The sequence below is a fragment of the Hippocampus guttulatus genome, chromosome 4 (genome assembly GCF_054856545.1).
Source record: "Hippocampus guttulatus isolate MCC_2025c chromosome 4, RoL_Hgut_1.0, whole genome shotgun sequence".
Taxonomy (NCBI): Eukaryota; Metazoa; Chordata; class Actinopteri; order Syngnathiformes; family Syngnathidae; genus Hippocampus; species Hippocampus guttulatus.
In genome coordinates, this window is record NC_141264.1 from 18,253,168 (window position 1) to 18,392,096 (window position 138,929).

General features: G+C 42.0%; 12 protein-coding genes, 1 long non-coding RNA gene and 1 other non-coding gene across 25 annotated transcripts; 9 read left to right on the forward strand and 5 right to left on the reverse strand.

Annotated features, from left to right (window-relative positions):
- Positions 1–1,224: 1,224 nt before the first annotated feature.
- On the forward strand, positions 1,225–10,900 carry fads2 (fatty acid desaturase 2). 4 transcript variants are annotated; one of them, XM_086108279.1, is made up of 16 exons: positions 1,225–1,541; positions 1,640–1,781; positions 2,018–2,097; positions 2,171–2,808; positions 5,223–5,427; positions 5,510–5,620; positions 6,295–6,492; positions 6,939–7,040; positions 7,109–7,234; positions 7,337–7,397; positions 7,475–7,551; positions 8,445–8,542; positions 9,348–9,444; positions 9,525–9,604; positions 9,671–9,796; positions 9,892–10,900. In XM_086108279.1, exons 4-16 carry the CDS (start codon positions 2,747–2,749, stop codon positions 9,941–9,943), a joined length of 1,395 nt encoding a protein of 464 aa, XP_085964405.1. In that variant the 5' UTR covers positions 1,225–1,541; positions 1,640–1,781; positions 2,018–2,097; positions 2,171–2,746; the 3' UTR covers positions 9,944–10,900. The 4 variants fall into 4 exon arrangements, with proteins under 4 accessions (XP_085964405.1, XP_085964402.1, XP_085964403.1 ...); XM_086108276.1 differs by having other exon boundaries at positions 2,171–2,804; XM_086108277.1 differs by lacking the exons at positions 1,225–1,541; positions 1,640–1,781; positions 2,018–2,097; positions 2,171–2,808 and adding exons at positions 4,560–4,760; positions 4,926–4,966.
- Positions 10,901–11,090: 190 nt separating this feature from the next.
- eps8l2 (EPS8 signaling adaptor L2) lies at positions 11,091–35,445 on the reverse strand. Of its 2 annotated transcripts, XM_086108274.1 has the most exons (21): positions 35,230–35,445; positions 28,052–28,102; positions 27,563–27,609; positions 22,282–22,346; positions 20,117–20,278; positions 19,838–19,987; positions 19,380–19,459; positions 19,202–19,308; positions 18,481–18,551; positions 18,188–18,314; positions 16,888–16,976; positions 16,714–16,788; positions 14,746–14,894; positions 14,474–14,660; positions 14,365–14,399; positions 14,184–14,289; positions 13,888–14,007; positions 12,986–13,061; positions 12,734–12,905; positions 12,495–12,627; positions 11,091–11,829 (listed from the first exon to the last, which is right to left on the reverse strand). In XM_086108274.1, exons 2-21 carry the CDS (start codon positions 28,084–28,086, stop codon positions 11,752–11,754), a joined length of 2,064 nt encoding a protein of 687 aa, XP_085964400.1. In that variant the 5' UTR covers positions 28,087–28,102; positions 35,230–35,445; the 3' UTR covers positions 11,091–11,751. The 2 variants fall into 2 exon arrangements, with proteins under 2 accessions (XP_085964400.1, XP_085964399.1); XM_086108273.1 differs by lacking the exons at positions 28,052–28,102; positions 35,230–35,445 and having other exon boundaries at positions 27,563–27,819.
- Positions 35,446–40,960: 5,515 nt separating this feature from the next.
- Positions 40,961–68,564, forward strand: myrf (myelin regulatory factor). 4 transcript variants are annotated; one of them, XM_086109814.1, is made up of 27 exons: positions 40,961–41,456; positions 52,768–52,858; positions 52,991–53,275; positions 54,372–54,433; positions 55,522–55,744; positions 56,370–56,470; positions 56,611–56,725; positions 57,377–57,572; positions 57,665–57,741; positions 59,590–59,700; positions 59,778–59,883; positions 60,845–61,045; positions 61,179–61,287; positions 61,425–61,534; positions 61,724–61,884; positions 61,969–62,041; positions 62,127–62,209; positions 62,900–62,968; positions 63,091–63,177; positions 63,339–63,406; positions 63,739–63,819; positions 64,370–64,600; positions 64,722–64,815; positions 64,919–64,981; positions 65,880–65,985; positions 66,085–66,159; positions 66,832–68,564. In XM_086109814.1, exons 1-27 carry the CDS (start codon positions 41,411–41,413, stop codon positions 66,910–66,912), a joined length of 3,105 nt encoding a protein of 1,034 aa, XP_085965940.1. In that variant the 5' UTR covers positions 40,961–41,410; the 3' UTR covers positions 66,913–68,564. The 4 variants fall into 4 exon arrangements, with proteins under 4 accessions (XP_085965940.1, XP_085965941.1, XP_085965943.1 ...); XM_086109815.1 differs by having other exon boundaries at positions 59,778–59,868; XM_086109816.1 differs by lacking the exon at positions 40,961–41,456 and adding an exon at positions 47,813–47,958.
- A 605-nt stretch (positions 68,565–69,169) lies between these two features.
- tmem258 (transmembrane protein 258) lies at positions 69,170–70,686 on the forward strand. The gene is made up of 4 exons (XM_086108413.1): positions 69,170–69,277; positions 69,534–69,643; positions 70,336–70,464; positions 70,544–70,686. Exons 1-3 carry the CDS (start codon positions 69,275–69,277, stop codon positions 70,460–70,462), a joined length of 240 nt encoding a protein of 79 aa, XP_085964539.1. The 5' UTR covers positions 69,170–69,274; the 3' UTR covers positions 70,463–70,464; positions 70,544–70,686.
- Positions 70,687–70,884: 198 nt separating this feature from the next.
- tmem138 (transmembrane protein 138) lies at positions 70,885–73,471 on the reverse strand. Its single transcript, XM_086108412.1, has 5 exons — positions 73,310–73,471; positions 72,591–72,948; positions 71,762–71,933; positions 71,592–71,667; positions 70,885–71,521 (listed from the first exon to the last, which is right to left on the reverse strand). Exons 2-5 carry the CDS (start codon positions 72,716–72,718, stop codon positions 71,409–71,411), a joined length of 489 nt encoding a protein of 162 aa, XP_085964538.1. The 5' UTR covers positions 72,719–72,948; positions 73,310–73,471; the 3' UTR covers positions 70,885–71,408.
- Positions 73,472–73,594: 123 nt separating this feature from the next.
- cracr2b (calcium release activated channel regulator 2B) lies at positions 73,595–82,254 on the forward strand. The gene is made up of 19 exons (XM_086108414.1): positions 73,595–73,794; positions 74,981–75,106; positions 75,533–75,808; positions 75,875–75,986; positions 76,056–76,203; positions 76,332–76,478; positions 76,571–76,661; positions 77,300–77,395; positions 77,486–77,673; positions 77,984–78,055; positions 78,912–78,966; positions 79,465–79,544; positions 79,632–79,719; positions 79,836–79,962; positions 80,028–80,109; positions 80,168–80,282; positions 81,427–81,534; positions 81,615–81,691; positions 82,105–82,254. Exons 3-19 carry the CDS (start codon positions 75,545–75,547, stop codon positions 82,187–82,189), a joined length of 1,935 nt encoding a protein of 644 aa, XP_085964540.1. The 5' UTR covers positions 73,595–73,794; positions 74,981–75,106; positions 75,533–75,544; the 3' UTR covers positions 82,190–82,254.
- A 229-nt stretch (positions 82,255–82,483) lies between these two features.
- Positions 82,484–86,679, forward strand: cd151 (CD151 molecule). 3 transcript variants are annotated; one of them, XM_086108407.1, is made up of 9 exons: positions 82,484–82,630; positions 83,648–83,732; positions 84,006–84,197; positions 84,812–84,886; positions 85,192–85,212; positions 85,675–85,779; positions 85,861–86,016; positions 86,099–86,185; positions 86,286–86,679. In XM_086108407.1, exons 2-9 carry the CDS (start codon positions 83,649–83,651, stop codon positions 86,343–86,345), a joined length of 780 nt encoding a protein of 259 aa, XP_085964533.1. In that variant the 5' UTR covers positions 82,484–82,630; position 83,648; the 3' UTR covers positions 86,346–86,679. The 3 variants fall into 3 exon arrangements, with proteins under 3 accessions (XP_085964533.1, XP_085964534.1, XP_085964535.1); XM_086108408.1 differs by having other exon boundaries at positions 85,861–86,010; XM_086108409.1 differs by lacking the exon at positions 85,192–85,212.
- Positions 86,680–87,101: 422 nt separating this feature from the next.
- gatd1 (glutamine amidotransferase class 1 domain containing 1) lies at positions 87,102–89,564 on the forward strand. The gene is made up of 7 exons (XM_086108410.1): positions 87,102–87,294; positions 87,388–87,464; positions 88,014–88,119; positions 88,202–88,309; positions 88,377–88,468; positions 88,575–88,668; positions 88,753–89,564. The coding sequence occupies exons 1-7, from the start codon at positions 87,246–87,248 to the stop codon at positions 88,866–88,868; spliced, it is 642 nt and encodes a 213-aa protein (XP_085964536.1). The 5' UTR covers positions 87,102–87,245; the 3' UTR covers positions 88,869–89,564.
- On the reverse strand, positions 88,608–93,038 carry chid1 (chitinase domain containing 1). The gene is made up of 12 exons (XM_086108405.1): positions 92,660–93,038; positions 91,853–91,996; positions 91,152–91,284; positions 91,040–91,084; positions 90,872–90,978; positions 90,697–90,758; positions 90,497–90,586; positions 90,316–90,417; positions 89,840–89,989; positions 89,671–89,751; positions 89,556–89,598; positions 88,608–89,413 (listed from the first exon to the last, which is right to left on the reverse strand). Exons 1-12 carry the CDS (start codon positions 92,777–92,779, stop codon positions 89,315–89,317), a joined length of 1,176 nt encoding a protein of 391 aa, XP_085964531.1. The 5' UTR covers positions 92,780–93,038; the 3' UTR covers positions 88,608–89,314.
- Positions 93,039–94,975: 1,937 nt separating this feature from the next.
- LOC147206348 (zinc-binding protein A33-like) lies at positions 94,976–99,084 on the reverse strand. Its single transcript, XM_086110112.1, has 6 exons — positions 98,698–99,084; positions 97,787–97,882; positions 97,480–97,710; positions 97,379–97,401; positions 97,171–97,289; positions 94,976–96,760 (listed from the first exon to the last, which is right to left on the reverse strand). Exons 1-6 carry the CDS (start codon positions 99,082–99,084, stop codon positions 96,204–96,206), a joined length of 1,413 nt encoding a protein of 470 aa, XP_085966238.1. The 3' UTR covers positions 94,976–96,203.
- On the forward strand, positions 97,878–100,128 carry LOC147206349 (uncharacterized). Its single transcript, XR_015100804.1, has 2 exons — positions 97,878–98,551; positions 98,715–100,128. It is a non-coding gene; the product is annotated as an uncharacterized LOC147206349 (long non-coding RNA).
- Positions 100,129–100,599: 471 nt separating this feature from the next.
- On the reverse strand, positions 100,600–107,289 carry ddb2 (damage-specific DNA binding protein 2). Of its 2 annotated transcripts, none has more exons than XM_086109837.1 (10): positions 107,095–107,289; positions 106,917–107,023; positions 105,731–105,922; positions 104,206–104,372; positions 103,996–104,095; positions 103,675–103,852; positions 103,132–103,277; positions 102,855–103,010; positions 101,057–101,102; positions 100,600–100,971 (listed from the first exon to the last, which is right to left on the reverse strand). In XM_086109837.1, exons 1-10 carry the CDS (start codon positions 107,138–107,140, stop codon positions 100,733–100,735), a joined length of 1,377 nt encoding a protein of 458 aa, XP_085965963.1. In that variant the 5' UTR covers positions 107,141–107,289; the 3' UTR covers positions 100,600–100,732. The 2 variants fall into 2 exon arrangements, with proteins under 2 accessions (XP_085965963.1, XP_085965964.1); XM_086109838.1 differs by lacking the exon at positions 104,206–104,372 and adding an exon at positions 105,506–105,651.
- A 610-nt stretch (positions 107,290–107,899) lies between these two features.
- Positions 107,900–117,495, forward strand: kif23 (kinesin family member 23). Of its 2 annotated transcripts, XM_086110110.1 has the most exons (23): positions 107,900–108,007; positions 108,250–108,313; positions 108,418–108,546; positions 109,405–109,510; positions 109,614–109,750; positions 109,832–109,941; positions 110,027–110,197; positions 110,318–110,362; positions 111,077–111,189; positions 111,442–111,563; positions 111,881–111,977; positions 112,068–112,147; positions 112,221–112,340; positions 112,438–112,597; positions 112,777–112,938; positions 113,020–113,186; positions 113,262–113,435; positions 113,527–113,736; positions 115,506–115,739; positions 115,872–115,960; positions 116,044–116,116; positions 117,156–117,226; positions 117,309–117,495. In XM_086110110.1, the coding sequence occupies exons 1-23, from the start codon at positions 107,994–107,996 to the stop codon at positions 117,322–117,324; spliced, it is 2,664 nt and encodes an 887-aa protein (XP_085966236.1). In that variant the 5' UTR covers positions 107,900–107,993; the 3' UTR covers positions 117,325–117,495. The 2 variants fall into 2 exon arrangements, with proteins under 2 accessions (XP_085966236.1, XP_085966237.1); XM_086110111.1 differs by lacking the exon at positions 110,318–110,362.
- Positions 111,251–111,348, forward strand: LOC147206352 (Z30 small nucleolar RNA). Its single transcript, XR_015100850.1, has one exon. It is a non-coding gene; the product is annotated as a Z30 small nucleolar RNA (small nucleolar RNA).
- Positions 117,496–138,929: the final 21,434 nt, after the last annotated feature.

Here is a 138,929-nt window from a genome sequence, read left to right on the forward strand (position 1 = left end):
TCTGATACAGATCTTATATTGGCCGCAGGGCATGTGCCAAATGAAGGGGTCAATGAGTGCACATTCAAACTAAATGCAATACAGACATGCGAATATGGATGATGCAACGTGACAAAATAGATTTTCTGCGAGTCATTGTTCCGTGCTACCCAGTACAGTGGTTTTAAATTGTGATGACGAACTTAACAACAAATTGGGGAACAATTTTTCAAAAAATTGGTCAAGTGCTTCCGTCAAGCTGTTTATTGACGTTCCCCGTTGAAGTTCAAACACAACACAGATACATAACTTACAGAGGTCGACTGGTTTAATGCTGACACGCAATGTGGACCAGACATTTGAACACAAACGTTCCTGAAACACATGTCAGCAGACAATACAACAATATTCACAGACATCTTCTTTATCCTCTGTAAAGAATAAATAATAATATTGCTTCATCTTATTGAGATTCAAAACATCACAAATATATCTTTTTTTGGTGGTGTTTTTTTTTTATGGGGTTGGAACCTATTAATGGCATCTCCGATCGTATTTCTACAGTTAGAGAAGTAAAAGATGACGTTCGAAGATGGCGAACGGCTTTTTATTGACCAGTTAAAAAGCCGTGACGACAACGTCTGTGTAACATTTAGCTAAGAGGCAAAACAGGCACACAAATACAGGACAGCGCAGCAGTCCTTTAGCCGCATTAAATGTGTTGTTTTCGTGATGTCTTAATGAGTGTACATAACTATTTTCGCAGTATGCAGGATGCAGAATGTGTGTGTGAGTCGGAACACACTCTTAAGTTTATCACGCTATGCTAATGTTGTATCGTCGTAACCCGGCGTGACACGTAGCCGTGCCTCAATTTACAAGTGACTTTGTTTCTCTTCAGTCCAAACAAAAAAGTGTAGTTATGTTCACAAAATGGTGGCAGCTAACTTCACAACAAATCGCAAATAATAAACAACTGAATGCAGGGGGCGTCCTTGCTATTTATTGCCACTCCCAATTGAACGTTAAACGTATATTTACAAGTGCAAGCAAACTTATGAAATTCCACTAATTCAATGCTAACATATTGCAAAAGACAATAGATGAGCTAAAAAACATTTTTTAAACCATTGCTAGTTTTTCTATTGTTTATTTATTTTAGTACCGCATTTTTCATAAAGTAGGGCGGCCCGGTAGTCCAGTGGTTAGCACGTCGGCTTCACAGTGCAGAGGCACCGGGTTCGATTCCGGCTCCGGCCTCCCTGTGTGGAGTTTGCATGTTCTCCCCGGGCCTGCGTGGGTTTTCTCCGGGTGCTCCGGTTTCCTCCCACATTCCAAAAACATGCATGTCAGGCTGATTGGACGCTCTAAATTCTCCCTAGGTGTGAGTGTGGGCGTGGATGGTTGTTCGTCTCTGTGTGCCCTGCGATTGGCTGGCAACTGATTCAGGGTGTCCCCTGCCTACTGCCCGGAGATGGCTGGGATAGGCTCCAGCACCCCCCGCGACCCTAGTGAGGATCAAGCGGTTCGGAAAATGGATGGATGGATGGATTTTTCATAAAGTACGTGACTGTAGAGTGCAATTTGTCTTCTTGAAAACTAAGTTAGACACATTTTTATTCATGTTTTCTGTGTCTAAAAAAAAAAAATACAACTTCAGCTACACCTGGATAACCTTAAAGGAATGGAACCCAAATGAATGCTTGTCCAACTCTGCAGCTGTTATCAAGTCAAAATGACATTTTTCAAAAAGGTTGTTCAAACAAGAAAGTCCAGGGTGACCAGGACTTTTGCAGTATGAGGTACGTATATATCGAATTCACAGCATCTTTCCAGACCAGCCCACGGTGTAAAATAGGTTATGACTGTGAAGAAAAGCCTGGCAAAGCCGCTCGGGTCAGATGTTCAACACCTCAGTCTTTGAAGCGGTCCAATGCAGCGAGGAGGCGGGGTGCCGAGGGGGGTTCTAGCTGTTTGAGGATAATCCTGTCTGATATGCTTATTTGCTGATTTGCACATTTCTGCTCTACATTGAAAGCGACCCCGAAATGACTCAACCCTCTTTGAGCGGCAGACCGTCAAGACAGCTGAAGAGGTCATTGAATGTAACTCGAAGAGGTGAATGCAAATGAACAAATGACGTCATGCCATGCCATCCATTTTGTATTCCTTTTCGTATCGTCATGTTCAGGGTGAGAGTAAACTGTAGCCTGTGCCAACTGACTTTGGGGAAAAGGCAGACTACACCCTGGTGCCCCAAAAAACGAGCTCGATGCAGACAACCATTCACACTTTCACCGAGTGGTAACTGCACCCTGCACAGTTTTCAGCTAAGTGAACCACTACGATGTCAGCAACTTGCCATGTTGAATATGCTCAGGTGAGGTAAAGACATAGACAAATTTGAACAGCCTAACTGGTTTCTAAGATGGACTCTCAGGCTACGTTGACGCTGCGGGGCATGATGCCCAATTTGAATTTTTGGTTGAGTTGACAATCGCAAATTCCTTCTTCCAAACCAGAAGCATTTGGGTCGGAGGAGCAAGACTAACCTGTGAGAAGCAATTACTGTATTGTGTAGGATAATCACTTTAGTCGTTGAGATCAACCAACAATTGAGCCTTTGTTGACTTTGATTGGAGGTTCATCCACGTAGTCTATTATGTAGGTATATAGGCCCCTTTCCAGCTTTGTTGGCAAACCTCTTTCAAAGTGATGTCATATAGAAATTGGCTTTCGAGATCTCAAGGACGCAACAGCTCGCTGGATGGGAGAAAGGAGCTTCCGGACACGAAGCAGGGGAATGCAACCTGAAGAGGCCGAACGTAGGTTATGATTCTTGAATCACTTTCAATGACAAACCAAACACTATGTTCTCTGTTTTGATGTTGGGAATTTTTGTTTTGATGTAGGGAATTTTATTAATCGGAAAAATTTTGTAAGTCATGTTTGATCTTTATATAAGATACAGCATGAAGAAACCAGCTAAAGCACAGGTGTCAAAGTCAAGGCCCGGGGCCAGATCTGGTCCGCCACATCATTTTATGTGGCCCGTGAAAGCAAATCAAGCAAGTCAAGTTCCACGATGCTTGCTAAAGTCGGAACCAAAATTTTATATCGTCAGATGTAATCCGCAATAACGGTTATTATTTTTGACTCCTGATTTTAAAACGAGTTATTCATCAATTTGTTGTGTGCTATGTATCTAATATGTGGAGAGGATTAAACAATTGATATGGTTTCCCATAATTCATAACGGCCCTCCAAGGGAAACCGTAACTACAATGTGGCCCCCGACAAAAATGAGTTTGACACCCCTGAGCTAAAGTGTTGAATTTTAAGTTATTTTATAACAAAGAAAGTAATTGTGCTTTGCGTAGGCTGTCGGTGGGCTTCATTGTACTGTACTTGATCCCGATCTTTGAACTGACATGGTTCATTTGTTGTGTTTGATGACTGCAAACCGTTTCTTGATGGTACCGAGCCGCAAATAATGTGAAGCGCACATCTGACAACTCGCTTGTTCATTGAGCTGAGGGACAGCAACCTGATGAATCAAAAAGCTTGTAACATGATGACCCACGTGGAGCTCTTTTATCTAACTCCGCCATGTTCCAAACACAGACGCATGGCATTCGAAATTTGTATCGATATTTTTTAGGACATTCACAGATAATAGAACACTGTTTTTGTGGTTCGCCTGAGGACAGGATGTTTGAGCTGATTGTTGGTACTGCCTGCTGGTCGAGGTCAGTATTCAAATGCATTCACAATGTTTTTTTTTTCTTCTAATCTTTCGTTAAGAATTGTGTATGGCACAGACACAATCAAAAGTCCTTACTTCTAAATAAAAAATGGATAAAACACACCATTTCCATTATGGATATAGGTTGCTAGCTTTGTGAAGATATAGGTCGCTAGCTTTTTTTAATGTTTGTTTATTTTATTGTTTGTTTATTGATCATATAAAACACACAATACAATAACAAATTGACAAAAGTGAAGGCAAGCAAAAGTTGTAAAAAGGAAAAGAAACATTTAGTCAAGAGAGCGTGTGTGCGTGTGTGTGTGAGAGAGAGACAAGAGAATTAATCCTACAGCGATAGATGCTAAAATACCATTTTAACCCCAAAAGGAAACATGACAGACAGAAACGTTTTATTTGTTCCCGAGGGATAAAATACTGACAAATGGCAGTCAGATGCTGAAATACAATTTTAACCCCAACGAGACAGACAGCGAGGAAGGAATATTAAAGTATGAATCTAGTTAGAACTAATAATCAAATGCGGAAGTTTGTGGTTTTACAAAGTATTAGCATCGAGAAAGTTTTATGTGCATTTTACAATATTTTATCGTACAAAACTAAAATGATGTTTTGTTGTTTTCTGGATTTGCACATCAGAATAAGAAACATACAGTGCTGTATAATAGAAAATATATAATAAACACTGACTGGATACTTTATGCAGAAAGTAGTGGGATATATTATTTATACAAGAAGATGGGCGTATATGAGTCGTATAAAACGACACAATTGGGCACATTGAAGCGGGTCCCATTATTTACTGGACGCCGATTGGCTCAAAACCCGTCGGAAGATCGCCTCAGAATGTGTAATGAATGATGGGGTGAAAGAGTCGGCGAGCGAAATATCGAGGGAGATTTAGTAGAATTCGGCAGTTGTTCACAATTAAGATTGGATCTAAACATGGCTCGTGAGTTGTACAGGCGCGCCCGTGTGCTACCAACGCGCAGCGTGTGAGACCAACCTAAAACATGTGAGTCTGCTTTTTTTCCTCCCTTTTATTTTGGTCTGCAGACACACAAGCCTTGCAGTCAATGTAAATATTATTTAATTGCGATTAATGTTACACGCGCGTCGATGCGAAAATGTTAGATTGGGTTTGATAACGACGTTTTCGTGTCTATCTTTCAACTTGAAGACAAGACATCGAACGCGGTGCATAACGCCATCTATTCCCAGGTTTGAGTTGGAATGAATTGTATTAATTGTAGCAGATGTCGGGTGTGTGACGCATAATGCACGTCCACCCACAACATTAATAGCATCCTGCATATCAAATTCATCATGAATTATTTGTGTGTGCATGTTCCACTGCTCGTTGTCCTCCTTGTGTTACCGCGAGCATACGCAGCAACAGGTGAAAACACCCCCGTTGCTGTCTACAATGCGCACTGCATGTACAAACTTGTGTGCCCACCCTTGTGTTCGTGTTTAGAAGCTCCGAAGAAATGGGTGCTGGAGGCCAGCGGATAGAACCGGCGAGCAGCGGCGTTTTCACCTGGGGAGAAGTGCAGAGCCACTGCAGCAGGAATGACCAGTGGTTGGTGATTGATCGCAAAGTGTACAACGTCACAGAGTGGGCCAAGAGGCACCCTGGAGGCTTTCGGGTCCTCCAGCATTATGCAGGAGAGGATGCGACGGTACTTGATGCTTCTTATTTATCTTCATGTTGGATTATGCACAACTCACTTTAGTTTTTGGGTTTGTTTGTTTTGGTTCTAGGAAGCCTTTACTGCTTTTCATCCTGACAAGAAGTTTGTGCAACGCTTTCTGAAGCCGCTACTGATTGGAGAGTTGGCGGAAACAGAACTCAGCCAAGACAGGCAGAAAAATGTAAGAACTAGCTTTAAGAGTCTTAAAGGAGAACTGAACATTTATGCTAATGACACAGAGTGACAATGACTATGGTGCTATCAAGAGATGTGCAAAATTGGCAAAAAAAAATAGACAGAAAGCCACTATGGAATTAGAAGTCTGTTTAGGAAATTAATGGCAAGAAACTATTGTAATGTCTGCATAGTTGGATAGTGCTTTCCTGTGGAAGAGGTGGTGACTCGGATGTGGAGGGTCAGAGTGAAAACTCCCTTGCCTAGCCTTTGTTCTTGCAGCGTGCAAGTTCTTAAGAGTATGTAGGGGGTACGGCGGCCCTAACTGTCCATTGCGCTCAGATTTTGTCCTTTGTAGCAGCACCAAATCAGACTGTGATGGATGGAGACAGGACTGAGTCAATGAGTACCATATTGAACGGCCTCAACAGCTGCTGTGGCCAGCTGCCTCAGCAGTCGCAGGAAGTACTTCTTCAGTTTTGCCTTTTTGAAAATGACGTTGCAGTGCGTTACCCATTTCAGGTCCTTTGAGAGTGTAATCACCAGGAAGTTAAGGTTTTGACAGTTGACACAGTTGGACAATGTGAAGGGCAGCTGTGGTGAAGGATGGTTCCTGAAGATCACGGTCATTTTCATACTGTTTGTTGATGCCCATCCCCATCCATGATTCTGTGCTTCCAGGCTGCAGTCATCCAGGACTTCCAGGCCTTATATGCACACGCAGAGGAACGGGGTCTGTTTCGGGCCCACTCTCTGTTCTTCTTGGCCCACCTGGCTCACATCCTGCTGATGGAGGTCCTGGCCTGGTTGCTCGTACGGCACGGGGGGACTGGCTGGATCCAGACGGTGCTCTGTACCATCTTGATGGCAACTGCCCAGGTAACAGGAACAATGTGACTGGTTGTCAAGTTATTATATGCCAGAGGGTCACCAACCTTTTTGAAAGTGAGAGCTACTGGTAAATTCAAAAGGCTACCAGTTACACACACTCGCCTGAAAGAACAATTTGGCTGAATTTATTTGGTGGTGAATCATCTGATCATTGTGGCGCCTGGTAGATTGTCTCCATGAACGGTGTGGTTTGGTCACATGTTGCAATAATGATCTTGGAAACACTTTTTTCAGGTATTAAAAATGTATTATTATTTTGTAATTTAGACCAATGCAGACAGATCTCACCAATGAGCTATTTTTACAGCAGGCCTGTGTGCCACTCGTGTGGTCCTTGTGTGCTACTTAGTGCCAGCAGGCACCTTGTTGGTAACCCTTGTTAAGATGCAAAACATGAATCCTAAAAGCAACGCCTCTTTTGATTTCCTTATAAGATCCAGGCCGGGTGGCTGCAGCATGATTTTGGTCACCTGTCTGTCTTCAGGAAGTCCTCATGGAATCATCTTGCACACAAATTTCTTATTGGACACTTGAAGGTAACAGAACATCTTTTTAATAACTAACCCGAAAGAAGTTTTATGAAATAATATAATCCGACCCACAGGGAGCTTCTGCTAACTGGTGGAATCATCGACATTTCCAGCATCACGCAAAGCCCAACGTTTTCAGTAAAGACCCCGATGTCAATATGTTGCGTATCTTTGTTGTCGGAGCCACTCAGCCTGTAGAGGCAAGTTGTACATACTTGCATCATCTCACCAACAACACCTAGCATGCTCCCTGTCATCCTAACTCAGCACTCCTCTCTTTCTCTTTCTCTTCTCTTTCACAGTATGGCACCAAAAAGATCAAGCATATGCCCTATAACCATCAGCACCGCTACTTCTTCCTGGGTACTCTCCTTTTCACTCTTTTCTAAATGCGGTACAATATTTGTGAAGGTAATGTTCAACAACTTGTTTTGTTTTAGTTGGACCACCGCTGCTAATTCCAGTTTATTTCCACCTTCAAATCATGCATGTGATGATCTCTCGACGCGACTGGGTGGTAAGGCGATGCTTTCCTGTTTCCTTTACTGTCTGCTCAATAGAGAACTTTGTCAACAGTTCGGAATGCGCTTTTTTTTACATTTCTAGTTTTGTTGCTTTTTTTGGCCAACTTTAGTTCAATAGCATCCTAGTTATTTGGTTAATTTGCCTGTTCGCGTGTTAATTAGCTCTTTGTCATATTTGGTTAGTTTGCACTTTTGCATGATATTTAGTTGGTTTGTTTGATACCATTTAGTGAGCCCATTAATGCTTTTGTTAGCCCTTGAGACAGTTATTTGCTGAATTTGCTCACTTCGCAAGCAAGTCATTAGCTTGCTGTCAAGCTTGTTATGTGTAGGTCATTATAAAGTTAGCTAATGAGCTCATTAACTCTTTAGCTCATGAGCATTAATAAACCAACTAACTTGCTAATGGGCATTTTATAAAATTTTGCCCCCGTCATCCGTCAGCGGGTTCCGGTTTGTCATCGTCAGTCAGTCATTTTTTCAAGCCAAGCCAAATTAATAATAATAATCGTTGGTCGGTTAAGTTATTTTAACCGCGCTTCCTTCATCGCTTCCGTTGGTAAATTTCACTGGTCCGTGAATCCATCATTCAATGTGATGAAAATGGTCATCGTGCGGTGGCTCCCCAAACACACACATAACTCACATGTATTTCACATAATACTTATTTGTCAAGCTTTTGGACTAGTGGCTGCTCGCAGCTGTTTTTATAGATTTTTTTGTTCATTTAAAGCATGCTAGTTCTCGTACTATATTTAGTGGTTTAATTTCCCATTAGGTTCTAGTTTTAAAATGTTTTTTCCGTCTTTTGCTATGTAATAATACATAATAAATTCCCAGTAAAAAAATACGTTCCGTTATCCTAAGATGTTTTTTTCTTCTGAAGGATATGACCTGGTGCTTGTCATACTACCTTCGCTACTTCAGTTGTTACATTCCACTTTATGGTATCCTGGGCACAGTGGCGCTCATCATCTTTGTCCGGTAAGTGATTTAGCACCTCAATAAGGCTTCACACTTTTAAAAAAAATCACCTCTTTGAGGTAAAGTTAATGTGCTGTGGCCGCTTGGTCGTGGTCTTAAATCCTGGAAGAATAACACTGTGGTTGAAAGCGAATTCCTCAATTGCTCCCACATTTGAAGCAAATGATTTAGTGCTGACCAAACCACACTTTGCGACTATTAACTGACAACATTGCTTTACGCTGACTTGTAAAAGTGCTCTTCTCATTGTCATGTGTGTCTTACAACACACATTCATAAGCTTGTGTTGAGAACAAGTCCTTGAAACAACACACGCTCTCTGTAACAACTATTATAGTATATAGAAAATGAATACAACAGTCTTATAATTCGACCGACAGCCTAGCCAGTTGACAGCACACTTGGTGGTTCGCAACGGATCATTGGCCAGCCTAGTTTACAAGTCGTATAGCGCAACCTGGTGTGGGGAGCGGTTACTACGTAAATACATAACCTTACATAACCCTGACCTACAGTTTGAGGAAATGTGGAACAGCTAGCTCACAAACATTTTCAGAAAGGTTTTTTTTTGGTTGTTTTAATTTCACACCTGATGTTTGAACAGGCACGCCAGAAATCTGACTGTTTGTTTGTATACTAACAATTAAAAAAGGCCATCTCCCATCCACATTACGTGCGCAGGAGTCCTGTAATGACAACAATTGCCTGCAGAGGCCACTGTTGCTAAACTAGAGTCATCAAGTCGAGAACACGCCATTCATTTTTTGACCTTTCCAGTTGATGTCAATATTGCCATGGTTTTCAGGTTTCTCGAGAGCCACTGGTTCGTGTGGGTGACTCAGATGAATCATCTCCCGATGGACATCGACCACGAGAAGCATCAAGACTGGCTCACCATGCAGGTTCTCGCTGGGAAATCTACTGTACTTTGTTGTCAGGACTTCCATCTTCATGCTCATCGTGGCACTTGTGTGTGCTTTAGCTCCAAGCCACTTGCAATATTGAAAAGTCCCCTTTCAACGACTGGTTCAGCGGACACCTCAACTTTCAGATTGAACACCAGTAAGTCACTTAATCAAGATAGTAAGATTTAAGGTATAAATGATTTGATGTATTCTGCGTTTCAAGTCTTTTCCCAACAATGCCGCGTCACAACTACCACCGGGTGGCGCCGCTTGTGCGCGCCCTGTGTGACAAACATAAGATTCCTTACCAAGTGAAGACACTGGGGGAAGGCATGATCGATGTCATCAGGTAAAATATATCCGAAATATTTGTCTCTGACTTGGACAAAAATCCGTTCTTAGTGGAGTTTTAATGACTGGGTGCTATTATCTCTCATACTGCAGGTCACTGAAAACTTCAGGGAATCTTTGGCTGGATGCATATCTTCATAAATGATCATTTTCTCAAACCTGCTGTTGATTACGTTTGGTTTGATTCTGTACTACAAAATGGAGTGTGTATTCTGTTTGTGCAGGAATACTGCAATGTATTTTGTATTTCTTTCAATACGTCATTACATGTATTTTAATAAGCAAGTACCCCGATTAAGAATATATTTGGCATGGTTAATAATACAGTCGTTGAAAAAAGGTTTGGGGGCTTTGTCATGTTTTGTCGACTGGTGTGTGTAATTTTCTGTTTATTCATCTTAATGTTTAATGAGCTTTTATCATACTGAGCTAATTTGGGCTGAGAGCCTGCAATGGTTGCCAACAGCAGAACACAAGAGACAAAAAGGAATTTCTACATTAACACCTAATGTGGAGAATCGGCCGAGCTTGTGAAACACTTCTCTACAAAGTGAGGCTTCATATGTCCATCACGCATTGTTCTGCGCTTCCTAAATTCCCGCATTTCTCGGCACACACGTTGAAGCCTCGGCACAATTTGTCCCATAGGTTTACTCCCAACTGATAGACACTTCCGGTAAGGAAAAAGTGTAACTGTTAGCGACTCATAATTGTCAAGACGCTAATGATTGAAATACTTCAAACGATCTTCAGTGGGGTCTTGCAAAGGCATCATTCAATCTGCGGCTGCCTCCGCATACATCGACATCAGACTTAAAATGCTGCCACTTGGGACCACATACACTTCCTAGTCAGATGTAAGACAAAAATCCTGTTGTATGGACAAAATTTGCTAAATTTCTTCAATAAATGGATAAAAGACTGTCCTGCATATTCGAAGTTGGGCAGCTGTGGATTTGCATTTTTCTTTGTCTGTTTTTTCAATACTTTTTCTGATTTGGGATTTTTCCCAATTTTTCGTAGATTTTCTCTTTCTGCCTGTTTCAGTGTTTTGTTTTGTTTTTAATTGCTGGTGTTTGTAAAATAATCTTTCTGCCTGTTTCAGAGTTTTGTTTTTTTTAAATTGCTAATGTTTGTTAAAGAAAATCATAATTTTTAATCAAGGGGCCACTCAGCATGTGGTTGTCTGGGCCGCCACTCAAGTGGTAATTATTGTGCTCAAGAGTCCACACGCGTAATTTTTTTCACAATGTCTATCCTGTTTTATCCAAAAACAAATTACCATAAGACCGTTATACATCAAACAATTTACTAACTTTTAATCGGCTTCATATGCACTTGTTTTCCATCCTATTTACAGTCCTTTTGATTGTGTGTCCATCTTCATTTACTTATTGAAGCAGAATAGATGAAAATAACACCTGTGCAGAAACGCAACACCCCCAAAAAATTCGAACATTTGACCATAATTTACAGACTCATGCAGAATTATGGTGAGCGAAATGTAGAATATGAACATACGTTTACCGGCAGGGTGATATACTATTTGTATCTCCTGCTTCCTACTGTAAACGGCAATATGCAAATCATTGGCTATACATCCAGCATGAGAAAAATGTCAAAACTTGCAGGCACAAATTACGCAACAAATTTTAGTTTTGACTGAACTGATGAAATCTTGACACTGCCGTTAAGCATCAGCATGCGCCACATCGACTTGACAAGCGTGTACTGTGTACGTGTCACTCGCACAAGAAGTTGTACATCCTCTGTTCATATTTGCTGAGCCACACAAAGCTTGAGGCATCAGAAATGCAAATTAGTTTGCGCACATATAAAAGGGAAGAAAATAAATATACAGTAAAATTGTGTACAATGCATGAATCGGGTCTTTTCACGGGTCCTGCAGGACAGCATGAATTGTGAAATTAGGAGGGGTGGAGGCGTGCCGCTTCAGTCTGTGCTCCCCGAGTCGATTCGCTCCTGTCTGCGCTTCATGACCTCCTGAAGCTCGCTGTCTCCATACGATTTCTGACAGAAAAGGGGATGCAACCGCAACAATGAATTCGGGTATTATGACACTATGAAAACACTTATAATGGCATTTCTTATTAACTCTGAGGCTGTTTTAAATCCTACTCAAAATTGTAACAGAGAAAAAAAAATTCAAAATAGCCAGAATCACCCACCGCCCCACAAAATAACGAAAGACAAAACATAATCCATCCATTCATTTTCTAATCCGCTCATCCTCACAAGGGTCGCGGGCGGTGCTGGAGCCTATCCCAGCTGTCTTCGGTCAGTGGGTGCTGGCAACCTGAACTGGTTGCCAGCCAATCGCAGGGCAAACAGACGAACAGCCACTCGCGCTCACAATCACACCTAGGGACAATTTAGAGTGTTGAATTAAGGTCTGCGGTGCATGTTTGTGCAATATGGGAGGGAACCAGAGTACCTAGGGAAAAACCCACACAGGCACAGGGAGAACATGCAAACTCCCCACAGGAAGGCCGGAGTTGGAATCGAACCCAGTACCTCTGCACTGTGAGGCGCATGTGCTAACCAGTCGACGACCAAGTGATTTATTACTCTACAGAGATGGCAATATTTGAAAGAATTTAACCAGCTCTGGTGAAAGGAGTACCTTATATTTTGACCTATGTGAGTCTGCATGTTTTATGTTTCTCCCGACTAACCTCTATTTGTGTCTTCTGCACAGTAATCTGCGATGACACGCGAGCGCCTTCGTCTCCACACACGGCCTTCAGCTCTTGTTTGTTGAGAGAAAACAACTGCGCTCCAGTCAGGATGCCCAAACAATCTACCGTCCTGTTTGAGGATAATGTGGTAGGTAAAAAAAAACGTCATTTGCATCCTGTCATCTACAGAAATATTTAAGAGTTGAGGAAGTAGGAGCTGTGTTTGTGTTACTGACGCCTTGGAGAAGCCCTTGGCAGTAAGCCATGACTTGACTTGCTCCGGGTTGGAGTTGTACGTGAGTGGCACTTGGGTGGCAGCCGGTCGCTCAACGCGGAACTTTCTTGCGGGCGGCTGGCTTTTGTTAGCAGTGATCATCATCAGGAGCTCATTGTTGACTTCATCCATCACTGAGACACAGCGGCAACACAAATCAAGGTAAGTGTAATCTACACACACCCACATGCGCACTAAAGTGAGGTTTGCTTACTTTTGTCTTTGTGTCGACCTTTGCTGAAACTGTCTCCTGGGCTTCGGGAGCCTGGAGAGGACGCACCATAGCCTTGCTGCGCACAGACACAAGCACACGCATTTTTATTTCAACTACATATCCGATCAAGGATTTGGATTCAAATTTCTGTATGCTGTACTTTTGAATCATTTGAGTGGGGTACACACTGACAGAATTCGATGTAAATACATAGATAGACAACAATCCCCACTCACATTTACATGTATGGACAATTTAATCTTCAGTGAACCTAACAAGCAAGCTTTGGGAATGCGGTGGGAAGGTGGACAACCTGCAGAGGACTCAGGCAGGTATGAGAAAAGTCCACTAAGATGAGAAATCCAAATTTCTCAAAAGTGTGTCAGATGAGTTTACCACTTCGAGGCCACTGTTCTGCCCCTTCCTTGCCACAATTTAAAAAAAAACAAAAAACTTTTCAAAAGACCAGTTCCTACCTAATTTCTCCATTAGAAATAATTTTGATGGGTTTTTTTTCGTTTTGTTTTTTTATGTAATCATCGAATTTCCTACAATGGTGAATTTGAGCTCCTTGTTAGCTACAGTATAATCACTAACATTAAAAATAGATATAAAATCATGAACTATTTCACTTTGCGAATTGAACCTACTCCTCACTGTTCATTGCTTGAATTAATCGAACGAAATATTCCCCACACCCTGATATTCTAATGACCATACAGTATATATTGTTGTGACAATGTCAATCAAAACTGTACATTATGAATTGATGAATTCAAAACCCTTGTTCTTGTCTTAAATTTGGAAGCTGTACCTAATTTTTGGGGGCCAAAAGTGAGCAAATGGAGAAGCTGAAAACAGATGCTGGATCCAGCGCAGGTAAATGGACTGCTGCAGCTTACCTGGCTGTAAAAAGCGTCAGGGTCATCTAGCTTGACAACATCCAGGATGTTGTAAGGGACGTAACCGGCTTGGCCGCTACGATTCCTCAGTTTCCACCACTGCTTGTCATCCTCGATCACCTGAGACACACCAGACGTCATATGCTGCACAGACTCCTCATTTGAGTTCAATCATTCTGGTTCATGGTTCTTTAGTGAATGCTAATCAGAGAGGTATTTTACAACATCTCACCCAGTGTGCCACATCGTTTAGGGTTGGCTGGCTCTGTTCTATACAAATATGCAAATGTTTTTACCTCAAGAATTTCATCCGTCAGCACTGACAGCTCGTTGGCATTCCGCGCTACAAAGTGGTAGCGGATTTTGGCATATTTGCGTGCGGGGGGCATCCCGTTGTAGGACCTTTTGAGATATATGTCTTACTTTTTACCTTGGCTGATTTAAAAGTTCCCACATATGAAATAAGTCCTTTCTTACCCATTGGATGAGTTGGAGGAAAGGGTTCCATAGAACTGTGAAGAAACAGGCAAATTGTTTTGGACTTGTTGAGTCTTGGATTTCTATTCAGTTATACAGTAAGTCTTACATCATCAGCTGAGTGTTTCCTGTAATCGGGGCTAATGGGGGAGCCCAAAGAAATGGGGGAACCCAGAGGCCCACCGTGACCCTCTGTTTCCCATGGGGCCGTCCTGAAGAGCTCCGCTGGAGGCTCCCAGCCATTCCGGAATTTGGGATAATAAGGAGGAGCACACTGATCCCTCGGCCACTCCGCTCTAAACACGACACAATAGAGATGTGATACCACCGTTTTTTGATATGATTCTTGAAAAATGCCCGTCTTGAGTATTGTTGACAAACCTGGGTTTGGTCCAAGCCTCTCCAAGCAGATCAAATATGCTGGTCTCTTTCGGGGTGAGGTGCCCCCGCAGGAAGTCCACAGCGTCTTTGGAGAGGTGGGGGGAGATAATAGAACGGACCAGCTCAGGACTTCCACAACTCTGCAGCACCTGCACACACAGACAGGTAACTGGAAGCATTGGACCCTTTTGCCTTTATTAATTTTTTTGTGTCTTTTATAATTGTACAGTATGTACGCTTTTTACTACAGTCAAGTGACAAACTGTGCCAAACAAATAATGCAATGAGATGACTCCAGGTGGAGCAAACCGAAAGTGACAACAAAACCAAGATTTTTAACCTTGGTGTTGCATTTACCTGGAGCTTTAAGAGGGGCGGGGCTGCCACTGACAGGTGACCGTTCACTTGACGTATAAAAAAAAACAAAAAAAGGCAACGTAGTTTGGTTCATTCGGAAAAGCACTCACTACGTCTCCAGCATAACCGCAATGGTAAGCTACGTTTATTTTCGCTTTTGTTTGTCAGATCTGTAGCATTATTTTTCAGATTCAATCATGCTTGCTTGCTTAGTTTGCCTGCTTTGCTTTGTGTCTGTGGTGCTTAATGTTTGCTACATCGCCATCGCAATTACTTGCTGTTCGAAATCGGCAGTTTAAACAACGTGGGCAAAAGTTATAAAGTTAAGTCTTGCATTGGTGTCTATGCTCAGTTGTTCTCTTTTGTTGTATTGTGGCCATTTCATGTTTGTATGGCTACATCGGAAAGTTTGAATGATGATTTTGCGTTACGGCGAATAGTACCGGCGCTTTGGTTCCGGGTTTGATCACTGGGATTTGTAGTCCTTTTGTTCGGTTCCACTTGTATGGGTTCTTGTTAAGTTTTTAGACTATGAATCTTGATGATGGTACAAATACATTTGATTACATATAAACTATTACGGGAAATAATGATACATCATGCTAAAATCAATGGGTTGTGATAAAAATCATGATTGATATTTTGTTTGATAAAATTGTGAAGATGAAGGTATGGTATTAAATTATTGAGTTCATGTCTGTTATATAAATTATTTACATTGTGATACATGAAGATGGGTCCATTATTTTTGTTGTATTCATGCTTACTCGTAGGTTATTAAGAGTACATAGTGAGTAACCTTCCATGCCGAGTGTTGTTGAGATTTTAGTAGTACAGTATTACACACTTCATGGGTATAATAATACTAGTCATTTAAGTACAAAAATAATGTACTTGACTGCTTTCTTATTTTAAGTTCTGTCATTCTTATCGGCTCATAACGTCGCGCAGGGGTCACCAACATAGCACTAGGTATCGTCGAGCGAGCATATCAGTAACTCTCGGGCCTGGTCTAAATATAGCCTGCCACTGAGAGTACATTGTAAATATGAGCGTGAACGGCTGAATGTCTATATGTGCCATAATTGACTGGCACCCAGGTCAAAGTGTACTTCTCTCACCCAAAATCAGCTGTGGTAGACTTCAACTATCGAAAATGGATGAATGTTAAAAATCGGAGTTGTTTTAACTGCTTGCCTGTTCTGAGGGTCCACTGTAGCTGTTATTTACTGTGGGTGTCATATGGTGACATATGACACGTTCTATTAAAATTTGGTTTCAAGAGAGAGACACAGATTTCTTGCAGTCGATCTGAAACTGAAAAAAAGGCTGACAATGCGTTGACTTGAGGGCACAAAAGTTGAAACTACAGTACTGCTTTTTCTGTCACTTACCAAGCAAATGGGGTGTGTAAGTCCACTGTATTGACACAAAGTCAGTCATGCTTTTTTCCAGCATATTTGCTATACCTTGAGAAGCTAATGTGACAGTAAGTACCTTTGAGTACACCTGTGTGCAAATCTACAGTTTGATGACAATATTGTTTTATCACAGCATCAGCGGACAAATTGTACTGTAGTATCCAACATCCACTCCGTTTGTTGCTCTTACCAACTCCAAAGGGCCAAAGAGGAAATGAACCAACTCTGACGCGCTTGGATTTTGGATGTGCTTCTTCAGTTTGGCCTGCAGGGAGTGCAATGACAGAGCCAGTTAGGAGGCCAGGAGGCAACAAAACAAAGCAAAACAAAACCAAGGGAGGTTAATGGATCTGAGATATTTCACCAAAAGGTTGAAGGCAAGCTTTAGTTTCTGCAGGCTATCAATGAACTCTTCTTCAGAGGGGGGCTTGGCTCGTAGGGTCAGCATGCCCTCTGCGAACAAGCACACAAGACCACAATCAACACACACACACACACACACAAATTGCCAGGTTCGAAGTTACATGTTAAAGGGCACCGCAGGAACCTTAAAGGGTGTTTGCATCTCTGCTAAAACTATGAGCTATAGCAATGTAAATAAATAGCTATGGTATAATTTACCATTGTTGACCTTCGCCACTCAAGTTCAAGAAAGAATTTTCCACCTGCAAAAAATGCTGGGTGGTTTTCTTAATTCATTCACTGGGTAGCTCTGGATTTTGGGCAGATTTGGTTACTTTTACACATGGTTGGGTTAATTATTTTGACCGAGCAGATTGGGTTTAAGGTTGGATTTTGGTGGGATGAAGAGCTGAAGTTGGTTTCAATTTTGTTTGCAGAGTGAAGATGAAGTAAATTTAAAGTAACATTGGTGGCAGCTGAACGGCTTGGTTGGGGTGCAAAAAAGAAGAAAAAAACCCCTGTCTCCCTTTTGGACCGAGCGCTTTTGAATGGCTTCCTTTTGACCCAGCAGTTTTAAGCGTATATAATGTGTTTCTCAGCCTGGAACCCAATAAATGTGTTTCGTGTAATTATGAGGAGGTTGTTATGATCCACTCCCTTTAATAATGAAATCCAAGTTACATTATTCTCTATGCAGAGAAATCTTTTATGCCTAAAATTCACAGAGTTCCAGATTTGAGAAACAGTCAGACTGTCAGAATAGAAAATAAATGACAGTAAAGCAACAAAGTCAGCACCACCTTAGTTGTCAGTGTAGTCATCGACAGTAGGCATCTGTCTAACTTTGCAAAAGGAATATATATCTTGATATGTTCAAATCACATCACCACTGACCAAACATGCAGAAATGAGAATAGCGTGGATGAAACTTCACTCAACACATTACGGCATTATTATTACTTTTCGCCTTAACATACTGCAGCGCTATTTTCGAGACTGTTGAAATATTACAAAGCCAAACAAATGAAATAAGTTAGTTATAAGTTAGTATTAATAATTTAAAAAAGTAATAATAGTACCACTGAAATAAAAACTGAGTATTTATCAAATGACTTGTTTGCGAAAGCCATATTGGAATTTTGGTGTTTACCACCACGCATATCACTGGAGAACACAAAGAGATACAAACATGGCAATGTGAGCAATATTCAATATATTGCCACTTCACGGTTGCCACCACAAAAGAAGAAAGGGAGACAGACCTGCTGGTCCTTTCTTCTTATTCTTCTTACTCTTGTTGCGCTGGTTGAGTTGGGAAAAGGCCTCGGCTGCCTTTTGCACCCGCGCCACAAATATCTCAATATCGTCCAGGGCACAGTTGAGGATTTGCTATAAAAATAACAAGATGGATGAGGGTGTCCCACAATGACACGAGACAAAATATTAGGGACACCTGCACTGCACTAGTGGGGTACCACATTTCTTTCATATGATGCATTGCAGCTCTGCACTATTGTAAAAAACAAAACAAAACAGTATGAATCAAAACACTCACCACATCCTTCTCAATGCGATGGGCTAACTTTTCATGTGACTCTGGGTCACTGTGTCCAGAGGATCGCCTGTCTGCACCCAAAAAACACAAAGTCAGGCATGACACAAAATCACAAATGATCTTCTTTAAAATGACATTATTTTGTTCAATAAAATTAATTCTTCCTCTTTTTATATGGGTTAGTCTAACATCAAAATAAACAACTTGCATTCGTCACGTAAGACATTTTTTTAAACTGCTAAATAATAAGCAATGTACAATGATATCGGAAATTTCAATCCATTACAAGTTACAACCCTTAACTTTCAATCAGATCGTTCAAAACAATATGTGTCATGTAATACTGCTGCCTTTAAAAAAAAGATGTTTCAAAATACATTGTACATCTCTGTGAGGTTCAGATAATGGCTGGATGGATGGAGATAAAAGACAGCATGCAATTCATGTAGAGCATGTGGATCAGAGCTTTAGAGCGCCTCGTTGTCAGCAATGAGTGCACTCACGTAATGGAAACAAGGCGAAAAGAGCTAGGTTAGAAAAAAACAACAACTCGGTTCGACTTGGCAGCAAGAATGTGGACAGGGACTTTGTGCTGGTGTACACGTTACAGTGTCTCGTTGTCACAGCGTGGACAAGCCCCACAAGGACCAGCCACGGGGGGCTTGAAGCTGATTTTTCTTTATCATTCAAATTTTGCAGATTCAATCATGTTAATTCTCACCTTGCGGGATTGGGGCAGCAACACGTCCTTTTGGAACAGGGGTGGCCTTGGGGGGCGACTGGGGAAGGATGGTCTCTCTTCGGTGCTTCATTTTCTCCTGGTTAATTCTCCAAGAGGACAACGACGTCAGGACCTCAAACATTGCAGGTCTGTGGATGTGTGATCGTGCATATCTTACTTGAGTGTCTGAAGCCTCGATTTCTTTCCATATTTGTTATCTCCGAGGGCACTATCTATATCTGCATGAACCAATTCAGCCTGTGTGAGGGACAGAGAGACAGTCAGTCAAATGTTATAAGATGAACCGATATGTACAGAAGTTTAAAGTTTAATTTCTAAGAAATACGATAAGAATCTTTGTCTTTAGCAAGACAATATTTACACTGTCACACTCATTAATGACTAAATCTGATGCGAACGACCACTGTGCAGGTGTACACAATGCCGAGCCGTCAACAGATACTTTTGAGTCCTTGCACAAAAGTGCAAAGCCGCCAACAGCCTCGTGAAATGTGACCTCAAACTGCGGCGCCGGTCCCTTGGATTTATGAATGACACGAAGCCTTACCGTAAGTGGACCAGTTGTGTGTACAGACAATAAAGGATGCAAAGTGAGTCACGCGCGGCAACACCCACCTCCACCTCGTCACAGTGGAAGAAGTGGATGTCCGGCCGGTGCTGCTCATTGTCCTGACACACGAGCAGCAGCACGGACGGGTAACGTGTCTGATTTAGCACGGCCTGAGACAGATGGACTGTGGGTAGGGGGAAGTTCTCCAGCTCCTCCTGCAGAGAGAGAATAGCAGGTTTCTCATAAGAAGTGGACATCACATGTTAGTGTGGACGTGTTCATGACTTTCTTAAGTGCACTTTATGAAACCGTACAACAAATCTGCAGGGGGAGCGGTACAGTACCTGGGTGTCACAGTCCAGCAGCCTGACTGCCTTATCAGTGACTTGCAGGAGCATTTCCTGAGTCCAAATCTTGTCTTTTGAGTCGAGAAGGGCAAGTTTTTTGATGGCGTCGTCCACAGTGGCGATGGACTCAGTCTTGTCCATGATGAAGGTGGACAGATGCTAACCGAGGTCGAGACAGAAGGTGACAGAGGCAAAGGACACAGGCATCACAGAATTTAAAGTACAGAAAAGTCTAAGAATGCTGAAGGAAATTTTTTTCTCGATCAATATAACACTGCAACATGGAGTTAGTTCGAACTAGAGCTAACTCACTACTAACTAGAGTACTACGCCACTATCATCGTCTGTACTGCGTAATGGAATTCACTTGGTCTGTTTGTTTTAATGGGCAATCATTGAAATAGAGTACGGTACTTGGAAAATACATTCTTGGACCACAGAAAAGTTGAAGGACTTTTTCCAGTTCTAAAGTACTAAATAAACACAGAGAGTGCTTTTCTAAAAGGAGATGAAAGTCCAATTTCAAAATAATGAATAGTTTGCCATCCATTGCGTACACAGTCAAATACTTTTTGTTGAACATGTTCAGACGGAGGCAATGAATTTTTAACCCTTTCATGCACCCTGTAACCTGATAACATGGTAAGCTGTCCACTGTAGTAACCGCTGGCCCTGAAAGGGTTAAAAATGGTGAAATTCAAGCCAGCTTTTCTGTTGATTGGCTTGGTTCTGTTTAAGTTATCAAATATGGTTCATGGTCTAAACCAGGGGTGTCAAACTCATTTTTATTGCGAGCCACATCATAATTACCGTTTCCCTTGGAGGGCCGTTATGACTGAAACTATATAACGAAGCCACGAATAACATTTCATTCAGTTATTGTTTAAGTAACTGTAATGAGGTCTTTGGTAACAAGAAAATGCCTACAATATGTCACTGATTTATTACATATGAAAATAAAAATTTTGGTACAGATTTTAGCAAGCATCATGGAAGTTGTCATCTTTGATTTGCTTTTGCGGGCCACTTAAAATGATGTGGCGGGCCACATCTGGCCCCCGGGCCTTGGGTTTGACACCTAACGGTACCAGAAGTAGAGATTTAAAATTGTCACAAAAGAGCACAGTGAAACACCAAAGAAATTTAGGTTGGAAGAAAAAAAAAAGGTCCACTCAGTACGTTATTGTAATAATTTAGCTGGCAATCATTGATAATTGGGCCGTTTGAGGTCAGTACACAAACCAAAACTAAAGCGAAGAAACTCAATAGACATGTTACTATCTGTTGTGTCCAAAAAATAAATAAAACGCACGTGAAACTTTGATATATTTTTCTATCATTTAAAAATGCACTATTCACATGACATGAAACAACAAAATACGAAATAAGATGAAAATTGTGACTGTATTCGTCCGATAAAATGTTTGAGTTAGCTCCTGCGATACACAAGGCATTTTATTTAATTGCCATTTGAACAGTTTCCCATCTGATAGGAGGTCACTGATTTCCTTGCTATTTTCTTCCGCGTTGTCATAACACTCATCATCACTTTAAATTGGCTTCCCCTAACAATGCACAAATAATGATAACCTGTAACCCGATAACCTGATAGATAAGCTGTCCACTGTAGTGACTGATGTCCCGGAAAGGGTTAAGTACATGACGGGTGCGATTACGAAATGCCTTGGTTGGCATGTTAATTGTTTCACTTTTTTTTTTTTTTTTTAATTAAATCAGCCGAACTTTTTCACTTTTTTTTTTCCAAAATAAAGAAATCAAAGGCAACAACATCGAACCAAGATGTAGCGCAACAATGTGATATTCACATTGTGACGCCTCCGAAAGTCTACTTTCAAATTACACTCCACATTACATTCCACATTAATGTACCGGTACATGAATAATGCGTAATAATAATGAAAATGTAATCATAGCATCATGAAAAAAATGAATGAATAAACGAAACAAAAGGATGATGAAGAATAATCATTCTCTCAAACTTAAACTTAACACATAAAACAAACGTTGCTTTCCTTCCTCAGCCGCGACAATTATGATCGATGCTATCTGATATTTCCCGAGTCTCATTTCTCAATCGCGACTGTCGAAATACAAACAACGTCAAAACTTAAGTTCAACATCTACAAACAAGGCAGCCTTACCTCAACATGATACTGTGACGTCTCCTGCATAATATAATTGGAGTTGGAATATTTTTTCCTTTGCTCTGAAAAAGAAGATGAAAACATTTCGAATTATGTCTCAGTTTCAGAGTCGAGGTAGTAACTGTCATAACACATGCCTGGATCCCACATGTTGCACGAATCACAGCAGGAGTGAATAGACCAAAGGAGACACACATGAGTGAACTGACCTACACACCGGCAGGGCAATAAGGAAGAACACCTACACTGTTTATGCTTGTTCTTCTTTTTTTTTTGTTCCATTTGCTACAGGGAAATAATGGCAGCCAAAAGGAACCAAAACAGCCAAATTAATCTCAGCTTGTAAAATTACTTAACTAGATTTTGCAGCAAATAAACCAACAAATAATTTTGAAAAAATAAAAAAAATGTTTTGAATTTTTCCATACAGTTTGACTCCCAAAGGAGTGGCGAATCACATATCTAAAAAGTTAAATATTAATCGTGCTATCAAAGAGACGGTGCAACTTGAAGTGTTCTATCTCACTTTATATAATGTTGTCAAGGATTACGTCCTCTAAAATGCGCCATAAAAGCACCAAACCTTAGGCTCAAAGATCACAGATGATCGCTGTCCAACATCACAACACCATGCAAACTTCCTCATCTCTGTCATTAGCTGCTATTGAGGCTAGCTTGTAAAGTGCCAACTTCCGAGTCTTCTTGTGGTGTCCCAGTTGGAAACGTCATGGATGACAATAATGGCACATATTACAAGCACTGCAACTGCGTTACATTTACAGGAAGTGCGAGTTAAAAACGTATGACAAGGCAAGAAAATATTTATGACCCAATACCTTAGAGCATGTTTTTTTCAGGGTCTACTTTATTTTGCTTCTGTTTTTATTGGGTTCAAGCAAAGGATAACTTACCCAAGGAAGATTTTTTTTAAATCATGTTTGTTACGATTAATTCTTGTCTTGTATTCTATCGTTGCATAATACATAAATGATGGGGCTAGTATATTGTGTAGTTTTGAATGTGAATGAGACACAGGCGGACAGATTCTGAGCGCTGCGGATACGTATATGGTTGTCAGATGCATTTCATTCAGAAATAGGACAGGAGCGGATATGAATCATGGTAAACGTTCATTCATTGAACACATTATTATTAGTAGTAGAAGTAATAATAGTATTGTTACTGTCATCAATAGACTTTTTAAATCATTCCACTGGCCGAAATGCACCGAGGGCAGATGAATAATCGGGGTTTTGGATACAGTACTTATATGAGGTCCACTGACATATTTAAGTTGCCAGTTGTGATCACCAGCCCATTCTGTCTTTAATGTGAGTCGCCGTTCACGTTGTCTGTTGCCACACTAGCCAAGAGCAGTTACAATGCTACGGTCAATCATTGCATCCTTTCCGATCTGTTACTGCTTTACATTTAAAGAGAGAGTCCCTTTGATTGGCAGTGAATGAGGTTGGCTGTGTTCACGCCCACAATGGCGCAAACAGACTTTTTAAAATACACTGCCTTGGACGCTTCAGGAGAAGGAACAACACCTGGTCCGAATGCCTTCGCGCAGATTTACACCGCTGAATGTGCCGGACTTGCGCCAATCACTGTTATAGAGCCCTTCGTGTCTAAAGTTTTGTATACGATGGTACAGTAACTTAAGACTCGAGTCTCATATGGCCACAGCTAAATGAGGAGATCTGCAACACTCATGATGTGATATGCTATTTTTGTGTTTGAACTGGCATACAAGTGTGCCACTGACCTATTTAGCAGGTGAATGGCTTGCAGGTAACCATGACACGGTTATTAAATGTGAGCATGTTGCTATCAGGCCCACACTGCCAGATGTCTTCTCTCCACGCCCAACAGAGCAAACACTTTGGATGCCACACGCAACATGAAAAGCTCTTGTTCCCTCTGCAGTGGACACATTGTGCTGTGTGTTGAATGTGACACAAAGGCACTGAGTTTGAACAACAATTCATTGAATCTGTCAAGTGTCCTTTCATTCCCATGCACCTTGTTGGGATCTATGTGACTCAAGTGTTATTTTGAAAAGTGATAGCTTGTGTCCATGCCACCATGCGCAAACGACGCCAGCATTTGCCTCGTTGCCAATCCCTCTCGGCTCATTTCTCATTGCTCGGCTCCACGCAGGTGAAAGAAGGGCATCAGGTGTCTGTTTGAAAGTTGAGCTGGCCGCCATGTCTTATTAATGCCACTTATGGCAGCCAATTCACAGGGCCGCAACAGCTCACAGCGAGAGCCATTTAGCAGGCGGTTGGGCTGAGAAGCCAGTGCCATTGACCAAAGATAAAGAGTGGTGGTGGCAGGAGGGCAGACTGTCAAACTGATAGTGTGTCCAGATCAATTTGTCATTAAATGCATACAAACAAACGCCCTGAGATTAGGATTTGATTTTGCGTCCGCATGAAGAGCTAAAGCTGCCCAACAACTCAGACATGATTTGGTAACAGCTGCCTTTTGTTTTTACTGCCTAGCAACATTTGGATGTGAGTGTAGGGCTGTGGTCACAAACATTTGGCTATTTGTTTCCAGGAAGCATTCACGATACCAATGATTGCCAAACTTTTTAAACCAATTACAACCTAAACAAAAGTAAGTTTTACATGTAAAAAAATTGTAATTTTCATTAATGTAAAAAGTACCACCATCAATACAAACATTAACATACAGGAGCGCAGAAGGCCTAGGACTTCAATTCATTCAAAATGAGACAGAGATCTTATTCCTATATATATTGAAAAAATATATAATAAAAATAACAGACCACCGTGGGTGCTGTCAAATAGTACAGATTCATGACAAAATGTGAAACTGACCATATTCTGACATACAGTATACCGCCTGACAGTGATGCTAAGCTACTCAAGCTAACACCATACAAGCACAATATCAGGAATCAAACCATGAAACGGTTATCTTTCTTTGTATGTCCGTCTATTAGTTTGGGGGAAAAAATACAGAAAAAAAATATCATCCGACTTTATTTTCAGTTCCAATGAGATGAACGCAACAGTTCACCACAAAATCAAAATGGCAGCCTGTCAAGCCTAGCATCTCGACAAGGAAGTAGTGATGCGCTAAATCAACCAACAAGAATGGCACGCAGTGCTTCTTTTTCATGGGAGCTATACTTGACCCAGTAGCTATACATCTGATTTTTAATTTCTGATCAAACTCTCAGGTGTACCTAATGATGTGACCTGTGAGTGTAAAGAGTTTTATACACTTCTTTAAACCCCTGTTAAAAGGCTGGATGTGTAGATCTAAAATAATATAACTCTAATGGAACGCGGTGCGTTTCTGCTCTGTCCGGAAAGTGCTGATAAAGGATCATTTGCATATGGGTGTCAGGCTTTGCATACAACATAGTGAGACTGGACGTGTGCACTTTGTGTGTATTCAACATGGAGTGGGTGGTAGGTGGATAGCCACTGCTGTTCTGTTGTTGTTGTTGATGATACACACCGGCATCCCATCTCCTGCTTAGTGAGGACCGGCAAGCTGCTCTCATGCCACACACATCGTACTGACCATCTGCCGCACAGACTGAGGCGAAAGCAGAACAACACGGCCTCGAGTCACCACACATACTGTGAGTCACTTCACAAGGAACTCCACAGGCGAGTGTGTCCTGTGGATTTTTGGACGACTGTCATAGAGCCCCGACGGATGACAAGGTGCGAAGCCAGATGGCGTGGGAATACCAGTATTACCCGCATATAACAACATACTAAATTTAGAATAGCCACTCAATGAAGCAGTTTGTTTCGGAATCATGTTCAGCACAACATTCCACTGTATTTGCGGTGTGCAGTCAAGCCAAAGTCTGAGGCAGCATGGGCTGCAACAGAGGAAAGAAAGTGTGCCTCGTCTTTTCCCCCCTTTTCAAAGAGACTTTTATTCACCTGCAGGACACCCTGTTCCAAGCAGACTTTATAAACAGGCACGCCCCGCACCCTCCACTAAAGTCAAACAGAACACACACTCGCAGTATACGAAACTATGGAGACACATTTATTAGATACAGTAGACCCCTGCTATTTGAGGGATACGGAGGAGGCTAGCTTGTGAAAAGCAAAAATCTGCGCTTAAGTGACACCCACTGAAATGCATTTGAGAAAGAAAAAAAAAAGAACCCCAAATAATTCTACCAAAACGCTGCGAAATATTCAATATGTGCTTTCCGTGAAAAACAGGCAGGGGGTGGGGGCAAAAAACAACAACAAAAAATGCCAAAGAATTTTGAAAATCTGCAAATATGATACTCGGGATGAGTACCGGTACATTTCCGATATGTTATGGACCAATACATGAACAGAATCATAATTAATTTACTCGAGGTTATTTTGGAATATTGTCCTGTTATTGAGGGTCACAACCTTTTTTTTTTTTTTACATGTTATTTAGTTTTAAATATCAGATTCATCGATTACTTGACAAAATGACCAACAGGACGTTAGTTGCCGTTCTACTGAATTTTCACATCAGTTGTTACCGTATGCATGTATTGTATCTGAAAGTATGTCTCAGCAATCCCTTTCAAGTCAACAAGTCAATCCCTGTGTATCACTCAGCACACGTCTTTGGGGAAGCGCTATCGTCGCAAATACTACGACAACATGCGGCTTAACATTCAATACATTTTCTCTGTGTGTGGATTATTGGCATAAATTTACTCCACATAGACAAATGCTAAAAATAGGATTCACCAATTTTCATTCAATCCTGCCTCGAAAAGAAAGCGTAAACAATTTAGTTTTGGTAGTGATAAGATAAAAGCAGAGGACTGTTTCATTCCAGGTGTAGGACAAGTTAAGGCAAACGCAGTAACGTGGCCATTCATAAATTGCTCTTGAAATGAAACATGTGCTAACAAGATCGTGAACAATCCCGTGAATGTCTGCACTATAGAGCCTTCATAGCTACAAGTACCGGTAGCTCAAACGTTTCACCCACACAACAAACGACAGCTCGGGGTAATAAGATTGGACGATGGCAGTGTATGCGTTGAATGGGATTTCCGCAATTAAACTGAAATTCGTACCAACCGTGTAAACAGGATCAGATTCAAATAAAACTTGCTACACATCCAATTTTATACAAAATGCACATTGCAGTCATTCATGTGTTTTTTTTTTAAAACACTTCAAGGGACCCAGGTTGGTTTAATAATGGATGAATTCATAACAACTCCATCACACCGAAGCGGAAAGTGCTTGGTGAGGTAAAATATACCAGCACTTACCAAAGAGGGCTTTGGCGCTGATCTTGCTGTCCGATCTAGCCACTCCACTGCAATGACAAGAAGAGATGGGATTACGCTGCATTCCCTTCATCTTGTCTCTTACTACGACCAACTAAAAGGCCCCCGCTCTATCACTTCTTCATGAGTCACAAGCCCACAAAAATAGGAGTGATATATACAAAGCGTCCGTGAGATTATAGCCTGAGATTTCGACCATATGGACCGGCCAGGGAGCAAGAGTGAGAGTGGAAAAGGGAGAGGAGGAGGAGGTGGCCGAGGAGGGGGCCCGCAGGGAAGCTGGAGCCAAAAACCCAGGCAAAGCAAATAATTCTCAACAGAGGCGCTCTGTTCCCGAGGTCCCTGACCTGCACCACCTTCCACATACGGCTTTAGGGAATCTGTGGCCGCTGTGACAGTCACCTGCGATAAAGAGCTACGGTAGGGAAAGGTAAATACTGAGGGAGAGGATGGAATGTGCCGTGAACTCACTTGGCTGGCCTTGTTGGAGATCCTAAAGTACTCATGGCTCAAGACATCCACCTGAGAAGGAAGGAGACGTCATAAGGTCATGAAAGACTGGTCACCACATTAGGTACACCGGTGAGATGAAGGGATGGGCACCGTATGGCAGATGCGGCCCGCTCCGTTCTCGATCTCTACATATTTGGTTTTCTTTTTCCCTAAAATGGATGTCATATTGGTTTTCTCTCCTTTAAATGTGCTGTTCTAATTGATCAAAGGATTTTTTTATTTTTTTTACTCATTTTTGATGACTCTCCACATCACGAGCACAACTGTCATTGTTCGGTAGCACAGCACCAACAGGACACATTAATAATAATAATAATAATAATAATAATACATTTCATTTAAAAGCGCCTTTCATGCCACCCAAGGACACTGTACAGACAATACAATGTAAAAATAAATAAAAGAAATATTGTATAAAAACAGGACATAAAATCACAAAACGGAGGAAATGGAAGAGTTATGTATTGTAGGCAGTCCTGAACAAGTGTGTTTTTAGACGGGACTTGAAAGTGGAGAGAGGTGTAAAGTTTTGGAAGTCCGGAGGTAGATTGTTCCAGAGCTTTGGAGCAGCGCGACTGAAGGCTCTGACTCCCATGGTGCTGAGGCGGGCAGGGGGCACTGACAGGCATTACTTCGAGATCCTGTGTTATATGTCATGTTTTTGTTGGAGTTGCTTGTTACTGAACATTTTTAGGTGGCTCAGACTATCAGAGACAAATTCCTTGTGTGTTTTTATATACTTGGCCAATAAAGATGATCTTGACCTGATTAAAATCGAATGCAAATCAATTGTATATAATAATTTGATACATGGCAATAATCCATATGAAATAATTGGTAAATCAATTACAATAAATTAACTACAAATAATTCGAATTTTCATTTTTTGGGTACTTTAAACCACATCTACAAATAATGTGGCACATCTGTCCACTAAAAAAAACAACAAATAAACAAAGGTGGCCCACACGTGGTCGAGTGAGATCCAATCAAAGAGACGTCAACCAAAAAATTCTGCCTTTCCATCGGTAAGTAGTTAAGATCATTAGACTGTTACAATATTACTGGAACAGTATGTTTATTAATCGGGTCGTCTGATATTTTGTCTCTTTGTCTTTTAGCAAAATGAGGTATAACACGCCTTCTCATTGCTCATAAACTTTCCATTGCAAAGCTATTTCTAGCGCAAAAGAAGTACATAGAAAGAAAGAGAGAGAATAGGGTGCTATGTTTGTCCCGCTACAAAGTAGTATTACAGTAAACATCAACCAGTGTACTTCCTGGTTCATGAAGGATGATGAACAGGCTGGTGTCACCATTCTGATTGCTATGGTGGATTGCTGGGCATTTTTTTAATCAAGCTTCAATAAAATATCCTAAGTTTTCATTTAGTCCATGGAATATCCTTGTGCAAAGTTCTTGTTTTGTATTTGTTTAATCCTGTAAAAAGGCAACTGTGGAAAGAGCCAGTGGCAGATTTAACATTTGCCACAATTCTGTAGTTTTACAATTATAAGCGGTCATCCATGGGGGAAACCAAACGCTAATGCGATCTTGTTTTGACACAAGGAGACAGCTTGACGAAATAAGGCAAATGAGACTTTTCCGTCCATAATAAGTGTGTGGAATTCATCTTTGCTATTGCCCGAACCTGCCATGTTTTTCTTGCCTTTCCTGTCTCTCAATCCATCCTTTGTTTCCAAACACAGCCCATACAGCGTATCAATGGAAACAATCGACTAAACGGTCTGTTCTTCCACTGAGCTCAACCAGTTGCTGAGCCGGTCTTGTTAGCAGTTTGGGGACTCCATCTATAACAACAGTAGACATGAACTGCTTGATCAAATCCATTCTCTTTACAAGTTACAGTTATATTTTCACCAAACCTTGTTGAATCATTTGATTCAGTTTCATTAGTCGGTCAGGCTCATCCGTGGCAATTAGCGTAGCCTCTAAGGAGGTGAGCCGGTGTGCTGGAAAGCGCTGCATTGAAATCGGAGGGAATAGTAGTCGTAGGAAATGAGAGAAGTCACCTCTGAGCACGGAGCTTTCACATTGTCTGTCAAGGCATGCCCTCATGATGTTACATAAGGCATACCAACACACACACACACACACACACACACAGACTAACCCCGCTCTCACTCTGGACCCTAACAAGCTGTTACACAACAAAACTGTCCGTTTGTTTTCCTGCACAATGCCTGCAATTCGCTGCATACATGTAGCGCAGCGATTATGATGCAGTGTGGCATGATTCATTGATTGATTGAATGTGGCGCTGCCATTTAAGATAAGATTTGGTAACTCGGTCAGAATGGGAATAAGTCAGGCATGCCTGAACATTCCTTATCTGGATCAGAATGAAGTTACACACCTTCATGTTATAAAGGACGGGTGTTAAACTCCGAAAGCTTGTCATCATTTTTCAAAATAAGATAGCAAATTAATAACTTCACGCATAGGCTAATGTTTAATATGATGGGGTAACTATTACATTACCACAACAAGCATATTGAGACATCAATCCATCCATTTTCCGATCATCAAGGGTCGCTGGGGTGCTGGAGCCTATCCCGGCTGTCTTCGGGCAGTAAGCGGGGGACACCCTGAACCAGTTGCCAGCCAATCGCAGGGCACACAGAGACGAACAACCATGCGTGCTCTCATGACACCTAGGGACAATTTGGAATGTTCAATCAGCCTGCCATGCATGTTTTTGGAATGTGGGAGGAAACCAGAGTACCCAGAGAAAACCCACGCAGGCCCGGGGAGAAAATGCAAACTCCACACAGGAAGGCCGAAGCCGGCGTCAAACCCAGGACCTCTGCACTGTGAGGCTGACGTGCGAATCACCGGCCCATCGGGCCGCCCCACATATTGAGACAACAGTTGTAATTGTTTTGCACTGTGTGTAATGATCGACCCTCGATGTCGTCAGGCTGTTGTCATGTCGCGATATTAAAAACGGCACATCTCGGTCAAAAAAATATGACTTTTCACCTGCTTTCAGTCGAACGCAGCATTGCGAACTGCAGACTATGATACTTTGCACCACTGAGACAACAGGAGCACGTGACATTAAAATGAGCGGTCACGCCTATTTCTTTGGCACTGCTGTTATTGTGTACAAAAAAACACAATATTGTGCTTCTCTCCACCCACCCCCTTAATATCATGAGCTGGGGTTTTTTTTGTTGTTTTTTTACAATCTTGTGAATTTTTATACAATATCGTGAGCTTTTTTAATTTCGTCAACATCCCTACAATATCGTGATAATTATTTTATCATAAAGTTCATATTGTGATAATTCTGTCTCGTCCCTGCTAGCCACATGCCTGTTCTATAAACAAACACGGCGAAGCACACCCTCTGAGCCGTAGATGTCATCGCAAACCATAAGGAGGCGGGATGGTTGGTCACTGGTGGTTTGCTTGCATTTAGATCCCTTACCGCACCGCATGTGACCAAAAATATGAACATTTGCAAATGTTAAATGTTAAAACCAAGGTTACACCTTGTTACGCCCCAAGTGATTATAAAATTAGTGTACACGGTCTCGATGTTAGAACCGGCCCCAGCGGGAGCAACCGGAACTTAGAGGTGGCTCGCACTTAAAACAAGTTTGATCCCTTTGCTGTAAACACACACTTCCTGGGATGATCTGGATTTTGCTGTCATCAATTCAGTCGAATTTGCTCCCGAAAAACAAGCAAACGACAATAGCACCTGGTGGGGTCTCCACCAAGGTTCAACTGGTTTTATAAATCGTGGGGCAGCATAATTTGTTCCTCCAACCACACTTAAGCAAGCGGCAGTTTCTGCAAACATCACGGCGCGCCATGACCGGAGCGAGCAGTAGATGTCAATGAATGGTCTTTTATGATTATATTGCCTGAGATCTGCGTCCTGATCACAGACAGTTAACTGCGGGTGGAGCATAACATCTTGTCAACTTAAGTCAACATAAACAATTATAAGTCACGAATACAAACAGCAGAGGCAGACCATGACATTATTTATTCTGAGGCTTTATTACTATTATTTTACTTCATGGTTTCTCGACGGACGCATGCGATGGAATGTCATGGAAATCGGTCAAGTCGTTTTTGCATAACCCGCCCCACTAAAACACAAAACAATATCACTCCGCTTTGCACTGCAGTGCTTGGCGCAGAGAATAAATCAATGACGACGCAACAATTTAAAACAACATGTACTATACATAAAAGGATAAATCCAAAAATAAATTGACTTAAGGATTTCACTGTTGATCTTTTAAGACCAAGAGTAGCATTGATAACATCTGGCCCTGCGCAACACAAACACCCCCGTGATATATTATACGGCATACCTGTCATTACTTTTCAGAGCGCCAACCTGTATAAACTACCAAAAAAATCCTTATAAAGAGCAAAAAATCCTTATAACATACCAAAGCATTTTATATGTCAAAATAACGGCAGAAAAAAACCCACGAAATTTTCAATGATACTTATTGTAGCTCTCCATAATACAATGTCTGGTTAATGTATAATCATCATTCTACTTCGTGGCATTATTGTGTTCAGAGTTGTATTCCTGCGTTACTTTTTTTCACCAACTCGAAATGCTGACCCATCGGCTTGAAGTTACAGCATCCATTCATATTTACTTTGGAAATGAAAGCATTCGAGTAGACTAGCACCATTCTGGGCAAAAGCAAACGGAACTACCTGTTGGGGGGGGGGGGAAACGGAAATTTTCAGAATCCGTATGATGTGTGCGATACGGCCATATACGTAAGATTCACCACAAAATCCGTATGAACTATGGCTAAACCGTATGAGTTGACAGGTATGATAAGGTGGCTTCCTATGACTGAGGTGAGAAAATATTATTGCATGAGTTTAGCAGCAGATAAAACAAAATGTGATGAGGTCACTCACAGCACATTGTGCTGATAGCCTCTTTCAGCAGATGACATGATATACAGTATATACTGTATATATATATATATATATATACATACCAGAAAAAAATGGTGTGTTGAATTCGCTCATTGTCATTTTTGTCAAGTGGCTGCACTCAACAGAATCATTTTAATCCTTTTCTTAAATAAATTTAGAGTCTACTTAATGTATCTCACACCGTACAATAATTATCACTATATTGTGGGGAGGTTGTCATTTTTGTTTTCTTTTTTTTTTTTTTACAGACTAAAACTAACATCTGTCAGTGTTCGGTTTCAATGCTAATCTTTGTCAACAGAAAATCACAAGATTTAAGAAAAAAGTAGCCTAGGGATTTTAACCTTGACCAATACTTCCTCTTTTTGTCCTTATCTCCTAACGTCTCTTAGCTCTTTTGTTCCTTCCTCTGGGACGGTGCCAGGTTTCAGAGGGGAGGTGAAGGCAGAGGAAGACAGGTTGGGTGTCAGGTGTTGTCAAGAGGCCCCACTGCACTACTCCCCTCTACCGCTTTGTTTAACAAAGCCAGCTGTTTATTTAGAGGTAATTATCTGGTATCGGCGGCTGCGATAGTCGCATTAAAATGGATCGTCGCACTGCTACTTGCTACAAGTTTCCTGCCGAATGGAGATATTTTCCAAAGCTTCTGGCGTTAACGAAATGTTTTGCTATTCCTCTTTGATGGAATGAGGTTAGACAGCTGCTCATTCACGAAACCCTCAAAGATAGTCACTGAGACGAGTCCTTTCTTGTTGAGTCGGTGTCTATGTTTGAAGAATCACTCCTGTGGCCTGTTCTGCTCAAACACTCAATCAAATCTTAAAGTCACATTTTTTGGGGAAATAGAATTGAATACTATCGTAGATGTCCCCCGTCAGAATAATTATTCAAATCCAAGATAATTGCACCTTTTCCAGAGCCAAAAATGACTGGGGGGGTGGGGGGGGGGGTTAGTTAACATCAAGGATAGAAATACGGCTAAAAAGAGATTGGTCAAATGAACTGCTGCCTTGAATCAAGGGCGTGACTTGTTTGCAACCGACAGAGGCACTTTTTTGATTTAGTCCCAAATTTGTCTCCATTCTTAAAAGGACTTGAACTCGATCCACATAGACATGAAACAAAGATTTCTAAGTGGGAAAACGCCCAGCGATTTGACCAATTTAAGGTGCACCTCGCCCAGCAAACCATTAAATAAAGCACCATAGCAACAACACTACATTGCTAATCCGCAAGATCTTGCCTCATACTGTATATGAATAGTGAAATAATCCAGGCTGTTATACTATTTACCAATCTGCAAATCTGACATTACCTGATGTGATTTAAAGTCTGACTGTACAAAAGAGATGTTGTTACCATGGTAGCACAATAGTCGAAACATTACATGAGTGGGTGGGGAGTATTCGCAATAATGTTGATATAATGCAAGTGGAAAATTAAAAAACAAGATTGAGCAACGTGGACTTCACCCTCACAACCTGAGTAAGCATTTTGTCAGCGATATGTTATCTGGTTTTATGTCTTTAAATGCTGTTTCATCTCAAGCGGTGCTTCTTTTCCTGGTTCATTATGACAACTGGATCAATGTGACAACATGTGAATGAAATCGAAACAGCGTCCCACTTGCATGCGTGTATTTTTTTTTTAACCTACACAAGTATGAGTAGCTTTGTGCCCGGATTTAAGCACGTTAGCAATCAGTGTTCATCAATTGGTTGTTAATGTGTAGCATATTTATGAACGCAAAGTGATTCCCTCTGTCCATGTACCCGTACATAACCATTAACCATTAAGCTTGCGTTTGATTAGACGTAATAATGCATGACAGCTACAAGCAGTAAAAATGTCAAATTAAAACCGGGAGATCATAACGTAAATGGTGAAATTTGACATGGAATATGATTGAAGGAACAGCTCGGTACACGTGTGTGCAATTTTAGGGAAACTACATGGACAAGGAACGTCAATAATTGATATTGTCTTGTGTAACTTAATTACATTGCGTTGCGTACACTGAGAGATGTTCCTAATGTTGCGGGTGGCCTTGTTTTATTGACACTGATCAATGTTTCTCTGGAGGCAGAATTCATGGATTGCATTTTTTTTTTTAATTTAAAGATAATCCTTGAATCGTAAAGTAGACTTTGTAAACAAGAGCAAAGTAACAAAGCAATTCAACTTACTTAGTTTTCTGTACTGGATGCTCAAGGTGACCAACATGGAGGAGGGGGGGACAAAAGCATCAACTTGCCGCCAATCAGCAGACACAAAACCCCAGCAGGAATACGTCTAAATTGGTAGCACAACAAAGCTGTTGAATCCAGAGCCAGCGAATGCTCCTGTGGCTGCCTTAACACCACACAAACACAGAGTTGTTGCTTCTCCGGGGCAGTCGCTGAGGAGGGAATGTGGGAACAGGTGAGTGACAGATGCCTCCCAGGTAATTCAATACGTGAGGGGAGGAGCTCCTTTGGTGCTTTAGTGAGGGTGAGATGGTCGCTGTTTGTGGGAATTGGGTGTGATGCAACTGACGGGAACTCTTCCATGATTTAAGTCCTATTGACAATTAAGCATGATACAAAGGTTGTTTTTCAATATATATTTTTTCCTAAAAGACATGATAAAAGCACTTTATATCATCACGGGTTGGCGACCAATGTGGTTTTCTCTGCTGGCCTAAACTACATTTAGATCCTCCTTTCTAATATTTGGCCCATGAAATTCAATCCATCCAGCCATCCACTTTCTTCCATTTATCAGGGGGTGTGTCGCAGGGGCAACAGGTTATGCAGGGATGCTAAGACTTCCCTCTCCGTTCAGCCTTTCCAGGCAGTCTGGAGTCATAGGGCTCTATTTTCGTAAACGGTGCGTCTGCGGCGTTGCGCAGAAGCCGGTTGGATCGATGATCATGATCTCCAAGTGCCACTTCAAAAATGTGCTTCAACCACGTCGAGACTCTTGAGTGCAATTAGAGCGCCACTTTCAATGAAAGTCATTGCTTTGCTTGACCATGGTTGAAGTAAAGTCCAGGCAAATTTATTTATATCGTCCTTAATCACAAAAGTCTTACACATCCTCACAATTGACAAATATTAATAACATCCCCTGATTTTAACCGCCAAGAGGACAAAGAAAAACTCAAAAAAAACCAAGTGATCAGCCGTGACCACTCCCACAGTGGCGCAGCCCTCTCTCTCGCAGCCTATGTTTGCCTGCTAAATTACCAACATTGGGTCTAACCCACCTCTGAGGAGAGTTACATACCAGTCGGTACACCAGTTACAAAAATAGAGCCATAAGTGTCTTTAGGCTGACCTGGGTCTACCCTGGGGCCTCCTCTCAGTGGGACATGCCCAGAACACTTCACCAATGAGGCGTCTCGGGGACCCTTCGAACCACACGCCCATGCCTCATCTGAATCCTCTTGATTGCCAAGACACTATCTCAAAGTAAGAGACCAGACACCCTAAAGAGGAAACCAATACCAATCACTTGAACAAGATCAAGCTCAAGGTTCTTTCGGTCAAGACCCACAGCTCATGGTCATAGGTTAGTGTGGAAATGTGGATCGACTGGTTCATTGAGAGCATGGCCTTTCCTCTCAACTCCGTCTTCGCCATGACAGATTGATACAGAATCTACATCATCACAGCAATCCGCCTGCTTGTTAATCTCTGTTCTTCCTTCACTCGGGAACAAGACCGTAAAGTTCTGAAAGTCTTCTCGGGAGAGGATCTCTCTTTTCCAAGTGAGGACTGTGGCCTGAGAATGGGAGGTGCTGATTTTCATCCCAGTTCCTTCACACCAAGTTCATTGTAGATTAAAAAAAACAACCCTCCCACCCCCGAAATTACTAAAAGTAAAATGGAAAAAAAATCCCAAATAAAATAAAAAAAAAAAGGATTTTTGAAAAAAAATGAAACTGCCTAAAACTAAATCTGATGTTAATAAAATTGACTAAAACTAAAATTCTAGTGAGAATGTCCTTTTTCATCTTTGTTGATGAGTATCCGACATGAGTTTTTGATTTCAGTGTTGCTGTTCATCCACATAGAAGAAAAGTCAAAGCATCATTTCAGAATTGTCGTTTATTACTTTTTTAAAATTCTTGCACTTGACAAATACTCCATATATTAAAAAACTAAAATGAATACTAAAATGAATGCAAGCATTTTTTTAAAAAAACAGTAATATTTACATTGATTTTTAAAATATTTTATGTATTTAACAAAAAAAAAACATCAAAGCAAAATAAAAATTGACTATAATGAAAAATCCCAACTATTATAACTCTGCTTCACACCTGGTTGCAAACTGCTCCAGCGTGAGCTGAAAATGGCGGCTTGATGAAGCCGACCGAACCACGTCATCCGCGAAAAGCAGAGCGATAATACTGAGGCCACCAAACCAGACGCCCCCAACGCTTCGGCTGGGCCTAGAAATTCTGCCCATAAAAGTTATGAACAAAAGTTGGATTATTTCTTATTATATTATTATGATACTGTTGTTTAAATATGAAATGTCAACACATATCGTGTGCATACCAGCAGTGAGGGGCCATGTAAAAGGGGAGAGCTTGATGAAAACATGTCCAAACAAAGGTTTGACCCGTGCGCTTGACTGTTGCTCAAGGCCTCTGAGTGCTTTGTTTTTATGCCAGTTACTATGGAAACATTACCGTGGCGTTTGATCATTAACTGAAGCTGTCAGCGCTGACAAATCGCCTGTTTGACGAATGTCAGGTGCAAAAGGGGCTGGAAATACGGGCACTTGATTAATTAGTGTACAGGTAGTCGTCTCCTTATGTGAGCACCCCAAAGTTGCTATTATAGTGTTGATCATAAATGGGCACTGCTTTGGACAGCCAAATTATAGCACAGTAAGAAATGTATTTTTTTTTTAATTTTACATGTAGGAAGCTCATTGACAAAGGGTTAAAATTTCAGCATGCTGTCGAGTCCCGATAAACCAAGTTTAGGCCTCGAATTCCATCGTTTCACCCAAGCGCTGTACTTAAAAAGTTCATTTGAAAGCCTCTCCAGTCTTTCTCAGAGCAACTGCACCCTCTATTGAAGGATGCATGCTACAGAAGGGTGTATTTAATTCAATTGCGCATGGGGAAATAAGATACAGAACTCTTTATTTGATCTTGCGGGACCAAAATCCCAATCACAAACCTTCCTGAAATATTTGTCCTTTTACAATCCAGTTGTAAATTCCCATACATGACTCAATTTGCTTAAACTTTTTTTTTTTTTTTTAATGCAGTTATGATACAGTCAGAGCCTCTCATGTGGCTATTTTACACAGATGAGCAATCCGTGTCCCCACAAAAATAATACACGATGAAGACTGTGTGCATCCACTCCGGGTGTAATATTGCCCCGCCATCTTCTGTACCCAGGGAGGAAACCTTGAGGATGCGGCAGCATTACGCTTGGGTGTACAGTATCACTCGAATGAATGCCACGCTGATCAATAATTCAAACTCAGTCTCTAAAAGAGAATACAAAAGGAAAGAACAGACCATGAGATGCTAATTACACGGATTTAAATGGAGTCCGCATTGTCAATTTCTGTGATAAAGAAGGACGCGCGTTATCTATGGACTGACTATGATCGGCGCCAAATGGCTGAAACCTGAGCCAAATACAAATTTAAAGTGAGAATAGAATAAGAAGTAAGTCTAAATGCTAGCGATTGATGTCCTAAGTGAAAAATAGAATTACAGTCTATGTGCACAAGTATTGGGACACTTAGCCATTGCACAGAATGTGTGAAGTTCGTCCATTATGAACAGCTTCCACTCTTCTGGAAAGATTTTTCCGCAAGAAAATCTTAGAAGTGTTTGATGGGGTTGAGGTCAGAGTCTTCCGTTCCAAACTCATACAAGCAAGCTTGCTTTGTGCACTGAGGTGCAGTTGTATTGGAACAGAAAAAAAAATGTTCCAAAAGAAATATAGCATCAGAATAAAATAATAGTAGGAGGTGGGACTAAAAGGTTCAACAACCACTGTTGTGTACAATAAACACTATTAAAAATGTGATCATTTAGCCACTGTACATGAACTGTAACAAGCAATAAAGTTTGTGTGACATCAAAATCCCATACAGCCAACAAATAAATCAGAACAGAGTACAGTAATAATAGTATAAAATGAATGAAACACATTTTAGGGGACTTCTCATTGTACTGGCGCGTATGCAAATGATTGAGGACTTCTAATTCAAGTGAGCCCAGAGTTTCATTATTCCGCTGCGTTTTCGTGATGATTTCGTAATTCAAATGAGGACCCTAAAGCCACTTCATAGTGATATTGACCCAAAGTAATTTGGAGTCCACGAGCAGCTCCAAGTCACGCATGAGCACACCATCCATGATTATAAAAAGAGCGATAAGAGATATAGGACAGCGAAATGAACTGCCTTAACATGGCCAGCTGTTTCATTGTCCCCCCTCAGCATCTATCTGGCTCTCTGTCTTGCTTGTCCTCTCAAACAATCTGCATAGTGTGGCCCGCAAGAAGGGAGGCGTTGTTTGCCTTGAATGGAGGAAAAGCACAGGGGGTGAAGAGGGAGATGCTCCAGCTGTGGGGGGGACAAGACAACACAACAGCATCTCACATGTGGCAAAGGGGAGGTGGGCGTCCAGGCTGTGGGGGCTGCACACAGTGGCATTGTTACGGGGGTGGGGGTGCTGCTGATAAGGGTGAGAGAAATGGATCATTCCCTCAAGTCCTCCCCTCCTCGCCAGGCCTTAACGCAAAACACTCCTGTTGATGTAAGATGCGGAGGCCCCGCAGATGTGTTCTAAATCATCAAACTACATAGAAGAATTGTGTTTTATGGTTTTTATTAGAAAACATATCTTATCTGCAGTAAATCCAAATGATTTTTTTTTTTCAAACATAAATCGCGGTGACCGTATCGAGTTTTGTACATGCGTTCCCTCCTCCAGATGTGTGTGTTTTGGAAGATTTACAAAGTCAAACCTCAGTCAAGTGTTTTAGATGATAAGCGTATTCAACTGGAAGAGCGTTCCACAGGAGCCATCGAAACACGTTCCACGGTGGATGTGTAAAAGTCTCCAATCATACATACAATTAAATGAGCCAGTCGCGCACAATAGTGTGCTGTGCTTAAATCGTCAGATGACATAGCCGTCTAATTGGAACGGCCTTTACCACAGAAGTCATTTTGAGATTGTACATCTATACCCTGCAGAAAAAAGGAAAAAAACCCAGCATGGTTTTGTTGTGTTTCATGTTGCTTTTGCTGGTGTCACCGGTGTTTTGTTAATTTTTATTTATTTATTTTATTTTTCCAGGGTGGGTTTTTTCTACTCAATTTTATACATCACTATATTTTGTCAACTACAATACTCTGGTAAAGTGATAAAACATATAAGCACATTGACTTGCAGTGCCGAAGCGATGATACATTTTGGAGCGGCTCACTATTTATAAGGAATTTCGTTTTGACACATGCACGGGTAAACTGTTTTAGGAGCGAGATGGACTTTTGAAGGTTGTGCTGAAGCCATCCAGGGTTTTTTTGGGGTAAAAACGCGGAGTGAATGCAAAGCCCAAGCAATTGAGTAGGAACTTTGCAATGTTGGTGCTACTAAGAAAGGGATCAAATCTGAAGCATGTGTAAACAGTTCTGGGAATGATATGAGCTTTTCCTAATGAGCTGTACTGTTGCGCAAAACTCTACGACGGCTTGGCCAAATGACCTTCTCGTTTTCAGAATATCTGTTTCAAGAAATTAGCCAAACCAACGGAGAAACACTCTAAATTATTATAATTTTTTTGAATGCGTTTATTCATTTGTTGCTTCGATTCTGCCCATTTCCAGCCCATCCCTCACCTGCCTCATCTCCTCTCCTCCGACGCCTCTCTTGTCCTTGCTCACATCCTGTCCAAGAGGGAGCGGCGGGAGGACGGAAACCAAATTCACTCGCCTTGGATGACTTTTACGCAACTTTTACGCACACCATTTGATCGAATTCATGAACCGACACCCCCCCCCCCTTTCTGTCCCCGCTTTTTCCCCCCACATCGTGAAATGGTTGCGGTGGCGTGTGGGAATTGAAGGAGAGGTTCGCTTCAAAATGATTATCCACAGCACCTGCGGATTTTTTCGGAGAAAGTAGATTCTTTGGCTGCGTTTCCGCACGAGCAGTTGAACAGGGTGAAGAAGACGCTCTTCACGTGCAGTACTGGAGTGAAGTGCAACATTACGTTGCTTCCAGCAATAGACTTTCTGTACTGTGATGCAACTGTGAAAGTTTCCCCCATCCGAATTTCTGTCGTTCGGAGAAGGGGGGACATTTAATGGATTTTTTATGTGGCACCCGCTAGGATGGACGTGGTAGATGAAACTGAAGCTTTACAGAGATTTTTTGAAGGTAAGTCGCCGCGCTCTTGAAAAGTTCGCGTTGTCAATTTCGTGTTGTTGTTTTTTAACCCCAGTTCAACCCAACTTCGACGTAAAAACACGATCAGTCCGCCATTACTAGTTCTACCTGTTTGGATTTGTAATTCTTTGCGACACTCATTCACTTTAATGTGAGCATGTCAGCTATATAGCTATCCTTTTTTTTTAAACCCCAAAACAAAATGCAAGCAAGCTGAAGGGTTAAAGGGTGCAGCAGCAAAAGTGATAGTGATGGGTAGCAGATCAAGTTTACCTCGCGCGGGGTTGGAGGTTAGAACTCAAGTTGAGATGATAAATGGTGCCTTTTGCAAATGGCAACAACAGTTTTGAGACATGGACAATGTCATTTCGGATGGTTAGTGTGGAATAATTGCAATCACAATGTTGTTTAAAAAAGTAATACTTAAATTTGTTAGTGTCGAACTTTTTGTAAATGTTTTCCCCCCCCCCCCATTCTTTGTTGAGCATGGCAGCACTGCATTGATTGATTTTAATTCATCCCAGGATTGACTTTGACTCACTTTCTCATAATAACTGTCACAGAATACATCACAGGCAAGATATTGATGTTTCGTCTGTTTGACAGATTCACAGGACTCCCATGATATACAGCGTGTCTCAGAATTCCCAGCTCACTCATTTGACATCAATGTCAAGTGTCTCTCAGAAGTCAAGTGCACATGTAGACACTCTTGCGGTTTTATGGATAATCATCTGTGCAAATACTGAACACTAAGTTATATCCGCAGCCACCCGGACTGTCAGAGGTTCCGTGCCATTTTGACAGGAATTTAGTGTGTTTACATTCTTGCTTTGGGAGTAAGAGAGATGTTCTCTATCTGGCTTCATGTGAGCCACACTCACTTGCACTAAAATGTCAGCTTGGCCATGAAAAGTAAATAGGTGCTTGTTTTTGATGCTTTGAGCCTGTGTCAGATGTTGCCTTTGAGGGACTGCTAATGATGTGATAAAAGACGGTGAGCTTGCAAGCCCTTGATAACTTTCTCAGGGAATTCAACTGTGTGAATCAAGTATTCATGTAATATAATAATAAAACAATGGGATTCTGTCATTAAAAAAAAAACAACCTGATTCAAAGACATTAAAAAAAGGTCACTTTGTTATTCCTTATTTAGCTCAGTTTCAAGACAAAGACAAACTAATGGTCAGAAAAGTTCATGCTTGGATAATGATGTCATCGCTTTAAACCAAGTTGCCCTGAGTCATCTCTCCGAAGGGTCTGTATTTGCCTTGTATCTTGGGTGACAGTATAGATTACCTTTATGTAATTATACTTTGTACACATTCAGTTTTTATCTACTTTTACGTCTTGGTCAAGCAACACTAGGGGCTCTATTATTCATGCTCAGTGAAAGTCTGGCACGAGCCGTGGTGTAAATTTACGTCAGGGAGGACTAGACCAAGTTTTGGTATTTTTGTAGACCTGTGCAAGCCAGTGCAGTGTGGCACATTTAAGAAAAGGGGCATTTGTGCTGTTGTGAGGGTGGACACAGCCCACTTGATTTGCCACCATTTGTAGTGGCTCCTCACGTCCCCTTTTAAATGGCGAGAGTGAGACACTCTGATAGTCCTTGATGTGGTGGAAGAAGACACGGATTTGCTTGACTCATAACCAGACCTCCTTGTGGGGAATGATGTGAAATTGGCTTGGGAGATCACAAATGTAATGTGAGCGCTTGGAGACTGCCTTCCACCATGATCATACGTGTCCATGTGTGTGTGACCCCGACCCTCGCCGTCCTCCACACCTGATGAAGATGATAATAATAATGATAAGAAGAAGTAGTAGAAAAAATAGTAGCCGTGTGTTACATGAGTTCTTTTCTGCAATGATTCAGAGGGTTCAATGCATGCTGTTGTCATATTTCCGAATGAAACACGGTGATAGCCACCACATGTCCGCGAAGCTCAGAATCTGTTTGACTGCACTTCCGAACTCACCAAAATCGCATTACACTACCTGTGCTAATAGTTAAAAGTGGTCCCGGTAGGCCGAAACGTTATTTACTTGCAGCCACCAAATTGTCAAATGCATCAGGTGCATGTCAAAGGAAACGCACAAAAATGAACCAAATTCACAAGCAAGAGCACTGAGGCTTGCAAAAGCCTACAAAAGGTTACACCAATTTTTACGGTCAGAGCACAGTTATGCTGACGATGAATATAGCGCCCTCAAATGTAGGACCAAGACGGTTCAAATCATATACCTTTTGTACACAAAAATCGACTCAATGTTGGCTTTGAGTCTTACCATCGGGAATTTCGGGGAAACATGTTAATTTTCCCAAACGGCCGGTGTATCATCGGGCCGATCCTGGGCATTATGGCTGACCGACTCTCTGCCCTTTAGATGACCGTAAATTTCCCCATTGCGGGACAAATAAAGGATATCTTAATCTTAATCTTAATAATTTTTCTGCATGTGAACATATTACATGTTATCATGTAGTGTAACAAATGCTGCAAAAAAGTTCTGAAAGATAGCATTTGACTTGAGATTTTAGAGGATTTTACAGTTCTTTTTTTTTTTGCTGCCATTATCCAACAGTACATGCACCCATCACCGTGATGGATCTCACTCGTGAGCTATGTTTTAATAGGATTACCAAAATATGTATACATCACACTAATGCACAGCTCGCATTCCTGGCATAGCCCCGGCCGGTGGTTGTTAAAACACAATGAGGTGAGACTGGTGTGTTTCTCCTCAGCAGACTCCATTAGAGTAACAGTGAGCAGACAGGGTGAGGAGGTGAGACAGAGCAGACTCACAGTGCTGAGAGAATCGCCCGTTGGGAGAAAGCCAACCGAATCTCCACTGCCCTTCCCCACCCCACCGCCACCACCACCATAACTTGACCTTCTCATCTCTGACTCACTTAGACAATAAACAGTTGCACACGCACACGCAAAGTTTAGTGACATTTATTGCTGCTGTGTTGATTCATCTCAAGTAACCATCCCTTCAAAGTCAACTGAAGTATTGATTGAAATATATATTATCGTCTTTTGGGTTTTGTGTCAGGTGTCATGGACGTTTCCAGCAGTTACTCACAATGCTTTGAGATAAAACACACGCGGTGTTTTAAAAGCTTCAATGTGCACAAAATGTGAAGCACAATTAAATTAAAGCCACTTGACACTCCAGTACTGCATGGGTTAAATGGAGTAGACACTTAACAATTTTTTATTTTAACATATCAACCAATTTCGGAAATGTGACAGACCTTCCACCCTGTGAGGGCAAAAATGCTTACTTACTAGAAACCAGATGTCTGTCGAAAGAAGGAGCATGGTTCCACAAGGCATACAAGCTACAAAAAAAAAATCCAAAGAAGAAAAAAATAGTCCTCTGTCTACTACTACCAGTAGTTGTAGTAGTAGTAGTAGTAGCTACTGTTATTAGCTAGCAGTTAAGCTAACTGTTAGCTTAACTGCTAGCTAATAATTTGCAGTTGCAAAAACATCTTGTCCTTTTTCATGTGGTGAATAACTTTAAATACATGTTCTGCAAAAAGTCAACACAATCAGTTGCTCCTTTATTTGTGTCCAGGAACAGCATGAGCTTGAGTTTTCTTCCTAATGAGCTATCAATTCCTCCGAGTCAGGATCTGGGCATCCATGGCTTGACCAAACTCGGTGTTGATCGCACACATCAGGACTTGCGATTAGAAATTTTGAACAGGTTAAGATCATTAGCCACGACTGTTTTTTACAGATCGGGGTGCAGAAAAAAATTATGAATAACATATACCACACCATTGCTGAAATTCACTTTTGATTTTCAGCATGCATTTAGGTTAATGGTTTGAAACTCGCGTGTTGCTTCTTGCGCTGTAAAGTCGTAATCCACTTTTGTTGTTTGACTGAATAAGATTACGGGCCCATGTCTTTGCTGCCATCATTAGATGAATCTGCCGATTTGCACATAACAGTGATTTTTCAAGGCAATTGAAAATATTTTCTGAAAGCTGAGGTTTTTGTCCATACGTATCCTTTGTTCTGCTCAAGATCTATTGAGTCCATACATCATCCTGTTGAGGGTCACAGGGAGCTCAAGATGACCTCGGGCGGAACATGAAATACTGGTCGCAGCTAATCCATATGATCCAGTATTTCAGGCATTTCGGCCACACTTTTCAAAGGGTTCTGAAATCCGTAAAATGGGAGATTGTACCAAATTCAATCCAACTGGATGTGTGTATTTTATAAAAACATGCCGAAACATGTTTTTTAAATGAGATATTAAGCACGAGTAGCCGAGGCAAATTACATTACGGATTGGAATTACGATTATGTAGTTGTACAGCAGTAGTTCAGTGGGTACGTTTTGGGACTTCAAATAAATTTTTTAAAAAATGGCTGATGGGACTGGTTCTTTGACATATGCTAGCCTGCTCCCAGAGCAATGTTAAGAGCACCCAGACTACTCAGGGCTGCTACACCTGTGAACAGCGCCATCCCATGTCTTCACTATTTGTGTCAAGTGGTTCTTTTGATAGAGTCAGTGTTTGCTTTTTATTGAGCCAACACACATTTTTGACATTAGGAAAAAAAAAAAGCTCACAGCACACCATCAAACAAGAAGCAGTTCAACAGATCACGGACAGCATCACATCTTACATGTTGACGCATATGTTAGACAGCATGGCGTGAGCACAATCAGCCGCACTTGCATCATGTCCTCATTCATCCGTTAACTCCCCACCCAGAAACATGAATGTGCCAATGGTTGAATGAAATGCTTGGCCGCTGCTAGAGAAAAAAAACCCCACACACATTCACTCAACAACTTTCTTGCGGTGCAGAAAGTGTTTCAGTTGAGGCCAACTGATGGACTAAGTGTCTGAGCAGCACTGACATCTAGGGTGGTGCATACATCACAGCCTTGCTCTTTATTCCTTTGGGGAAAAAAATTGCAGTTCATTACTCATGTCGATGTATCAGAATTCCTATTAAGTTCTCTTGTACTCCCAGCAAGCTAGTGAATCATAGTTCCAGAAGGCCATTTTGGAAATGTTGCTTGAAAGCCGTACACAGCCGCCAGCCTTCTCTGATTTACAGCTTGGAGGGTGATTTACTTTGAGAGGAATGTATTGTTTGAGAGCGGCCGGGCGTGAGGTGCTCACATATGACTTTTCATTGTCATGCCTTACCTTCATCAGTGCCAGCAGTCATTCTCAACCAGAGTGTGTGCGCGTGTTTGTGTGTCCTCAAACGTTTGAGCGTTTGTTAACACAATCACACCTTTGACTTTTCGGTCTTATTGCACTGTAATATTTTTTTAATTATTATATCCTGTGTGTTTTAAATGAATTGTGACCTAAAAATGATTTGGTATTGGATTGGAAGTATGTAAGTCAAGTTTAAAGCTCCACACATTTCAATCTGACTTGTCAATTGAAAGACAATGTTCCTATTTAGTCCATCTGCTGGATCTGTTTGGTTGTGCCCCCACTTGACCCCAATTCAGGTGGATTATATGAGTGGAAGGATTTGGATCCTAATCAAAATGTAATAAGAATTTAGTAACATTACCACCCCTCTACCTTCACTAAAAAAGCTACCTCCTACACAGATCTAAAATGTCTTAAGATTAACACATTATTTACAGAGAATTTAGGGAAAATATAAATATACACCTCATTTGACGTTCGTAAAAGTGGAAAATATTTGCTGGAGCTCCGGTTTTATCCAAATCTACAGCAAAATGTAATGTTTGTTCCTTGGCCCCTGCCTCATTTGTTTACTAGTTCTTGTGTAATCCTGCTCACTAACAGTGATGAAAACAAACTCCTTTGACGAGGTCAAGAGGGGGAAAAAGTAGTTTATAGTGAAGGACTTTGCAATAAAAAATATAAATAAAAGCACCTGTTTGGGAATTTTCTGAATTTGATCTCTTTATGATCTTTTTACCCTAATTTAACTTAACCAAGCATCTCTCTATTAGGTCACCTAATTTTTCTCTCCTTTTGTATATCTCCAGCCATTCGTTCTACTCAACGTCTCATTTCACTTTTTTTTTAAATTTTTTTTTAGCCTTGCTTTCTTTTAAAGCCAGCTGCGTGTCGCGCTCCCAGCCCCATCACTCCTCTAATCTCCTGAGCCAGGTCCACCAGTGGGACCAGTGCTTATGAGTGACGAGGACTGTGTGTGGTAGCCTGGTACAGCCCTTTCTCATGACTGGGGAATAATCCTCATTATAACCCCCTCCAAAGCCATTCACACACGCACACACACACATACACAGCAATATGTTTTGCACATAGACATGCACGCTCAGCCTCACACATACACACTTGTTGAGCTGATCTGTGGCTATTGGGTCTGCAGGAGAAGGTCGTCCAGTGGCATTAGTGAAACATGTGAAAATTAGAGCGGAATTGTTCTTCTCGTCTTCCTTTAAGGGTTTTTCCGTCTCAAGGACATCAACATGCTTTGGCTACGTGCAGGTACTCTGATTGATTTAGTGCTTCCCCACACAATTAGTGGCTTTCTCTTCTCCATCATGTGTATAAAATCCATAGAATCGTTTGGCTTCGGAGCAAACACTTTGTAGTATAGCTCAATTTTCTTTCCTATCACCTTTTTTTGTGTGTAACTGCTGATCCACTGTTTGCGTTCTTCTGCATTGAGAGTTTTGGTCTGTGTTTACCTGCCTTATTTATGCAAATCAATTTGTTATCGTTGAACAAAGTCATATTATTAGACTCGTGGAAGGTGATTAGAATTACACTTGAAACAATACATAATGGCTTCTCTTTGGGACCGTGCCCTTGACTTGATAGTTGACTTTCACAGGTTGGGAACATACCTGTGCATGCTCTACTTGTCCCTGAAAAAAAGTATAAATGGTTATCTTTGGCGAGTTAATGTTGTACCAGGGGGGGAAGGGAATGGTCTGCTGTGTGTCTCATTCTGACAAAGTAACAATCTCTTAAATGGCATGACCCAGAAAGACTTTATTGCTGTTGACAAAGTTTGCAATGACTTCTGTCATGTGGCATCCATGAGAATGTGTGTGTGTGTGTGTGTGGATTGAATAGAAATCGACTTTGTAACGGTGAAAGTCTTAAAGTATAAAAACCCATGTGCACGCATGGCGATTTTTCTTTTGCTGGAACACTATTACAGTATTCTGTAGAACTACGAAAGCAGAACTGTCAAAATTATGGCCCGAGGCCCATTTGTGGCCAGCTGCTTGTTATATATTAGCACACCTCTAATTCTGCTGATAAAATTGGCCCGCATGAAAAGGTTAATCAATATAAGGTAGAGATTTGGACCCTACCACGCAATTGCAGAATTTGATTACGTATTTGTATACCCTTGCATGCGCACTGCTCAGTGTGACAAAAATGCCTTCATTGTACACCCGCATCACTTTGCTGTTTTCCCCTGTACTTATTAGAGAGCGCTTTTTGCACACCGTTTTGAAGCCTCTGCGCCACTTTTTGGCACACTCTCAAAGTGAGCAAATTTCCAAACGGTCGCAGTAAACCAATGCGCATGTCGAGATTATTTCCAAATGCGCCCCAATTTCACTGAAAGACTCAACCTTCCCCTCCCCTGCCCTCAAAAACACACACGGGGTACAGCTGCAGCACAAGCACGCAAAGGGGAATTGGATTGGAGCAGAATGTCTACTTACTTGTGACTCAAATAAATATCTAAATAGAAAAAGAATTGCTCAGGGAGTGGTGGTGGGGGGGGGGGTTGCTGAAGGGGTGCTAGAGAGATTTCTGACAGTGGCTAAACTCTCCCCAAGCTCTGGTGTACCACCATGCATGAAAAGTGGCTTCCCTAGAAACCAAGAAGAATTTTCCAGATGAAGTATTTTTTTGAGGAAACTGTGAAAAAGCAAACGGCAGAAAATGGGGCCAATCGTGCGAAGAAAAGCAACGGTGTCTCCCGGCTATCTGGCAGAGAGAACCAGAGAGGGCAAAATACATCTCCTGCGAAGCAAAGTGGTCCACTCATGCCTCGTGAAGGTTCGCCCGATGCCTTAAACCACCTCTCGATTCAGCTCCCACTGCCCCATCGGGGACCATCTGATTCCGCGATCCCATGCCAAAGAGGATAGGCAGCTCGCAGGCTCGCAAGTGGACGGATGTCCATGGAAGAAGGCACAGAGATAAGAGGTTCACAGCCTCACCAGCCCCACTCTACCATGGGGTTCATGTGCACAAGTACTACACATTGCATGGGATGAAGTGAAATAGGGCAGGTATATGACAGCCAAATCTAGGACATTTATGTGTTGCCCGAACAATAGTGAGGCCCACGTCCCCTTCACTGCTTGGTGCTGACAGGTGCTCCACTGGTTCAAGAGAAACACCTGCAGCAGTCTCGATCTGTGCGAAAATCAAACCTGGACCAGACCGAGGCTATTCAGCCACCTCTATATCGGACGCAAGGAAAGAAGCCCCAAGTAAAATTCAAATTTATACAATCTCTTGGAAATTCTCTTACACAGCTTCAACAGTACTTTGCATATTGTATGAAAAGCGCGGGGGAAATTAAATATATGCCTATGATCTAATCACGCACACTCTTTTTATTTATGTGTATCTTAGATTGTTTGGCTGACAGCCTGGCTTTCATAACACACACACACACACTACTCATTTCTGAAAGAGCAGTCTGTATTGAAGTGAGTCGAACAATGATTTCACTGTTTTTTCTTGGACACAGCTGGACTGAATATGAGTAAACTTGCACCCACCATCACATCTTTGAAACTCCACTGATTGAATGATGGAGATAGAAGCTGTTCCATTCGTGTGTGTCAGACTGAAAATTATGGTTTATTATTTCAAAGCCATTCATGAAGCAGAAGCCCTTTAAAGCAGCGTTTCCACGCCGCGACAACGAGGTGTTTGAAAGTGCGAAGCCGTGTCCCGTTAGAATTTATTCTCTCCTTGCTTTTCCGCCTTGTCTACATAACATGCACACACTCAAGGCAGACAGGAAGGCACTCGAAAGCAGCCATGGTTTCGGATTATGTATTTCCAGGCTGTAGGAATAGCTGAAGGCACGCTTTAGTGGGGGAGGGGCGACTTTACTGTTTTAGACTTGCTTAAAAAAAAAAAAAAAAGAAATACAACTACTACATAGTTCTCTCTTGGTGTGGTTTCAGCAATCGTAATCCAACATGTAGAATGTATTTACAAAAAAAAAAAAATCTCACATTACAGGTTTTTTTGAGTGCCTGTACCTTCACAATGAAGCTCAAATGCGAAGGTCAAAAATCCTCAAAGTTTTGCTTTAGTTGCTGTTTGCGTGTAGTGAGTGAATGATCTGCCTTCCTCTGACTTTAGCCGGAAAAAAAATGTACACAACTGTGGTTTCCAATAGCTAAGTAGATTTAAGTTATGTAACTTATACTGCCTACAAGACATAAGCATGCCCTGTTTGGTGCGGAGAAAGTCAATCAGTGGAGAAGGATACATTTCCTTCAAAGATCTGCTTGTGTTGTTGGAGGAAGGGTTTAATTCAAAATGCTTCGACGGTATTGCAGTAAATGAATAAAATGATGAATGTGAGGCAAAAGCTTCTTTTTTAGAACACAATCCACATCAACTAACGGTTTACCAACTTGTATCATTTCACCTTGCCAATGACGCCATCATTCTCTTGCTTCACAACGTGATGTGTGTGTCGTAGCTTAATAGAAAGCCCCGAAGACATTTTTTAATCGCTTGTTGATCTTGTGCTTGAACTCTGGACCGGAGGCCTTTGACATCACTTAGACAAAAAAGATGGTGTACCGTCATAACGTGTTTCATCTTCTCTTTGCAGTTCTGCTTCACACCTTCTTTCAGTCCATCCTGGGATGTCCAACTTATAACTTGTCCTCCTTGCCCCCGTTCTCTTCACCCTCCATCCATCCAGCCTCCCCTCTCTCCCCGTAGCATTTCGTTATCAGGCCTGCCAGTTTAGATTTACGGCTGTTGTGGGTGGGGTGCACATCTGGATCTTATTTCAGGGGGAACCATCCTGCTTTTCTCCCGCTGCACTGGCACGCATTAAGAGACATTTACCATCTGCTTCAATCCAGTGAACGGAGTGTAAACATGGTAAAGGTTGCAGAAGACCTGACATTGCAATGTGAAGATTGATGTGACACAATAAAATTCGGAGGGACCCTAATCTGGTTAAGGAAATGTGGTCTGGTTTGTACCTTGCACACTTTATGTGGTGGTTTGATCTGACCAGTTGAATTATTACTTTTATGGAGACATTTTTCCCTAATTGAAGAACTGCATTATCAGCGGATAAAAGGTGGTCAATATGCATCTTTGATGACAATAATTCTCAGCAATTTCTCCCAACAGACTGCTTAATCTCTCAAGGAATGTATAACAAAAACAAAAAAAAAATGCACTGTAGGTTGTCTGTCCATGCCGTGTTTAACAGGTCCTTTTTCGCTTTTTTTGACTCCCCCAACACAAACACGCACACATGCACGCACACAGGCAGAACTCTCAGTTAAACTAAATTGCTCTTTGTACAAATACTTTTTGTAAATACAGTATATGAATAAGATATTGCTTTACTTTACTAACAGGTGAACTGTGATTGGTCCTGTCATCAATATACAATATACATCAATAATCATGCCCAACGATGCAAAGTGGAAAATGAACTCACAGGTGTGGTGTTCTGTAGGCGTAAAAAGCAGGATTGAATATTTCACATTCAATAATCGTCTACTGCTCTGAGCTTGAAATACTTCCTGTTTTCACTCTTCTGCTTTAAAATGCATACACTGTCATAGTATATAGTTTTACACCCAAAATAAATGTGAGGCAGAACAAAAGACACTTGTATAAAATGTACCAAAAAAAAAAACGAACCCAGAACCCGCGATGGAGGACGGTTTTCAGTCCATAAAATGGGACACAAGAGTAGTTTTGACACAACAAGATTAACCGTTATTGGAAAGGGCAGGTTCCGACTTCATGTACCAATGTAAACTACGAACATATTTAGAGAGAAAGGAACCACACATTCCGGGTAAGCAAATCAGACACTTCCTCGTACGTGTTTATTCTTTCTGAAATACAGTACAAGGAAAATGCCATCTAATCTGGTTGCGATAAGGAGGAAAAGCTCCAAACTGGTCATTACGACATATAGTGAGATTGTCTTATTCCCGGAGTCCACATGGCAGTGTGTGGAGTTGCTGAAAGATGACTGTTGTTAATTCCCAGATGCTCTCAATCTCCACTCTCTGACCCTCTCCCCTTTTACCCCAGGCCATGATATTACCAGTACTCTGGATACAGCCAACATCGACACCAGTATCCTGGAAGAGTACATCAGCAAGGAGGACGATAGCACTGACATGTCAGTAGGGCCTACACGCCAACCAGGCTACGTCAAAACAACACACACTGCCCATGCGGTTCATGTCGTTACAAAGGAATTTGTTTTCTCTGATAAGGCTAATCCCCTCCTTTTTCCTCTTCGGTCTTCCAGCTGTTTCTCAGAGGTCCACAGCACCCCGGGACCAAATTACTCATCTCCCCAGGCAGGAGTGTCCTCCTCTGGGGGATTGGTGTGCGGCGTGAGCCCTCCAATTCCCCTCCGCCAGGGAGCCCCTCCCCCCGGACCCCCGAACTGTCCCAACGCGTACCCTCCGGGTCCTTCCCTGAGCCTGCGGCACAGCTACCCCTGCCTGGGTCAGCATCAGCAGCACCAACAACACCAGCAGCACCAGCAGCCACACGTCAAACCCGAGCACAGAGGTCACTACGCCCCTGGGTGAGTGCTCTGTAGATCAGGGTTAGCTAAATTTTGTGCTTAAGGGTCCTTTTTTTTCCCAATAGACTGATGGGCCAGGTCATAAATAATTCTTCAAAAAAGAGACTTGATTGCCACTCTTTGTTGATTTTTACTGCCAAACTAAACATAAAACAAAGAGAATTACACCATGTGTGTTTAAAACAACCACATTCTCTACTAGCCTGTTCAATCCATGAGCCTAATGCTAACGCAAAATAGCAAATATTTTGTGGTTCCATTTCCTTCAAAGCAATGGATTGAACACAAATGGTGTAGCAACACATGAAGTCAGAAAATATAACATGACTCACAGTCATAGTCTTCATCCACTGAAAAGAATGACTTATATTAGTACCATACTGATGAGTTGAGAGTAGTCCAATCACTCTGTCTTATACTGACCCAAGTGGCCAACGTGGGCACACCAGAAAGAGCAGCGCAATGTTCATTCAATTGATGCAGCCTGACAAAAACTGTTTCAGCCTTTTCTGTTCTCTTCCATTGTATCATTACTGTAGGTTTTTATACAGTACCATATTATGGAGTGCTATTTTTTCTCATGAATATACACATTTCTACTTTTTTTTTTTGAGCAGAAGGCTGGAATGAATTAATGGCATCCAATAAACTATTTTTTAGTCAATTAACCGATAATTTAGAAAACAGATTAAATAAATATGACAGGACATACAAATGTTCTGTAAACCAGATGAAAGAATGGAGTGGGCCTTATGTGAGCCACAGTTCGTACTTTGCCCCCCCCCCCCCCCCCCCCCCCCCCCGCCTCTCCCGCTGTGGATGGATGGAGGCAAGAAGAAGACGCTTGTCTTGATGAGAAAGTCAAAGATTTGTTTTTGTTTTTTGTGTGTGTGTGTGTATGTGAAACCAGATGCACACTTTGCTAATATTGTCCATTGATTTCATTCAGAAAGTTGCAATAACTGCCTCAAAGTAAAATTAAACAAAGGAACCCACAATGTACGTAAAATAAATTATTCTGAAGGACCGCTTAAAAATGGAGATAATCTTTTTTTAGGGGGGATTAATCGTTTCATTCACCATCTGTTTATTTTAGAAGTCTTCCCGAGTCTCCACCAGACTCAAGCTCAGAGCCGTACTCACCTCAACAGGTGAATGGTGAGTAACTACTGTATGCTGAACACACTATGAATTTGTTGCTAGTTGGTACGAGATTGTAGTACCGTGCATACAGGGACAAAAACTGTCAGAAAATGAACGAATAACAGTGTGTTCGCTTTCCTCCTAAATGAAGTGAAACATTTTCCGAAGGCATGCGGCAATCGCATCAAACAAACAGAAAAGTGCAGGAAATGTTTTTCCGTCTGCCCCTCTGCCGCTCACTAAAAGAGAGGACAGCAGTGAGATGCATCTGGGTCACAATTAAATCAATAGAATGTTACTCATCACTTTCTGCCATTCCAACAAGTTTAAAGACAAGAAGAAAATGAATCAATTAGCAACGTCCAAGTCAATATTTCAATACAATGAAAGTCTGTTACTGGTTAATCCACAAAACTCAATCCAAAAGCGATTTTCTGAATGTAAGATTTACTGCTTTAATTTCAGGTGCTTAGAATGGTCCGAGAATCAATTGTTTTAAGATGTATAGAGACTAAATCTGAGTCCGTCACTGTGTACTAATTTGCCAGCCACAAACCTGCATTGTTCTTCAATATTTGTTCAAAGGTGTGAAGTAGTGTTATCAGAATCACTGACCCAGTGCAAGCAATGCAACATACACTCAGTCTTATATGGAGAAAAACATGTACTTTCTCCCAGTCGATGAGAACTAGTAAAGCCAGTTTTGTAAGTCTTGGGGTTGACACTAAAAAGAAAAGAAAAAAAGCATCTGAACACATGTTTTCAATCAGGATTTCTATTTGAGACTTAAGGGCAGCTGGTTAGCACATCTACCTCACACATTCCAAAAACATGCATGGTCGGATCATTGGACACTCTAAATTGTCATTGGGTGCAACTGCAAGTGTGAATATTTGTTTATCCTCTGGGACTGACAATAGCGGATTATCCATATAACAATTTAAAAATAACAAGTGTGATTTTGGAAGTTTGCTGACATTTCAATGACTGCCCTATAAAAGGTTAACAGTGGTTGTGAGAAAGTAGGACACGGTTTTGGTGAATCAAGTTATTTCGAGGAGAAAAGGTCATTTCTTGTCAATGACTGCCACTGTCTCTTTCAGATCCACACATGATTAGGACCATGACACCTGAAAACATGTGTCACATGACTCCGACTCCACCCCTTCCGCCTCACGGCCACTATTCGAGCATGCACCGGGACATGTACTTGAAGCCCGAGCCCATAATATCACAGTATCCCATCGGTCCAGCCACAAGTGCGGGTGGAGACCTGCAGCAGACACAGATGCTTCACCAGCTACTGCAGCATCCGCAGGCACAGGAGTAAGTGATGATGCGCTCTGAGGAAACACTGGGGCATCTTCATGTTCACGGCGTGGCAAGTCGAGTTTACCGTGTGTGGGAATTGGACACAACTCGCAGAACCTTTAAGGGCATTTCAGTGGACTGAAGGCATTTTCTACTGCATGCCTCCTCTCCTTGGTGACAGAAAGTAGACCAGACGAAAGCATGTCTAAGTTGTGGCGCAGGGGGATTTAGTTGAGGGGCAGACTGACAGATTCTGAGCTCCGCGGACGTGTATGGTGGATGAAATCGTTTTCATGCCTAAACATGAAACAGCATGCACTGATCCCCGTGAATGATTGTAGCAATCAATTCAACGAACAAATTACTCTAATTATTATTCTTAATCTATTTTTAAAAGCACCCTGCTGACCGTGCCACAACTACGGGTGGGTTGGGCTTGGGGGGGGGGGGGGGGGTTGTCACACACGGATGCACAATCGGGTCTGGAAGGCGGGCTCCAAGTGCCAATTTCACAGCGGCTAACTTAACATCATCTGCAAGTGGAGATCTGCTTGCAGCTCCTCTTAAATGTACGTTGTGCGTGCCGATTGTTCACATACTGTACAGATGGAATGATTGGATTTCATTTTTGTTTCAACAGAGGAATTCCTGTTCACCAGGCCAAAAAGAGGAAGCATTCTGACTCACCCAACAGCACTCTCAATTCCCAAATCCTCACAGGTATCATCAAACAAGAACCAGGTAGGGAGGCATCTTTCTTTTTTCCCTCACCCACCTCTTCTACCTCACCCACTCTTTCTTTTTCACGAAAAAGACACTTTTTGACATTCTGGCGATGTGTTCTCGCCATAATTCTGATATATCGTATGGATTTCTTTCAGGTTTGATGCAGGATGCAGACAATGGATACATGGATCCAAACTATCAGTGCATCAAGTGGCAACCTCACCAGCAGAACAAGTGGACGGCACTTTACGATGCAAACTGCAAAGAGCTGTGAGTGGAATTTATTTTGGTACATCTTTATTTGGGTGGGGGGGGACTCAGAACGGAGCCAAAAATGGAAAGGAGTATAATTGTTTGAAAAGATAATTCAACCACAGAATTGGCAATGTTGAGCCACAGAGGTCTATAAATTCCTCAGAGGTGAGCCGTGTGGGGGAGTGCTCCAGCGCAGGGTTTCGATTAAGAAAGACATCGTGAGGCGGGAGGAGGAAAGCGAAGGAAGAAATTAGCGCACACGTACACTGACACACGAGTGCTTTTGCAATGGTGGAAACAAAGAGTAATGAGTAGAAATGAGCTAATCAGAGCTTTCAGTCGTGGACGTCAGCACATGATGTTGTATGTACGTAAGAAATGTGTGGAACCATTTAAGGTCCAACATCCCAGTTTGTTTTTGTTTGGATTTTGAATAGGGCAGAACGATTTTGAAAAATAGTCTAGGTTGGCGACCAGACCAGGGTGGAGTCCACCTTTCACTCAAAGTCAGGTGGGACCTTAGCAAGGATACGCAGCATAGTAAATGAATGACTTGATGCTGCCCTGACTGGAAATGAATGAATATCTCCACCGTTAATGAAAATGTCCAATCTCTATGATCCATCGTTTTTTTCACACTTCCCTCCTATGTCACCATGTCTTTAGTCCGATGCCAACCTACCGAGTCGATGCCGACAAAGGCTTCAACTTCTCCTTGTCCGACGATGCTTTTGTGTGCCAGAAGAAGAACCACTTCCAGGTGACCGTGTATGTGGGGATGCTGGGAGATCCCAAGTACGTCAAGACAAGCGAAGGTCTTCAGCCCATCGACTGTTTCTATCTCAAACTGAACGGAGTGAAAGTGAGGGCCTGTAGTGATGGATGCCATCCCGTCAAACGGGGCCTCAACGCATATTTATTTAGGGTGTTGTTTTTCTTTCTCTGGATTGCAAGGTCGAGGCCATGAACCAATCCATCAGCGTGGAGCAGTCGCAGTCAGATCGAAGCAAGAGGCCTTTCAAGCCAGTTTTGTAAGTCTTGGGGTTGACACTAAAAAGAAAAAAAAAAAGCATCTGAACACATGTTTTCAATCAGGATTTCTATTTGAGACTTAAGGGCAGCTGGTTAGCACATCTACCTCACACATTCCAAAAACATGCATGGTCGGATCATTGGACACTCTAAATTGTCATTGGGTGCAACTGCAAGTGTGAATATTTGTTTATCCTCTGGAGCAGCGGTCCCCAACCTTTTTTGCCCCACGGGCCAGTTTAATGTCAGACAATATTTTCGAAAACTGTGGTATTTTTGAAACATAATAAAAAACATCATGACATCATGAATCATGACATGAGGAACGTCCTATCTGGCCGCTACACTCTCTGGTCACTATGGTAACGTTTACACGTGCCTTCGAAATAAGATACACCGCTAATACAAAGTGCATGAAAAATACGACTCACCATCGCCGCATATTACGCAAAGTGGGCTTGGTGCGTGGGAATCTCCCGTTGAGATAAATCCGTGTTTTAAGGAGGACTCCTGCTACTGTCTATTAAACGTAGCCGCCTTTTTCTTGAAAGTCGTAGGCCCCTCTTCTGTCTCCTGGCTGGGCCATTACTCCTTCCCAAAGACGTTTGTTTTTTTACTCATTTTACTAGCCCCTGGATTTCATTTTAGCGGTAACCTATCACATGACCGAGAAGCGACGCCTTCACCTGCGTCAAGAGTGACATCTGTAGACCGATATAACAGAGAATCCGGTAATTTTTCAAAATAAAACATCTTTCAGACTTGGAAATAAATAAAATGGAAGTAATGTAAGTTCTTTATTCTTTCTGTGCGGCCCGGCACCAAATGACCCGCGGACCGGTACCTGTCCGCAGCCCGGGGGTTGGGGACCATTGCTATATAGCTTCAGAAGACCTGCGGTATAAACAATGTATGGATAAATGTTAGATTTAAAACTGATATGATTTGACAAAGATAGGATTTTTTCTTCATTCTTATGTCATAAAAGAGAGATTTGTATCATTGTGATCGTTTTTACAACTCTGTGCAATCGTAATCGGAACAAACGCGGAAGTAAATATTTCATACCCCAGCTGGTGGCAGAGTAAAGTGACCAGGCCCTGCATAAAAAAAGGCAAGTAAACTACACCCAACTAAAAATGTTTTGAATTGCCTGTATTAATATCCATTCTTCCATTTTCGAATCCGCTTATCTTCACGATGCTCGTCGCGTGCTGAAGCCTATCCCAGTAGTCTTTGGGCAGTAGGTGGGGTACACCCTCAACTCGTTGCCAGCCAACCATAGGCCGATATTAATAGTTAAATACAGCATGAACTACACTATGATCCCAAAACATTTAATCATTTCAAATTCATTTTACAATATTATCCTTAAAACCCCAGTAAATCATTTCAGATGTTTTTTTTAATGCACCAAATGTGTCTGCATGCTGTCTTCGCAACCTGTAAAAATCCCAATTGTCAATCGAAAATGAGGCCTCCGTCATTTGTCACCTTTGCACTTTTTAAGCGCCGCTCAGCAGAACAAAAACATCCGCATTTGTTGAAGACAATACAACATAAATACAAACATGTTTGTTGGGTTGTATCTCTTATCTTCCTATTAGTGGGGTTTTGGCACCATCCTGTGGCATCTTAGGGCATCTCTAAAATAGCGTAAAAAAACAAAAATAGGTGAATAGCGAAATGCGGGTCACTGTTTTCCTATCATATAAAATCCCGGGCTGCTCGATCAAAAACTGTAGCTCCAAAACTACTCACAAACATCTCCTCACTTCGCTTCCTTGGTGAAGCGACTAACGCTCTTGATTATGTCAGATGCCTTCATGACTTTTCTCTCCCCAAAGGGTGACCTTGCCCCCAGAGCAGGTCACAAAAGTGACGGTGGGCCGGCTCCACTTCAGTGAGACCACAGCAAACAATATGAGGAAGAAAGGCAAACCAAATCCTGACCAGAGGTGTGTGTCGCGCTTCTGTTTCATGACATCCAGAGCTCCACGAGACCTAAGCGGTGCTGCTTATATGGTCCTTGCAGGTACTTCATGCTGGTAGTGGCTCTGCATGCTCAGTCCCACAGTCAGACCTACACTGTGGCTGCTCATGTGTCTGAGAGGATCATCGTCAGGGTAACGTCCAGCCATGTCTGTCTGCCTCCTACAGCAATCTTATCATCTGTGAATGGGACTTATCATTTCCTCCGCTTGCCATTCTTGAATAGTTTCTTTCCTTTTTTTTCCCCCCTCTCCTTTGCGTGGGTGAGATACCATATCTGTAATGTCATTGTAAAATGCAATTTATTGTTGGAAAAAAAAAACCTAAAGAAAGTTCATCCAATGTGCATTTAGTTTTATGCTCTTGTGATGTAATGCTACATGGACAAAAATATTCAGACAGCAGTGATTTCCAAAAATCTGTGCCGTGTTACAGGAGTGTGGGGAAAGGATCCAACTTTACTAAGTTGGTCTGAAAACATTTAATAGCTATTATGAATCATCTGTCTATACCAGGGATGTATACACACACAAAAATGCTCGGTTGCTTCCCTAACCCACTTGCGGTTTTGGATACTTTTAGCCAAGGTTGGGTTAATTATTTTGAGCCAGCAGATTGGGTTGAAGACTGGATTTGGGCAGGCATGGAAAACTGGTGGGGTATGCCATGAGGGGCATCTGCTGTAAAAACTGTGTCAAACATGTCATGCGAGTGACTTGCTGTGGTGACCCATGACAGGGGAAAGATGCTTTTTCTTCTTCATAGAAAATGGTAGTAAAATTAGTATTGTATTTAACCAAAGCTGTACTGATAACCTAGTAACCCTTGGTAGCTTTAACGCTGTAGTATGGGTAGATTTTACCCCTTGTTGGATCACAATGTTCACTCAATGTGCTGGATCAACCCCTCAAAACAGTGGGTAAAAATAGGTGTCCCTCATGTCGGTGTTTCACCCAATTTGGTTTACTTTCAAATCAGCATTTCTTTTTCAAGAATTCACTGAAACGTGTCCCAATACTTTTTGTCCATTGCATTTATTTGGCCCGTTTGAGCCCGTTGCTTAAAACAACAAGAGCTTCTTTGCACCTCTCCCACATCTGTCGGTCACAGGCATCCAACCCAGGCCAGTTTGAAAGTGACTCGGATGTGCTATGGCAGCGAGGCCAAGTACCCGACTCGGTCTACCATCACGGGAGAGTCGGCATCAACACCGACCGTCCCGACGAGGCCCTTGTTGTCCACGGTAATGTCAAGGTCATGGGGTCCCTTGTGCATCCGTCGGACATCCGGGCCAAAGAGAATGTTCAAGAGGTCAGGATGTTTGCGTGTGCGCGCTTTCTTTGCGATTCCTTCCGTGTCATCATGAGTCACGCCTGCCTTGATCCACTCATCTGTGTTTTCATCCCATCTGCATCTGCTTGGTTGTTGTTCCGTGTGCGTGTAGGTGGACACCACAGACAATTTGAAACGGATTTCTCAGATGAGGCTGGTCCATTATCAATACAAGCCAGAGTTTGCTGCCACCGTCGGCATAGAGAACACTGCAGAGACCGGTAACAAACATCGTAACTCATCTCATTTCATCACTTTCTGTGCTTCACGTTGACGATCCTAATAAGTGCATTTGTGCTTCACGGGTGTTGGATGTGTATCTTTTGCTTTGATACTATACCAATATGTTCTCCTCCAGGAGTGATTGCTCAAGAGGTCCAACAAATATTGCCTGAAGCTGTCAAGGAGGGGGGCGATGTCGTGTGCGCCAATGGGGAAACCATTCCAAACCTTTTAGTTGTCAACAAGGTAACAACAACATCGGCTTATTGGTTTTTACCTCCAGTATTTTTTTTTATAAATCTAATTGTCTTAAAAATACAAGTGCGTTCATTGAAGCAGATGTCCTCGGGCAAGTTACTGAACCCTCATGTACCCGAGGAATCCATTTCTGCATGATGCTGACAGAGCTCTCTTTCACATTTCTGTCCTGCAAAGGAGCGCATCTTCATGGAAAACGTGGGAGCCGTGAAGGAGCTGTGCAAGCTGACGGACAACCTTGAGACCCGAATAGATGAACTGGAGCGCTGGAGCCGCAAACTGGCCAAGCTGCGACGCCTGGACAGCATGAAGAGCACCGTGAGTGGAGGCACGGTCAGGTGAGAATGCGATGATGCGCGCAGGAGCACGCCCTTCTTTTTAAGGACGTAACAACGTATCATGTGTTGTCATTTTATTTGCAGCCAATCAGGAAGCTACTTTAGCAGGACAGGAAGTGGACCCCTGAAGAAGAAGACGGTCAAACCTGGGAGCAAGGTCTGCTGGGATACAAACACGATATAGTATTAGCAACAAGATGTTTGTATTTGATCCGATTTTTTTTTTTTTATGATGTATACAGAGTCCAATTCCAGATCAAGGCTGTATCAGTCATAAGTTCATGCAGGGGAGCATCCTGGCCCTCGTCATTGTCATGGCCTTCAGGTTGGACTAAGACAATGTTTCCATATTCATGTTTTGTATGTATCACGGTGGGGCGGCCAGGTGTGCCAGTGGTGAGCGTGTCGCCCTCACAGTGCAGAGGTACGGGGTTCGATTCCAGCTCCGGCCTTCCTGTGTGGAGTTTGCATGTTCTCCCCGTGCCTGCGTGGCTTTTCTCCGGGTACTCCGGTTTCCTCCTACATTCCAAAAACATGCATGGCAGGTTGATTGATGACTCCAAATTGTCCCTAGGTGTGAGTGTGAGTGCGGATGGTTGTTTGTCTCTGTGTGCCCTGCGATTGGCTGGCATCCGGTTCAGGGTGTCCCCCGCTTACTGCCCGAAGGCAGCTGGGATAGGCTTCGGCATGCCCCATGCCCCTTGTGAGGATAAAGCGGATCAGAAAATGGATGGATGTATTGCGGCTTTTGAAAAATTGATCTCTCTTGGCAGGAAGAGCTAAAGTGTGCCTACTTTCTACCAAAAAGGCACTTTTTGTATGCTTATGTTTTTCTTTTAACATTGCTTTGTACAATGTGCCCGTGGAATGTAACAGCACTTATTGCTTTGGTGTGCACATTACAGCCTTTGAATGAATTTTTTCACGAACCTGAAAAACAGACATGAAAAAATACGATCACTCATGATAGCAAAAAGAAAAAATATTTATTCACATTGATTTCTCTCACCCTCAGCGTCATATCCATGTCCATCCTTTATGTCCTGACTCTTCATCATAGAGGAGATGTCGCAGACAAAGACGGGTATGTCATTTGTTTCAGAAGCATACCATACCAGTGAAGATGTACTTTTCCCATACCTTCTTTCATCTTTAATTTTTTTCTTTAATCTGTCTCTCTTTGTGGTCCGTTGCCTTCTGCTGTAGCTTTATTTCCTACCCTTGTGCTCTCTACATCTCTTGGATGCCCACCTTGACCGCCACTGTCACTTTCTGTCCACCTGCATGTTCATGGTACGAGATATGCATCCCTTTCCTGCTAAGCTTTTGACTTCCTGATCCTATCTTTCAATCTGATCTGCATGATCAGTCCAATCCTGTCTAAAAGGAAATTTCCATCATGAACCCAACTGTGTTTTAATGTGTGCTACATGTATACAATGTGATTGGTGCAGGTCAAAAGCTGCATTGGGATCCTCACGCAAGAGTCTATTTGTTCCGCTTTCCACACCGCCCGCACCAGGTAAAACGAATTCTTGGAAGTTTCAGAAAAGTCACGTGCCGCTGGTGAGCATATCCGCTTCACAGTTCAGCGGTTAGGGTTTTCATTTCGTGTCGAATTTGCATGGTCTTTCCATGTTTGCATTTTCTGGGTCGCCCACATTCCAAAAACATGCATGGAAGCTTCATTGAAGACTCTAAATTGTCCATTAGTAGGGATGTCATGATGAATGGTTGTTTATCTATATACAGCGCAGCTGTGACCCTAATAAGGATAAACCATATAGGAGATGGGTACATAACAGTGCTTTGGAGTTACTTTCCCTTCACTTACATGTGAACAATTTACTTCAGCGACAGCTTGCTGTTCAACCACAGCCCTGAGCAACCAATCATCTACCATTCTGACGTTAACTAACAACCAATCTGCCACAGGTAAGTCCTGTAAACTACTCTCCAGAAATTCCACCAACACTATGATAAACACTCACTGATCACATAATTATGTACGCCGATACCTAAATGAGATTAAATCCCACCACTCCCCCCCCCCCAAAAAAATTGCCTTAGTAGAGCTCGTTTGAAAGTCACACATCATTTTACAAATACTGTATACCTATTATTGTGTTCTTAATTCAACGTTTTGACAATTGTTGTTGTGTTCTTTAATTGTGCTTATTATTTTGAAGAATATATTAGTTATTGTGGTTATAGGTTGCAGTTTGAACTGCGCCATACAATTAAGTTAATTGCTGTAACCAAACATGAGTGAGACAAATTATGGGTGTGATTCAAGCTGGATGGAACACTACAACCATAATAATTATTACATAATTACAGCTCTCTGACAGTGACAATCATAAGTCTAGTGAGTATGTTTGTGTTTCATAACAGTGCAGAGTTAATAGATAATATTTTACTTCTAAAACTAATGATTTGTTATTGCAAAAATTAAGATGAACAAGTCATGATCTGTGTTCTGTAGCTCCAGACAACTTGGTTCCCACACCAGGCGCCATTAATAAGAAGGCCAAGTCTAGAATAATGGACAAGGACGGACGCAACAGAAACCGGCTGAGTCACACGTCCGCTCCGCTCTACCTGTCCAAGTCCAAAAGGCCTGCATCGACAGACCTGGACGGAGTGGGAGCCGCCAATCGTCTCCCCGGTGGACAGCAGCCAACGCCCCGCAGACAGCGCAGTGTATATTTAAAGGGTAAATTCATAATTCATGAACATGTCTGTATTCACAAGCGTACCACACAAACAGTGAAGCAACATGTGTGTCTGTAATTACCTACATACGATACATCGCAACACTGCGCTTATTTTCCCAGAAGGAAGATCAACTCCATCTCTGACTGGTCTGCATATAGTGGAGACGGAGCAGGAAATTACAACACAATCTTGTAAAACCCCCAACAGTTGCAGGTGTGTATTATCATCTTTTTTTTTAACCAGAAGTTACGTTTTTTATTTCCTTAGGTGTTTCCTTTGAATGCAAACCTCAAGCTATTTTTTCCTGTTTCTGTAGTTACACAATATCCCTCCATGGAAACCCAAATTCTTCATTATCACAACTTACTTTGCACATGATGTGAGTATTTGAATACATCACAATGCTTACATGGCTACAAAAATGTCTTTCCTGAAAGAAATTGCATTTATTTGGACTTCTTTAATTACCAGCATAATTAGTAACCCACATCAATTGCTAGTACCTACAGCAGAAAAAAATACTTGGTTCTTCAAATTCGACCATCATGACCAACATTAAAATGCAGTAGCGTAGTAGGCCTAAGTGTTCATCGAAAACGAGACGGAGGTTTTATTAAAAAAAATAAAAAATAACTAAAGAGAAAAATCATTTAATATTATTGTAAGCTTCAACGCAGAGCACTTATAAAATAAGGACATTAAAAATAAAACTGTGCTTGAATAATGACTAATAATGAAAATGTATCATACAAAACATTTACTCAAAATGTCAAAATTAAGATTCAAATGAAACGATTATTAAAGACCAAATGAAAATGTATTGTTAAAGTTAAATACAACTGAATTGTACCAGAGCAGTGATTCCGTCGCAAATCACTAGAGGGCTACATCGTAGCACGAGTGGTACGAACTTGCGCGTACGAGAACCACTGACATACACGAACTCACACTGTAACTGTGTGGCTCTCTTTATTGGCTGCAGTATGAAAACAGGGAAGCCGGTGTTGCTAAAACGGAGTCGGCCATCAGCTGCCGCAAACTGAAAGGAGATCTTTGTAAAGATGCTAACAAAGAAACGATATTATGTTAACTAGCACGCATGGCAACAATGGGGCATTCATTTTCAAGTAGCAATAGTGAACACAAACGACATGAACGAAGGAGAAATAACAATATATTCAAAATACATTGATAAGTTGAAGAAATAATGACAAACTTCGACCACATACATAGTATGCATGTACAGGGATATCTTCAAGCCATTTGATTGATTTCAGGTCCACAAACAGCGTGTGGGTCCAGCAATGTCAAGCCACCAAAGGACGTCTATGTCCAAATCACACTGAGACCGAGCTGTACAGTGGACAAAGAACATCCACATGGGTAAAACATGTTGCTTTTGATCATGAATTCAAAACGGACATTAGTTCAAGTCAAGTTTCCTTCTGGTTGGTTGGTTGATTGTTAACGTTCCTCTTCAAGGGCACCCATCACTTGTGGTCACTGCCTCTACTGTCCTTCCAGGACATCGCTTATCACTTTCGCGTCTCCTCGTCTGTGAGTATGCTTTATTATTAGAGTGATCCCTCGCTACTTGGCGGTTCACTTATCGCGGTTTCAGTGCATCGTGGATTTTTCAAAGATATTCAGAAAAATAAATAAATAAAGAAAATAGCGAAAATGCTGCAAAAGGTCTGCAAGAGGAAACGAAAGTCAGCAAATTTCATAACTTTGCTGCTGTGAATTGGGAATTTCTCCATTGCGAGACGAATAAAGGATTTCTTATCTTATGTTATCTTAAAAAAAAACAACAGTGAGTCACATAGAGCAAAATATACAGAACTACGTTTATGTTTACTGTATTTTGTTATTTATACGCTAACCTAACCTAACTTATACATCATAAACATTTACTTCTACATGCATGTATACCATTAAATGTGGCCTTATAAATATATTATAATATATACTCATATACATGTACATATACCTGTATGGGGGTACCTACTTCGCGCATTTTCCTCTTTCGCAGGGGGTGGGGGGGGGGGGGGGGGTCCTGGTCCCCATTAACGGCAATAAGCGAGGGATCACTGTATTATTATAATTATTTATTATTATTATTTATATCATTTTTTATTGTTGTTATTATTATTCTTATGATTATGATTAAGTGGCATTTAAGAGCAAATTAAATGCCTTTTTTGTCATTTCTGTATTTTTTTTACACAGGATGGAATGAGTTGTGCCACTGAGAGAGAAAGGTCCTCCTTTTCTGATTACCACTTTGTCATTGAAAACAGCTGCGTGTGAGTTGTGGGAAAGACCCCTGCCCACCTCCTTCGTGCCTTATAGCGAGCCACATGCACCCGTGGGGTTGATGTGTATTTTAATGTGTATTTTGTCTTATTCTTGTACATTATTTTGAAAGGATGTTACGCAAAATTATATATCACTGCACTTGATGTTGTCTGGCTTGTATCGACATCTCTTTGTGCTGTCATCAGCTGTTGTTTGTGTCTCGAAATGTTTGCGATCAACTGACAACTGTGTTGCATCGCAGTTCATGGCCACAGTCAAATGATGCTTGTGAAATGAAATTGCCCATCACAAACACATCGTACTGTACACCAGACTACTCTGGATGACATTGTACTGTTGATTTTATGTACACTGAAACTACCGCCACCTCAAAACATGAATACTTTCCTTCATACACCGGGGAGTTTAATGATTCAGCTATGTCTGGCCGCAAACGGCATTTTACCTCAAATAGTCCACACTGCTACTTCCTTCGCCTCTTTTGGCACAATTTGTGAAAATACTGCACATTCAGAAGAAGAAACGTTACTCTTGATGGAATATTGAAAAGATCGGAATCCTACATAAAACCGCTTATCTTATGTATGCATTGCTGCAAAAAATATGGTTACTCTTGTGTGTTGTGTTGAATGGACCTAACCATGGTAATTTCCTCAGAATTACAAATGATAAGACTGGATGAATAAGTGGTTAGTAACTGGAAGCGCCAGAGAGGATTATAATATAATACTGTATGTCCAACACTGACAATATTTCACAAGAAAACACTGGAATAGCTCACACTGAATTTTGCTTATGCTGGTAAAGCGCAACAAAGTTGCTTTTCCAATCTTTCCCTCAAAAATATAAATTGCCTCATTTTCAGCAGTGATTCTACAACTGCAAGGGAGTTGTCTTTCTCACTCCAGAATTGAATATAACATCACAGTTTGAAACATTTTCCTCACGTTAATAATCTGCACCGTCTTGTAACAATTTTAATATGTGTGATATGTTTTCTGATTTTGAAATAATATTGTCTTGTTCTCAAATGTTGTGCTCTTGTTTTTCAAATTCATTGTCCACACAGCTTTTTGACCAATTCAATATCTTACAGGAAAAACAGCCATCAGAGAAAACAAATGGTTTTTTTTTACCATAACATGAATACTCAGAGCAACTCTTCCGTTACTTATGTATTGTGTAGTACTCTTGCTTATTTATAATGGACCAGCAATAGCATAAAAGAAACCACTGTCGCACTTTTCACACTGTGTATTATACACTGTATATAAATAATGAACTGCTCTCACTTTGTCCATCTGTTTTAGATACTCCAGTAGAAATACATTGTATGTAACTGTGTGAACGCATTGTGTTTAAACACTGTTGCTCATTTTTATGCTATCGTATAGTTTTTTTTAAATCCATGCTTTTGTTGCAGTCTTTATAGTAGTTCAACTTTTCGCTATTTTCCTAACTGGAATGATGATGAAAAATTAATGTCCGTTTCTACATGTAAAGTCAATATACCATAACAATAACTTGAATACGTTAACATATAACATTTAGCCCAATTGTCATCACTTTTCCACAGGTTTTTATCTAAAGATTATGCTGTAATACTGTAAACGCAAATAAATATATGATTTGTGGCGACAGAAGACTGCTCCTCTTTCTTTGTACCACCAGATGACAGCAAAGGAATTTCAGTCTGGCGTTAGGCGTTCACTTTACCCTGATCGTCATCTAAAAGGTACCGAGAGCGCACTCGATTACGTCACAGACTAGTACAGTACAGTATTCCATCCATCCATCCATTTTCTAATCTGTTTTTATACTCACAAGGGTCGCGGGCGTGCTCGACGCTATCCCAGCGGTTTTCGGACAGTAGGCGGGGTACACCAATCACAGGGCACAACGATTCGCGCTCACAGTCACACTTGACAATTTCGAGTGTTTCATTAACCTGCCATGCATTTTTTTTGGAACCTGTTAGGCACGTAGACACGAGGAGAACATGCAAACTCCACACAGCCGGAATTGAACCAACTGTGAGGGCGACATGCTAACCAGTCGACCCACTGCGCCGCGAGACTTATATTCATTTATTTATTTATTGACTTATTCGGGTTTTTTGTTTGTTTTTTTACATTTTATCAACATCTTTACCCTTTTAGTTAACATTTAAAGTATTTTTTAACGTATAAAAACCGAGATGATTACAGGACTCGGGTTCTGTGAAGCCTGAAAGACCAAACTGAGGACATATTCAGCATAGGTCACCTACTCAACCCGGAAAAGATTCAGAAGAGAGGCAGTACGTGGCCTTATCAACTTGGACCACAGAGGCAGGAGCCTTGCTTCATTTAAAATGGTATGGTTTCGAATTTAAATTGTTTTAAATGTAGCTTTACTTGCTGAATATAAATTGTGCATTATGCCTCCAAAGCATAGTGACTATGATGTGTCGTTTGTTTGGCAACGAATTGCTGGCTAGCAAAGAAACATTAGCCTCTTGTGCAAAACTTCCATACGATTATTTTTAAAAATGCTGAAACCAAAAGATTGTGCTTAAATTGTTTAAAATGCAACCCATATATTTATCATATGATGATGATGTTTCGCTACAGGAACTCGAGGCGATGACCAGATACACCAGCCCGGTGAACCCGGCTGTGTTCCCCCACCTCACTGTGGTCCTGCTGGCCATCGGCATGTTCTTCACCGCCTGGTTCTTCGTGTATCCTTTCGACTACTTTGTTTGTGGCACAGACACACACAGACTCTCACATGCAGCGGCCCCCCACATAAGTTGCGTTTGAGACCCCTGCTCTAAATTCCTTGCTATGTTGTACATAGAAGACACCCTGAAATTTGTAAAGCGTCATCATGCACCGACGTTTTTTTTTCTTTTATAATTGTGGCCTATAAGTGTTTTTCATAGAAATATATACAGTAGTTAGGACTTTATACTGTAATATCATAGGTTAGTGATAGACTCCCATGTTTATGTGCAGGTTTTGGGTTACGTGAACAACCATAAATACGGAACTCCTTCATAAACCAAGGGCTCCTGTAATGTATTGTTCCATATTATTTAAACGGATAGGGGACACATTACATCAATTTTTCGAGCTGTAGTTCATTTCCACGCCCATTCAAGTATGCTTAAAACAGATTGTGTGCTCTGATTAAGAAACCATCTACATGTGTGTATTTCTGGCATTAGATCACTGAAAATATGCAAATACTGTACTGTGAACTATACTGTATTTGTACCTCAGCCTCCTGCAATGGCTATCCCTGCCAGCAGACGTCGCTATATCCACGGTAATCCCCAACGTTTTTAAAAGGGTAGCATGAACCATGGTTAAGATGACTGGTATTTTATTATTTTTTAAATTTGAGTTCAGCCTTGACATTGCCTATCAGATATGAGGTGACTTCAACCAAATATACCAGAGACGTCTACAAGGAGTTGCTCATCTCCCTAGTAGCTTCACTTTTCATGGGCTTTGGCGTGCTATTCTTGCTACTCTGGGTTGGCATCTACGTATGAAGGTAGATCATTTGGAAGCTATTTTCTTGTGAAGAAGTTATTGTTGTGGTCGCAACTAAATCAGCCCTGCTGCAATTTCAGGTGGCCGAAATAGAAGATGACCACACATTCCAACGTAACAGATGGATGACAACACTTAAACACAGGAGATGGATTTTGAGTTTGATTGGACTGCACTGACAACAATTTGGATTGTTTTCAAATATAAGGGGACTTTGTACAAATTCTGCTATCATTCATTCATAGAAATACACAACAGCAATTCGATCTGCGGTGAGGAGGATATTTGTGACACTCCCGACAACTATTTATGGCTGGTTGCACTCGTGGCACCGAAATCCTGATTAATCTTTGCGTTAAAAATAGAACAGTCTGTTTCACCTTGTCTCCAGGATAATACGCATTGATGGATTACACTGGGATTATAGAAGGATTATTTATTTATTTTTTTTAATTACAAACAAAATTCAAAAGATCCACACTGACAGATGCGTAGTTTCACAATATTATTACTGCCATCATGTTAACATAATCATACTTGCCTTCCATCAAACCGAACGAACCACCAGCCTTTGTCATCGGGGACAAGTGATCATGCGCGTTAAGTGATGGATAGTCAGTGGAGAAGTCTAAAATAGATAATGCATCTTGACAGAGTTTTGATGCAGTCCAACTCAAGTGCAGTACAAAGGTCACATACAGTAGATTACCAGGCTCAATCCTGATTAATACTTTGTACAATATGCCACCCTTGGCTTACCTGTCAGTGGAAAGTTTGAAAGCAACTGCCCACTTGAGAAAAGTAAACCAACACTGGTGTGCCTTTTTTAAAAAAAGTTTTGACAGAGGGGGTTGAGCTGTGGTCACTTTTTTCTTCTTGAGTGAGGAGCGTTCGTATTTCTTGCTTGATAGCAAATTAAATCCAGTGCTTCCACATCTTTTGTGTCTACTGCCGAGCTCTGGCAAAGGCCTCACGCAGCCAAAGAGAGTCCATGTAGAGCCTTGGGTCCCCCATGTACTCTGCCGTGCGCTTGTACAAGTAGTAATAGAACACAGCCACTGGAAAAAGAGAGAGATATTCACTGAATGCACCAAAAGAGTTGGAAAATGTACTAGTTTAACAAATTACCTATCCTCTGGAACACAAAAAGAGCTTGAAGGCCATCTGTCCAAACAAAACTACGAGATGCTCTCCATCTTAAATTCTACACACAAAAAAAGAGGACAATTTCAGTAAGCGCAGTTTCACAAGAGACAGTCGGCACGCTTGAAGAAATTGTACAGAGCCGAAATGCGTACCAACAGCCAGCTGTGGAGGCAGATGCTGAAGGTCAGGTAGAGGGCGGAGAAAAACAGCAGAGCTCTGAAGCGCTCCAGCAGGAGAGAGACCAGGCCCACCTGGAACACGTACGTGTTGAACATCATCAGCAGGATGATGATCACGTTGAACAAGATGGCGATGTCCTGGATGCTGCAATCAGTTTTGAAATAAGATGAAAGTACTAACTATAAAACCTTTTCAGGTCTTTGAACGAGCTTTGTAGTTTTGTCCAGAAAACAAAAACAAAAAAACTAGTTCATATGAAATTAAAATAAACACCAGAAAATCACAATACAGTATGTGCAAATAATGAGTAAATGTGGTAGCTGTGATTGTCTACTAAAGATACATGGGGTCTTGCGCCACATTCCCAAAGACAAAACAGTGCGAATAAATTAATAACAACGTCATATCAAAGTGAATGCGGTCACATCTAAGCTCCATTTAATGTAGCTGTGGTCTAGCGGTATATTATGATAGTTATTAAATTCTATCCAGGAGTCTGCATATCTTGATTAGAAAATATGTAGTGGACTGTAAATGTATTCTCTTTAATATAACGCACAACAATTAACTAGAATTCACTTATGAAATATACTGGTCGTCTAGAGGAGGAAATTGCAGAGCAATTGAAAATATTTTGATAATTATATGACATTGCAGCAATTATGTGTTCATTAGTTTATTAGGGACAGCATTGGCATCAAGATGGGGGAGATTTTATAAGTAGTCTGTCTAATTCGATGTGTAACAGCGCTTACATATGCAGACTGAAGACCGGTTGCATCTGCATGACAGGTAACTTACATAAAAAGCACCAGCTGGATGACGGCAGCTCCTGTCAGCAGTTCACTGAATGAGTTGACGAAAAGGTCAAAAGCCAAAAGTATGAGCTGGATCAGCAGCACCAGGGAGTAGTTGGCCGTCTGTAGCATCTCCCAAAAACGTTCTTTACATGTCGCTAACTACATTAATTCTTGATGCAGATTTTCCTGAAGCACTGCTGGGGTTTATTCACATTGTGAGGAAGTGCTGTAAACAGTACTTCCAAAAATACTTTTCTCTATCCAGAAACATCTTTCCTCAAGCATACGATGTTTTCTGATGATTGTAAGCAATCCAGGCAATCACTACAGACATTGGAGGTCGCTTCATGCTGAATTACCTGCAAGCACACAGGAATGTTGACATAGTTATTGTTGTACCAAAGGAAACCAAAGACGACCTGTATTCTGTTCTGTGCATTGAGCTGCTACAAGCTGATGCAATAGTGATATATCATCATCGTGCTCTAAAGTTATATCATCACCGAGACTAGATGAGATTTGGACGCGTTCTGCTCGCGTAAAGTAGCTCACACAACAGATACTTCGTAGGAAATGAGTAACACGGTTTTATCGCTACGTTGGCATGGGCATTTTGACTTCGAGGAATTCCGTGCAGACTCGTTGCCTTAATTAAGCCCTTGTGCTGTTGTTGTTCCCTTTGCTATCGTGACAGTAAGGCATCAGAGAACACCTACTTACCGACAGAAACCATGAGAACACAAATGGTGACAGTCGAAATGACTAAAAAACAACAACAAACTCCTCGGGATCCAAACTGTTTTGGAGGGAATGCCCACTTGAAGCCCCCAAATGCTTTTTAGCAGCAGCGTACGCATTTCCGTATCTTCCATGGTAACGGTACCTTCCACTGTAATAGACGATGTAAGTGTTCCACAATTAGTTTTCAAATACATTTTGGCTCGCTTATAACATTTAATAACACGTAATTTTGGTGATACTATTATAAAAGAACTAAGACATTAACTCTAATTACCCTAAAAAAACTAGAATTGATACGTGACATAGACTAAACATTTGTGCTACACACTATACTAGACTTTACGGTAAAATTTGAGCGGCAATGGTACCTGCTGCCATCTATGGGCCACGAGCAGTACTCGCCAAGTTTGCTGTGAGAACTTAGTGATCAAAGGTAGTGGACACCTGCGTACCGCACCGTGTAGGTATGTCATAATTTGACGTTTTCACCCCAACTTTGCTTTCGACGTTATTCTTTATTCTACTTTCAGTGTCTTACCATTTTTAAACAATATTCCTGTTTCCACGGCATATTAAGCGCGTTTTTGCTTATTATTTATAAATAATTTCAAGTGCTGTGTATTGCTTATGTGAGGTTTGGTTCGGTTAGCTTGGTGAGCTAACATCATACCGACAATTAGAATGACAGCTGTTTTGTTTTGACGCTTGAAATGACAAGAATGTCTTTAAGATTTAAACACCCAAAAACATACTAACAACATATTAAAGTTCTTTTGTGAGACCTGTAATTGTAATCGCCGTTAAGTCTATCCATGCAAGTTTAAACTCTTAATGTTTTTTTTTCCACTGACCCTTTTTGCGAGAAGACAACTCGATTTAAACACATTATTACGATTTGAAGTGTAATTGCGCTTTGCACTGCCTGTTGGCTGCTTTAAAAGCCTCCATGTAATGTTGACATAGTTTTCACGATGGAATTCATCTTATCTCTTGTGTTAGGAGGAAGTTGTGAAGGCTTCATCGATCATCTCCAATAGTGCTATCAGTAGTCGCTGTCTAAATATTTATTTTTATGCATATGGAAACATTTGGAGAGGCTTGTTCTGTTGTCATGTTCAGCCTGTTCTTCCTTTAGTAATTAAACTGTGTCCGTGATCGCGACAATAAATCCCAAGATTACAATAAAAAGAATTGGAGGTAATGTGACATATTTAAAATATGTAATATATCACTTTGGTAAAGTATTTGCCTTGCAATTGTGGTAGTCGTAAATTCGTAACCATGCAAATGCATACAAACAGTGTTTTGCATCTCGTCGCTCCTGGCGATCCACCCTCCTCTTCGAGTACACATAAACTCACATGACTCCATCCTGTTGCTTACTTTTCATCCATCCTGGAGCTTGGTTGGTTTTTGTGTGTGTGTGTGTGGGCGCGCGTGCGCGTTTTACCATGCCAAAGGCACGGTTACCTTTTGGATTCCTGTAAATTGCCTGACGGTATGCATTAGTATATTTGTAGTAATTGTTTTTCCAGGGATATAAGTTAACTCTTGACACACTGTTTCTGAAGAAGTCCCATCAAAGCTAGAATAGAACCTGGTTTAAAAATGGTATTCTGACTGAAACATTGAGTCATGTTTCCTGTGCAGATGTGGGTGAAGACAAGTTTGACAGAGCAGCTGGAGATAATGTGTGTGGTCCCAGCAGAGTTTGTTGTTCTTGTTTGACAAGGGAGGACCTGTGAGCCAACCTGTCCCAGAACCTTGTAACAAAAAGTGAGTACAAAAGTTGATGTAGATCAGAGTTCACCAACCATTTTGAAACTGAGAACTACTTCTTGGTTACTGGTTTATGCAAAAGGCTACCAGTTTGATACAAACCTCTAAAATAACATATTTACTCAAGGTACCTTTATATGTGATTAATATTTATGTGAAGACATTGATCATGCTAATAATCTCAAAAAAATAATTGGGAAGCCCATAAATGTGACACTTTATTTCCATAATCTTTGCTTGTGTTCACATTTTCTTTTTTTCTTCTATAACATTCTTAATGTCCCATCATTGGTGAGCTATTTTTAGAAGAGTAACTAATGTGGTCCTTGGGGGCAACCTGGTGCCTACGGGCACTACATTGGTCAAACTGATAATACTCTAGGTGCTTACATATGCATTTTTCTACTTATTTGTCCATTACAGCACAGCTACAGTATGTCGAAGTGGCTGAATGATGGGGAAGTGCTGGAAGGTGAGGGCAGCGGCGAGGCTCTACCGGTAAGCCTGCAACCTCAGAGACTATCAGCTGGGAGCCCCCGACTGGGCAGGGGCCGCAGCCCACTAGGTTCACCCATGCCTAGAAATGCAGCAGCAGCAGCAGCAGCAAGCCTGCAGGCAGAGACTATGGGGAAGGCCAAGCAGCTGTTTGTGTTATGCGACAAAGAGGGCAAAGGCTTCATCACAAAGCGAGACATGCAGGTGAGCTGATACCCTGGCAGAATGGAAGTTAAAACACCACCTTTAATCTTCATATCCTTTCCTCAGAGGCTACAGATGGAGTTGCCTCTGTCAGCGGAACAACTGGAGACCGTGTTCGAGAGTCTGGACCGTGAGCGCAATGGCTTCCTTACACCACTCGAGTTCAGCACAGGACTTGGTGTGCATACTGCAGTTTAGCGTCACAGTTATGGGGGAATCTGTCTGTCAAACTGTCTTTGTGGTGCAGGTGAGCTGATGGGGCAGAAAGACACAACTGAGCAGAGCCAAGAGCTTGCAGACAAAGGCACAGACCAGGTGGACTGGTCGGAGGACACTGCTACAATAAGACTTACCGACATACTGAATCAGCTCGGTGCTGACAAAATGTCCGACAGGTGGGATCGCCTGAATGTTTCAGAAGTGGTATCAAGATAATTTAAATGAGTATCGTATCGCAGTTACTATTTTGCTATTGTCACAGCACAATTGTGAAGTGCCACGTTGTTTTGTTGTTGTGTGTCAGTAAGCAGGAATTGTTTTCTCTGTGGTGTGAGCTGCAAAGAGACCGACCAGAGCTGCTCAGGCTCCTGGAAGGCATCCTGCTACATGCTGTCACACATTTGCAGGATTCCATCAGAGAGAGAGACAGCCTTGAACAAGCTTTGCGCAGGTATTGCACAAGTACATCCACTCGCATTCCGCTTCCTGACCATAATCTGTGAGCTGAGTTTTAACATTTCCTTCAACTTTGTTGCACTTCAGACGGGAGAGTGAACATGATCAAATTGTTCGGTCAGTATATGAGGAAATGGAAACCCAAATCCGAGAGGAACGAGAGAAACGCCTGGCTCAGGTACAGATCAATGTGTGCTCTTTAAGAATGTGTTAAAAAAAAGAGCTCAATTCCAAAGCAAACATGAACAACTAAACAGTATTTATTCACACCAAAAGAGCATGGGGATGAGGGAATAATAAAAGTGACGTGACAAAAAATTGATGCAAATATTCAAACTAAGGTAGTTCACAAAACTAAAAGAAGTGAATGGAAGGAAGTCTCCGGGTATGAACTAAATCAACCCCCACCCCAAAAAAAAAAATTCTACAAAAGGTGACATTCGGGGGGAAAATAAAATCACTAGGGCAAAAGTTGAACAAAAAGTAGCTAATGGCAAGATGAGGAGAACAAGGTATGAAGAACAAAGAAAAGGAAAGTGAGAAAATGAAAGAAGAAACAAGAGCAACACTATGTTGTGGCAATGGTGATAAGCATAGAACAACTCAGTACAATAACTCAGAATCTTGCCTCCGTTTTTCCTGCTTCTCATTACCCAGCTAATGTTAATGCCAACAGGTGTGACACCTAGCAAAACTCTCCATGTGGAAGGCAACAGAAAGGGAAAAAAAATCAGAAGGGCAACAAAACAGGATTGTGACATGCTTGTCCTTCCAGTATTACTTTTACTGATTGAATAAATGTTTGATGCAAAACAGGAGAGCATAAGACAGAAGCAGCGAGGCATACAGGTTGAGGAGGAGTTGAAGATGCGCGACCAAGAGTTGGAGATAACCTTGATCAGACAGAAAGAGGTGCGTACCAATGGTCCTGCTGACATTCCTTCGAATAAAGCTGTCGCCAGCATAACGAGGGAGTGAACAGAACTCCTCTTTCGTATCAAGCTGGAGAGCAGAATGCAGCAGCTGATCTGCGAGCAGGCAACCATCAGGGAACAGAACCAAGAGCTGCACACCCTCAACGTTCAGCTGCAAGAGCAAGCGGAGAGTAGCCGGGAGCAGCTGCAGGCTGCTATGGTTCAGCTGGTCCAGCTACAGCTAAGCGCTGCCCAGGAGCAGGTGGCCAGACAGCAGTAAGATTCACTTTGGTTTTTGAATAGATTTATGATGCCATCTTTGTTACAAATTGTTTTTTGAATAAATATATTTTGGCATATTAAGATGGAAATATATGTTTTGCCCAAATTGGAGACAAAAATCAGAGCATTTATTTGTTGTTCATGTTAAGAAATTAAGGATATCCGGTTACGTACACAGGTGACTGGATGCTAAATACTTTTTCAACAGCGTACAGTAAATACTAGTGATACAATAGCTTTATGTATCCAAATCAAGCATTCTCTTATCCAAGCATTTGATTGTCTCTTTCTTGTTTCACCACAGAAATGTTCTCAAAGTGTCAAGAAACCTGCAGAAAGAGAAGGATAGTCTCCTGAGACAACTTGGCTTGTTGAGGTAAGTCAATTGCAAAGTAATAAGAGGGAACAAAATTAGACGGCACAAAAGGTATACCTTGCACATTCAAATCTAACGGGGTAAAGATTTGGCTTTCAAATGTTGCCTGACCACGTTAATATTCAATATTGCTCATTTGAAGTAGTTTCCTCATTCAAGTCCAATTCGTACATTGTCAACATCTGCTTGTCCTTAAAGTGCGTGCTGGTATATGTGATGTAAACATGATCCTCTGCCTGTATGCGTAAAAGGTTCTCGTGGACCGCTCTGCGGTTGACTGCGCGCAACCCAATTTCTGTGACCCGAGCAACAAACAAAATTTTTATTCTTTCTTGCACCAGTGTGTGAATTTTCCCTCCCTTGCCCTATTCACGTTCAGTGGTTGCACATTGTATCTTTGGTTTAATTTTCCTCCTTTTCAGTCAAATAACAAGAGACACAGGAGCTGTTCCTTTTTTGCTTTTGCTAGGTCACAATTTTGACTAAATGTCCATGCGTGAACCATGTACTGATGTGAACCCAGAAATGTACTATGAATGGAAGTGGCATGTGCATACCCTAAGTTATGGACATGCCACTTCCATTCATAGTACATTTCCGGGTTCACATCGGTACATGCATGGTTCACGCATGGACATTTAGTGACTTACATTAAGACTTCTGAGCACAGCCAAATCCTCAGTTCTAATGAAAATTTGCACACTCAACAAAAGTAGAAACTCTCAACATCATATTATTTTACTCAATTTATGTTCTAGTTTTTTATATTACAGAAACCTGGCTTTTGAACAGAGGTGTGTAAACTTATTATATCCACTGCAAATAAGAGCAGCGTGCAAATCCTTGTTCTCTGCAGGGATATGAATAAAAGACTGCAAGATGAGAAAGATGCCCAGCTGACCAAGAAGAGGGTTAGTCATCCATGCCCGCTCCTTCCTCCTCGGCCGCGAACCTTTGACTTCAGCCAAGACTTTTACAGCGCATGGACACAGCGGCAATATCCGCCCTAAGCTAAGTGTGGGAACTGCTTCGTGGATCCTTCCCACCTCCTGGCCATCATGGCATTCGGCAGCTTGTTACTCTTTGAATTCAGTCAGCATCTTTGCATGCGTAGAGGACTGATGCCTCGTGTTGAAAAGACATTTATTCTGCATTATGTGAGGTTATTCTGCCAAGCTACATTCCTTGCGCTATATTTGACAAAAGGCTATGCATCACAGTGCTCGCTTCATCGAAATGCCATCTGTTTGTCATGCACCAATGACAGTTCAATGAGTCTCACTCATGTCATGCTTATTTGCACAGCAGAATAAATGTCTGCCGAGCACCGAGTTCCTTGTCTTTAAGTTGGTTTTTGTGGATGGTGTCAAACTAATTCTACTAATGACTTTCCGCTAAACCCCTTTCAGAGGCCAAATATGGAAGAAAATTTGCGGAAGAGAGGGTCAGTCCTAGGGCACTACTTGCTCCGAGACACCGTAGTGAAAAGGTTTGTGTGAGCAAGTACATACATTGTCTTCACAACCCATTGAGGCAGAAGCAACTAATTGTTTGTACTTGCGGATCTCTGCTGAAGCTCGCGTGACGAGCAGGAACGGGGCACAGAGAAAAAAGTGATCAATTCAAAGGCATCATGTAGATTCAGTTGTGAGAGAGTTGGCCAGGTAGGGAAGATATGCCGTGCTTCATTCACAAATTGCGAAAGCACCGCCGCAGAGAGTCAAACGCCTTCGCCATGAGAAAAGCACAAAGGCTGATTTAATTTGATCTCACTTTTTAGAGCAGACTTGTGAGTCCTCAGCATGTGTTCAAAGTGGTCTTCCTGGGTAACTCGGGGGTGGGTAAGAGCTCCCTCATCCAGCACTACTGCACAGGACATTTCTGCAGCCCCATGAGCGCTACTGCCGGTAAGATCATAGCAGCTTTTCGTAGCCTTTAACGCTGCTTGTTTAATGAGCTTGTTTGCCGCTAGGCGTCGATTTCCAGATGAGGACCGTTACCCTGGGCTCCACCTCCATCACCATGCAGCTGTGGGACACTGCCGGTCAGGAGAGGTTAGTCCTCCGCCTCCTCGCTGCTGCTCCGTATCCGACTTTCTCCACGTGTCCGCAGGTTTCGATGCATCACTGAGCAGTACTACCGCAAGGCTGACGCCATCCTGGTGGTGTATGACATCACCTGCTCGGCCTCCTTCGCCGCTGTGAGGGAGTGGATGGACGTTGTGGAGGTGAGCCGGTGGATGCTAAATCAGCAGTCCTGTATTTTGCAATTTGTTGTTTGGTGATTACATAGCCATCACGCGTTGAACCGTGGCATATGCACTTTTACTTGATTTTGAACATTATTATGTATAATTATGGATCAGTAAAAACATATATATCTTTGTTCCAACTGTGCCAGCAGCCTAACAGACTAATTTAAGACTTTTTTACCTCTATGGCTAAATGTACAATAAACCGGTGTAGCCACCTGTTGCCATGCATTCAACAGAATTTGCAAGTCATGGCTTCATGGCTTCTGCCGGTCTAAGGATGGCATAACGTGGATGTCCAACACTCAGACTCAGACTGTGCTCAACCACAAACTGTTGCGGTTTTGGAGCGTCTCTGCAAGATGGTCAAGAACTTGGAGAAACTGGAATCCGTGCTCAAATATTGACTGAAATCACGGATTTGGCTGATCGACGCCACTAAAGAGACATAAGCCACGGACTCAAGGCTGTCTTAAATTCTTGGGCAGCCTGCTACCAAAACAACATCTGCTATCTTGACCTTCCCCTGATGAAAGTACGCACGGAAGCTAGTCCCCCACCATCACCCCCTCCCTCATACATTCCCTTGTTTCACCGTCTTCATTGTTTATGTCTTGTGACCTGTTGTAACTGTCATATGCTTGTGCAGGAGTTTTTTGCCTCACTCAAATTATCCTCAAATGAGGGTAGTTCGAGCGTGGGTTTTTGGCTGCCGCTGCTCAACCCGTATTGTTTTGTGTTTTTTGTTATTGTAAAGTGTCCTTGGGTGTCTTGAAAGGCGCTTATAAATAAAATCTATTATTATTATTATTATTATTTGTATACAATCAAACAGGAAAGTTTCACATTGCGTAACTCAGTTTGTGAGTAAATTGTAACGAGATGGCCATCAGAATCAGAATCATCTTTATTGGCCAAGTATGTAGAACACACAAGGAATTTGTCTCCGGTATAACACGCTGCATTAGTATCATCGTAATTATTCCTGTATTCATACATTTTGTGGCATTTTTTGTACGGTGGTGTGGGGTGCTGCGATATTTCATATAACATGGTGCATTGGCTCAATAAAGGTTGGGGAACAGTACAGATTGCGTAACGTAACTGGCATTTGTCATAGGAGAAGATGTGCGACGGCGCAACTCTGATGCTGCTCGGAAACAAGCTGGACCTGGCCGATGGTCACCACAGAAAAGTGGAAAGGAGAGATGGACACAAGTTGGCAGAGGTGGGGCACAATTCATCATCCAATTTCAATTAAGGAAAGCTTTGAAGTGTGTGTGTGTTTTCTAACTCTGGGCCATACAGCAGCACCAGGCCTCATTTTACGAGTGCAGTGCCAAAACCGGAGCAAACGTGGAGGAGCTGATGACTCGTATGGCTGAGTACGGACTCTGTTTTTGAGATGCTTTGCTTCTAGATTGACGTTTGATTCATTTTAATTGCCAATGATGTCGTTTGGTTTCATCTCAGTGCGTTTGCTTGCATCACACTTACTGGCCACATGCAATCAAAAGACAATTTCTGTTAATATTTCTACTGACATCAGTGGAGTGGTTTAAATTTGGCGACATGTATTATGTGAGTTGTCATTTGTAGTAGTGTAGTATTATTCATCTTTTTTTTTTATTCGACGGCTGGTTAAAATATTCTGCGTAATCTCGCTATGTGGTAGAGTAGCCAATAGAGTTGTACACAACCACTAAACTTACTTGCTCTTTCGTCGAATCTCATTACATTATGCCGGTGTATTTAACGCTGTGTCCATTAACTGCATGTCACTTTTCCTTTATTTCAGGAAGTTAGTTGCCCAGCTCGAACGACAATGTGAAGATACACTTACCCTCACAGAGTGTGCCGCACGAAGAAGTTGCTGTGCGTGATTGGAAAAAGGCGAATGTTTGAAAAAGATTAGAGCTGCCAGGTTCGGCGTCAACCATTTGTTCAGTTTTCAGAGGTCAATCTTCCTGCAGTACGGACACTGTGTCGTCTTCCGTTTACTGTCAAGTTTGTATGCTTTTACAATGCTTTGATTCTGTTAAATATAGTCGTGTTGACCCCACTTGGCACGGTGTTGATCAGTATTTGTTGAAGGTTCCCTCCATGCTCCACACTCACTTCAATGGGGCAGTCAGTGACCAGTGGGGGGCAGCCCTGCACTTAACAGTAGGAAGTGTTTGGGTGGGCAAGTGACTGCAATCGGACACTACTGACTGTCAGACACTCAACGTGCAGCAGGCAACTTCCACAGCCAGAAGCACATCCACAGCGGGCTGAGTGGGATCTTGGAAGGCGTTGCCACAGAAATTGACATCCTCAATCAGGTAGGACACGATTGGCCTCACTTGAACGCGGGAGCACTTTTTCCATGACAGCGTAGTTAAAAATAAATCTGAGACTTTTTTTTTTTTTTTTGCTTCACCCCCACTCATCCATGTGCACTTGTTCTAATGGCAAAAAGAGCACTGTTTTATTTTTAGGTTTACCACTTCTGAGGTGTTAAGTTTCATCTTATTAATGTGATTTTTTTTTTCGTGTGTGTGTTTTAAAATATAAAATTGTTCAGCAAATGTAGTTAATTTTGGCTTTGGTGTCAATGCACGACAACGGTAGATGACTGCTGCTCGTCATGCGACACGAGCTGTGAAGTATCTTTACCCACCACATATTTGATTTCATCAGTGAGCTGCTCCTGCGCCGTCCTTCCAAGATTAGGAAGCTTCATTCTTTACATTGACTGAAGGGGAATGTTGCATACACACACACACCAGGCACCCCTGTCTGGTCCAATTTGACAGGACGCAAAATGGATTTTTGCCCTGATTCAATAGGTACACTCGTGGCTGTCACACAAAATCAAAGACTTTTAGGTTCACTCAGTATAATAAATCTTTGCTTCAATAATAATAATAATAATAGATTTTATTTATAAGCGCCTTTCAAGACACCCATGGACACTTTACAATAACAAAAAACACAAAACAATACGGGTTGAGCAGCGGCAGCCAAAACGCGCCAGCGTTCACTCAACCCGAAAGTCAGAAAGAAACAAGGGAGGGACAGGGGGAGAAAAAGAACCCCACGCTCGAACTACCCTCATTTGAGGATAATTTCAATACATATTAAATCTGACACTTTCCAATCAGGACCAAAATTATTCATACGGCAGGGGAATGAATAGTTTCGATCTTGAATGTATCTTCCGTATATCACAATAGATCTAATATAGCCCCAGTATGTTATGATGTACATTTGTTTGGGGCCCCCTATCAGTTTTAGCTTTAAATCATGTACGTGACACTGCACAGCAACCAGTTTTTTTTTGTTTGTTTGTTTTTCAGAATGGAAACTCGGAGGGAAACGTCCAACAGCCATGGGACAATTTGTCTGAAGTACATTCTCTTTATATTCAACATTCTTTTTTGGGTAAGTTACAAAAGCAATCTCAATAGTTTGATGAAAAACATGTTTCCTTTTCTATCTTTCACCAAGCACATGCAATGTGTTATTTAAGCATTGTACTTGAATAAGCAATATATTTGAAAGATACAACCAAAGATGGAGGAGAATTTATTCAGAGGGTGTGCTCATTTGAAATGTGTCTGTGTCTATCCTGGGCATCTATTTCGGCTTCATCAAAGAAGAAATCATGACAATTCTAAGTGTGTATAAAGTGAATCAAGTCATTTGTTCTCTCAGCTGGCAGGGGGTGCCGTACTGGCTGTGGGCGTGTGGACTCTGGTGGAGAAGAGTGACTACATCAATCTGCTCAACTCCAATTTCTACACCGCATCCGCTTACATCCTCATCGCCGCCGGAGCCGTCGTGATCGTCACCGGCATCATCGGATGCTGCGCCACTCTGAGCGAGATGAAGAGTCTTTTGATTGTGGTGAGGGGGGGGGGGGGGTGAATGTTTTTTGTCCTCATTAAGTTCAGAAAGTCCCGTTCAAGATTCTTTTGAGACACACACACTGGTCTGCAGGCATCGAAAGTTAATCCTAGTTGACCTTGTTTCTGGCTGCAGCTCACTGGGACGGAGGGCCCACCCTAAGTGGAGCCGCAGCATGACGTGGCAGGTCACGCGGCTCGTGTCCTCAAGAGTTTACGTTTTTAGAGTTCAGCTAATGTTAGAGGAATGAGGAGCATCACAGGCGTCCGCGTGTAGCAGACATGCAGACGCAGCCGGAGGATACGTGTTGTGTAAATGGAGAACCTCAAGTCAACAAACCCACCGACATTGGTACTACGACGACAGGAACAACTTGCTGTGTAGCTTGAAAAGATTTGATCTCATGGCATGTTTGAATATCTTTTGGACAACACGTCCTAAGCAAGGGGTCACGACCTTTGAGAAACTGGAACTGAATACTGACATGTGTTTTGATTCATGTCGTTGTTATTTGCTTTTTCTATAAAGTCAGGGGTGGGGGGCTGGATTCGGAAATCTGCCCAACAAATCTGGTCACCAATCGTATTGTTTCTTATTTTGAATATCTCCTGCAGTATTTGGTGCTGTTGCTCTGTGTTTTTCTGCTGGAAATCATCGCTGGTGTCTTGGCGTATGTTACCTACCAAGAGGTAAGCTCTTTTACCCCCAGTAGTTTGTTGTGGGTTTTTTTGATTCAAGTGTTACCCCTGCCCTTACAATCCAAGTCCAGCATATATTTTTAAATGCCACTACAAGTTGAAAAGAAATTAAGTGTTTTTATTCATGTGGGCTTCTTGATTACATTCCTGCTTCTGCTCATCTGTGTTTTCTGTCTTTTTGTTCCCATCATTTTAACACAAGAGTTAGGTTGCCTGTTTACCATAAATGCTGTCTGTACACTTTGAGCCTTCTCACTCTTTCCTTCTCCCCCCCCCCACTCCTTTTCTTGCTCCAGTGTTTCCCTTTCTGCCACCAGGTAATCTGCCACTTGACTTATTTTACAGGTGTATCTCAATAAATTAGAAAATCATATAAAACTTAAATTCTTAGTAGTTTAATTGAATAATAGAAATTTTGCCATTAAAGATTCACAACACACAAAGTGAACTATTTCATGATTGTATTTTTTATCTTGAGAAATTCAAATATAAAATGAAAAACAATTAAAATGATTTTCAATGTAGAAATGGGTTGGAGGAGTGGCCTTTTGAAAAGTATTTTCGCTTGTGTTCAATGCTTCATGCATGAACTTTTGGAATTAAGCTGCTGCAGTTTAATGTGACATGCACATAGTCGCTCAAGTTTAAATCAACTCAAACGAATTCTGAACACTGAAGTTGTACAGTATGTTGTCAATTTTGAATTGTGTTGGCTTTAGGATAGAGTGGAATTTTCCTTTGGTGTGCACGAGTGCAAACGTGCTGCTTGTGCTTCACAGCTGGATGAGGAGCTGAGGCAGAACTTGAAGATGACCATGCAGCACAAATACCAACAAGCTGGAGAGGACAGTGTCACACAGGCTGTGGACAAGCTCCATCAGGAGGTGCGGATGCACAATATTCACACACTATCTGTCTTGTTGAAATTTGCCTCACCGTTGTGCATGTGTGTTCTTCCCTCTCAGTTCCAGTGCTGTGGCAGTAACAGCTCCTCGGACTGGCGAGACAGCATTTGGATCGAGGCCACGCAGTACCGGCAGCTTGTTCCCGACAGCTGTTGCAAAACTCCCAGCAGCCTCTGCGGCATCAGAGACCATCCCTCTAATGTCTACAAGGTAGAGGTGAGAATGTGTGTCCACTTGACACCAATTGACTTACAGTATTAACAATATTCTAAATTTGTTGCCTCTGCTGTGCTGCCAGGGAGGCTGCGTCATGAAATTGGAGGAGTTTATTCTCAGTCAGCTGTATATTCTCGGTGCACTGGGCATTGGGATTGCAGTTTTACAGGTGAAGTCCATCAAGTAAATATTGTAACAAATGTTTCCATTTTCATCTGGACGTATGTTCAGTGCTGAACTGAAACGTGCGCCGTTATCTTTTATTTCAGCTTTTTGGGATGATGTTTACTTGCTGCCTTCATCACAATCTGAAAGATGAGCCATACTGACGTTGGACTTTTTTTTTTAGTGTCTTTACCAGATGACAGTGCTTTGAGACTTAAGTGCCTTAAAATGTCAAGCTTAAAGTTGAGCTGCTGGGCAGCACTTCACTCTGCAAAATGGCTTCCTTTTTTATGTCAAGGGGAATGCTGAAAATGAAAGCTTGATGTGGCTATATTTACAAATGCTTTACTGCACTGCTGTTCTTGGTGTGTCACAAGGTTTAGTTCAAGAAATACATATGAACAATAAAAGCAATTGTATTAGTTCCATGTATTGCGGACAATGTATTTAATGAGAACGTCTTGCAATGCATGCACTGTGATTAAAGGGTTGATGAGGCACATTACATTTTTTTAAAGGACAGGTGTGCATTTAGTGGCCCATTCCATTCTTTACCAACAAACCATTTCCATTAACAAGTCCTACAGTGTCCTAATTGTTGAATTACCTTTACAAATTTTTCACACTTTAAATGTAGTTATACTTTATCACAAGTTTACTTGATTTACTGTATTATAAAAAGTGAATGAAATGTCAGTGAAATGTATATTAAATAATAGGTTAATAAACTATAATTACATTAATTCCAAACGAAATTAAAAGGAACATGGATTAATATTAAAAAAATTAAACCATCTACAACTGATTACTGCATGCTGTTCGTAGTCTGTGCACTGTGATAGCGCCCTCTCTTGAGTGTTCGAAAAAATGCATTTTTTTACTTGGCGAGTGTGCCGGTGTTTTTCTTGTGAAGGTTTGTAGGCGGATGTTGTGGTCAGCTGACCCTTCTTCCTCCTCGCGGCGCTTCCTATTTGTCATTGGCAAGTCTAAATTTGATTGCTACTGTACTATGTCACCAATTTAAGGTGAAGTGAGCAAAAATAAATCACAATCATACTAAGAGAATGTCTGCGAAGCCGACTTGTTTGATTGTGTTGAGCGCCTCTCCGCAAGGTGTGTTTGACAAGCTACTTCATTTCTTTGTCTTTTTGTAGCATTTCATGTATGGATGTTGTAACTTGTGTTGTGTTCACCGGTGCGTGCTAGGGGTGTCAGCAAAGTCATTCCAGCAGTGCTTCAATCTTTGCTCTTCTGTGTTTAACCTCCAGACGGCCACGCCGGCGGTAAGTCTCTATGTATTTATTTATTTATTAATTACTGGATAATGTAATCTGCTTCAACAGCACTCAAATGCAGTATATTAAATTACAATGTCATTTTAACAAATTATATTTAGAGGAAACAAAGAATCCTGGTTTTGAGCTCCTTATACTATTTAAAGAGCCAAAGTTAAACGAAAATGTCCAAATCAAGATGTGAGTAGTTGAAGGTACGTAATGGCTTTAGTCCATTCAGTCGTGTCAAAATTTCCCCAAAAATGCCAACATTTCACAAATTCTGCTAGCACATTTAAAACCTTTGAGCACCAATGTCAATGTACAGGGATCCTCTGTCTACATTGAGTTCCGTTGCTCTGGCAATATCCGAACTTGTTTTTCACTAACCTGTGTTAAGGCAGCAGTAAAGTCATAATTAAATATTTGTATGGAAAAAAATATAGGCCCTAAATTGGGTTAAATGGAAACACAGTAAGTAGGGTAGTAAGTGAGTATGCTTTTTTTTAATGCTGTGTGACGTTCAAATTAAAACGTAGCCTGGATGTTGTTTTCAAGGGGAAGCCAATAGATTTTGTCGGGGTGGATGACAGCACGTCAAGATGGGTGCAGGACTTCAACATGAAACCTTATGCAACTCCTGCCAAACTTGAATCCATCGATGGTGAGAATCATTCACAGTCACTGTTGTGTTTCATTTGCCGGCTGCGTCACTGTGACCTTTTCTTTGATTTATTTTCAAATAGGTGCTCGCTATCAGTCTCTACTCATTCCCGACTGCCCCGGAGCGCCCAGCGACCTGGCACACAGCGGCTCACTGCACCGCATTCTCTTACATTTCATCTCTCAGAAGAGTGAGACAGGCCTCTTTGTCAAATTTCCTGTAAGTGTGCACGCTAATGAGTATTTGTGTGCGTGCAGAGCCCGTGTGTGCAGTCGGACAGGGAGTATCAGCATTGTGTTGGGCCACGGAAGGAAACAGGTGGATCTTCAACGGCTATAGTTTGACAGGGGTATGTTCAATATACATAATGCTTGAAATTTACATCGATGGCTAACTGATTTAGAAACTCTTGGCATCTAATTCTGGCTGGATGCGTTTGTGTGTTTTTGCTGAAGCCATCAGTGTTTGAACTGGTGCGGAACCCAGACTTTGCCAACCTGCCTTTAATCGTGGAAGACTTTGTGAAGGACAGCGGTGGCTCATACACAGGTGAGTGCAGGTTCATCACAGCTGATGTTTTGATCAGATTTTTCAAAACTTATTTGGGAAAATCTTTCCAACTTCATTTTGCAGCAAGCCAAGAGGATGCCGTGCACGTCGTCACCGACAGACACCTGATAACTGGACAGAACTTGCAGTCCACCTGGCTTGCTGTCAACAATTTAATTCTGCTCTCTAGTGCCAAGTAAGATTAGCTGTATCACAGTTTCACGCCACTGTACATTGGCACCTTGACCTCAGAGTTTAATTTGTTCTGTGACCAAACTCGGATGAATGCACTTGAGTATCAAATCAATTTCATTAGTCAAGGTCTCATTGTGAAGATTTATATAGCACCTGTCAACATTTTCAAAATGTATTTGCCAGTGAAGGAATTGCTATTGTATTATTCGGTCTGAATACACACTGCTTGATTTGTCCCGCGAAACAAACATGATTGATTTATTTGCAGTAAGGACACAGAAAACGGACCAAAAGTACCTTTTCTTTGTCACAATCAAAAATTAAATCCCTTCCGTGGCTCAATGGAAGAGTTCATGTCACTTTCAAACCAATCAGACCTAAACAGCAATTTAAGACTCTCTCATGCAAAAAATATGAGAAATATCAGGTGAAAAATCTGTGTGCTGATGACTCAAAGGAGGTCATAGAAGTAGTCCAGCCCCTGTCCCAGTTCCCATAAGGAAATGCCAGTCCCCAGTTTTTCCGCCACAGCAACCCTCATGTGCACTGACTGGAAAGTCAAAGAACATTCATTTCAACTTTGAGCCATGAACATGATTTGTGATGACATTATTCATCATTTAAAACATCATTGATCATTCAGAAAGTGTTTTTTTCCAACAACAGTGCAGTGCATTTAAATAAAGTTGTACCTTCAATGATGGGTAGTACACCACACGTTTCACTCCGTTGCTCCTGAAATAAAGCAATGGCGTATCAGTTGCGACCGCCATGTCAATGATGAGGAAACAAAAGGAAAATTTTTACCTCTTGTAGGTGAAGTAATGCTCGGCATTATAGTCATCCCAGAGGATTTTTGGCTTATGTTCCCGCAAAATTTCGATGTACCTGCCAGAGGTCACACACTGAACTGTGACACTTGATTCCACAAAAACATCAGTCATGCATAAGAGTAGGGCCGCAACATAATGCTCACCTTCTCCCAAGGATGGGTTCGCTTTGCTCATTTGAAAAGTCTAGGCCGTACAAATTGAGTCCAAGCAGAATTTTGGATCTCCATTCTTTCTTGGGGGCCAGCTGGAGGACGCAGTCATTCACCCAGGACACGGGGGAACTCGGGCCCGGTCTGACAACAATGAGGTAGTCTCATTTTCACAAGTTTGTTCATATAGTACTCCAGGTGCCTCTGAACATTGACGCCAGTTTACTGTGCATCTGGAAAGCAGCCACAGTGCTTCACTTTTCCACATTTTGTGATGTTACTGTTATTCCAAAATGGATTTCCCCTCTCTCAAATTACTACACAAATCACCTCATAGAAACAACTTTAAAATTAACAGATGTGCAATTGTGGTTTTTTTGTTTGATGAACTTGCAACCCACCACGGCCAAATGTTTTTTTTTACATTGAACATTATTTTTAAGCAATGGCGGCTGTATATTTGCCCTTACTTGGCACCACTGGAGTAGTCGTACGTCATGAGGCTGAATCCGTCCACCATTGGAGCCAGTTGCTCAAACTCCTCCCTCCCAAACATGCCATGCTGCCCGGTACTAATCAGGAGATAAATTCCACACACGGTAAACATCGTCACCACTGACATGGTAACTCATCTTTTCCAGCTTCACTCACCTCGTCACGGCAGGAGGAATGACGAGGATGCAATCTAATAGGTTAGCCTTCAATGTCTCACATGTGTGTGTAACCAAGTGCACCAGTTCCCTATTGGACGCACATGTACAGTGTTTCATCCTCGGTCAGGTCAGGTTTGGTGCTATTCCAAGTTCAAAAGTCCTTGCAGATGATTGACCACTGAGAAAAAAAAAACTCACTTTCTTTTGTTGCCTCCCAGCTGGCTCCACAGCTCCAAAGTGTAACCGTCAAATCCCTCCGACTGTGGTACAAAACAAACGAAAGAGATGTGCAAATACAGCATATGGACAAAAGAATTGGGTCACTTGTCAATTGAAAAGAAGTTCCCAGCAGTGAACTCAAGCGCTAGTTTACCTTCGCAACCTTTACCAGCTCAATTCCCAGCTCCTCAATCTCATCTTCGCTGGCCAGCACGCTCATGTAGTCCTGATAGGACCAGCCGTCAAACAGTAGCCTCGGCACTGACCACAAACGACCCCGAGTCAAAAGCTGGAAAAATACACGAGGCCTTCGTATGCTTACCGATTTTCACTTTTTTGTTCGACTTGCGCACCGCTTTGACCCAGCCTGGAAAAGACACAAACACTTAATGGACTGAATGATTTTAAATCAAAAGATCGAGTGAGCAGTGCACCTGTGTCATGGTCGTGAAGCCCCGTGACCTCAAAGCGCTCACGCCCTCGCCGCCGAAGTTGAAGCCACACCGGAGACACTGATGTCAGTTTGGGGCCAAACAGCTTGGCAATGTCATACCCGTGGGAATTCCACTAGTGAAAATAAATGGAGTGGAACACCTTTTAGGTGCGGCAAAGGCTGCTGTATTTTGCTATTTTTTCCCCCATGGGAATCAAGTTGACTTAACTCCATACAGGAAGCCTGGAACTGAGATTTGAAGCAGCACTGGTATTTGATTAATAGTTGATAGTTAAGCGGGACGTGGTTTCAGCCCATTCATTGTTCTTGTTTTGGTTGTAATGTGCCCTTGAATGTTTTGAAAGGCGCTTATAAATGAAATGTATTATTATTATTCAGCGGACATGTCAACAACTTTCTTCTCTGTGTCCAATTTAGACGAGACATTTATTTTGACTTAACAGGGTTATTAACAATATGTGTATTTTTTCCCCAGTTCCACAGGATTATACGAGAGGTATTTGTTATGTTTTGACTATCATGCCTAAATGCATTGCAAATTACACCTCGAAGTATGCAGTGTTGCATACTACAAACACTAATTTGTTAATTAGATACACTATTTAAAATAAATAAAAAAACAGCAATACAAATGCACGTGTTATTCACTAACAGTAAACCGGTGGAGGAACTGAAACTTACAGGTGTAACATAACCAAGTACTTCTCCTTTAAAAGTCCTCTGGATCTGATCCCAATATCTTTTCTCCTCCCTCACGACATCCTTCCAGTTAACTGCTTTTGCCACCAGTCCTCTCTCCAACACCGACTCTGATGCTGGGGATGCCTGGGCACCAACACACAATGATGATACAGTACCGTCAAAAGTGCGCCTTTCCGCAAATGGTTAAAAATAAATAAATAAATAAACATAACTGGCGTACTCCCCCAAAAACGTCACGCCTACATGAATAGTTACAACAGTAAATTTCAAAACTGTTTTAATATCATTTCATTATGTAATATTACTCTTAAAAATAAATGGCTTACATATTTGATTTTGCAGGTTTATGAGTGTACATGCACAGGTCCTTGACATATGTTCATGATGTATCATTTCAATATAGAGTACTCTCTTGATAGGAATTAAAGCTACGGCTGCACAATATATCCAAAGAATATCGTCATTGTGATAGAGACCCGTGCAATGTTGGCTGGGGATAAATTCCACAGACAAAAACAAACAAAAAAAAAAATACAGCATATACGATGTGAATTCAAAGAAAGCCAATCTGGGCTAACGAGGGTCCCGACATAGGACACTTGGGGTTACGTGCGGGATATGGCGGACGAAAATGTACTCACTGCCGTCATTCATGTGTTAATTTATGGCTTCGAAGTGCTTTTCATAGAAATTCCACGATGACTGCACGAATCTAGCAAATGTTAGTTCGTATACATTCGGCTGACGTCGGCGATGTAGGAATGCCAAAGGAAGCGTGTCGCTCACCTCATTTTCACGCTCAGCTTTCTGAGCTCTCTTCAAATCAGTTTTCGAGAGTGTTCCACTGACCAATGAGCAGCAGCAAGAACACACCACGACAACTAACACCAATAACGTTGTTCTCATTTCCAAACAAAAACTAACTACTGTATTACTTTCAGGGTGGAAAAAAATGGTGGCTCGGTCAGCAATGAGGGTTCGCGCCGTGAACAAAAGCCGTAGAGAACATTTCCGGCTGTGCGTTAAAGTCAAGACAGGCGAGCCTATACAGGTAGCTACGAATAAACGGCTTTTAGGAAAAATATCAACTAGTGACAAATAGCTTGTCGTAGGCAGCTTCCTTGACAACGTGCCACTGTCATGTCAACACAACTCCCTTGGCCACTTCCGCTGGGGTGCTTTTCAAAATAAAAGCATTGTAATAATATGTGTCCTCCAATTATCCCATAATGCAACAGAGTTGTATTTTTCATTCGTAACTTTCATTTATCATTGGACCCTTATGGTCGAGATACTCGCAAACACAGAATACAAATCCATAATTGTAACCCCATCAAACTACTGTATATTGAAAAATGACCACAGTGGAAAATTTTGAATGGAAAATTTATACTACTTAGTTAAACATATGTTTACACATATTTACATATTGGAACTAAAAAATGTATCCGCTTAAAGCCTGTGGTAGCTGGAATATATCCAACAATAGACAATGAAGAGCTCTAAAAGTGCCCCACCAGTGCAAAGTCCCACTCCACACACTGGCTGTCAAGTCAAATCCTTAGAGTCACTTTGAAACTGACCACTCTAAGACCAACATATATCCAATGACCTGTCACATTTGATTGTTTGTGTATTGTGATGTATTGTGACCAGTTATCCGCTTAACTCTGGAAATGTTTTTTTGGGCCAACTTGTTTGAGAATCTTGTTTTTTACTTGGACTTGTTCCTGAGTGTATTGCGGATGTGTTGTGTTGGTTCTGGATATATGTGTATTTTGTTTTATGGAACCATGACTGTGCATGGTATGGGGAACAATCACCTTCCAGTTATGGAAATCTTGCTTATAAAGATGTAATTATCCGCAGCTACATGTGGGTTTAAATAGCACGTCACCGCTCACGCACTCACGCCCACTTCAACGAGTTAGGCTTGTCCTAGCCAGTAAAACTGCCGGGGCTGGTTCCTAGCCCCGGTCCATCGTTGGTTGCATGAAATACGTTCGCCCCAGGCATAGGCACACCGTTGTGCGAATATCCATCAGCATCCACAACCAATCCTACCCCCATTTGCCATGTTGGAAAAAAAAAATCAGGGCGCACCATCAGGCTTTCCACGTTAGCGCATCTAAATAGGTAGTGGCCGCATTGAACCAGAGTATGGGGAAGTTGAGTAATGCTCATAAAACACCTGTTTGGAATATTCCACAAGTGAACAGAGTCATTGGAAAAAGGTGATTGTCATGGGAATAAAATAAGTAACCCCGAAAGGCTCAGTTGTTCACAAGCTACGATAGGATCAGATTCATCACCTTGTAAACAAGTGCGTGAGCAAGTAGTCCAACAGTTTAACAACAAAATTGCTCAACATGAGCATTCCATTGCAAGGAATTTAGGGATTTCATCATCTATGGACCTCAATCTTATCGAACGATTCAGAAACTCTGGAGAAATCTCCGTTAATAAGCGGCATGGCATAAAACCGCCATTGAATGCTCGTGACTTTTCATCCCTCAGGAAGCACGGCAATGACAGCAGGCATCATTATGTAAAGGATATTACTACATAGCTTGAGGAACACTTCCGAAAACCATTGTCAGTTAACACTGTTCATTGCTACATCTACAAATGCAATTTGAAGCAAAAGCCATATAATCCACACCCAGAAACACCAGCGGCTTCTCTGGACCGTAGCTTATCAGAGGTGTACTGATGTAAAGTGGAAAACGGTGCTGTGGTCTGACTAGTCCTTATTTCATTTGTTTTTGGAAATTATGGGCGTCATGTCCTGACTGTTATCGGCGCAAAGTTCAAAAATCAGCATCTGTGTTGGTATGGAGGGGTGTGATGACCCAAGGTGTGGGTAACTGGCACATCTATAAAGACACCATTGATGCTGGAAGGGACTGTACATAGCAATTTTAGAGCGGCATATGCTGCTATCCAAGCAACGTCTTTGCAGGGACGTCCCTACTCGTTTCAGCAGGACGATGACGAGCCACATTCGGCATGTGTTACAACAACATGACTTTGTTGTCAAAGAGTACAGATACTAGACTGGGCCATAAATGAATGACAGTAAAATTCACAAATTTGGACGTATTTTCTGAAACGGGATGTATTTTATTGGTTTCCACAGGGGGACTCAATTACTGGCATCACAACACAAGGTTAAAAAAAAACAACAACAACAACAACAAGCATGATAATAGACAATGAAGAAGGAACAAGTCTGGCATGATTTACAGCATTGTGATAGCTGGAGTGACTTAATGAATGTCTGACAATGCCGAGCCATTTTTTTCCTTGAACAGACAGACTTGTATTTTCACATTCAGCACGGTGATCGTGTACGCGTGGTTTGAACTACAATAGAAGTGAGACGACAATAATGCAATTTGTTTTTCCATCAAATTGGTCGGTCAGAGCGAAACTTGTTACAGCCAAGTTTGGCAAGCAAAGCACATTTGTGGTAATCTGCATACATTCATGCATAAAACAATCTGTATCTTTTGATATTAATATGTGGATGTTGTCAGAGTAAGTACCGAGTGGGTGGGCGGCTTGTCATTTATGTGTGTACAGTTTACATGTTGCATGTACTACATACAACACAATTTTCATGTGTCAGGGCTGACCGATGCTAGATGTTTGGTGGGATGGATGACTGGTGGATGAATGGGAAGAGCAATGGATGATGGATAGATCATTCGATGACGACTGTAGATTGAGAGTGTCAAACTCAATTTTGTCGCGAGCCACAGTGTAGTTACCGTTTCCCTTGGAGGGCTGTTATTACTGTTTAAATTATTGTCCTGAAGGGTTTGGGAACAAGAAAACGTACAATACCTCTCCTATTTATTACATATGAGAATGTGATTTTTGATACGGATTTAAGCAAGCATCATCAAAGTTGGCTTTCGCGGGCCATGTAAAATGACATGGTGGGCCAGATCGGGCCCCCGGGCCTTGGGTTTGACATCAGTGCTGTAGATGATAGGTCAAGGAATGAATTGGTGGATGATGTAAGGGGGGGGGGGCAGATGCCAGATCAGCAGACAAATAGATGATGATGATGATGGATGAGAGACAGATCTGTGGTTGGATCAAGAGTTGGATGAATGGATCGATGGACAAATGCATGTCTGGATGAAGTGAAGGTAGGTGAATGGCTGGATTGATTGATATGGGAATGGATGGCTGGAGAGAGGGATGGATGGATGGGTGGATGGATCAACTGGGTGGATGAAGATGGATGGTTGATCAGTGGATGGATCAGTGGATTAATAGACGATGGAGCAATAACTGGATGGATGTACGGATACGGTCTTCATTTGTCTGCGATGGCGAGCGTGATGGTCTGAGAGCAGATGGTGAGGGGGAAGGGGCCGCTGCCCTCGTCATGAATCCCAGTAGAGAAGTAAGGGAAGATCCTCTCGGTGAACTTGTCTTTAAATACGAAAATGGTCTTTGAATCTGCAGCGTTGATGAATGCCACCTTGCCCTTGTCATAGTCCAGCTCCAGCGTAATCCTATCGGGTTTCTGCTTGCATTCCAGTCGTGTGCGAGGTGAAGTCTGAGCCCACAGGATGCTCCCTATAGCCCCTCCAATGATCCAGACCCCGTCGGATGGCTTGAGGGACATGGCGCCCTTCCTTTGGATGGACTCCCGGACCACCCCGATGTACCAGTCTTTACCCCGGCTCACGTCCACCGTCCAGCTGTGTTTCCCGGACACGAAGCCGCCCGCCCCGAGCACGCACACTCCTCCCGTGCAGCGTTCCGGATTGTCCGGGAGCATCCGCTGACTGCTGTACTGCATGCAGCTCAGCTCCTCAGACAGCTGCAAGTTGGCCTGGGCCGTGTTGGGATCCAACGTGATCGGAACTGGAAGATTGTTGAGAGAGGATTTTCAAAGGGTCAGTGAAATACATGAATTCGGACTTTAACTGGAGCCAGTGTATTGACCACCCAGGTAAATATCCCTCCATCGATTTTCGATACGATTTATCGCTTTCAAGGTCATGGGTGAGCTGGATAATGGCTGATTTACCCTGGACTGGTCGTCGGTCAATCACAGGGCAGATATATAGACAGACGACCATTCAATCCAATGGTCCAATGGTGAATTGAATTTATGCTGCCAGCACTGATGTCAGCTGATTGTGCCGCTGCATTTTCTCGGATCCACAAGAGACTAATTCCTGGTACATAGAGTTTCACTTGTATAGCGCTTGAAGCCCTACTCAAAGCGCTTGAACGCCGTCTCCTCATTTGACCCTTTTTTGAGAACTCACCATATTTAACGAGGCGCTCCATCTTCTTCCAAACTTGAAATTTAAGTGACGCCTGATGTGCGGCAGAGTTGATCAGGATGTCTCGGATTATTTCCGGTTCTCTGATATTGCATTTGAGCCTGCATTTAAAAAAATAAAAAAATCATCATCATCATCATCATCATCTCATGGACTGTGTAATGCATCCTGGGCACTAGCAGACACTCACTTCTTCTTGGTGTCTTTGTAGTCCTACAGAGTAAAAACGAGATATTTAAAAGCCATGATTAAGACTTACGGAGAAGAAAAGTTCCGTGCGTTTGTACGTACCACCAAGAAAGACAAATCGTCTCCTTTGAGTCTTCTGTCTGTGTCCCTGATTACAGACGCCAGGCTCTTCATCTGCTTCTCAATGAACTCCAGCTTGAGGCTCATCACTTTGACCTTCACTTCGACTTCCTGCGCGAGCACCTGAAGTCGGGAGTCTTCCTCTTTGAAAAGGAACGTGTGCAACTTCTGGAACTCCTCCTTGATGGTTCGGTTGTTTTCGTCCGCTTGCCTCTGTAATGTGACCGCGGCCTCTCAGTCAAAATGTGAACACTGGAGTGTGTGTGTGTGTGTGTGTTGTAAATAAAACCTGTATAAATGTCCGTGTTCTTTCCCAGTTATCTTTCGTCTTGTTGAGAGTCTGCAGCTTCTTCTTCAGGGACTCCAGCCTGCCTGAAATGTCTTTCTAACATGTTCACAATAACATGGAAGTGTCAACCTCTCCGTGTCAACCTCTAATGTTGTACTCACAAAAAGTTGGAGATATACGGCTTCCGGGTGGTATAGTCAGTCGTTCTTCACAATGTCGCGGTTCACTTTTCCGGTCTCATAATGTTTAAATGGTAAAATTAAGGTTTTCTCAAGATCATGGGGGCCAAACCGATATGGATTCTTTGATGCCGATTCTAACTTTTGGCGGAGTAAAATTCTGATAAGCAATTTGCTGTTTGAATAGAAAAAAAATGTATCGCTACAAATCATTTTTGTTTGGTGACTTATCGCTCACAACAACAAAGATATGCGGAACATTTGAAGGTATTCCCCTCGCTAAGCGAAAGAATACTTACTGACTTTGTATCAGGGTGAACATAAAACGCCCTCGAACTTTCCCAAGTGAAATTTAATTACGTATTCAAAATTTTTAACGCGGGTCTGAACGTTTTCAGGCATTTTTGCCTCACTTGCTGTCAACCAAAAGCAAAAATTCACAGCAGGGTTGATCCATGAATCGAATTGTTCACTTTTATGCCTTTCTGTGACTCTTCCAGTCTCTCTGCATCTGATTCAACCTGCCGATGCCACCGCGACACGAGCTCAACGAGGAACGTGCTGTTTAAATCCTGCCAATCGTGAGGTACCGTTGATCAATAGTTCGGCGCTATCTTGAGCTCATCACGTAAAAATATGAACAGCATCACAAAGGCTGCATCCTGATTGTCTCCGTCCCTAACTTTTTGTGCGCAGCATAATGCGATAGTGATCGAGGTTTCTTTTTTGTACCTTTTTCTGCTTGGCAGCCTCATCCAGCGGACAGCATTCGTGAATTTTATGCCGTTTGGACATTTGGCACACCAGGCAAATGGGCTCCTCGTCATTCTGACAATAGACGCTGAGCTTCTCCTCGTGAAACCTGCAACGGTCTCGACTCATCTTCTCCACGTGGTGCTGATCCGCCGCTATCTTCAGCGCCAAATTGATGGGAGGTCTTTTGGGAACAGACACCACCTGACACACCGGACACTCTTGACATCCTTTCCATTCCCAGAACTGCTGCAGGCAAACTTTGCAAACGTTATGTCCACAATGGAGGAGAACGGGGAAGCAGTAGATGTCCGTACACCGAGGACAAATGAGGTCTTCTCTGGAGATGACGCTGTGCGTTGCCATTACCTTGAAGAGGGACGGTCATATGAGTCAAGTGTTCGTGTGGGTCCTTGCTGCTCTTCTCGTCCGCTGAGCGCTCGCGTTTCATTCCGCACGCGCTGCCACCATCAATGCTGGCGAACTTGTCAAACTGGTTCAATGCAAGCTCGTTTATAGCCTATACGTGTAGGAAATAACGCACCTGTAGGTGCTGCTCGCGATCGACGTCTGTTCTCGAGAACTCTTGCTGTCATTTCCTGCCATTCATCTTGACACCATTTATTTCAGATACAAGATTTTAAAAGAAAAAAAAAACACTATACATTTGACTGCAGTCTGTTTTTGAGTCAGAATAAGAAATCGAGAGAAAATTAAACCAGCTCAACGCAAATAAGTAAAATACACAAAATAAATCACGCGTCGTTTTCTATCGCTCTCAAATTTACAGCTACAATAATCAACAAATAGATGAGCACTTGGGTCAACCAAAACCGGCATTGATGGAAACGGAAACAGAAGCGAGGCAACTTGCGGGAAATTTATAAGAGCGCAAACGAGAAGCGGCAAAATAAAAGGCCTGCAAAGTGAAAGTTAAAGTAATACAGTATAGAAAGAACATTTTATTTTTGTGTATTCTGATTAGTCTGGGTTTTTTTTTTTGTTTCGTTTACCATGTGTCAAAAATGTCACATTTCAGTTTTCACACCGGATAAGGCGCAGCTGTGAACTGAAGGTCATTCCAGGTCACAATAGCTGACTGAGAAAATATCAAAAGGTGCAAAACTGTCATCTGGGCAGTTTTTTTTTAACCAAATCATTCCATTTATATTTTTTTCATATGTAGACAATGATTAACCTACAAATCAGGAAATTGTTCATATCATTAAAAAGCTGAATTGTTTTATATATATTTTAATTAATTTATTTTTTTAAGCACATACTGATGTATGGTATGTCATCTAAAGTTGTGACACTAAAATAGACAGGAAATCTTCCAGAAGGTATGTTGGCATCATTTCATTCTGGCGAGTAAAAAATCCCCGATTAAAGTTGATGTGTTCACCCCGACGCGGTTGGAAGTAGAATGACTCAGATGTGAAATGTGAACGAACAAATAACAATAAGGCTGGCTGCCGAGGAATCCAGGGTCTACCCCGCCTCTTGCCGTCAATCAAGAGGGAAAGGCTCGACTCATTCACAACCTCGACATCTCCGCGTCATTGTTCCATTTAGTTTTTCCTGTCTTATTCATACAGTTCTAGTCCAGGATTTGTAATGTTAAACTTTATAGTTTGTAATTTGCTTTGATGATGCTGTGTTTTCCTCTGCTGTCTCCTGCCAGGGCAGCAATGCAAATGAGAATCTGTTCTCAATTGCCTCAACCTAATAAGGTTGTGAACTCAATCGGGACAATTTCATACTTTTTCGCCTCTAGATTAGATACTAACAACAGAGAAGCCAGGCAGACTTCCTGTAACATTTTTGTTTTGTAGTGTGCCGTAGGATTTTTCGAACAAGAAAATACGGAAAAGAAACAGGTCCAAACAATAACACTTTATTAACAGTTCAGTAGAAAACAATTATATCTGAAAATGTGTTTTTATAATATCCCATTTTAAACCACATAAACATAAGTAACAAAAAATATATCTCTATACACACAAGCTTCAGGTCACAGCTTTCTTGTGCGCTTTGCGCACTTAGTCTTGGTCGACGTTTCCGACTCGTGCGCAGACAGCAGTTTTTTCCTGAGTTTACTTTGATCCGCACCGCTTCTCCTGCTCCGGGTGGCCTGCTGCTGACGACCGCGTTCCCTTTGTGGTCGCTCAGCCGAGGTAGACACTTCCTCCTGCGGCGTGTGTTCATCACCTAACAATGACTCATCCTGGTCCCAAAGTACCACCGATACACCTGTGACACAAATACCATCTAAGATGGAGCATAAAAAAATAAAATAAAATAAAAAACAGGCGTCAAACACTTTTTATCAGCTTACCCATTCCAGAGCCAATCACATCTCCCAATGGATTGAATTTATTGATCTGAAAAAGAGATTTACAATGGTTTACATAGATGACATTCAGCATATATTCAGCGTTTCAGTTCGATCGGAAGCATTTTGATTTTGCCTTCTACACCAACACAATGGAGTAGGAAAAAAATAGGACTTCAAAATACAGAATGTTTTTTTTTTACGATGTCCACAAGGTGCAAGCAGCGTAATTATAGTCCAACAGCGGCGACATACCATTTTTTATGCCATGACAGTATTTAATTAGTTAGTTAATTCCACCACTGACAGTGTTGAAGCATTAAGGGTCATTTAAGTGAAGCAAGACAAGGACTTCATTTTAGAAAATCTAAACAAAAACTCTTCAAGATCATCTCCAGACACCCTGTAAAATATCACTATGTATAACTGGATACCCCAATATAAGGAGTATTGAGAAGTAAAAGCCTTTTAATACAAATTATGGGATTTCAGATGGCATAGGGGGAAGGGGGAATTTGTGTGGTGTGGGTCAAAGATTAGAACAAATTGGAATGGGGATTTGGCTGTGATCTAGATTAGAGATGAAGACAAACCAAGATTAATAATAGACAGCACAGCTCCTTTCGATACTGCCAGTCAGGTTGCGTGTGTGGGTGTTTGCGTCTTCATTTGATCTATTGGTATTTGACCTGATTCGACGTCCCCCCAAAAAAGCCCTAACAAAAACCTATGTGATTTTTTTTTTTCATGTGAAAACCAGCACACAAATACAAGTCATACAGACTCGAGGGTGACATTTTTTTTCGGAAATCCGTAGGGGATTCGGAGTCAACTTTAGCTTTACTCATGGTATTGGGATGGTACAGGATAAAACGTTCACATGAGAAAATGGGAATGGGATTGTACAGTTAGGGGAAAAAAAGCCATTTTTAATGTAAAGTATCTGACCTCCAAAATGGGAGCGATATGAGAGTGGGAGTCATTCTGAACGGGAGCAGGACGGGAACGGAAGTTGTTTTCACCTGGAGCAGGATGGAACAGGATTTTTTTTTTTTGTTTGCTTGTTTGTTACTAAATTCTAGGACTGGAATGGGATTATTATTATTTTTTTTTTTTATGTGAGAGTTGGATGTGACGGGAGTTAAAAAACAAAACAAAAACACTCTAGTGTTATCCTCCAATACAGACCTAAACGTTAATCTGACTCTCAGGGCCTCAGCAGCTCCAATAATATTTGTCATTTTTATTATAGAGGACCTGCGATTGGCTGGCAACCGGTTCAGGGTGTCCCCCGTCTGCTGCTCAAAGACACCTGGGATAGGCTCCAGCACGCCCTGCGACCCTTGTGACGATAAGCGGATCGGAAAATGGATGAATGGATTATCGAGGATAAAGAATATATGCCTGTGAGTACTGTGAAATTTTCTGTCTTTGTGTTGCTCCACTATTTCGGTTCAAATATGTTGCTTCGAGGGACATGACACCACAACGATTGATGATCACCATTAGACCCGTCAATGACGTTTTCCAATGTGTAAGCATACAGCTAGTGGGGGCATTCTTTTGGCATAAACATTGTGAATTTTATTTTTTTTCGACACAATATAACAGATGTATCTTGTTGCAACAGGAAGCTGTTGTCGGACCAAATGTGAACACACATTCTACTCCTTATTGCAGTGGCATATAAAACCTGAGCAGTTGTGCTCAGTGAATAAGTAATCATTCAGGAGGTGTAATATTCAGTTGGCTCACGTGCACGTGAACTGTCTGTATGCTCACATTGCTCGGCTCTACTCACACATTTGATTCCCGCAACATTGGGATCGTGCAACTGACACACAAGCTCGGCTGTGTTGGAATCAAAGATGTCGATGGTTCTCCGTTCGCCCGGGCAAATCCTGTCGTCGGGGTAACGACCCACCACAATAAGGTCATACATAGGATGCCATGTAGCCTGTAGAAATGTTGACAAAGCAAGTTTGGCTTGGTAAGTTTTGTTTTTTTTCCCCCCCTGACTTGCATCAAGCACGTTTTGTGACGGCTCGGGAGAATTCTTAAACTCGGAGACAACCAACCTTGATGGGTGTGATATGTTGAAAATGTCTGTGCGGATGTTGGATGATATGCTGAGGCTTCGACCAATCAGAGGATGAATACACACGGATTTGGTCGTACTGATCCGTTGTTACCAATTTGGAGCAGTCCGAGGGATGAAAATAGGCTGTGAAGATGTCACAAAAAATTATGTATGAGGATCATGTGACAATTTCATGGAACAAGCCGGGTGCACATGTACTGATCAGGCCAAATTTAAGCATTTTTCCTCTCTTCCAAATCAAAGTCAGCAAATTGTTGAACGTCTCTAAAAGATTCAGGGTAACCTTTCTTGTCCTACGCAAAACTGGAAAAATCTGCAATCACGCAAAAGTCGCCTATTTGAAAAATCATCATGGACTAATTTGGCAACGTTGAGTGTTTGAGCCTATGTTGTTAGTACAAGCAGTGCACATAAGCATGTGCTGTGAACAATGAAAGATTGTTCAAAAGAACTAAATTATCCGAGCAATAAACTGCAATAATGTGATTTTTTTTTTTTTTTTTTTTTGCAGCAGCAGCACCTGAGTTGACGGCCTTCTCGTGAGGCATGTCATAAAGGAAGCTGTTCTTGTCCTTCATGTTTCTCAGGTCCCAGAGCTTCACTGTGTGGTCTACTGATGCCGTCACAAGCAGCCAATCGCAGCGTGGGTTGAACTCGGCGTGAGTCACTTTGGCTTTGTGTAACTTCTCACTGAAAATCTACAATATTGAAAGAAAACCAAAAAGCATTTAGTATTCCTATGTGGGGGTTAAAGATGAAGTCATTCTTGTTTCCATGTGAGAATTGTTACAGGAACCGCTATGATTAAAAAAATAAAATAAAATAAAAAAAGATCACCCACCTTCTGCCCATCTAAACCCACCAGGAGGCAATTTCCAACATTGTCTCCAGTCGCAAGCATCTGTCGGCTAATGGACACGTCAACACAGCAGTACCAGGAACTGTGGGTACAGCATCAGGAAAAAACCCTTTTTAAAATCTGTATTCAACATCTTAAAACAACTAAATAGGGTCACGGATTTTTCATCAGTCTTCTCCACACTTTTCTCACCATACGTTGTGGTGATGGTGGCCACAATCTTCCGTTTTGGCTATAATGGTGGTTGTGAGGCCCTCAAAGCTCTGCATGGTCAGTGTGCCCTCACCAGAGGCCACGTACACTCGGGACAGATCCGTGGGGCAAAATTTCATCCCTCCGATGACGTCTCCAGCGCCATTCTACGCGCACAAACACATGATTGGGCACTTGGAATTAAAGGAGACCTACTACGGAAAATTATCTTTTTATTGTTGGCATACAAATAGCTGAACTTGACCCAAGTGTGAAACTGCACAACAAAGTTATTGTTTTTTTTAGCTACCTAGTACTAGAAAACATGTCTTTATTAAGAGAGCCGTTTTACATTTCTGCCCCACTGTAATGAAACAGGAGCTAGTTTACATTACGACCACGCTCACACCAAGATTTTCCGCCAATGACTTACCGTATTTTCCGGACTATAAATCGCAGTTTTTTTTCATAGTTCGGCTGGGGGCGCGACTTACACTCTGGAGCGAATTATAGGTGAAATTATTAACACATTATTATATCATTTCACATGTTATTTTCACACTTAACCACAAGAGGCCGCTCTAGAGCTGTGTTGATAAAACCACGATGAGTCTGATGTAAGCAACGTAGGAGGAAGCGCTGCATCTTCTACCTCCGGAGTTGGTGGAGTTGTTTTAAAGTGACACAGAGAATGAAGATTTCATTGGATTTATTGATTTGGAGTGACATTGATGGTTTGGTGAACTTCTTAGCATGTTCTTTATGCTATAGTTATCTGAATAACTCTTAACTCACTCAGTACCGGCCAATTCTGGACCAAGTCTGAAAAGACGTTTAAAAACGTCTTTGGGAGTGAGTGAGTGAGTCAATATGTTACTTGAACATACCAGGCACGTTCTCAGTTCGTTGTTTATGCGTCATGTAAGGTAAGCATGTCGTACACTTATTCAGCGTGTTGTTTTCTATTTTATTTTAATTTTAAATTGCCTTTCAAGATGGCATGTATGTTCTTGGTGTTGGATTTTATCAAATAAATTTCCCCCCAAAATGCGATTTATACTCTTTTTATACTTTTTTGTTCTTCATTATGCATTTTATGGCTGGTGCGACTTATACTCAGGAGCGACTTATAGTCCGGAAAATACGGTAGTTGCAAATGATTTAATCTTTATGGGGTTGACATAAAATGCCTCCTTCAAAAACGAGAATGGTGGGATTAAACCAATAAGGACCACCTTTGAAGAAGACTGATGAATCAATGATCAGACCCAAATACAATAAAGGCAGACCGCAGTCTTACTTAAATGTATCTGTGTAGGCAAAGACTGTGAGGGGGGTCCCATGGAAATCTCGGAGGGCAGTAGTACCCCCCATGGATGATGTGAACAGCTGATTGGGGTTTAAAGGGTTAAACCTCATATCTGTAACTGAGTCTCCAGCACCCATCTGAACAGAGAAGCAGCAGCAGGCTATCAAGCCAAGCACAATTGTGATGCCTAATCACGTTCGCAGAGAGCTGGCTCACCCCTCTGATGAACATCTTCCGGTCACGGAGCTTAAAGTCCCACAGCTCGATGTCGCCACCTTTCGAGCCCAATGCCAGTGTGGTGGGATGAGTGGGATGCCACTCCAGGCAGGTGACTCGCCGATCGAACGGATGGTTTGACGCGTGATAATGGTACAAAGTGAGCGAGCGGATAAAAGGCTCTTGGAGGCACTGAAAGTTAAAAAAACAAAACAAAACCATATAAGGGAAATGAACCCCCCCCCCCCCCCAAAAAAAACAAAACGAATGGATATGCTTTCTGTCCAACCCAGCAGAAAGAACAACAGAATGAACGCATTGTAGATGGCGGTAACGGAAAAATGTGGCCGCAAACTAGGTGGACAGAATGGTACGAATTTTTTTTGTAGGTAAGTCGCAACAAGGCCTGCTAACATATCATACTGTAACTAACATTTGCTATCATTCAATGTTACTCGACAGTCGGCTTGTGATAAATGTCATTGTAAGCTTAAAGTTTTCCACGTAACTCCTGGCACAAATGGGCTAACTGAAGGCTTTAAGTTATTTTGGTTGAGCTAATGTCAATTCATTATCTTGTGTGTATAATCAAATATTAAAAGTAGATTAAGGCAAATGTAGGAATTACAACATACGTGGGCTATTTTCTGCTATTTAGTTGGATGATAGGAGAATATGTGTGACTTATTTCTCTTAAATCACACAGGTATTCTCGTCTATGTTGTTAAAACATTGTTGCTTCTATTTGGTTTAGTTATTTTGCCTTTTGTGTCATGTGTGTTTCATCCTTTTAAGTATTCCTCAGCCATTGCTCATATTTCGGGCGTGTGTACGTTCATTGCACGTGGGCACGTTGGTTCACGGAAATAAAGCCACAACAACTGCCAAAGAAAATGTTTTGTTTCTTGGCTTGTTTTGGAGTAATGAACATTGAGTCCAGCGGTAACACTTTATCTGTGAGTAATGCATACTCCTTGGTAGATCAGGAAGTTTTTTTTATTGGGTGGAAACATTGTATGTCTATTTTTAATTAAAGCTGGCTAAAACTAGACTAAAACCTTATTAGTTTGTTTTTTTCAACTATCACGAACAGGAATGACTAAAACTAATAAGCATTTTGGCCCAAAAGACTAAGACTATCTCTAAAACGGCTGCCAAAAACAACACTGTACAGCAGCTGAGCTACCTGTTTCATTTGAGTATGAACACTTTGGCCCAGAGACTGCTTGTAGATGTAGTGGAGTATGCTATGTCCACTTTTCTTCTGGATTCCTGTGGACTTGAGAAGAGACCCTGCAAAAACACAGACAACAAGAGACAATGTCAGGCACGATTAATGGAAGCACACTAACTTGTCCGCACACCTTTTTTGGACTCGAAGCCATCTGATTTGGAGGGTTTGCCTTTCATCGCTAACCCTGCAAAAACTGAACTATTTGGACGCGTTAACTAAATACGTCAAGTATGCGTCATAGAAACTGACAGCTTATTTTTGATGTTTAGCGTTTGAGGTAGCAGTTTAGCAGGCGGACCACTGGCGTTTGCATAACACACGTGACTTCAAAAAAAATTGCTGTTTTGTAACTTGTGTTACCCTCGTTGCACGGCAGGTGACGGTATTTCAACCACTCCCGTGTGAAGTGAAAGCCACGTTCAACGCTTTCAAAACAAATAAAAATTTAGAATAATTATACATGTATAATAATTACTGGTGAAATACGGTCAGGGGCCCATTTGGATCGTTAATCCTTTAAAGTGAGTTGTGTAAATTGTGTCTACTGATGAATGATGAACTAAGCCTGAATGCCTGAATGCTTCAAGGAACTTCATCTCACCATCACTAAATACAATCCATCCATCCGCCCATTTTCAAATCAATTTATCCTCACAAGGGTCGTGGTGTGCTGGAGCTTATCCCAGCATGGTTGCAAGCCAATCGCAGCAATACAATACAATACAGTTACGTATTTCATTACATAGCGCTTTCAAAACATCTGTAGCTGTCACAAAGGGCTTTATAGAAGATTTAAGATAAAATAAGTAAAATATAACAGAAAATATGACAACATTCCGTCTTTCCAATGTAGTTTTTTCGCTTTCCTTGGTTTCATGAATGCACCAGCCAGGAAGCGGAAATACGTAAAAAGACAATGAATTTGATTGGCTGCGATCGACTCAATTTGAAAACGTTGTTTAGTTTGAACAAAGGCGACGGAGGGAATGCAAAATCAACAAGAACGTTAAATAGACGGAACAAGCAATAATGACCAAACCAGCGTAAGTAAGCATGACGAAATGCGATATTTGTAGTCTGTTACCACAGAGAAAAGTGATATTTGTCGCTGGTGTGTTGTTTTCATGATGTTGTGTGGACGTTCACTAGTTTTAGTTGAAACGTTTAGCCGCAGGGCTCCCATCGCCTGAGGGCTACCTAGCATGTGACTTTGCTTCCGATCTGTCCAATAACAAGGGCGTGATTATGAATACTAACTCTTTATGTGTTCAATTAATTATTTTAGAAAATCCAAAACCCCCCGCCGTCCGCCTCTAAAAAAAACAAGCAACCAGAAAGATCCAGTTGGGGTAAGTCTTATACGGTTGCCCAACAATGAACTGACGTAATGTGGCGAAAAGTGCTTTTGTCTTGTAGTTGAACCGTCTTCATTTTCATCGTTTTGCCCAATCAGGTTTACTGTCGTGTGCGACCACTTGGCCGAGAAGACGAAGAATGTTGCATCGAGGTAATCAGCAGCAGCACCATCCAGCTGCATGCGCCAGAAGGCTTCAAAGTAAACCGCAATGGAGAATACAAAGAGGTGAATTATTGTAATCTCATTTAAGACATACTGTATTGTCAGATATATCTTGTAAAGATGATTCCAGTAATCGATCATTTTCCTACGAAAAGTGAAACAAATTGGTGATCAAAAGCGCCGCTACTGAGCATTACAGCGTGCCTTTTTTGTTAGGCTTCTAATTACTAGTGCGTATTAAGTTGCAATTTTTCGTACCACTTTTTCGGCATATTGAAGCAGACAAAAGTGCGTGTGTGTGATCATACATACAGGTATTGTATGTTGTAATGCTTTGTTAATGTGGTTCGTGATGTGTCTGAAATGAACTAGAAAGAAAGGCATGAGAGAATCTGTCTACAGCAAGCAAAAAGAAAACGAACCTGTCCACTTGCATGACAAAAAAAATGATTTTAACACATTGCCTATTCTGTAATAGAATTTTGGAACTTCTGAATGATCAAAGGACTGACTTGGAGGCCACACAATACAATCCAATGCATGTTGACCTTTGACAAAACTCTTTCAATTCTGCTTTCCTCGGTGTTCTGGTACAAGGTTTCAAGCAATGTTATGCAGCATGGGCACGTGTTTTTTTTTTTTTTTTACTGATTTCACTCATGACATGGCTACAAACTGAGAGCGGAAGTAGCTTACAAAATTGTTGGCAAGTTGATGATTTGGTCATTATATTCAGCCACTTTTCTCATTTCAGTGGTAGAAACTGACAAATTAAAAGTTTCTAGTTCAGTCACTCCATACCACTGTTAAGATAGCTTCTCTTGGAAAAAAAATATTGATAAAGTCTTATTAACCAGTGTAATTAAAAATCTTATGCTCTTGAATAAAACGTTGACCATATGACTCTTCCTCATTTCACAGACACAGTACTCCTTCAAAAAAGTCTTTGGAGTATTAGTATCTCAAACCGAGCTGTTCGAGAGTGTTGCCAAACCTCTCGTTGATGACCTCATCCATGGAAGAAATGGTACAATAAGAACACTCAGAAACTTAACACCCTAATAGTGTTGCTTGTTGCTGTTGGCTCCATGGCGCACTTCATTCCATTCCGTCTCTCTTGCTCTTTGCAGGCTTGCTCTTTACATATGGCGTGACGGGAAGTGGGAAGACATTTACCATGACTGGCTCTCCGGGGCTGGGTGGACTTCTGCCTCGCTCTCTGGACATGCTCTTCAACAGCATTGGGCCCTTCCAGGCCAAAAGATATGTAAGGGCTACGCTGAAGCCACCTTTGTACACACATCTGCATGACACATTTGAACAAACATGAAGTCATCTGTTTTTGCAGGTCTTTAAGTCAGACGATAAAAATGGCATTGAGGTGCAGAATGAAGTCGATGCCCTGCTGGAGAGGCAAAGGCGCGAAAATGTTTGCATTCCCAAAACGGCCTCGTCCAGGTTCGTCCGGGCCCAGTCTGTGAACACCAAACCTTTTGTCTAAGTGGCTCAAGTCCAACCTGGAATTTTCGACTTGGGATTTTAGACAGAAGGTGGATCCCGAAATTGCCGATATGATTAAGCTGGCAGAGGCGTGCAAAGCAGATGACGTGGATGAGGACAGCAGCTACAGCGTCTTTGTGTCCTACATTGAAATCTACAACAACTACATCTATGATCTTCTCGAGGAAAACCAGGAGGATGCAATCAGGCCAAAGTGAGTTCCCCGGGGGAATCAAATGATTGGAGTGACTCAAACTCGAAACACATTCAGATCGTTACCATATCCTGTATGAAAATAGCTGCACGTCAAATTGTTGTATTTTCTTCTTACCAGGTGGAATGGTGGAGGCACACCCATGCGTCAGAACACTGAGTTCATGTATGTGACCAGTGAACACATATAGCAGTTCGATTGGAAACTTCATACCTAGTTTGAGATTGTGTTCAGTTTTTCCATTACAGTTGGCAATCCAGCTGCTCATTAGTATGTGAAGTGTGCCTCAAAACGTGACCATTGACTGCATACATTTACCCAATGATTACAGTCAAGAAAATGACATATTTCTACCCGTGCAAAATATGATTCATTGTAGACTTCCTTCGTAGGTGCACCTCCCCAATCGAATGAGATTCTTGCCTTTGGTTTCCAAATTCTCATCTAACGCAGTGCGTTCCTACAAGTCTACGATAAAATAATCGATGTGGTTTTGAATTTCACATCGCTGAGAGCATCGGGAAAACCCAAGCGTGTTATGTTTGTGTCGCTGCGCTTTTGGATGAGGATCTGGATTGTGCAGCTGTCGCTAATTTTGTGGCAGAAACCCCCACAGGCATCGGCAAAACTCTTGCTTGCCCTTAGAAGTGCATGCAATGAATACATCTCCAGCGATGGCATTCTTTCCGTCTGATGTCGCCGCCCTGTTGCTTGTTGTCTTTTGTCGTGGCTCCAATGCTCCAATATCCTTGAAGCATCTACAGTACTTTGTCTGCCCACCCCCGCCTGCCGTGTCCTCCTGCACCTTAATGTGACATGCAATCTGGTGTGTTGTGAGACTAACGCTCCCCCCTCACCCCTCCCTGTCTCCTGACATAGGCCGCCTCAGTCTAAAATTCTCCGAGAGGACCAGAACCACAACATGTATGTTGCCGGTTGTATGGAGGTGGAAGTCAAATCTGCCGAGGAAGCGTTTCAGGTGTTTTGGAAAGGTGAGTGGTGGACATTTTAAAGGAAGGACACACAAATGTTCAGATCAGGGTTTTTTTTTTTCTGCACTGATGATCTTAGATTTGTCTGACTTGGTATTCTTGCCCTACGGGTCAATTTTGACCAGGAAATGACCTCCATTTAATCTTCTCTCTGAGCAGTCTACGGAAGACTTTCAGTCTAGATTTTTGAGATGTCTGCCGTGTTGGGTGGGAGAGTGTTGATCATCTCCCTGCTGTGCGGTGACACTCTAGGTCAGAAGAGGAGGAAGGTTGCAAACACCCGGCTGAACCGCGAGTCCAGTCGATCCCACAGCGTGTTCATCATCAAACTTGCGCAGGCTCCTCTGGACGCGGATGGCGACAGCATCCTGCAGGTGAGCTGAAGTCAAAGCGACCTGAATTGCGATTGGGATTAGGACTGCCACTGTTGAATCGTTTTAGAATAAATTGTTTTGATCAACTACTTCCATTGAATAGTCAATGAATCAGATGAGTCGGCTTGCTCGAACCGCCGACTTGCATCGCGCTGGCCTACTATTTCTTTCTATCCAATTGTACACATTTTCCTCCAAATGTTTACGGCCAACCTGGCCAACTCCCCCCAAGCCAGCTAAAAAAAACTGCTTTTTTTTCTTTTGCTCCTTTCCCCGCCTGCCCTTTTTATTTATTTATTTATTTATTGAATGAGAAGAACCAAGTGGCTGTCAGCCAGCTGTGTCTGGTGGACTTGGCGGGAAGTGAGCGAACTGGCAGAACTGGGGCCGAGGGCACTCGCATACGTGAAGCAGGTAGGATTTAAAATCTTGTCCCGGGCAGGTTTGACTTTACGCTTAGCGGGGATGCATGTGATGTTCAATTGCATGCGTCTCGCCTTGCAGGGAACATCAACCAATCTCTGCTGACTCTGCGGACGTGTATCGAGATCCTGCGGGAAAACCAGATGTGTGGGACAAACAGGGTTAGTGTTCCGTTGAAGGATATTGCTCGTCCACTTTAGTTCACAATGTGATATGTCTACTTTTCTGTGCTAGATGGTTCCCTACAGAGACTCCAAAGTCACCCATGTTTTCAAAAACTATTTTGATGGAGAAGGCAAAGTCAAAATGATTGTGTGCGTCAACCCAAAGGCTGATGACTACGAAGAAACCTTGGTGAGCTCGGCATGTGTTTTAACACCCCCCCCCCCCCCCCCCCCATTCACATCCATGTTCCTCCTTCATCTAACGTAGCGTTCTCTCCATTATCCAGCTGGTGATGCGCTTTGCAGAAATGACGCAGGAAGTGGAAGTCGCTCGGCCAATGGACCGACCTATCTGCGGCTTCACGCCGGGCCGCCGCAATAGAAACCAGGCTTTCAAAGACGAGCTGTCTCGCAAGTTGGAGGAGCGCGGCGGTCCAATAGACAGAGGTAGTGTTGTGTGAAAGGCCAAAGATGGTAAGGCCCAGTTTTGGTTGAGGCTGTCGGATGCTCGTCTTTGAACAATCTATTCCCCCAAAAAATATGATGCGCGAATGTGCTAGTGAGATGAACGTTTGCCACGAACCAGGAAAAAAATCAGGTTTTGATGAACTCATGTTTCCTCCCAGACATACCTTCCGTTTTGAACTTGGCGATGCACAGCCTCCCCCCTATCCCCACTGCCGAGGTGACAGACGCTCACGATGATATCACCTTGCCACGGCTGATTGAGGCTCTCCAGAACAGGCACAGAATCAGACAGACCATGTTAGAAGACTACAACAAAGCAGGTGCCTGCCCATGTTTGAAATCATGCCCGCTTGTCTTGAGTCTTCCTGGCTTACCTGTCCGCTTCCTTTTTGGTCTTTTAGCCAACACGATGACATCCCTCCTCCAAAAGCTTGACAGCAATATTAATTCCAAAGAGAATTATATTCACGAGCAGAACGGCAAGCTTTTGGAGAAGGATAAGATCATCCAAAACAACAAGGTAGAAATTGAGCGGCTGGAGAAAAAAACAAAGATGCTTGAGCATAAGGTGAGGTCATGTCCAAGGCTCGAGCCCTTCAGAGTGAGTTTCTCTATAAACACATCTCTTATGTCCCTGTTCCAGATTGACATCCTTCAGAAAACCACCAAAATCTATGAGGATGACAAGCGTTCCCTGCAGCACGAATTGGAAACGGGGGTGCAGAGGCTGCAGCGAGAGCTGTCGGAGAAGAGACGCATGGAGCAGCGCATGCAAGGCGCCGTCACGGACACGCAGCACAAGTGGGAAAAAGAATGCGTGAGTGTCTCCCCTTCAGCAAAATACCATTTTCATTTTGCGAAAGCCACCTCATTCTGTATGACGTCGAGCTTTTCGTTTCGCCGCGCAGGAACGACGCGTGAACGCAATGCAACAGCAGATGCAGAACAAACTGTGGGTGAAAGACGAGAAGCTGAAGCAGCTGAAAGCCATCGTGACCGAAGGCAAGACGTCGGGTCGCCCCGAGCCGCCGCCGCGTCAGACGCAACCGAAGCCGCCGCCCCCCAGGGAGGAGCGAGCCCCCTTGCCTGCAAAAAGATCTGCTTCGCCCTCACCAATGGTAGGCTGGGTTTAGGAAGCAGACCTCGTTTTTGTTACATTTTGGCCACTGAGAAACGGGTACAGCAGCAGATACAGATACTGATCCCCCTCCCCTAATTTTTTTTATTTTTATAAATTTTTTTACATAAAGTTGCTAATGAGCCAATGGTGAATTTTACATATATTTTTTTCACAAATTCCCACAATCGGTATGTGTCCACGTTCTCTGACATATTTGCTCATTTTAAATAGTTGAAAATGGCTTCAACAAATCTATTCATATTGACGCTTGAATTGTCTGAGAAGCGTAGTAAAACTGTAGGGGTGTTCACACGGCAAGATTTGGTCTGGTGCTGCCCCAGTAGAGCGTTCACACGTGCAAATTAGCTCCGGCGTAGCCCCGGAAAACAGCTTACACCGGACCAAATTTGATCCACCTCAGGGAGGTGGTTTAAAAATTTGCTCCGGAGCAAATGCTTGTTTGCGAAGCAGCACCGGTGTAAATTTGCACGTGTGAACGCAACTGGGTTAAATTTGCTCCAGAGCAAATGCTTGTGAAGAGTTTACGTACGGCGAGAATGCGTTGCTTTCGCGCTCTGTCGGACTTCCGTCATGTGTTTGTTTAATAACGACACAAGACTTGGCTGGTAACATCTTTCCTTTTGTAGGAGACTGGACTGTCTCGGAGTTGTTTGTTCCTTTGTTGTGTGTTCACAACCCCCCGCCCCCCATATAATTTATTTTGTGATTTCCTCTCTTGATTTTCTGTTTGGCGCATTACGTGTTTGCTTTTCTGAGTGTCATTGAAGTCATCGTTGATTTACGTTTTCGGGGGCGGTCACTCTCGAGCAGAAGGCACGGAGACCGAGAAGGAGAAGGACGTGCCTGTCCAGTAGTCGCTTGAGTTGTGTACACGTTTTAAAAAGAACCAACACGACAGCTCATTTGTTTTCTGTCGTTTTGCTCCGCTGCAGAAACTGCCGTGTGAACGCAAGTGGGGGCTGCACCGACGCTGTGCCGGTGCAGACACGCTCAGCGGCTTTGTACGTGTGAACGCTCCACACAATTTGCTGCGGTGCAAAATATATCGCAACAAAATACATCGGTGCAGCGCCGGAGCAAATGTGTGCCGTGTGAACACCCCTTGTGTCTCTTCACTAACTCTGCAGGAGCCACGCAGCATTTAAAAAAAAAAATGTTATTAGACAATAACGAGTGTAATTAGCCTTATTTGTAAAGAGTGGGTAACTGCAATGCTTCTGCAGAATAGCAGTCGAGCAACAGAGGTAGTCACTTACTTAACCCTTCCTGCTGAGTCAGCTCACTGCTTTATTTATTCCATCACTCATGAAGAGATTAATGCTGACTCAAGAGAGATGTTAAAAGCAAAAGCGGTGATTTCGGAGGTGTGTGGATTCCACCCGACAGCGACAATATGTTGAAGGAAATATGTAAATTTTGCTGTTTAGAATCGTGGTTGGTTGTCATCCAATTTTCATTGACTAGTATTACCTCGATTGTGGTAAACAAAAAAGTGTCATAGGAAGGTCCCTGATTTATTGCCATGAATGATCAAATAATGATTTGTTGTGAAAACTGTAGCCTTATTATGGATGCCACGCCAACTTTGGCGATCTAAAATATTCTTGTTTACAGGATTCATGTTTAAAAACACAATTGAAACATCTGCTTGTCTAGTAGTACATTTCCAAGTTGAATTATTTCTCTGGTTGTGACGTTTGTCTTTAACGTCGGGGCACGTTGCTTCCCTCCGTGTGCTCGAACTAGACGTCGACGCCGGTTCGACCTCTGCACCGACGATCCCGCTCGGCAGGTGGGGAGAAGTGGGTGGACCACAAGCCCTCCTCCAGCCTGGACCTGGGAACGGTGCTGCAGCCCATCATCCCGAACGCCATCAAAGTGTCTGCTCCCAATGAGAAGGCGCTGTCCAAGTGCGACAGATATGTGTTGACGCACCAGGAAATTGCCTCCGACGGCGAGATACAGACCCAACTTATTAAGGTCCGGTTGGTTTGAGGAGTTTAGCAGAACCACAGCATACTCCTTAACATTGCTCACATCGAGGAGTTCTCTGTGGATCTGCCGCATAAAAAGCACAGGCCACTCGCTCATCCAATTTTGTGCATGTACCAGGGTGATGTGATGAAAACCAGAGGAGGAGGACAGGCTGTCCAATTCACTGACATTGAGACATTGAAACAGCAACTCACCACGATTGAATGGTATTAACTCATTGATGAGCTTCCACACTATTTTTTCTCTCTCTCCCTTCAAGTAAATAACTGGGTTTTTGTTTCCTCCTAAGCCGCAAGAGGAAATCCTCAGAAGGAGATAGCGAAGACCAAAAAGGTGGATCTGTGGCCGATGTGGAGAAGAGGGTAGGATAATTATGATCAATAAACATTGGAATAGATTGATTGTGAAAATACATCTAAACCCCCGTATTTGTGGGGGATGGAAACTGCCCTGGTGCGAACAGAGAAAATCAGTCTGTAATTGACAAGTCCTACCCCAAAGTTGAATTTGTAACGCAAAGGACCTGCATCAAAAATCTTTGTTGACTATTTAAAATGAAAATACCACGAATCGATTACATATTCTCCCCCAAAAATGTACTTTTTTTTAAAATAAGAAAAATAGCACTTTATATTGTGCATTCTAAAACACATCATGATGACATAATTAAATGGAATATAAAGAATTAGTTTGTGCATTATAATTCGTTTGTTGTGATTGTGTGGCTCCTCTGGTGTGTGTGCCTTAGCCACCTGGGGGCAGTGTAATCAAGACAAACGGATATAAAGGACATTGAGATGGTCACAACTCAGATGCATTAATAGTGTTTTTTCACAGAGGATCAAGAAAATGCTGGAGTATTGTTTTCTGGCTATGTGTTGCTTCACCGTTTTTGTTCACATGTCCCTCTAGTTGTTTATGCAATACGTTAAGCACATTTCCTAATGCAGGGTATGTTAAATACACAATGTCTTTGTTTTAGGTTTAGTTTCACAGTAAACTTCAAGTGGGAGTGCCATTAAACAGCTTGAAGAATGTTTCACTATCCGTCTTAACTGCACACAACACTTGGCCTGAGCACAAAAACAGCTGTAAAACATGCAATGTTCTATCACAAATGAAACTCATGCATGAAACAAGTGATAAATGAGCTGCAGATAATCAAAACATCTGGACAACCAAAACTGAACATAAGCCTGACTGTTTTCTGCGTTGATATTTTGCCAAAGTGATTTACTGGTAACACATTTCTCACAAGTGAGCCTCCTTTGTAGGAGGAAAATATATTAAGGCAGAAAAGCTGGAACGTTTGTTTTTGCAGTATTGTCAGTCGTATTAAAAATGATGAATGAAAAGAAGTTTTATTGTTCAAGTCGGTTTCAAATAGTGATTTCTCTATAGTGTGCCGTGGCTATGGAGATGAAGGCCGGCTCCACCATGGGACCTGGTCTCGAGCATCATTGTATCACGAAGTAAGCCGTTGCATGTTTCACTCACAATATTGGGAAAACATGACCGGAGGACTAATTCAAGAAATCAATTTGATTTTTACAGGCGCAGAAAACCCTGAAAACGGCAAGTGGATCCACTGACGATCACTCCATTTTGTTCTTATCTTTTTGTGCAATAGCCAAAACCTTTTTTTCCTATGCTGATATTTAACATTTGATGCGGTTATATTTTGCAAGTGTACACTTCCAAAGCTGTTTATAAAAATTTTTTGTTGTAAGAACCAACAGAATATGTGATGTCTAGGTCAGTTTTGTGTGGTGTCTGTAGCCGTCGTCCTTTCTGAAGCATAGTCTATAGCAGGGATGGGCAAACTACGGCCCGCGGGCCGGATCCGGCCCATTGGTCTTTTTAATCCGGCCCGCCGAAGATTGGTGCAAATTTAAGGTTTGATTGCATTCATTTCGTTTGGACTTGTAGTGACAGGTATTTCAACACCAGGTGGCGCAGTTACTTCAAGTTGCAGAGCACAGGGAGGGAGGGGAAGATGAAGAAAGAGGGAGAGAGTAATGACCATGGAAGGGAAAGTGATATGTATCTGATTAAACGAAGCGGGTAACAAAGTACGAAACAGTCAGGAGACACCTGGAGTCGGAAAGATTTGTTTGAAAAACAAGGGAGCGATTCTTACTCGGTCTGATTCTGCCAATTTCCATGCTCAGAGTGAATTGCTTGTGGCTCGAGTAAATGAACATTTCCTAGAATGGTTTGATTGTTATCATGTTAAAAACTTTCCGCAAACTGGACCGCGAATAAGAATCTGAGAGCAGTCAAATGTGTAGAGCGTGAACAACAGGGGACTCGGTACACATCCTTGAGGAGAACCGGTGCTGAGTGTGATGGTGGAGGAGAATGTTGCATTATTACTGGCATACAAAGACATTGTGCTATCTTCTTTATTTTCTATTTCTAACTTTTGGCCCGGCCCTCCACAATATTTTCTGCTTCTCATTTGGCCCCCCCGGGAAAATAATTGCCCACCCCTGGTCTATAGTCTTCAGTTCGTCTAGTTTTTTTTTTTTTTTAAAGTGGCGAAGTTGCCTTTGATTAACGGAATGCTCCCAGTGTCACTGTACTCGGGAATAAAAGTCCTTAGCACCAGCTTTATTTGTTTACACATTTAGCTGAGTGCAATACAATCAATAACCACTGAGTGGCAGCACAGAACTACCGTTATAATTGGGCAGATCTCGGAGAAGCTTCATTCGCGTTTCTATCGGCTCACTGATTTCAATCTTTTCAAAAGGGACTGCAGAGTATGAATTGCAATCACATATGAAATGCAGTCGTTTCCTGGAGTGTATCAGCGACAGAAAAACAAGTATTTATCCTGACAATACAGGTGCGTCACCACTCGGAACAGCAATTTCCACCCCAGGTCTGTTTACATTGAAATTGCACACTGTAATTGGGAATCTGCACTTTCCTGGTATCCAGGTATCCAAATAAATGTGAGTGCGCGTGAGTCGACGCTGATCCCAGCTTTATAGAGACAGTTGAAATCTCATCTGGCTGCATTTCAACTGAAAAGCGCTGAAGAGTGACTAACATGAAGCCTCTTGGAGAAGGTCAAGAGCCCGGAGCAACTAGCGGCCATTAAATTCACTCGAAGTGCTTTGCTTTTTGACCAGGCTTGCACCGCTCTATTCGGGTCTGCAAACCCTCGATGCCAATCGGCACGAGAATAGAGATGTTATTACGTTTGAGCCCCTAATCAACATTACAGGTTTTCAAGGAGGCTCTTGAGAAGAATCAGCGAGAGCTGCACCTCGAGGTCTGCCATGAGCATGCACTGTTCATTGTGAAACATTTCACAAATGTTCATATTGTAATTAATACACAGTCAGACGATATTAAAAGAAACCTACTGTATTTTTTCCTTTACATGTCCACTTTCAGACACATATTGACTTAAATCAGCGGTTCTCAATGTTTTTACTTCAAGTATCACCACAAAATACATTAAAAATAGCGTATAGGCACAAGACTACGTTTTGATCAAAATGACATGGAGAGTTTTGTTGCTAACTAATTTCTTCTCCAACTGTAAAAAAAAAACATGTTTTTAACGCAAATTCCCTTGCACGTCGCTACCTCTAATTAAGATCACAACCTGGCTTTGTACTAATTACGGTATTCTGTGTGCCTTATTTATGTTGCTGTGCGCATCTTAACCTCTTGGGGACAGTCTGGTGCACATATGCAGATAACGCACTTCAGAGTAACATTGAAGAAGTGGCCAAAAGTCGCAGCCAAGGCACCAATGAAGAAGTAATTAGCCTCAGCAGTCGGCACGATGAAAAATGCATTGTTGGAATCAAAATGTTTGTACAGTAATTGGCAAGAAATAAAGGCTCGGTAAATTGGGAAAGGAAAAACAAAACAAAAAGATTTGGCTAGTGCTGATTCATGGAAGGTGCGGAAACTACGATGGACACGACGGGGGGGGAAGTAAAACTATGAGGAGCTAGCAGGTAAACAACATGCCGTGAGTGTATTTGAAGAGTGAAGGAAAAAAATATGGACTAAAAATTGACGGCCCAGAGCTTGGAAAAGCAATGTAAATTTGGAACAGTGAGATTAAACTCAATCTCCAAATCATTGATAACATAGTAATCCGGTTAACTGGATGTAGAAAGTCAAGTTGAAGATGTTGATTGTACTTGCAACGACATTTTGAGTGACTGGAACGTCATGATGTTCGTTGAAGATTTGTGTGTCAAAATGTGGCTTGCGATGTGTATGATTCTTTTTGGTATGTGTTTAGTTCAGTACATTAAGTACAGTTAGTTTTACTGTACCTTAGATTTCAAAGTTAAAAAGGGTACCTAAAGAACTGTTTGTAATTAAAAGAAAAAAAGATAACTATAATTTAAAGCGCACTGTTTTTTTTCATAATTCAACTGGTAAAAACTAAGACTATCAGGCTGCTGCGGAAAGAAATCAAAACAATAATGTGAGCAACCAAAATTTGGACGAGGCAGTAAAAAGTTTCAATACTTTTATGTTCAACTGTTACCTCATCCTGAAGAGCTAAATTAAGCAATGCAGGCATGGTTGTGCTTTCTTAAATATCATTTCATCAACTTAATGGATGCTGATTTAAAAGGACTTGCTGGAGCAAGAATCTCAACCACAACCGCACGAGAATTCATGATGGCACTTTCCAACAGTGGCAGAGATAAGAAACCCTGACAATGAGAGTCAATTAGTGGCAAGCGTGCACATAGCGTGTGAGCGCCGAGCATTGCCTGACTGGGGTCTGTCTACATCGTCCCACGTCAAAACTGTTGGCTGGCTGCCAGCCGAATGTTCTACAAAAGATATGAGACTGGAAATGAGGGCTGACAGTCAATTGTCATTCAGCTCATCTGCAAATGTCCTGGAAATTCTTCCTCTTCAGTGCTCGCTCACCTCATGCTCCTTTGCTTTAGCATAGGCGAACAGTAATGTCTCAGCGTATACAAAAAGGAATGAAAATCTCGTAGACTGTTTTCCTGTGAGTGTAACACAACGAAACAACTTTGCCTCATGTTTGCCCCAGTTAGCTTAACACTATCATTGAATGGAATCGCTCACTGAAAATCACAACCACAAACCGTTTCATGATTTACATTCTATTTCATTATATTGTTACTCAATGTTGTTTTGGCCCGCAGTGAATTTAAAAAAAACAATTTGTGATCTGGACAAATGGCCCTCTAAATAACACAATGAGTAATTTTTGACTGAAAATATTGGAAGCTGCCATCACAATGCACCAAATTTGGCAGAGTATTTCAGCCCCATTGCCCTCTGTGTTCTCAGCAGTCGACTAAGTGCTTGCAGTTGTCAGCTGAGTGTACACTAGCTGCACTTTTAGCTGGCGGTGTCCTTCCTGTGGTGACAGTATGCCATGACGGATTTCCATTGACTCACTTTCATTGTAACCGCAATGCGTCCCTGAGAAGCAGAAGAAGAAAAAAAAGAAATCACAAGTGCTTGATGTCATCCAGTTAAAGCCACGGCTTTGCGTGCAGTTGGCAGATGACTTAAGCGCCACTGAAAGGGGTTTGCTGACGAAACGAGCGGGGAGGTTGAACTCAAGCTTGTGCAGCTATAATGGATGATGGCTAGATAATGGCTGAATGAGACTTTTTTGTTGTTGAGTTTTCGCCAAACACCTAAATCTAGCAAGGCTTGGATGTTTTCTTCGGAAGATGAGGCCTTCGTCTTGCCATGCTACTCCATATGGAGTACAACGCATGAAGAGGACGGGAGATAGTTGTGACATGTACTAAACAGAAAGTATTTGCCAGAAATTCCTGCCGCTTCGTCTTCGTGTTGGCCTCTTGGCAGACTCCCCTTGGCCTGTGCTTGTAAGATATGATTAAGAAAAGGGTCAGGAAACTCCTACTTAGAACAGAAGAACTTTATTTGGGGTTAATCAGAACCGCTCTCAATGGTGGCAAGTGTGTGCTGACTCCATTTACATGAGTTTGCATGGTTATGCGTCTTCACACACTTACGCAACCATTTTATGTCTGTTTACTTTTACTTCCTCTTGAAAAGATTTTGCATTATCAAATGAAGTTGTACATTGATGAAGGAGAACATTTTGGAATGATTTATCTGGGTCTCCCTTTTTTTTTTTTTTTTTTAATATCGCCAAAACCGGGCATTTGAAGAGGATTTGTGTCGACTTTTTATATCCACTGTACTTACTATAAATTAAAACCACATAAAGTCAGATCAATACTTTGGCTTTAAATACACACACTAATAGCTCATCTTTAAAACTAAATTCTTACACACTGCTACTCTTTTCCAGTGCTTTGCACATTGCACTTGTAATTGGTCGGCAATTATAGGTGGTGCACTAAGGAGTTGTTACTTGATTCATTAGACATGGCCGTTCGGTATAATAAGCCAGCACCTTTTATCACACAAGAGCAGGTATGCGTAGAAAGTCTGAGATTACAGCATCCTTGTGCACGGCAAAGATTAGGATTCTGGCGAACAGGACCAGAGCAAAAACACCGAATGCCTACTGCGTGGTGTCTTGTAATTCACCGAGCGTGTTATTTTCACGCCGAGTTTCTCCACTTGATTAATGCCCATTGAGCATTTGCATTCGAACATCACCTGAGGAGCGCATAAATCTGTTTCTGGCTTCCTCGATAGCAACGACGCAGTGCACGGCGGATAACATGGAGGAAAAAATTGAAAAGAGACCGAAACGACCTGTGAGGCCAGTTTAAGCAAACACCGGGACAGCTGGCAGAGAAATCATTGTGACTGATGGTCTCGGTGTGAGACAGGAGCAGGGCCGTGGGTGGCTGGGAGAGGAACTGCCTTTGTTTGTCTTTGTGGCGCTTACAAGTTGACTGTGTGATTCAGGAAGTGTTGCCTTTCTGCTTGCTTTGCCTTTTCTTGCCATTGGACTTGTGGCACCTGGAAGCCCCTCGAACACTGCACGCTTGTTTCCCTCATAAACAGGGTTCCCACGGGTCCTTCAAGTTAATAAAAAGCCATAAAAAAACAAGTTGTAAAATTTTGCTCTGAATTGTCCTTAATTTTCAGGGAAAGCTTCTAAAATCAATTAAAATCCTTTAAAATTAACCTGTGGTGTTCATCTCATTTTTGTATGTCATTTTCTCCACCCTTCCAATTAATAGTTTTGTCGGAAAATGCGCCTTGCGCCCTTCCCCTCAAACCCCACTGTTGGACTACATGCTTTCCCAATCCAAACCCCAATCTCCCAAACCCCAAACACCCAAACCCCAATTGCCCAAACCCCAAACGCCCAACCCCCAATCTCCCTAACCCCAATTGCCCAAACCCCAACTGCCCAAACCCCAAACGCCCTAACGGTTAGGGAACGCCCCTTGGGGTTTGGGCATTAACCCCAATCGCCCAAACTCCATCAGCTTCAGCCGTTTGCAATTCATTCCAATTTTCAATTCTGTTGTGCTTCCTATGTTGCGGCTGACACAAAGCTCTGCAGCATGTCCTTATTGCGACTTGATCCAATTTTCTGGTCTCTTGTCATTTTAATAATAACAATAAATTTTATTTACAAGCGCCTTTCACAACACTCATGGACACTTTACAATCAAGAGCAAAACAATAAAACCACAGATAAAATTATAAATAAAGGAAGAGATGGATTTAAGCTGAATATGCAAGTTTGAATAAATGGGTTTTGAGATGGGACTTGAATGTTTACCACTAATCGCATCCGCCTACCAACCCCCCCAAAAAACGGTCATGCTGCCAAATGGCAGATGGCATGTTTTGGCTATTTTCTCAGCGATCTGAGCTTGAATCAGAGCGTCGTGTTTTCTCCCAGGCCGCAGCGTGATCAATACGCGCATCAAGCACTGCGCCGAGATGGCTGAATCCTTTTGAAGCGTGTTTGGGTAGCTGGATTTGCTAAGCTAACACTGTCCGCACAGAAAGAACCCCCCCTTGAATAAGCTTGTTTGGCTAGCACCCTCTGTATTTGAACAGGAACTGAGTGTATTCAAATGTAGAACAGACAACGCCCCTCCACTCTTTCTTCCTCAATATAAGCAGACAAACATGTCCGCCTCACCAGTTCTCTCCCCCCCCCTTTTGTTCATCTGACTTCTGCTTGATTGCGTGCCACCTCAAATAGCTAACATCAAACCGGCTGTAACATTGTGGAAGCAGCGAAATGCCAGGAAATCCTCGCCAAGAACACAAAAGAGCTTCCAATTGACACTTGCTAGGTGACAAGTGGAGGAGAATGGAAACCTTGAAAGAGTTTTCTTTGTGAGAAAAGCTTATTATTTGAAATGTGAAGAGTACCGGCCTCCATCAAGGTGAACGTGAAAATGGGACTTGAGTCTTTATGGAAAAGTTTCACCTTATAGTGCGGAAAATACGGTACTTTTGAGATCAGAGCCTCTCTTTTATGACTAATAGCGTCTCATAGCAAACGAGGCAGATAGCTTTGCGTTAATCTGCTTCCTATTTTACCTGAAAGGGGCTGTTTTCTTGACCCACTGGTCTTGACGAGAGGCCAAGACACACTCTCCTTCTCTGACGTGCAACTGCATTCTTGGTCAAGGAAGTACTGTTTCTGCCCCCTGTGGTGATCCCCGGTATTACAAGTTATGGCTGCTCAACCAAAGGAAACGTTAACAAAAAAATTAACCGCGGGCTCTGGGCCGCTAGTTGCCCATCCCTGTTTGAGTTCAGCAGAAAAGAAAGCAAAATTGAAAGAGGTGTACTTTGTGTGGGACAGAGACAAACGCATGAATAGCAGATGAATCCGTTTGGACGTTTTAACGCGCGCATTTGGCGACACCGTGACATTATTATTGCTTTTCTTATTTTTGCATGAAAAGTTTCAGAAACAATAGGTGTTGAGGGATACATATAAATCATTTGGCTTTTAAAGAGATTCAGATAATAGAATCTTTGACTAAATAAATGAGGTCGTTGGCGTTCGCCGTCAGTTGAGGCTCATTTGAAAGTAAAATGTGGGAAAAGGCTGACATCTCTTTGTCATCCCTCCCGACACCACCACAGACCGCATTTGCATCCTTGTCTCTTCCTCTCTTCTATTTACACTATGCTCGGCTCATTTAACTTACATGACCCAGTGAATACATAACCCAGGGACATTCAAAACATTCAGAGTGCCTGTAGGGATAAAACTAAACCACCTAAGCTGCAAAGGCTGCTGCACTGCCACCAGCCTTCCACTGTGCTCTTCAACCTCCTTGCGGTTTCAAATGTGGTCATTTCCTTCCCCGAGGGGGGGGGGGGGGCTCCACTCAACAAGCCGCATCCGTTCAACACACTTACACGGAGGCTGTGTCGCGGCATTGATTCGTTAAATCTAGCCCTCCGTGCACAATTCATGATACGCATTACTAACTGTTAAAGGTTTGGGGGTAGTCTTGTGTCCTTTCAGAAAACTTCCATTTCCAGTTTAAGGCTCACCAAGCTCACATTCAACTCTTCTATGACTGCATTTCGTTCTATTCTGGGTGCTTCGTTTCCCATCAGCGGCGCATGCCAAAAACATTTCCCTTGAACTAGGTGGTAGTTTGGAAGGCAAAGTTGTTTTCGACATTTATGTTTTCAAATGAGGAAGCTGGGGGCTTTAAAAATGGCCCGAGGTGCTAAGCTTGCGTACACAGCCTATAAAATCTGACGAGTGTCGACGGCAAAGTAACTGCAGGCGCAATTAACGGTAGCCAGCCAGAAAGGAAAAAATGCTTTGACAGTAAATTTGTCAGCAATATCGTAAACTCCTTGTCTTTTTTTTATTTCTCCCAAGAAGGACTAAATATGCACAAATGAGCATTTTCTTTGTCTGTTTTATGTTTGGCAGGGGGCAGTTATCGTCATCGCTGTTGTGACTACGGTAAGAATTTCTAGAAGACCGGAGATTAATGATGCTTTTGCACACACACATACACGCACGTAGTCGTGACCGAAAGAACGAGATCCCGGATACAAGCGGCCGAAATGAGTTTTCTCCGCAGGGTGTCCGGGCTCTCCCTTAGAGATAAGGTGAGAAGCTCGGTCATCCGGGAGGGGCTCAGAGTCGAGCCGCTTCTCCTCCACATCGAGAGGAGCCAGATGAGGTGGCTTGGGCATCTGATTCGGATGCCTCCTGAACGCCTCCCTGGTGAGGTGTTCCGGGCATGTCCCACCGGGAGGAGACCCCGAGGAAGACCCAGGACACGCTGGAGTGACTATGTCACCCAGCTGGCCTGGGAACGCCTCGGGATCCCCCGGGGAGAGCTGGAAGAAGTAGCTAGGGAGAGGGAAGTCTGGGCTTCCCTGCTAAAGCTGTTGCCCCCGCGACCCGGCCCCGGATAAGCGGTAGAAGATGGATGGATGGATGGACATACACGCACGTTGGTGACTTTCACTGTACTTTGTTTCCACTGCAAAGACACAAACCACAAATTGCCAGAGTCTCTATGAAACTGACAATCGATCACTTGCTACGTTTATGCTCACAAATTAATCCCGGTGCTGAGTTTGGCGTCTCTTTGCGCTTTGTTGACTATGTTCAATTTGTCTTTTCTAATCACGTTAAATGAAATGAGTCAACATGGCTCAGATGCGAATAGGCTAACTACTTTGACTTCTTGAAGCCATATAGCATGAGTTGTCTGTCCAAATTACCCGCTCCCGCCTTTTCCCCGCCACCCTACCAAGCTTTCCCTTCTTCTTTGAACCCCAGAGACTGGAGCATGTGCAAATGTTCGATGCTCAATGCCAGTCAGGCCAGGGGAATTTGGTTTGCAATACTCTGGGTGTGTTAATCCAACAATTTATTGCAATAGTTAATAGTCTTTATTTTTTTAGTGCATGTACACAAAGCCACTGAGTGGATGCAGCCTCCTTGCTCTGCTTTCGATTAGCACCTCGCCCTCAGCCTAGGCAGCTCCATGGTTGTTGTCTCAATGATGTTCTAATTCTGGCCAAACACTTCTGTGTTTGACTCAATAGAGGCAGTGTAAGTCAGCAGAGTCAATATTAGCAGAGCACACATAGTTGCTTTGAGGTAAAAGTGTGTATGTGCATGTGTGTGTGCGTGTGTGTGTGTGTGTGTGTGTGTGTGTGTGTGTGAGAGAGAGAAAAAATAGGTGTTTAATGGCCCTCTGTATTCGTGAACTTTGACTGCCTGCTTCTGTAACAACAATCAAAATAATAAAAAAAGGAAGCGAACCAATTCCTGCTTACGTTTGTCTCGCTTACTTCCTTTGAGTCCACCGACATTTAAAAAAAAAAAAAAATTCTCCAAGAGGAAGTTATTGTTAATCTTGAGAGTTCCTGCGGTCACTCCCGCTTGCTGACAGTGAACAGCTGAACACTGGATGTGTCAATGTTTTACTTCTCATGATGGATGATGATAATTATGATGGAAACTGTTTGTTTTTGAACTATCAAGACTGCAAAAAAAATACATGGAATGGCCTGTCTTTAGTAGGCACGCGTGCATTCTAAGGATGAGCTGCAAGAAAATATTTGCCTTTACAAATATCATATTGCTCTTTTTTGTTGATTTTATTTATTTATTTATTTATGTATTTTTTACGTTGTCAGTTTGGTTTCAAAGTAGGATCGTACTGCACCAACATGACATTGAGAAAAATAAAACCAGTAAATTAGCAGTTGGTGTGCAACTAGACTCGGAATGTTCTTTCATCTATCCATCGATCGATCTGATATAAAAGTCTACACAGCCCTGTTTCGATGACAGGTTTTTGTGATTTGAAATAAAAAGAGACTCAAACATAATATCAAAACTTTTCCTCAATGATCTACAACAGGGGTGTCAAACTCATTTTTGTCGCGGGCCACATTGTAGTTATGTTTTCCCTTGGAGGGCCATTATGAATTTTGTGGAACCTTATAAATGTTTAATCCCCTCCACATATTACATACACAGCACACAACAAATTGATGAATAACTAGTTTTAAAATCAGAAGTCAAGAATCATGACTGTTATTGTGGATTACATATGACAATTTGAAATTTTTGGTTCAGCATCATCAAACTTCACATGCTTGATTTGCTTTTGCGGGCCACATAAAATGATGTGGCGGGCCAAATCTGGCCCCCGGGCCTTGACTTTGACACCGGTGATTTATAATGATCTATTAAAAAAAAAACCTGCGATTTATACTCCGGAAAATACAGTAATCACGATCCGGTCTAGGTGGTAGCTGTGCATACCTTGAGATTATAAATGTGGCAACACCAAGGAAAGTCCCATCCCCGGTCTCAGAGTCTGCGGCAACAGGAACAGACAGTCCTGTTTGACTCAGCCGGAGGCCTTGTTAGCGGTACTAAACCGTGTAAACAAAGCGCGGCGGTGAATTTTAAGGTCATCACAAACAGCAGCAATAACCTCGCAGTCAGCACAAAGTCGTCTCCCCTGATGCGGCGGCACAATCTCCCTCTTTAAATCTGCTGACATGCGGAAACAGCAACATGAGCTAATGCACTACTTAAAGAGCATAATCGCTCTTTTCCCTTACTGTTAATGAATGCTAATTAGGAGTCTGGAGCAGTTTCTGGCATGTGCTGGCTGGCCCCTCTAATGTGCCGTATTGTTCTTCTCGCTTCAGCTCGGCACTAATGCTGCTGTGCCAGCTATTAAAGTCAGATAAGCGATCCATCTTGAACATTGCCAGCCAAAGCGATGCTAATAGCTCAGCCATTAAATTGTTCATTTCCATGGCGTCCTCTCATTGTTTTAGTTGTCTCGATGTACATGTGAGCGGAATGTGTGTTTGACACATTGGGCGAATTTTATTTATTTATTTATTGGATGTGTCTCCCAAAATTACCTCTATAACAAGATGTCCATCATTGTCATTTCAAGTCCTAAAAGGTTGTCAGGTGTGAGTCTTTAATGGTGAGATGTAATAATGTGATGTAATCCATGAAATGACTTGCTTGTAATAACGTTAATCACATGCACACTTTTAACGAGTAGTAGGGGCCATATTAGCAGCCATATTATTCCCATTCCCAAGTCGTGTTGATTTTACTATTGATTTTAAGATCCGGCACTTATTCGCAAGGTAATTTAGTCGACGGGAGGCCACAGAGAATTGGCAGAAAAGGTCGAGAAGAGGAAGATAGAAATCAGGCATTTCCTCAAGCCCTTTATTTTAATAGGTGGCTGCAAGGTGCAAATCACAACATCACCAAAATAAGCAAATGATGGGTGATTAAACTGCTGCCAAAGCCTGTAATTCCAAGATCCTACTACATACAGTTGCTCAATTACTTTTATTATTAAGTAATTACTAATCTATAAAAACTATTTGTCTTTATATATTAATGAAATGAAATATGGACATCGACACCATTCAAAACACAATACGTATCAAGTATCTCCAGAACAGTTGACGCTGCAACCAACTCAATGTTTTCTTCCAATTTCAATTCCAATGGCCAAATGACCCGATACCTTATACAGGTCATCTCGCTATTTTCATTTTGCCAGTTTGAATATTATAATTTATATCTAACTGGAAGAGAGCACCAAAAGTGACAGCTAGACTTCTATAAACTAAAACATATGATGACCCAGTTACCAGGAAACAGTGGGTGCAAAAAAAAAGTTTCTGTTTAAAGGAATACATCAACTCAAGCCAAGTAAAAATGAGGTACAGTAAATGAAGGACAAAATCATTTCCCATTTTGTGTCTGCTGAATGACGAATAATCTGATATCAGAGTGAGCGAGCAAATTCAACAATTTGATATTTTTCGTCTGCCCACAGATGAAACCCAGCGAGTGTTGAGTTCACAGCGCGTGTGTGAATAATGGAGCTTGTGGTTGACCAGTCACGTCGGGCTCGGTGGCAGGCGCAACACGTGAAAAGTGAACTTGTAATGTCGTGTGACTATCTCGCTCTTCATCATGTTTCGTTTGAATTGCAGAAAAGCGAGGTTTGCCATTCGTACGCCTGTAAAGGCTGATGGATGGAACGGCTCCCGGTGTTGCTTACAATTGCTCTGAAGAGAACTCAGCGAGTCTGTCAAGACAATTCACTGCTGTTTATACAAAATCCAAAAGGCAGTTGTGTATGATGTACGGCGTCGGCGGCGACAATTGCTTCGGCGAAATGGCTGAGGCAAAATCTGACAGCTTTGCTGTTTTCAAGCTAATTGATAATACAGTACTTAAAACGCATCATCTCTGTAATCAAGACGTTTAGATGTTGATACAAAAACAAAGCGTATTAGACTCAAAATTTGCTCGTCCAACGAAAACGTTTTATTTTTTTATTTTTAACCATCCTTTTATCAGAAACACACTTGCAACAAAAGTTCCTGTGAAAAATGGTTCATGGTAAAACCGACATCATTTAAATTCCCTGAGCCTCAAATATCCTAAGGCCGGTTATTTCCATTATTTCTAAGAGCTACTCTGCCTGTTTGATTTTTGGGAGATACAAGAATTCCACATAAGGGAATTCCCATGTCTAATGAAATGAACTAAACAGGGTTGGGAGGAACTCGGTATGTAAGACCAAGCGCCATGTGAGGATGACGATGTTGACCATGTAAATGCGGCACACGTTACAGCACGAATGTTTTTGATGCCATTTCTTCTGAGGGAGACAATTATGTTATCTGAATGTTTTCAGCATTCATTTATGGGGGAGGGGGGGGGGGGGCGAATGTGATGTGAATTAAAATCCCAGCAATAAATTCTCGTGATCACATGCCAGCGGTGTGATTCCGGGGGGTTTGCGCAACAATGTCCGCATAGATCTGGAGAGTCTTGCCATGCGCACGCCACATTTATTGCTTGCTTGTCAAGAAACCAGTCCACCTGAGCGTGTGAATCCAGTTCTTGCTCAAATTTTGACATTTCGCCGTCAATGACGAGCTTCCATATCTGTGCTGTTTCTATAGTGCTGACGTTTATAAGAGGCACAATACAGAACGTGTGCATCAAAACACGACGTGCTATCTGGTCAACAAAATCTCCATTGACCTTGACTGGCATTGCAACATGTTCTTATAAGAATATAGTATCGCATCGACTTATTTCTAAATATGTTTCACCTGTGTATGTATGGTTTAGAATTGGATTCATAAGTACAGCGGTACCTCTATTTACGAAATTAATTGGTTCTGGCAGAAATTTCTTAACTAGAAAAGTTTGTAAGGAGAGACGCGTTTTCCATATAAATGCTCTAATTCGTTCCAAGCCCCCCCAAAATTCAGACATAAATGTTTACTAAAGCATAAAAATGCATCAAAATATGTAACAAATACATGTTACAATTAGATTTTGGCACAATAAATGAAAGTTGTGCATAATGTAAAAAAAAAAAAACCAGCAAAGAGAGTAAAGGATAAAAATGATGGTCATTTAACTTTGAACTGCGTCCTTGTCGTTGTTTTGCCCTCTTAAGTCCATGTTCTCCCTAAGAAGTGGTTTTTGCCTGGCGTTTTGTAAAGAACTGAGTGAAGGACTTCTGGTTTTGTCGGCTTTTAACAATCCTTCGAAAATGTCCAAGGAAAACATTAGCAGAATGAGCGATCGCCCAACTGGTGAACCCTTTTTCTGGGGATTCACATTTATATAAAAGTATCGGAACGCCCAAGAGGCAAATTATGAACTTGCGGCAGAAACACACATCTATCTCCACACATAGACACAGACAGAAGAAATCTCTCTTAGCCAATGGGATGCCAGGATGATGCTCGGTAATAGCCAATGGCAGAGCAGCTATAATAATGCTGTGTTCAGGAAATTCTGAGCTTCGAGTACCGGCCCATACTATATTTTTACCTTTCGTTTCTTGAAATTTCTTTCGCAACAAGACGCAATATTTTCCTGTTGAGACGTTTCGTAGCTTGAAAATTTCGTGTGAAGAGACGTTCGTAAGTAGAGGTACCGCTGTAATCCGATTCATAGGCTCCAAAACGACGAACAGTGCCAACATTTTTGTGTTGGTACTCATGCATACCCTCAGTGAAAACATGTGCTCGATCACTTTTTTTTCCTAGACGATCCCCTTGAATACACTTTCGATCCCAAAATAATGGCACTACAGTATATATGTAAATGTAATCAGATATGGCTCCTGGGTGTGAATCTTAATTATAGGGATGCCGCTCATTACTGAAGTGCCACCAGGAGGTTGTTATAGATGGCTTTGAGTGAAAGTGATGAGGATCAAATTGTGGGTTAGCGGAGGTAGCTGTTGGTGTATCAAAACGACCCATAACTGTCACCTAACTTGGCACCTTCGCTTAGCTTGGCTCATGTGTGAAGAAAGATTGATGAGAAAACTGTCCAACCTACTTCAACTTTGGTTGACTTGTACAAACGCCCAAAGGTATGCTTTCAAATCTGAATATGAACGCTTCAGTCAGCCACTTTTATACTCATTACCCCTCCAGTGATGCGAAATAATTATGTACCTGACACTTTGTGTCAAACACAACAATTGAAGGACTATTTTTAACATCCTTTTACAGGAAAAGAGCAGTATGTATAGCAAAAGCCCTCAACCCATGTTTTGGACCATGAACCAGTTTCATGTAAATATTATACACATCTTGAAGCAGCGTAGAATTGGATTTTTTATTTTTCAAAAAACTTTGAAGGCTCATCTTTTAACACTAGCGTAGAATTGGATTTTTTATTTTTCAAAAAACTTTGAAGGCTCATCTTTTAACACATGTGCCCAACTAGTTGGGTGGCTTCGTTTGCGAACCTTTCACGACTTTACGCAACGCGGGTTACGCGTGCGAGTCAACGAGCAATAAAGCCTTCAGTAGGACTGCTAATATTGTCTCATCTTTTGTTGTGCCCATTGTTCTCTCATCCCTCCCCTTGGCTGCTCAACCCCTCAATCCTGTTTTCGGTCTGTATTTCTCGATGTAGCCTCTGCTTCTCCATCTCAAACCAACCAATCGAGGCAGACACTTTGCCTACAGCCGGCTTCTGTTTGAGGTTTCTTGCTTAGAGGCAGTTTTTCCTTGCCTCCTCTGCCAAGTGCTTGTGCACGTACAGTGTGTGTATATTAGGGATGTCCTGTTCAGGAAACAGCTCAAGTAAACACTGCCAGTGGGGTAACAGCCCGGTAGTTGTCGCAGGAAGCTAATGTTAAACTAGCATCATGGAACAGTTAGGCTGTCGACAGTATGGAAATATTTTAACGTGGAAAGCAGAGACAGTGCAACAGTGACTTGAAATGTGTGCAAATGGAACATTTTGCGTGGTGCAAAGGATAGCGCTGCATTTTACACGACTAATTTAAAACGGCACCTGAAAAACTGATGCTCCCCCTCAATTAAAGGATTGAAATGTTTTACTTGGTTTATTCCACTGGCCATGCGATGTTGGACTCAAAATTTCAAAATGTTTTTGTTCTCCTTAATACATGAATGTAATGTATTAAGCGGTATGAAGTTTGAAAGTGACAATGATGTCCAAAGTGGCTGAGACATCAGACCAAAGATTTTTACACTGAGGGAATATGCAAACTTGTGCACAGATGGCAAAAGTATGTGAGAGTGCTTATATATATTTTTTTTTTCCAGCTCCTGACATTTACTGATAATTACAAAATGAGCTTCTAATCTCACAAAACTCATGAACAAACAAAACAGGCTCAATGTACATCAATCACAAATATGTACTCTTTGGTTACGTTTGTTGATTGACATCCGCCTTCCCATGCCGCCACTCAGCCTCTCACAGCTTAGCATGTCGCGGAATGTGGCTTGACACTAAAGGCAGAACAGGTCTTAATGAAGCACACGCCACACCCACAAGGCTGAATGGCGCCACCACTTCATGTAACAGACAATCATCATTATTACTATCGCCATTTTTTTTTCTTTTGCTCTTTCATTTTTCAGACAGCTGCCAAAACATTAGCACAAAATCTCCTAAGTGATCAGCATGTGCTTGCAGGAGGTGGCTTCCCACAAGACCGCGCCGAGGTAAAATGCTGCAGGTGTGAGCATTCTTTGGCGCACCGAGGAGGCGCATGCAAGGAGCGGTCCTATGAGGCCTGACAACACCTACACCTCTGAGGCTCAAGTTTTCTTCGGTAAGGATTACACACTAATTATAAAACGCCGAAAATCTGTCTTTACTTCTATTGCAACTCACAAATAGCAGGCACGCTGCTCTTGATCTGACCTCTGACAAGGATAATCCAGAAGCTTGTTACACCTCTTTAGGACGTAATTGCTTGTTGTCACAGAATAGGAATTTTCCCTCCTTTTTTTTTTTTTTAAACACAAGGACCATAACAGCCAGCAGCATCAATCTTCTTTGTGGAGCAACTCATCAACCTAAAAGGGCGGATCAGTAATCCGGCAGATGAAAGATAGGAGGAAATCCGTGTGAGCCAACTCAGCCACATATAGATAGAAAGATGAGTAGCTTGTGGTGGAATTCTTTGTTTGTTTCTGGGCGGCGCCCCACAGCGCTGTTTGGCCTGGAGCGCAGAGGCAAGCAGGGTGCAGCAGGCTTAACCAACGTGGCCGCTGCGCTGCTTTGCCTGGCAGGCAGTTCGGAAGGGGTGTCACCCTCTGGGTGTCAACCCCTACTCGCCCTGAGCCACTGCTCCGTTCACCCGCAGAGTGGCGGCAAAGCATTTCAGGAGCGAGCGGCTGTTGGCTGTTTTCTTGCTCATGGCGTTGGTGTCCCCAACTTTAACAGCTGACAAACGCCCTTTCTGCCCTGGTTGCTTCAATGCCGCGAGGAGGCAATTACAATTTTATGATGTCATCCTGTCAACTGGCAACCTGTGGCTGTGATTTTGTATTCAGGCAAAACGGGTCCCGGCAAATCCAGCAGCTGTTGCCGAGGTGAAGAAGTTCAATGATTTCACATTTTTATTTAACGCAGGTGAATTGCTTTCTTTGTGAAAGTGTTAGGTGCAGTATAAGTCATTCGAGTGCTGTTCTCTTCATGGTGAGCATTTGTCAGATTTTGCCCTTTCACCAGTTGCCATAGAAATGAGTCAGAATAGGCATTTGACAATAATTTTTTCCATCAGTTATTTATAGGACAGGAACATTTTCGATGAACTGTTTGAAGTTTGAACTCCTGGTTGAATGAAATCGCATACTCAGTTTAAATTCAGATCTTCTTTTATTATTTATAATTTTATCTGTGGTTTTATTGTTCTTGTTTTGATTGTAAGGTGTCCTTGAGTGTTTTGAAAGGCGCTTATAAATAAAATGTATTATTATTATGATTAAAGTATGTTATTGAGATGTGGATGTAGTTCAACGTTTTCTCTGAACCACGCCGACATTGACACTGAATCAACAGAACCACTCCAGTTTGCCTTGATGGTCTCAAGATGCGGTTAGTCAAAGATTACTTGCGTGCAGTCAACACAATCCAGAACAATTCGTCATTATCAATTAGTATGGCCATCTCTAATAATCAAAATGTGATGGGATAGGTTGAAGGGCACAAATGATTGGACACAACATATTCTGCCTAGCAACATGTGATCTACTAACCAAGAGAGCAGTGCAGTTGAAATACAAATTGGAAGTGTGTGTGTGGTGGGGGAGCATCAGACAGTCAAAGTGAGTCGTGTTTTTTCCTGGTATGGAGCCTTCCCTAAGTGGTTGGTGGCCCATCAATTCGTTTCATGTCAAGTTTCTGTCAAGCTCTTTTTCCCAATGACCATTCTTTCAAATCATTGTTCTAAAAATCCCAATCTCCACAGAGGAGCTTTTGAAGAGGAGCTTTTTGATATCTGAGATGAAGGCAACAACCCCCCCTGCAGCACACGAGGCGAGTGTAACCTTATTTCACGCCGCCTCTCAAATAGTGGCGAGAATTTGTGAGGCAGTTAGTGGCCGTCATTAATAACGACCCTGGCTGGCTTGACAGTTGTTGATTGGAATGAAGAGCAGTGCTACCAGCAGATAGCTACAAATTTCCTTGACAGCCACGTCTCCATTACTGGGCGTCAGATGCCAGGACAGCAGTAATCGGAGAAGAGAGAAAACACGCTTTCGCACCACAGACACCTTCCTGTTGCCTTTACTGTAAGGAAGCATGAACACAACAACAAGCACATAAACACATGCGGTCTATGCAACAGATATAATTTTCCCTCAAACTGAACATCTGTTGTCTTCTTGTTTTCTGAAGGGTGTTATTAAAGAGGCAGCCCAAGCTGGTTTTGACCTCTTTTGACCCTGTGTCGATAAGAACCCCCCCCGCCCCCACTCTTCCGCCTTTTCTTTGATGTGCACACATTCGCTGCAGACAACGAGGCCCTCTAAATCGGCCATGCCAGTGGACCGTCAGAAAAGAAGTTGCATTTTCAGGGCGTAGGCATCGGGAGCTGGCTAACTGCATGTCACAACTGTGCTGGATAAGCCGATAATGCAGATGAAGTCAAACCTTGCAGCCTTAAATGTGACAACAGCGATATTATCTAAAAATGACCGACGAGTTTGTTTTTAGCAAATGGATGTCATTTTGGTGGTTATGTTTTGAAACCCAAAGGTTCAAGATAGGAAAAGGTTGTTGTGGCCTTAAATGTTTCACCATTGAACCGAATCACAAGGCACAATATTTCTGTCCAATATGGGAAGAAAACCACAATGTCTAACCGTCTACCGTGTTATTAGCTCGAATGTCCCAGTCAGGGGAGGCTGTTTACTCTCCAGTGCCCACAAATCACATCTCTATTACACAGAGGAATGTTGCTTCGCAGCACACGCCGTAATTACAATTACCCTGAAATGTATTTGGTCAAACTAATTATAAGTACATAAGTGTCATTTTTAGAAGCTGGAAAGTGGCACTGGACCGAGTGCTGTGACATTGTGACTTTATTTTCCTGCACGATGCCAAAGAGTAAGGAGCCAAATAAAGAAATGTCTTCCTGGAAGTATAAAAGTACACACACACACACACACACACACACTGATTGCATTTAAATGAGTTGCTGTAGTGTAATGTAGTGATTTAACAAAAATAAAGATGGGTCATTCTCACAGAGCAGCTCAACATAAATAGCAGGAATGAGCATGTTGTACATTCTTGCATAATATGCTGATCATGAAACTATTTTTTTCAGTGAGTAGTGCACACGATGTTGCATCATTGTTTGGCATCAGCTGAAAATAAATGATCTAAAATAGAACAAATTAAGTACTACTGGACGCAACTACCAATTCTGAGGACTATCTTTTGCTCCCAGTCTTGTCTCAAACATTGTGCCGCTTTTGCTTGGACTTGCAAGCAAAAATTTGAGATACAAGCTTTATATGGGCAGTGAATTCAATTCACTTTACAACAAGCAGCAGTTTGACAGTAAATAATTCTTAAAACAAGAGCCTTCCACTCCCCCATGAAGTTTACAATCAAACTCCACCCAAAAAAATAAAAAATAAAAGAATGATGTAGTGTATTTAAAACAACCACATAACCATTAACACCTGCTAGCTTCATGCTAACGCATAAACGGGCAAATAAATTCCATCCCTGTGGCAGTGCTATAATAAGCAACAAAGATTTGAACATAAATATTACAATTTAACAATACTCACAGACATGCTGTATATTCTTTGTCGTTTGGGAAAAACAACTAGTATTACTGCAGTTTACTGAGTCATTTCCGGTAGATGTGAAACTATTCTTTGTTTGTGTCTGTATTACACTCTCCTGATGGCCAAGTCCCACACACCAAAAGAAGCTGCCATGAAATCTTTACATTCTATTGAAATACTTATTTTGACAAGGTCAATGATTAAAGAGTGATATTTTCATTCTTAAAAAGCACATTAATAAACTTTTAGATGTTTTTTGTGGGGGTAGGAACGCATTAATGGCATTTCCATTCATTTCAATGGGCAAAGAGAACGGGGAATGATTTGAAAGAGAACGCAATGCTATTTACAAGATTAAAGTGGGGGGAAAAAATCCACTGCCAGCTAAGAATCACACCGAGGGGAGTTGTTACTGCGCGAATGCAGTGTCGTCTTTTTTTCTTTTTTCTTTTTTATTACTCTAGGGAAGCATAAAGAGCCTGAAAGTCATCAAACACTGTTCATGTTGTCCCATTATGCCATGCTAAAATGGTGGATGGTAGTCATGCACGCCAGTTAGTATCTGTTCATAAATGATGTCACAATATACTGTGCAAAATATCATAAAAGTGGGAAGCTCACATTTTTCGAGTGCCTCACGACATACACACAGCTCGCATAGCGGTCTTGATGTGGGAGAAATATCCTGTCATGAATACAATCCAGTAAAACTAAATATTCAGCCTCAACTTGGATACCAAGTGGTAAACGTCCATGGTCGCTCTTACTCCAGAAACATTTGTATATTTTTCTTCTTGTTAAAGCCGGAGCTGCTTTTCCAAAAAGTCAAAGAAAAAGCAAAACCCCCATGACAGATCAAATTCTTTGCATGTGCGATACCGTGCAGGAACCCAGAAGATCATTTCAATAGCCTACTTCTTTTTTTTTTTTTTTTGCACTGTACTCCACTAAAGTAAGTGTCATTCAATGTTCCACGGTACCTAGTGAATATTTAGTACCAGGTTTTACTGATAGCTGGTCTATTTCGGAGATTCATCCTCTCATCTCCTACCAACTGAGTAAACAAACAAGCCCACAATGCACATCAATCCCCTGCAAGTACTTAAGAGTTGACATGGACACACATGCATAAAGACTGCAGAGCCGCCACAGGAGGTGGCAGACAATCAAGAATGGGAGGCTTCATTTTATAGCTGCCGCTTCCTTGTCAGCTTTACTCCTGGCAGCAATAAAACACTCCATAATAAAAGCCACAATCCCAGGGAAGCAGCAGGACTGCAGCTATAGATAACCTACTCAGCTCACACGCCTCGCATTGCGTTTGCATTTCCTGTCCAGAAATTCATCATGCGGGTTTACTTCAGGTTTTTCTGGTTTGAAGCATAATGAAAAGCGGCGAGACAAAGCTTATCTGCTGCATCCACGTGGGCGAAGCAGTATTGTGACCTTCGCTACCTGTGAGAGAACAAGCTGCTTAATTAGCAGCTTGCACGTTGTCCAAACATGATGTCTGGAGAGACGACTTAATTGAACCTGCAGGTAAAAACTAATAAGGGAATATCTGTTGTTAACAAACGGGAATAACTGAGTCACATTACCGATATT

Excerpts from the sequence above, each read along its gene's own strand:
- tmem258 (XM_086108413.1), top strand. Across the intron at positions 69,644-70,335 it reads TTCACCGCCTGGTTCTTCGT|ATATGAGGTGACTTCAACCA; the intron begins GTATCCTTTCGA and ends ATTGCCTATCAG.
- cd151 (XM_086108407.1), top strand. The coding sequence starts at position 83,649 with ATGGAAACTCGGAGGGAAACGTCCAACAGCCATGGGACAATTTGTCTG. Across the intron at positions 85,213-85,674 it reads GTTTCCCTTTCTGCCACCAG|CTGGATGAGGAGCTGAGGCA; the intron begins GTAATCTGCCAC and ends TGTGCTTCACAG. Across the intron at positions 85,780-85,860 it reads TGGACAAGCTCCATCAGGAG|TTCCAGTGCTGTGGCAGTAA; the intron begins GTGCGGATGCAC and ends CTTCCCTCTCAG.
- fads2 (XM_086108279.1), top strand. The coding sequence starts at position 2,747 with ATGGGAGAAAGGAGCTTCCGGACACGAAGCAGGGGAATGCAACCTGAA. Across the intron at positions 7,041-7,108 it reads TTCTTATTGGACACTTGAAG|GGAGCTTCTGCTAACTGGTG; the intron begins GTAACAGAACAT and ends TCCGACCCACAG. Across the intron at positions 9,445-9,524 it reads AAGACTGGCTCACCATGCAG|CTCCAAGCCACTTGCAATAT; the intron begins GTTCTCGCTGGG and ends TGTGTGCTTTAG.
- eps8l2 (XM_086108273.1), bottom strand. The coding sequence starts at position 27,653 with ATGAAGGGAATGCAGCGTAATCCCATCTCTTCTTGTCATTGCAGTGGA. Across the intron at positions 22,347-27,562 it reads CAGCGCCAAAGCCCTCTTTG|AGCAAAGGAAAAAATATTCC; the intron begins GTAAGTGCTGGT and ends CTTCTTTTTCAG. Across the intron at positions 14,008-14,183 it reads TGACGGATGAAATTCTTGAG|GTGATCGAGGATGACAAGCA; the intron begins GTAAAAACATTT and ends GGTGTGTCTCAG.
- kif23 (XM_086110110.1), top strand. Across the intron at positions 110,363-111,076 it reads CGTCAGAACACTGAGTTCAT|GCCGCCTCAGTCTAAAATTC; the intron begins GTATGTGACCAG and ends CTCCTGACATAG. Across the intron at positions 111,978-112,067 it reads CACTCGCATACGTGAAGCAG|GGAACATCAACCAATCTCTG; the intron begins GTAGGATTTAAA and ends CTCGCCTTGCAG.
- chid1 (XM_086108405.1), bottom strand. The coding sequence starts at position 92,779 with ATGAGAACAACGTTATTGGTGTTAGTTGTCGTGGTGTGTTCTTGCTGC. Across the intron at positions 90,759-90,871 it reads AGCTGGTAAAGGTTGCGAAG|TCGGAGGGATTTGACGGTTA; the intron begins GTAAACTAGCGC and ends TTTGTACCACAG. Across the intron at positions 90,418-90,496 it reads ATTCCTCCTGCCGTGACGAG|TACCGGGCAGCATGGCATGT; the intron begins GTGAGTGAAGCT and ends TCTCCTGATTAG.
- tmem138 (XM_086108412.1), bottom strand. The coding sequence starts at position 72,718 with ATGCTACAGACGGCCAACTACTCCCTGGTGCTGCTGATCCAGCTCATA. Across the intron at positions 71,934-72,590 it reads ATCCAGCTGGTGCTTTTTAT|CATCCAGGACATCGCCATCT; the intron begins GTAAGTTACCTG and ends AACTGATTGCAG. Across the intron at positions 71,668-71,761 it reads GCCTCCACAGCTGGCTGTTG|AATTTAAGATGGAGAGCATC; the intron begins GTACGCATTTCG and ends TTTTGTGTGTAG.
- ddb2 (XM_086109837.1), bottom strand. The coding sequence starts at position 107,140 with ATGAAAGGCAAACCCTCCAAATCAGATGGCTTCGAGTCCAAAAAAG. Across the intron at positions 104,373-105,730 it reads GGAAGATGTTCATCAGAGGG|AATGGCGCTGGAGACGTCAT; the intron begins GTGAGCCAGCTC and ends TTGTGCGCGTAG. Across the intron at positions 104,096-104,205 it reads CACCATCACCACAACGTATG|TTCCTGGTACTGCTGTGTTG; the intron begins GTGAGAAAAGTG and ends CTGTACCCACAG.
- cracr2b (XM_086108414.1), top strand. The coding sequence starts at position 75,545 with ATGTCGAAGTGGCTGAATGATGGGGAAGTGCTGGAAGGTGAGGGCAGC. Across the intron at positions 76,479-76,570 it reads CTTGAACAAGCTTTGCGCAG|ACGGGAGAGTGAACATGATC; the intron begins GTATTGCACAAG and ends GTTGCACTTCAG. Across the intron at positions 77,396-77,485 it reads CCTTGATCAGACAGAAAGAG|CTGGAGAGCAGAATGCAGCA; the intron begins GTGCGTACCAAT and ends TTTCGTATCAAG.
- gatd1 (XM_086108410.1), top strand. The coding sequence starts at position 87,246 with ATGTCTGCGAAGCCGACTTGTTTGATTGTGTTGAGCGCCTCTCCGCAA. Across the intron at positions 88,310-88,376 it reads ACATTTCATCTCTCAGAAGA|AGCCCGTGTGTGCAGTCGGA; the intron begins GTGAGACAGGCC and ends GTGTGCGTGCAG. Across the intron at positions 88,669-88,752 it reads CAGCGGTGGCTCATACACAG|CAAGCCAAGAGGATGCCGTG; the intron begins GTGAGTGCAGGT and ends TTCATTTTGCAG.
- LOC147206348 (XM_086110112.1), bottom strand. The coding sequence starts at position 99,084 with ATGGCAACGCACAGCGTCATCTCCAGAGAAGACCTCATTTGTCCTCGG. Across the intron at positions 97,883-98,697 it reads AGGCTGCCAAGCAGAAAAAG|AAAGACATTTCAGGCAGGCT; the intron begins GTACAAAAAAGA and ends TGAACATGTTAG. Across the intron at positions 97,402-97,479 it reads ACGATTTGTCTTTCTTGGTG|GACTACAAAGACACCAAGAA; the intron begins GTACGTACAAAC and ends TTTACTCTGTAG.
- myrf (XM_086109814.1), top strand. The coding sequence starts at position 41,411 with ATGGACGTGGTAGATGAAACTGAAGCTTTACAGAGATTTTTTGAAG. Across the intron at positions 53,276-54,371 it reads AGAGGTCACTACGCCCCTGG|AAGTCTTCCCGAGTCTCCAC; the intron begins GTGAGTGCTCTG and ends TGTTTATTTTAG. Across the intron at positions 59,884-60,844 it reads TCAGGGTAACGTCCAGCCAT|GCATCCAACCCAGGCCAGTT; the intron begins GTCTGTCTGCCT and ends TGTCGGTCACAG.